The 142,149-nt window shown below is 33.6% G+C and overlaps 17 protein-coding genes, 1 long non-coding RNA gene, 3 other non-coding genes and 1 pseudogene across 35 annotated transcripts in view; 12 read left to right on the forward strand and 10 right to left on the reverse strand.

Moving 5' to 3' along the window:
• The window catches only part of LOC18046936 (probable protein S-acyltransferase 14), a 4,544-nt gene extending 3,997 nt beyond the window's left edge, over positions 1–547 (reverse strand). For both annotated transcript variants that reach the window (XM_006440352.2, XM_006440353.2), the window contains exon 1: positions 1–547. This exon is cut by the window's left edge and continues 57 nt beyond it. In XM_006440352.2, the coding sequence (XP_006440415.1) occupies positions 1–156 (156 nt within the window). In that variant the 5' untranslated portion in view covers positions 157–547.
• A 5,349-nt stretch (positions 548–5,896) lies between these two features.
• Positions 5,897–8,256, forward strand: LOC18046937 (IRK-interacting protein). Its single transcript, XM_006440354.2, has 2 exons — positions 5,897–6,278; positions 6,393–8,256. The coding sequence occupies exons 1-2, from the start codon at positions 6,207–6,209 to the stop codon at positions 7,755–7,757; spliced, it is 1,437 nt and encodes a 478-aa protein (XP_006440417.1). The 5' UTR covers positions 5,897–6,206; the 3' UTR covers positions 7,758–8,256.
• A 1,370-nt stretch (positions 8,257–9,626) lies between these two features.
• Positions 9,627–13,029, reverse strand: LOC18045813 (deoxyribodipyrimidine photo-lyase). Of its 2 annotated transcripts, none has more exons than XM_006440356.2 (9): positions 12,597–13,029; positions 12,046–12,386; positions 11,730–11,970; positions 11,311–11,468; positions 11,146–11,182; positions 10,882–10,940; positions 10,339–10,420; positions 10,183–10,254; positions 9,627–10,082 (listed from the first exon to the last, which is right to left on the reverse strand). In XM_006440356.2, the coding sequence occupies exons 1-9, from the start codon at positions 12,909–12,911 to the stop codon at positions 9,909–9,911; spliced, it is 1,479 nt and encodes a 492-aa protein (XP_006440419.1). In that variant the 5' UTR covers positions 12,912–13,029; the 3' UTR covers positions 9,627–9,908. The 2 variants fall into 2 exon arrangements, with proteins under 2 accessions (XP_006440419.1, XP_006440418.1); XM_006440355.2 differs by having other exon boundaries at positions 11,311–11,495.
• Positions 13,030–13,581: 552 nt separating this feature from the next.
• Positions 13,582–15,813, forward strand: LOC18045814. 2 transcript variants are annotated; one of them, XR_002906516.1, is made up of 3 exons: positions 13,582–13,807; positions 14,893–15,112; positions 15,579–15,813. It is a non-coding gene; the product is annotated as an uncharacterized LOC18045814 (long non-coding RNA). The 2 variants fall into 2 exon arrangements; XR_002906515.1 differs by lacking the exon at positions 15,579–15,813 and having other exon boundaries at positions 14,893–15,294.
• On the forward strand, positions 15,024–15,124 carry LOC112100527. The gene has a single exon (XR_002906895.1). It is a non-coding gene; the product is annotated as a U6 spliceosomal RNA (small nuclear RNA).
• Positions 15,814–16,810: 997 nt separating the features above from the next.
• LOC112100505 lies at positions 16,811–16,913 on the forward strand. The gene has a single exon (XR_002906873.1). It is a non-coding gene; the product is annotated as a U6 spliceosomal RNA (small nuclear RNA).
• Positions 16,914–19,002: 2,089 nt separating this feature from the next.
• LOC112100352 lies at positions 19,003–22,116 on the reverse strand (annotated as a pseudogene).
• Positions 22,117–35,539: 13,423 nt separating this feature from the next.
• LOC18045815 lies at positions 35,540–40,201 on the reverse strand. 9 transcript variants are annotated; one of them, XR_002906644.1, is made up of 3 exons: positions 37,618–40,201; positions 36,613–36,828; positions 35,540–36,234 (listed from the first exon to the last, which is right to left on the reverse strand). XR_002906644.1 is itself a non-coding variant. In XM_024189384.1 (2 exons), the coding sequence occupies exons 1-2, from the start codon at positions 39,898–39,900 to the stop codon at positions 36,763–36,765; spliced, it is 2,349 nt and encodes a 782-aa protein (XP_024045152.1). In that variant the 5' UTR covers positions 39,901–40,201; the 3' UTR covers positions 36,402–36,762. The 9 variants fall into 9 exon arrangements, 6 of the variants coding, with proteins under 6 accessions (XP_024045152.1, XP_024045156.1, XP_006440421.1 ...); XR_002906643.1 differs by having other exon boundaries at positions 35,540–36,238; XR_002906642.1 differs by having other exon boundaries at positions 35,540–36,268.
• An 8,762-nt stretch (positions 40,202–48,963) lies between these two features.
• TRNAK-CUU lies at positions 48,964–49,036 on the reverse strand. The gene has a single exon. It is a non-coding gene; the product is annotated as a tRNA-Lys (tRNA).
• A 157-nt stretch (positions 49,037–49,193) lies between these two features.
• Positions 49,194–53,495, reverse strand: LOC18045816 (methylsterol monooxygenase 1-2). Of its 2 annotated transcripts, none has more exons than XM_006440359.2 (5): positions 52,912–53,495; positions 52,160–52,482; positions 49,989–50,136; positions 49,844–49,876; positions 49,194–49,718 (listed from the first exon to the last, which is right to left on the reverse strand). In XM_006440359.2, exons 1-5 carry the CDS (start codon positions 53,239–53,241, stop codon positions 49,650–49,652), a joined length of 903 nt encoding a protein of 300 aa, XP_006440422.1. In that variant the 5' UTR covers positions 53,242–53,495; the 3' UTR covers positions 49,194–49,649. The 2 variants fall into 2 exon arrangements, with proteins under 2 accessions (XP_006440422.1, XP_024045336.1); XM_024189568.1 differs by having other exon boundaries at positions 49,989–50,151.
• Positions 53,496–60,700: 7,205 nt separating this feature from the next.
• Positions 60,701–61,921, forward strand: LOC18045817 (pentatricopeptide repeat-containing protein At4g22760). Its single transcript, XM_024189579.1, is given in 4 exon segments — positions 60,701–60,836; positions 60,839–61,396; positions 61,399–61,832; positions 61,835–61,921. Coding segments are annotated over 4 exon segments (1,215 nt in total).
• Positions 61,922–64,306: 2,385 nt separating this feature from the next.
• Positions 64,307–65,771, forward strand: LOC18045818 (uncharacterized protein At4g22758). The gene is made up of 3 exons (XM_024188835.1): positions 64,307–64,758; positions 64,928–65,141; positions 65,241–65,771. Exons 1-3 carry the CDS (start codon positions 64,447–64,449, stop codon positions 65,477–65,479), a joined length of 765 nt encoding a protein of 254 aa, XP_024044603.1. The 5' UTR covers positions 64,307–64,446; the 3' UTR covers positions 65,480–65,771.
• A 3,959-nt stretch (positions 65,772–69,730) lies between these two features.
• LOC18045819 lies at positions 69,731–70,627 on the forward strand. The gene is made up of 2 exons (XM_006440362.2): positions 69,731–70,228; positions 70,471–70,627. The coding sequence occupies exons 1-2, from the start codon at positions 69,823–69,825 to the stop codon at positions 70,614–70,616; spliced, it is 552 nt and encodes a 183-aa protein (XP_006440425.1). The 5' UTR covers positions 69,731–69,822; the 3' UTR covers positions 70,617–70,627.
• A 1,999-nt stretch (positions 70,628–72,626) lies between these two features.
• On the forward strand, positions 72,627–75,053 carry LOC18045820 (protein cornichon homolog 4). The gene is made up of 4 exons (XM_006440363.2): positions 72,627–72,953; positions 73,233–73,414; positions 74,453–74,575; positions 74,676–75,053. The coding sequence occupies exons 1-4, from the start codon at positions 72,882–72,884 to the stop codon at positions 74,710–74,712; spliced, it is 414 nt and encodes a 137-aa protein (XP_006440426.1). The 5' UTR covers positions 72,627–72,881; the 3' UTR covers positions 74,713–75,053.
• Positions 75,054–76,366: 1,313 nt separating this feature from the next.
• On the forward strand, positions 76,367–78,229 carry LOC18045821 (general transcription and DNA repair factor IIH subunit TFB5). 2 transcript variants are annotated; one of them, XM_024188488.1, is made up of 3 exons: positions 76,367–76,661; positions 77,122–77,184; positions 77,784–78,229. In XM_024188488.1, the coding sequence occupies exons 2-3, from the start codon at positions 77,150–77,152 to the stop codon at positions 77,959–77,961; spliced, it is 213 nt and encodes a 70-aa protein (XP_024044256.1). In that variant the 5' UTR covers positions 76,367–76,661; positions 77,122–77,149; the 3' UTR covers positions 77,962–78,229. The 2 variants fall into 2 exon arrangements, with proteins under 2 accessions (XP_024044256.1, XP_024044255.1); XM_024188487.1 differs by having other exon boundaries at positions 76,367–76,604; positions 77,784–78,228.
• Positions 78,230–78,752: 523 nt separating this feature from the next.
• On the forward strand, positions 78,753–81,850 carry LOC18045822 (ATP-dependent Clp protease proteolytic subunit-related protein 2, chloroplastic). Its single transcript, XM_006440369.2, has 9 exons — positions 78,753–78,884; positions 78,990–79,033; positions 79,146–79,218; positions 79,661–79,781; positions 80,173–80,310; positions 80,418–80,534; positions 80,986–81,054; positions 81,168–81,263; positions 81,522–81,850. The coding sequence occupies exons 1-9, from the start codon at positions 78,841–78,843 to the stop codon at positions 81,657–81,659; spliced, it is 840 nt and encodes a 279-aa protein (XP_006440432.1). The 5' UTR covers positions 78,753–78,840; the 3' UTR covers positions 81,660–81,850.
• Positions 81,851–82,318: 468 nt separating this feature from the next.
• On the reverse strand, positions 82,319–82,878 carry LOC18045823 (ATPase family AAA domain-containing protein 2). The gene has a single exon (XM_006440371.2). It carries the CDS (start codon positions 82,854–82,856, stop codon positions 82,386–82,388), a length of 471 nt encoding a protein of 156 aa, XP_006440434.1. The 5' UTR covers positions 82,857–82,878; the 3' UTR covers positions 82,319–82,385.
• Positions 82,879–84,049: 1,171 nt separating this feature from the next.
• Positions 84,050–89,188, reverse strand: LOC18046647 (AT-hook motif nuclear-localized protein 1). Its single transcript, XM_006440372.2, has 5 exons — positions 88,286–89,188; positions 86,912–86,979; positions 86,401–86,532; positions 84,684–84,845; positions 84,050–84,580 (listed from the first exon to the last, which is right to left on the reverse strand). Exons 1-5 carry the CDS (start codon positions 88,650–88,652, stop codon positions 84,353–84,355), a joined length of 957 nt encoding a protein of 318 aa, XP_006440435.1. The 5' UTR covers positions 88,653–89,188; the 3' UTR covers positions 84,050–84,352.
• Positions 89,189–102,724: 13,536 nt separating this feature from the next.
• On the reverse strand, positions 102,725–106,083 carry LOC18046648 (ACT domain-containing protein ACR8). 2 transcript variants are annotated; one of them, XM_006440374.2, is made up of 7 exons: positions 105,583–106,083; positions 104,971–105,016; positions 104,693–104,807; positions 104,527–104,594; positions 103,847–104,413; positions 103,634–103,738; positions 102,725–103,519 (listed from the first exon to the last, which is right to left on the reverse strand). In XM_006440374.2, the coding sequence occupies exons 1-7, from the start codon at positions 105,651–105,653 to the stop codon at positions 103,157–103,159; spliced, it is 1,335 nt and encodes a 444-aa protein (XP_006440437.1). In that variant the 5' UTR covers positions 105,654–106,083; the 3' UTR covers positions 102,725–103,156. The 2 variants fall into 2 exon arrangements, with proteins under 2 accessions (XP_006440437.1, XP_024044636.1); XM_024188868.1 differs by lacking the exon at positions 105,583–106,083 and having other exon boundaries at positions 104,922–105,016.
• Positions 106,084–119,017: 12,934 nt separating this feature from the next.
• Positions 119,018–121,850, forward strand: LOC18046649 (ATP-dependent Clp protease ATP-binding subunit CLPT2, chloroplastic). Its single transcript, XM_006440376.2, has 5 exons — positions 119,018–119,365; positions 119,478–119,516; positions 119,619–119,728; positions 120,755–120,934; positions 121,273–121,850. Exons 1-5 carry the CDS (start codon positions 119,133–119,135, stop codon positions 121,428–121,430), a joined length of 720 nt encoding a protein of 239 aa, XP_006440439.1. The 5' UTR covers positions 119,018–119,132; the 3' UTR covers positions 121,431–121,850.
• A 33-nt stretch (positions 121,851–121,883) lies between these two features.
• On the reverse strand, positions 121,884–123,702 carry LOC18046651 (protein DETOXIFICATION 56). Its single transcript, XM_006440377.2, has one exon. It carries the CDS (start codon positions 123,700–123,702, stop codon positions 122,014–122,016), a length of 1,689 nt encoding a protein of 562 aa, XP_006440440.2. The 3' UTR covers positions 121,884–122,013.
• A 14,596-nt stretch (positions 123,703–138,298) lies between these two features.
• On the forward strand, positions 138,299–140,182 carry LOC18046652 (AT-hook motif nuclear-localized protein 24). The gene has a single exon (XM_006440378.2). It carries the CDS (start codon positions 138,816–138,818, stop codon positions 139,740–139,742), a length of 927 nt encoding a protein of 308 aa, XP_006440441.1. The 5' UTR covers positions 138,299–138,815; the 3' UTR covers positions 139,743–140,182.
• Positions 140,183–142,149: the final 1,967 nt, after the last annotated feature.

The following is a 142,149-nucleotide window of genomic DNA, read 5'->3' on the forward strand; positions in this document are numbered from 1 at the left end:
AAAGAGAGCGGGGCCATATTTGGCCACAACAACAGCATAATAAGAGACACCGATTATTCCGAGGACAACTAGTATCATTACAGAACCAAGCGCTCGTAACACCGTGCAGTATTTGAACACATTCCACGCCATGTCCAAATTTGAACTTGTCTTCATTTTTGTTATTTCCGTTGTTAAAATGATCGTATCAATGCAATCGAAGTGATGATTTATGACGTGTATTCTTTGTTGACCGTGCAGGCTCTTCTTGGAATTCCATTTTTCCCGTTTTTGGATTTTTGTCGGATTTTGTGAAATTCCAGAAAAAAGGTTGTTGACGATTGAAGAATAAAACTTTTTCAAGAATAAAAATGGCAATAAAATACATAGAGTGTGATGTTGTGCTAAATGCACCTCGCGGTACCCTGATTACACACCCTTTTCTTATTAAGGGTTCATTTAATAAAATGGGAGCGTTGAGAAACAAGGGGAGTACATTTAGATTTTCCCCAAAATATGTGAGTTTTGTTTTACATCAGCCCATTCCATGCCTTACTGCAAGCCCAAAAACAGTATGAACAGAAGAATCCAAAGTTCATTGAGAATTTTTTTTTTTGAGAGGCTGGCATTTTGTTTAAGACAAGGCTTAGAAATTCGATAGGATTGAGATTTGAAAAACCTATTGAGTTTATGTTTGGTTTAGGTGAAAATCAAACCGAACATCAAAGGTAATCAGCTACTTTTAAAAAAAAAATTTTGAATCTAATTAAAAAATTCGATTATGCTCAAGTCTCAAACCCATTCCCTTAATTGCAACTGAACCCGAATTTTGACCTAACATTATATCCTAAACCAAAATTGAAGTGGGTTGAATTGTCAAACTACTAGATCCCATAAAAATCAAATCGAAACCCAAAGCACCCACCTCTAATTATATTTATGACACTGCTAGGTAGTGGAGGAACAGGGATTTTAATTTGACAAGGACCATAACAAAAAACTTATAAACTTTAGTAGGCTATAATAAAGAGAGTAGTTTTTTTGTTAGGGATTTTAAAGTGCGGGAAAATTCAAGAAAGCTTTAAAATTATACGGCTTTAAAGACTTACAATTTTAACTCTTTAAAACCATTTGGTTTTAAAGGTTTCCTGCACTTTTCCGCACATTAAAATTCATGACTGGAACATTTCTCTAATAAATAATCTTTAAAATTAAAGAGGCTAACTGTGGAATTATAATGAATAAACCATAAATCTAGTAGGTTATAACAAACTTGTGCAAATGGTAAGGGCTTGATCATAAAAATTCACAAAAAATAGAACTTACAGATTAAAAAATAAAAAACTATGTACATGGTTTGCTGCTGACTAGAGGTGGTAATTATATATATATATATATATATATATATTGTATTGATTTGCTTTACTTAGGTCCAGCTTGGTAATGTTATAACTTTTAAAATAATTACAGTTAATTGTACTATAAGTAATCAGTAATGAAAATAATCAGTTAAATATTTTGTAAAATTTATTTTTAAAAGTGTTGTGAGTTTTAAAAGTAATTGTATGTATCTGATAAATTTTATTGTTAAACTACTGTAAGAATATGAATAACTAAATTTAACATAATGTTCAATAAAATTTATTTGCACATTTATACACATGTATATAAATATCTTTTTATTGTATATATAGTAATTGATAATTAAAATAAATATTTTATTTTTTGTTTTTTATCTCAATATAATAATAATAATAATAATAATAATAATAATAATAATAATAATAATAATAATAATATCTTTATAGTAAATAAATTTATTTCCTAATTAATAAGGATGATTTTGGATTTTTATAAAATACATGAGGATATTTATGAAATTGTATTAAGTATAAAATTGAATCTCAAAATCAAATTTTAAAATTTGCTATAGAATGAGCCTCTCAAAAGTAATCCCAAGCAAGATTTTATAATTGTGACAAGAATTTCAAACACTAATATGGTAAATAAAAAAAAGTTAAGCATACATTTATCATTATACACGTTTAACATTTTTTTTCTAATTATTTCATTATATAAAATAGTTTTATATACTCAAAATCTAAATATTTCGGTCCATATATATCTACACAAATATTAGAATATATATATAAAAAAAAAAAACTAAGTACCGTGTAATAAAAATGAGTGAACATAACTTGATTAGGAGTTTGAAATCAGTAATCAACTTGTTGATCGTGTCATAAACACATTACAACTAGTGTTAGAGAATTTTAAACTCAAACTCGACACAATTGTTAAACACGTGACATATTTAACTCAATTAATAATTTGTATCCGTTTTATGTCAATTAAAACTCGCAAACTTTGTATTGTATTGATACCAAGTTGATGGGTCGCATTACAAATTGTCAACCCCTAATTACATAATATAAATGTCTTACTGTGTTATTTTATTAAGAAGGACATCGCTATCTACACTTTTTTGAATGGGAGGACACAATTTTGGTCATCATTTATGAGGACTTGGACTCTTCTACCCGAACGTTGGGCAGAGGTGCCTTTATGAAGCCGCCATGGAGCAGTATAATGTATGTGACTGATGCATTTTTTTGTTCAATAACTTTATACTTGTAGAATTAATTATACGTAAAGTCTGCATAATAATAATAATCCACGCAACAGCTATAAATAAATTAACCATGAGTCCATTCCATCGTTGACTATTCAATGATTCTATTATTAAAAAGGATAATTCCGTTGGACTGGTAGGTTACGGCACTCGGATAATTTAGAAATTATAAATTATATTTATTAATTTTTTAAATTATATTATACATAAAATTATTATTAATATTTCATCAGATATTATAATTAATATTTATATTAGATTATATAATTAAAATGTATGTTTTAAAATATTATCTAAATTTTTTAAATTCTCTTTAATATTTGAAAGGATAATTATTTTATTTATATTTTATAAAAAATAATCCGTCGCTATTTAATTATTTAGTAATCGAAGAAGAGCCGGAACTACTCTCATAAAGATTTTATGAACTCTTCTTCTCGTTATTTGTAATTGCAAGGCTGGATAGGTATCAATCACTTGTTATGACGTGGGAACCTTTGCAGTTTACACGCGACCCTACAATAGGGCTATAATTGACAATTACACGTAGGACACATTTTTTGGTCTTTCTTTTTATTTGAGAAAGTCAGCACCTAGAATTTGCTGGAACTGCCACATAATAATACTATACATTATTAGAGCCTCAGAGGGACCACGTCAACTTTCGTTAGTGTGTGTGTGTCTATCGAATCATTTATTAACCTCACATGTACGCAGACTTAGGTTTTGGTGCCTTTGTTTGGAGATCCACCGCAGGCTGGCTCCACACTTTCTCTGCGGATTGTTAATGTGGTTGTTGAAGAATTAAATTTGGTCATAATTAGTTTTAACCAACGGGACAACGACCCCCGCTCTCATCTGCCTAGCATAAATGACGCCACTACTGTTTCGACAACCATGAGAAAGTGATCCGGTCAGGAAGATTTAAAACTCGCATTCCCACTCTCCACTTCCTTAATTTCAAGTCCAAGTGCATCGCCCTTAAAATCGAATTCATCTTTACGGCTCATATCACTATTATTGTGTGACTTGTAGCAGTTGCTTGGCTGGAAGCAGCAGGCAACTTAATCCCTGCTGCTTCTTCGTTTTTCATTTGAATAAATTAAGCACGGAGCAGAGGCCAACAACCAATTTACAACGCAGTCCAAAAAAGTTTAGTCAAGACTGTGATTTAATGGTAATGACGTTGATCGATGATGCTTCCCGTCCTGTCAAAGCTGAACCCCACCCGTAAATTTTGAATATTCACTTTTAAAATGTGATGCCACGTGCGTGCGTATGTGGATTGGACTGACCAATACTTTGACGTTCATATTGGTTTAGGACCATTCATAATTCTGACTTAAATCGTTTCCATTAATATCGATTTTTCTAGAGGAATAATCAGCCACTTAAAGCAAAGGAATAATTGCCTTTCTTGCACGGAAGCACGGATATTCCAGGATTAAAATCCTAGCCTAACTCCGACGCCAGGGATTGGCATCTATTCCTAAGAAAAATTAACTAATCACAACCGCTTATATAATAATTATAATAATAATAATATATTATTGCTGAGATGATGCGCTGGCAAATCAGACAGGTGTACGTCCTTACCAATATGCTACGTTTCCCCACATTATTTATAATAAATTTTTAAAAGTTTATAACTCGTACTAAAATGACGAATGTCAAAACATTTTCCTTTTTTATTGGGGGATTGGGGGTGGTAGTTACGGATTATCGATAAAACTAATTAAAATAAAGGGATGTTATTATTTGTCTACTTGAATTTTTTTTTTGATATGTTAAGTTTGTACCAAAACTTAATAAAAATTATATTTTACGATATAATATTTATATTATTATCACTTTACAATCATTTTATTAAAAATAAGTTAATATTTATCTGGATATGAGTTAAAAATTGATTTTACTCCTAGAGCATGAAAGTCAATTTTTACTTCAAAAAAAATAAAAAAAGAGAAATTTATTATTTGCATAGCAAAATTTTTTTTTGACATATCAATTCAGTATTAAGGTTTCCTGAAATTTATATTTTACCACCTAATATTTAAGTTATCATCATTTTACTACCAAGATGTTAAAAATAACTAAATACTTAACTTAGAGTCTAAAAGACTATTTTTTCATTTAAAAAGAAAGAAATTACAAAAGAGAAATTACTCTAGAAAAGTAGCCGTTATATTTAAAAAATAACTACTTATGTATTATATAAACATATTGTTATACATTCAAATATCAAATTCCAAGTAATACAAGCCAAATATCATCCAACACCAGCAACCCTAAGTCATTTCAAAGACTGTAATGGCAAGCCAAATACTTCAAATTTAACATTTCATCGTTCAACAACTGTGTTAATATTTTGGCTTGAATGTGAAATTCTTTAAATGTTGCTATGGCAACAATACATTTTTAATTGTGTTAATGTTTTGATGGTAAAGTGATAACAACTTAAATATTAGGTGATAAAATATAGGTTTCAAGAAACCTTAGTACTGAGTTGATATATCGGAAAGCTTCTGACAGACAAATAATAATATCTCTTTCACAATTGAATGATACATTTTGACTTTAATGAGATATTCCTTAAATACCCTTATAACATCAGCATATTTTTAATTACATTAATATTTTGGTGGTGAATGTGAAATTCTTAAAATGTTGCTATGGCAGCAATACATTTTTAATTGTGTTAATGTTTTGGTAGGAAAGTGATAACAGTTTAAATATTAGGTGATAAAATATAGGTTTCAAGAAACCTTAGTACTGAGTTGATATATCAGAAATCTTCTGGCAGACAAATAATAATATCTCTTTCATAATTTGAATGATGCGTTTTGACTTTAATGAGATATTTCTTAAATACCCTTATAATATCAACATATTTCTAATTACGTTAATATTTTAGTGGTGAAGTGATAACAATGTAAATATTTAGTAATAAAATGTAATCTATACTAAATTTTAATATTGATTTTATGTGTAGAAAAACTTAAATACACACGTGAAAATATCCTACTTGGGTGCACAAATAAAAATATCCTTAAAATAAAAAAATAATTCTGTGTAAACAGGTTGTTGGAATTATCAAAGTCGTACTTGGAAATTAGATTTGTGGACCCGTTTTAATTTAATTTATTCAGATCCCGATTAATTCTAATTACCAATTAACAAACATACCATCAATGGAGTTGTGACTGAATGCTAATTAGAATTGCGACAATTGAATTGCCCTTGTTATATATAATGCAAATAAAATAAATGAAAATAATCCAGCCATTTACAGAGACGCGGCAGAGTCTTCTTCACCATCGAGTGCGTGGTACCCTATTATTTAACCAAATCGTCTCTCAAAACTGAAACTCAGTCCTTGATTACAAGACGACGAAAACACAACCTAAGAAAACGATAAGACATTAAAACCGAAAATACAGTAGCGGCCTCAGACTCACAGGCCCGGTAGCTTATATTGAGACAAAACCCCCATCCCCACGTACCCGGAGATATAGGTACAACCCCCCTGTAAAAATAAACCCAAAAACCAAATGATCAGATAACAAAAACAAGCTTATTAACCGCTAGCGCTAGCATGGCTCCTTCGTCTTCTTCTTCTTCCAAGTCCCCTCCCCCTCAGCAGTCCCCGCGTTTCGGTTTCACCCCGGTAAGTTCTCTATAGTTAGGCCTTTGTTTGTTTCCAGGGAAATTAAATAACTAAATACAAACAAAAAGCTGCAAGCTTTTATTTATATGCTTGTGTATATCCTTCGTTTTGCAGATTCAAGAATGTGAACGGGAAGGGCAACAGTCAGAGCACAGTGTGTCTGCGGATCACAATGGAGTTGTTTACGAGCACCAGCCAACGCCTCTCCATGACAAAAACGGCATACCCAAAAACAAGAAACGACAAGATCGGTGGTCTGGTGAAGGAGATGGTTCGGTTTCTTGCAACAAGTGCAGGCCGAACTCTCGGGAGAAGATCTCTGTTGTTCCTTTGGATAATAGCAACAACAATGGTGCCAACAAAATTTCATCTTTCATGCCCAGCCCAAATGGGATTTTCAAGTCAATTTTTCATTCTTTAGCAAGGAAGCAGAGTCCGAAATCGACGGATGTATCAAGTGCGAGAGAGGAACAATGGAAGATCGCTGTCGCTGAGCTTACGCATAAGCTGATGCAAGCTACAAGAAAGAGAGACGAAGCACTGTCAGAAGCTTCCAGGCTGAAGTACTCAATGGCTGAGCTGGAGAAGAAACTTAACAAGCTTGAAGTTTATTGCCACAATTTGAAGTCGGGGCTTGAAGAGTGTAGCAGCAATTCCCCCTACAGAGCCGAAAAGAACTACAAAAATATTCGTCAAATAAACAATAAAGATTTCATGGTTGGTAACGACAAAGCGATAGAACAGTTCTTAATTTCTGTATCTGAAGCTCGCTCCTCTGTTCGGCTTCTAAGCAGATCGCTCGCTACGCTACTCAGGCACATGGGTACCAAAATTCATGAGAGAATATCAGTTCTTCTTCAACCTTATGACATAAAAATCTCATCTTCCAAGAACCCCAAGAGCCTGCTTCATTATCTTGAAGCTTTGTTGAATAAGGCCTTCTTTGAGGATTTTGAATCAGTTGAGTTTCAAAAGAACGCTGCTAATCAAATCTTGAACCCAATAGATCGCTGTGAAGCAAATTTTGCATCGTTTAATGTCCTAAAAGAGTTGACTTGGGAGGAGGTTTTGAGTAAGGGGACAAGGCATTTCAGTGAGGAATTTAGCCGGTTTTGTGATAGGAAAATGAGCGAGATTGTGGCCATGTTGGGGTGGAATAGGGCTTGGCCTGAGCCGCTGTTACAGGCCTTCTTTAACGCATCAAAAAGTGTGTGGTTAGTGCACCTTCTGGCCAATTCGGTGCACCCAAGCTTGCCCATTTTCAGGGTGGATAAGGGATCAAGGTTTGATTCTGTTTACATGGAGGATATGGGTGGAGACACGGCTTGGAATTTGGTTCCAGCCATGGTTCGGATCATGGTCGCACCTGGGTTCTATGTATATGGCAACGTGGTCAAGTGCAAGGTACTATGCAGGTACTACAGCAATAATAACAATAGTTTTAGTAGTGACAAGGGCTTAACCCCGTCACCGCCTTGAATTAGGGTTTTGATTTATCTTGAGCTGAAAGTTGATGAACATTAAATTAGTTTGTTTTTGAGTTGTGTACTCTTGCCCCTAGCTAGTGGGAGATTTTTGGGTCAAATTAAAAATTGGCATTTTCTTCTTCTGGATTGTTTTATTCTCTGCTCGGTCTATTTTGATAATTATCATTTTCTGGTGCTGGGGCTTGTGCAAATTGGAGGAGGTCGGATTCGCCAACTAGATATAGAGTATGTTTTGTTCATGGGACCAAACTTTTGTGGATAGAATTATCACAAGAAAAGACAGAGATAAAAGCCCATGTGGGTTGGGTAGAGCTGATTATCTTATGCATCTTTTTTTGGATTTTCAATGTTAGCCATCATGTGTGAACATCAATCTTGTTATGGAGCTCCCTCTGTGTATATATTGGATGGGCACTGCCAGCGTAACGTGCTACTCCTCCACCATATTGGCGTTGTAAGTTCGGTACCAATCTCAAATATTACGACATTTTGCCTAAAATCTGCTGTTCTCTTATGATATGCTCTGTGCGGGGATTATAGAACTCAATGGTCTAGCTAATCGTACTGGTATTGAGATATTATAACTGATACGTTAAAAAAAAAAATTGTAAATATTAAATAAAAGTTAATAACATATAATAATATATTTTTTAAATAATATTTTTAAAAAAATAATAAAAATATTATAAGTTTTTTAATATATAAGTGTAAGATAATTTATAATGTTTATCAAATATTTTAGTATCATAATTTTTAAATTATAATTATTCAAACTCAATACTAAATAGGCCTTAATAATTAAATTGAACATTTAGTGAAAGCATGGCCATTGTTGATTTCTGTGTTCGAAGTCTTTGGTCAATATTTGTTTTTTATTAAGATATTCTAAGGTAGCAATCGGGGATGACCCTCTATTACGCATATTACTTTCATGATTAAACCAAGCATGGAGTAAACGTTAAAGGATTCATTCAAATCCTCTTGGTTGAAAAATTAAATTGAGACCAAGCTTATTGAGTTCAATTTCAGAAAGCGACTTACGACAGCCATGCTTTTTTTTGGTAGAATTTGACATCTTTGTTGGGTATTAAACGATGCGTTAATGAAAGCGCTTATCTGAATGAAGCTAAACAACCGCTCTAAATAATAATTCTTCACACTATGCAAGGCACCATGTGTACCCAATTCACCATAAGTGGTCAATCAATTATCATCTGATTTATGTTATAATCACAAGAGATTCAAAACGGAAACAAATAAATGAGAATGCTCCGCATGCCACTGTATCACTCGAGCAACTTAGGTTAGAAAGGAGGTTTTCAAATCGTTCAGTTCTTTTACTCTGTTGGTTGTAGATTGGAAATGAGGTTTTCTAATTCGTTCAATTCTTTTATTCAAGCAGCTTATGTACATGTGGGTTCGTTGCAATTTAAATGAATTTCCTGAACGCAAAGCTTCGCACCAATTTGAAATGATGAAATTAGTCACTGTGGGTCAAACAGCTCACCGACTGTACTCAAATGAACAAGATGTAGGCACAAGCTCATTGAGTTTTAAGTTCTAATATTTAGATCTTTTTTGAAATTGAGATTTGAACGGCTGTTACTTATAAGTTATGATATTAAAGTATTTGATAAACACTAATTACTGTAGCTTGAAAAATAAGTTAATTTAATTTTATATTTATATGATTAAAAATTTACAATATCTTTATAATTTTATCAAAATTATTCTTTGAAATTATATTATTATTTACTTTTTTTTCATAATTATAATTTTTTTTTTCAACAGTTGTAAATAAAAAACAATATTACCTCAATACCGAACAAGACCTTAACCAAGTCTCTCAAACAGCTTAAACTGCAGTACAAATTTGTTTTTAGATGCAAGTCCATTCAATGCAAGAAAGATAAAAGGTATGACAATGGAGCATTCTCTGTATGACGGCCATGGCACTTACAGTGCATCATGTCCATCTTAAAACTATTGTTGGGAGGAAAAGTAGAAGTGCACCCGTTGTCCAAAATCAAAATCTATGCCTTCTAGATCATTAAACTTGTGTTAAGCTTAAAAATATGTACAAGTAGGAATCTTTTGACTTACTGTTATCTCATTAGTCTTTTAACTTCAAGAATCTGAAGCATTAACCACAGAGTTCCTTTTCCTTTCCACTGACCAGACTGTCCGCTCTTCTCTTCTTGGTTCCACCCACTATCCTCTTGACATAAGCAATATATCCATCAACATCGAATTTCCTTTTGCACCCTGAGTAGTTCATGTAACGTATTTTCCCAAAAACTGGCCGCTCTTTCCAGCCCTGAAATTAATTATGCTGGTGATATCTGTAGAAATAAATACTGATTCCACCCAGGAAAAAGTATAAAAAAGGAAAAGAGAGCAAAATGATAAAGAGAGACCTGATCGTGAACGCCACATATTGACCACATGCAACCAACATATCCATTAGGATCCCTCCCATCTATTTCGTACTGCAAGTCAAGTTTCAGTTAACCAAGCAGAATCAAACCTTTAGAATCAAAGACCATGGAAGAACAGAAAGTTAATTAGATTACCTTGTCATTCAGATATATGGCTATTGCAAGGGCTTCTTCAGGTCCTGTTGTCCACTCAAGTATCTTCTTTGCCCAATACATCCTGCATGTGATTTTCTAATTTCAACAGTGGAAAATGAACAGTGATAATTATGCTGTTTCATATAAAATGACTCTCAAAACAACAGAGCTAATGTCAATGTTCAGCTATTAACAAAATGTTTCAAGCAAAGATCCAATCTCCAATACACCAAAAGAAATACACTTTTAACTCCTGTAAGTTGATTTCTGTGACTATAAGCATGAAGAAGAATGATACAGGGTTTTAACTGATTTGTTTTTTATTTCATCAGGAACTTGATTATCATATTGGCAGAGCCTACTCAACTTGAATTCAGCACAAGCCCTAAAACCTCAAGAAAGAACTGTAACTTATTATTTCCAAGATAAAGGCATAATGTTCTTACAAGAGGAGGGGGGGGGGGGGGAGGGGACAAAATATCATATCATCATGAATAGAAGAATACAATAAAAATAAAATAAGTCTATCAAGATGTTAGTTACCGCATAAAACCGTGCATCTTCCCATTGTAGACCATCTCCATCTGAGAAGCATTCCAGAGCTGAAAATCACAGCAGAGAGTAGGAAGACTGAGTTAGCAGAACAGGACAACAGAAAACCAGCCCAAGTAAAAAAACAAGGACCAAGTTAATGATAAACTAAATCAATATCTTCATAAAACCAAAACCATTCTCCCTGGGTATCAGTCAGAAAAATAGAACTTGGGCCGTTCAATCCAGAATAAACATCCACAAGTATATGCTTACAGGGTCAGCTGTCTGTGCCTTCTCAAATTGCTCCTTCCTGCAAACTCCCAAAATTCCATTTGAAACTCATTTAGCAACCCCAATCGGTAAGCAAAAATCAGATGCCAGTAATGAAGAATCATTTCAATCCTAGTTAACCAAATTAAAGAGTGATATGTGACTTACGTGTAAATATGTTCTCTTTTATCAGAGGCATGATCCTTCAAGCTCTTACGAGCCCATTCCCAGGCCCCCTTTAAAGAATCATAATTAGGCTGGTAGAAGCAAAAGTTATCTGCAAGTTCTCTACGCACGATCAACTCTTCCAAAAATGTATCAATTGCCTTCAGAGTTGCAGGTAGATACAAAAGCTATACATCAGAATATAATATTTAATCAATGCAAAGCAGGGATAAAATAAAATCAATTAGAAAATTGGCAGGGACAAAATAAAATCAATTAGAAAAGTGAACTGCAGCTATTAATGCATTGGGAGGAAATTCTAACAAGAAAAGTCATATTCCTAGAGACACAATTATGCTTTATTTTACACACAAATATATAAAAGCTAAACAATCAAATCTAAAAGGTTTGAAACAACTAACCTCAGGACATAGTTTCCTTGCCTTACGTGCCTCCAGGGCACACCTCTGAGCCGATATCTGCCCAAAATGCAGATATGGTGAGAGACCAGAAAGTGCTCGGGGTTTCAATGGGTTATTTCGATCTGTAGGATAATTCTTCAACCTTTTTGTTAGGAACCCATCTTTACTTCCCTTCAACACTTCCATTGCTGCATCTTCTCCGGATTCACACCATCCGATTTCAGGAACTTCGGCACCTTTCCTAATCATACAAAACAACGAGATGAATATTCCACACCCAATTAATTTCATATCGTTCAAATTATTTCATATCTACCTCAAGACAGCAGCAATAATGCTATCCCAATCAATTGACTGCCTAGTGCCAGTCCATTTTTCAATTGGTTGCTCCAACATAGGGTAATCAATGAGGTACTCAGGAAGCAGTTTATTGATCTTTCCCCTTAGAGTCTTAGCACTGTACTCCAACTTCTCAGACGCCACCCAAACTGGTACTACATTGTGCGCATCAACTTCATGAATGGTCACTGAATCACTCACCCTGTTGCAAATCTTATCTTTACATCTCCGAATTTCACGCAAAGGAGAGAAATCAGTAACTAACAATGAAGCTCCACATTCTCTCACAAAGTTGGGTATGTTGTCTTCAGCTTCTCCCTATGTAATTCACACAGAATTCAATGAAGTCCCGAACTTTAATCTTTCATTCAGTTTCTTAGCAAATGAAAGAAAAACAATGAAATAACATTCAGCTTAGCTAATTTTCTAACCGAAACATCATTAAAGAAGGATAAGCATTCAAATAACAAATGCAAGATGTTTCATAGCCTACATGTGGGTATTCTTGAAATGTAAAAAAACCTTTACCTGAAACAAGAAAAAAAGGATTTGAAACGTTTCTTCTATGTTTCTCTGAAGAAGACGCAAGCCCCTTAACATAAATCCTAGCTGTCTGGCTTTAGCACCCAAGAACTGATCAAAAAGATTAAAAGCCACAGCTACGGGAACATTGTTCTTGTTTGCCTGATCAACAGCGTGGATCAAAGCCCAGTTATCCCTCACCCGTTGATCCCTGAACATCCAGTAAACGACCGGGCCCCTTTTTTTATCCAATGATCCTTGTTTCAAAACCCGAATCCTGCCCGGCTGAACGGCGGTTGATGGTGGAGTCAGAGATGCCATTGATTTGCAAAGAGCGGTGAGTGTGGCCGTGTGGGATAGTGGATGTGTCTACTAACATGCGCCAGGAGTGCCTAAGTTACGAGAGAGGAGGAGAGACGATACTCGCGTGATTCGTGAATGTGTTTTATGGTGAATGAGAAAATGGAGGGAAATGAGATCAGTTAAAGATGTGGCTTTGAAATGTGCACGTGGGCGAGTTAGAAGCTTGACACGTAAGGGTATTTATTTAATGACAGTTGGTTGCAAGTCTGTGATCTGAGGAGGCTTGGACCAGGTTACTTCTCTGTTTCTTTCTGGTTATTGGCTAGGACTAACTGAGGTCAACATAAATTTTTATTTTGATATTTTTTTAAAATATTGGTTTAATTAACATTTTTAAAAGTGATATAATGAAAACAAGTTGGGAATGTGATTATTTTATTTTACTTTTGTTCTCAACAAAATTTTAATTATTAAATTCGCATTAATTAGTATTGGTATGTTAATGATGATTTAACCATGTATCTTATTAAATATTTTTAAACAAATATATCATAAAAGTATAGTTTCTAGTTTTGAATACATTAGAAAATGTCTTATTAAAAATATTTTTAAGTAAATACATCAAGCCACCAACTAACATAGACATTAGAAAATGTGATTGCTAGTTTCTAGTTTTGAAGACCAGAAACAAGAGTTTGTTGAGATGGATGGTCCAAAATTATTCTCTAACAAAACCCAGATGGTGCTGCGCTGCACCATAAAGTATTCTCGTGGTTGGTCCCACAAGTGCATACAATAATAACACAGATGAAAATTAACTGCCACGTGTTTGGTATCCCGCATCGTCTCTTTCGCTGCAGCTGCACTCTTTGTATCAACTTTCGGAGACGTACGATGGAGAGATAGGCGCAAAGGTATATATAATTCCTGTTATTTTACTTGTTTTGTTGATTTAGTGACCTTATTGTCCAAATATTTAATCAAATCTGTGATTTCTGTGATTCAGACAAATGGGTTTCCTCTGTCTTATGTGTTCAATTATCAGCTGTAATTTTTTTTTTTAGTTAATTGAGGTTTTGATGCTACTGTTAACTTGCTGTAAATCAATGTAATAGGAAAATGTTGGTGAAAGATGTGTTCAGTTTACATATTCTGTTCCTAACTCTTTAACTACAGAACTCTGTGCTGCTCTTTGAACTTATATGGTGCAGTTTTGCTATGCTTATACCAGTATTTTTAATACTGACATTTTAGTGGATAAATTATTATAAATATCATCTGTATTGTTTTTTAGATTTATTTAATGTAAATTTTATTGAGGGCTTTGATAGAAATTTGTAACTTGAAATCAAAAAAATATCTCTTCGAATTCTTTTGGAACAAATGTTTGGGCCAATTGTTTAAGAAATGCAGAATTTTGATTATATGCTTATTGATTATTAGATATTCCTGCATTGTTGTCTGGTATTTGACATGTAGGCAACTCCCTGTTCAACATTTTTAGTAACTCAATTTATCCTAGTGGGCTTGGCAATTCTGTATGTTATCTTCTACTGAGAAATTGATAAACCTAATTTCCATTGCTTGATCTGAGTGCACTTGCTTATGCATCTTCAGTGGGAAACATGCTCTTGTTCATAATACAGGCAAGTGATATTATTGTTCTATAACTTCCTTGGGAACAACTGATGTTTATTTGCTTCTAGTTGATCATCAAAGATATTGCTGTTTTATGTGCATCATCCAAGTAATTGCAGCTTTTAGTTTACTCTTTTTACATTTGAGGATTTGGCTGTTTGTGAAAAGTCATCAAAGCCATTTGTTTATTATTTACTTCTTGGGGATATATGCAAATATTTTCTGGAATTAAAACTTGGAGCAGCTAACTCCTTATAATGGTGAGATTATATTATAGCATACTTTGGGATGGTTTCAAATCCTGTTTAATAGCAGCACTGCTGCTGCACTAATAAAAGATTTTTGTTGTTGTCATGAAAAGGGCCCCACAACCACAAAAGCATTTGGACCATTAAAAAGATGCAGAAAGCTTAGATTAGAAGAGGGAACCAAAATCCCACATCACTTATTCGTGGGAAAATCACTCTTTAAAAGATGCAGGAAGCTTAGGTCGTCTCTTCGGAGATACCCAATAAAATTGGAACAACACATAGAAGATTAGCATGGCCCCTACTCAAGGATGATGCACAAATCGAGAAATGGTCCATCTCTTCTTCTTCTTTTTTTCTAATCCTTTCCTTCAATCAAAATTTGATTTCTCTTTTTATCCATTTTGTATTGTATTCTCATGCTGTTATTTTCTAGAAGTGCTGACCTTTATGTTGTTCACTGGTTAATGCTGTAAGGTTTTATATTTCAGAGACAAAATACTTGGTTTTGGGCATTGATAATACAGTAACTTAAGAAATTGCCATGAATATCGTATCCCCAGGACGGATTAATAATCTTTGTTTAAGTGAATTACATTTTTGGTCTATACTGTGTTGTATATTGAGGTCGGTGAGGTTTACAAGAATTAGTTTTCGTTGGTTTCAGTATTTGAACCACGAAGCGTAATCTCGGCTAGGAAGCCTAATAATGTGATAAACAATTGCTCCAGAAAGCAGTTTATCACCCTATCTTAATTGCTATATTTAAGTTAACAACCGACTCTGGTATGCTTGGCAGTTATGTATAATATCATCTGCCGGGAAATTGACAATCTTGACTTTGATTGCTCCATCTGATATGAGGTGGCTTGAAGCTTGATTAGACAACCTCAGAGGCAATCATGTACTTGTTCATATTTTAATTGTCGTCATCTGTTAAAAAGAATATAGGCAAGTGATGTTGTACTACTACCATGGGAAGTGGGAACAACAGATCTTCTCCATCATTTGTTACAGGCAAGTGATATTGTACTATTACTCCCATGGGAACAACAAATCTTTCTCCTATTAATTAGTATGAATATTCTTGCTTTATGTGCATCTTTCCTTATTTCAGTACATTTGGTATGTTGTTCATTGTCTCTCAGCCAGCCAAAACTGTTGGGAAGGGGAGACAATTCAAGATATTTAATCATTTTACATTTGAGGTTTCTCAGCTTTTGTGAACTCTATGAGCGGTGATAAGCCATATTGATGGTATTTACCTCTTGGAGAAGTATAAGAAACATTTTATGGGATTAAAACTTGGTGTGGCTGATATGCTTATAACTAGAGCTGGCAAAACGGGTCATCGGGTCGTGTCAAATTTAGGTCGACCCAAACCCGATCCATTTATATTACACACACTATTGAGGTTTTAATTATATATATGTAAATAATATTATATATCAATATTATAAAATATACATGTCTACTAATATTTTATACATTTACACTATTAAAGCTCTAAATGTATTTAAAATTTTATAAATAAAAATATTGTGTCTATATTCATCCTTTTAAAGAATAAAAAAATCATCTCTAATATTTAAGTTTTGATGACAAGAATCTGTAAATTATTTTAAAATAGAAAATATAATCGGGTCATTGATCGGATAAATGGGTCAAGAATTTTAATCCTAACCCGACATGAAAAAAAATCGTGTTGACCCGGACCCTACTCATTTAATAATCGCGTTAAATTCGACGACCCATATTTATTTATTAGTGTCGTATTTATGTCAAATAATTGAGTCGTGTTAAATTTTACCAGCTCTACTTATAACTGTGAGATAATGTTAAAGCATGATTGGATGGTCCCAAATATTTTAATAGCTGCATTGCCCCATAATTAGATCTTTTTGTTGCGCATGAAAAAGGGTCCCACAACCAGAAAAGCACTTAGAGTGACTGGAGATGGAACCTAATCCCACATCGCTTGTTTATGGAAAAGTTTGCGTCTTTAAATAAAACATGCAGGGCGGGTGGGCTGTCTTTTCGGAGACATCCGATAAAATTGGAACGATAAAGAGAAGATTAGCATGGCCCCTGCGCAAGGATGACACGCACAAATCGAAAAATGGTCCAAATTTATTTTTCTCCTTCTTTACCTTCCTAGTCCAATTCCACTCCCTGCTTTTTTTTTTTTTTTTTTACCTCCTTAACATTCATCGTCCAAATATCTTTGTCTTCCTTGACTTCTTACTATTTGAAGAACTCCTTCTTTACCTTCATACTCCAATTCCTTTTTTCATCCTTGTCTTATTATTTCAAGCACTCCTAAACCACCCAACACCCCCCCCCCCCCCCCCCGTGTTACCTTCGTCGTCCAAATTTTTTTTTCCTTCCTTGCCTTCTTATTATTTAAAGCACTCAATTAATGCTTGCTATTTCTGTAAGTTATGAGGTTTATTTTGTTGTATGGTTTATGGTATGCTAATAATTGTTTCAGAGCCAAAATGCTTGATTTTGGGCGTTGATACTAATAAAATGAAAAATCGCATTTACTTTTACAGTGAATATGGTGTCAGTCTGTTATATAACTCTGTCCAAGCAGGATTATAAGATGGACATGGACTATTGGTTGGAGAGACCAGAGAGCTTAATGTTGAAGTATACTGTTGCTGCAGAAAGCAGTTGATCACCCTATCTTAAGTTCAACATTCCAGTTAAGATGGAATAGAACATGATTACATTAGAGGCAATTAGATCATAATGGTTCATCGTTGATTAATATCGTATAATCAAAATATTATCAACCTGACATGCACCCTAGGTAAAGTAGAAGCGTGTGATCTTTTCAAGCTGGTTACTAAATTAAAATTGCCGCTGCTTCTTATTTATGTGAAATCTTTCTTGAGCTTTTCCATCGCAATCACTTTTATTTGTGTAATTTTCTAGTTGTTGCAGGAGGTTAGAGCTCTGATCATCCATATCTAGCCAGTGGATCACTTGCAAACGAAGATGCGTCAAGATGTGATTAAGAACTTGGGGACATAACAATCTTCACAAACCTGAAGTTGGCAAAGATATGCTGTTATTTCAGCAATTAAGGTGGGTTTTATGGGACTCTCAGTCTGTATTTACACGCCAATGCTTGAGATTAACCAAACGTAGTTTACATAAAAGACATGAATCCATTATCCTTTTGTAATTTGGAACTACATGAGCTATTCATCATCTTTTGGAAGGCTGCTTAAATTATAAAAAGGAAATCCAATTGACGAATATGTGTACTGTTGGATTAATATTTTCTTCCTCAAAACATTTTATCCTCTTAGAAATTAAGATGTAGCAAGCATGCCGCTGCACAGACAGAACTCTAAAGAAGTACATAATGATGTTCCTCTTTATGCAATAATAAAACAAATAATGCGTGGTTATAATGAGATCTAAATCAAATAATGCAACGTTAATGAATCGAAGATCTCATTTTTATTACTTTGAAACATTGTGCTTAGCACAATGTCTCCAAACAACTTACGCTTGACAATCTCTGAATAACGTTTACGAGAGAAATGTTTAACACACCTCTGATCACCTCTTCGAATGAAAGCCACATTTCAAGTAAACTTGTCTATCGCAGGTATGCTGTAAATAGTTTAATTCATCAGGCAACAAGTCCCAGAGATAACGTTTTTCAGGATGAGATTCCATGCTATTCCACAACATTGAATCATCACAAGGAAAATCTTGATGGCCGATGCTACGATCCAATGATTTCTTGGATGGTTGGCAATCGTCAGTATCAGAAAATAACTCCTCTACGGCTAGCAAATCTCCTTGATCATATTTCTTATCAAAAGTAAATGAGAAAAATTGTGTAGAGAAGGAAGTCTAAAGCTAACCGAAATGCTGTGTAGTCTTCCTATTCGGACTCCGTACTCCATACAACTCGTAGCAAAAATTTCTTCTCGAGCACCATACCACTAAATTCTTGCCATAGATATAGTTCTGTTAGTTATAAAATGAAATGGTAAATATACATTGGGCATGTTTCCTGTTAGCGCTATTTTATTTCAAATGGTAGAATCCTACTCAATATTGATGTTGGACAAACGAGGGAACAAGAATTAGAAATGCCGTTATTCAAAGATTTTATTGTTTAAGGGCATTTTTCGGTCCATCATAAAACATAACAAAAATCTTTTCAGCCGGATTTAGCTTGCTGATCAGCTAGCTACTCAAGAGAAGGGTGACATGCAAATGGGTGGATTGAGCCTGAAAACAGAGAGGGTTGCAGATGCAATAGACCAAATTCCATCCCCGCATATTAAACCTGAAACAACTGCCCCTGCATATTTCTCTGAACCCTTTTCGATTGATTCACTCCCATATGTATAAAATTACTGCCCCAACAAACATATCAACTGCGAAGAATGCTCAAATGTAAAATGGAATTGCCATACCCATCGGAATGGGAATAAACTGCGAGATTTTCTTTGGATTCACGTCTCTCAGAAGGTTTATCACCAAAGCAGCCACAAAAAACCGACAACATAAGGCATTAAGGCCAGACAGTGCCTGGGAAACTCAGAGAAACCTTGGATGCCCGGAATGGCTATTTCTCTATATATCACAGCGTATGGTGCTTTGCATGGACCATCAGGTGACCTAATGTCAAAAGCATTCGAATACAACCACAACGTGAGTGGGCCGATGACACAACCCATGGCTGCTCCTAGTACCTCGCTCACAAACACAGACTTGGCTGATGATCGAGTGAGGTAATCTGTCTTAAAATCCTGCATTAGATCAGCTGCAGTAGAGATAATGGACATCATAACCCCAGAACCTGCTAAGCCAGCAACTCCCCACCATTGGTTTTAGCGAGGGATGCGGTGATAAAAAGACCAATCTTCGCATAAGTTGTAGCAAAACTACAGAAGTCCGACACAATTAGGGTTGCAGAAGGCTAAGGCTGGAGCAATAAGATACGAGCACTTGGGATGGGAACTGTTGCTGTTGATATAGCTGCCGGCCCCACACCCACATATCCAGCAGCGGCAAAGCAGGTGGGTATCTTTTCTTTTAGAAACACATAATCTTTTTCGGCCTGCACTCGAATCTCATTGACAATTACAAGTTTGGTGCTTTTGTTGCACATTTCATTGATAGTTATAGCTATATATAATCTTTCATATTGTAAAAACCTTCACGGATAAAAGTACCTTATACACATAAAGACCTTTAAAATCATGGGTACCAAGGTCAGCTGGATACCAGTCAGTGACCAGCATGTTGGGAGATGAAGGACCAGAGAATGCCCCATGATATGATGGCCCCGAGAAGAATCATTATATGTAACAGCCATAAATATAATACAATTTAATCCTATCCAATCCAACCCGGTAGATGATCAAAACCGCAAGAGTTCCCTTCACTGAAGAACCACTTGAAGCAGATCCAAAGTAAACTAGCACTCAAATAATTTCCAAGGCACCTGAGGCTGACTTGCTTCTCTGCAAGCTCTTTTCGCGAGTTAGTGTGAAAGCTATTAATCAACAATGCGTGGCCGTTCCACTAGGATACGCAAGTTTACAATTCAACAGCATAACATTACGGAGAACAACACTGAATAGCCTCGCGAAACTCACCACAAATAAAAAAGCCAATCATCCATCCCAGCCCCGGATTCTTTACATCGTCTGATCGTCAGCGGCGATTATTCGATACGTTCTCCCATGCGAACCGAATCCCCGGTAACGGCTACCCCATGGCAGGCCATAGCAAATGGTTGGATGGCAGTGTTCTCTTGTCTAGTAAAAGGCTTTACATTCGGAAACCCTAACTTTGACAGCGACAACGACCACGGCTTCACTAAGAAGAATTCTAAGACTGAACTTGTGCGTGATGATGCAGATAAATGTCCCGACAATTGTGCTCACCGACACCACTCTTATTGTTATCTGATCTTTTCATTCCGGAATCCACTTATCGTTATCCTCTTCCTCATCCGTGCCTCTGATGATTCCGCCTCGCTTCCCATGAAGGAGTACCAAATGCTGGGAAGTGGAACACAACGTAACGACTCTTTAAAAATCTGCGACTGAAAATAATAATAACAATAAAATGTTACTTTCTTCTTTTCTTTTCTTGTTTTTATAATCTAATGACACGTGGAATACACAAAATTCAGTGTTACATATTTATGCAGTATTTAATATTTTAATAATTATGAAACTTTTTTTTTTTTGGTTAGGAATTATGAAACTTATTATTTAATCCCTATTGTTTTTAGTAAATTTACGGAATTAATGTTTCTCTCTGATCGCAATTGATTGATTACCTCTCCGTTTATTGATGCTTTGGATGTTATCGGGCACAAAGAAGATTCTCCCTCCACCTCCAACGATGGATCCTCAAACTTTAAAGGGTCTTCCCAGAATTGTTAAAAGAGATACAACGAAGAAGACATTGTATAAGAAGAACTGAGAAGAGATGGAAACCTGAAGATTGAAAAATAATAATGATGATAATAATTAAAGATACAGTTTAAATGGGAAAGTTTAGAAGTTAATATTGCATTTAGGAGCGGCTATTTTAACTTGGGAATTTGATTTATAAATATTAAAAGGGTAGGGTTAATTAAACCCACCAAATTACTTGGTAAACTTATTTTTAAAAATAATTTTTATGATTAAGATATCTTTAAATTAAATTACAATTATGAAAATTAAAATATAGTTAAAAAAAACAGAATTTTTACTTTTTGAACCCACCTTTACATTTAACGTATTTTGTCAAACTCTAATTATATTTTCATTAAACCCTGATCATATTCTGTCAAAATTTCTGTAATGTAATGAGAATTTGAGTTCTTTCGGTGCCACATTGTCTGAAACTGAGAATGTCTCAACTTTGAATGAAATTGAAGTTGAGTCACCATTTTTGGGTGGCAAGGTGTTAACATCAGCATTCGATTTATACAATGGGCATCGCTTTTGAGGTTTGGTCTTATTTAGAAATTAATGAATTTAAGATTATGATTCATCATACAAGCCTTAGAATGTTTATTGTCATGGAATACGATTGCGAGTATTTTGCTCTATCATAAACAAGTCTCGGCCTTAGGTTGGGAATATTCTTTTGCCATTCTAATTAACTTAGCTCATGTTTGAAATTGAGGTGTTGTAACTTTTTTTAAGTTAATAAGATGTAGTAAATATAAATTTTAAATAATAATTTTAGTAAAATTATTAAAGATATAATAGATTTTACAGAGTACAAGTAAAAAATCATATCGTATTAGCTTCTAAACTACAGCAGCCAGTGTTTACCAAACACTTTAGTGCCATGATTTTTAAGCTATAACTGTCTAATATCCATCTCAAATAGACCCTTAATTGGGAACTATTCTATCTGGTAGCTTGGAGTTTGGGTTCTATAACTTATTATCATCATCTTCTGATAAATGTAAAAGGCAAAAACTTTCTTCAAAAAAAAAAAAAATCAATGAAACATTTATTAAGGATTTATAATTGAATTTAACGGATTTGATGAGAAAAATGCTATTATTATAAAATTTGGGTTTAGTAAGGGTATATTGAGTAATTAAGTGGGTTTATCAAGTAAAATTTAAAATTTTAAAATTTTGAGAGTGGGTTAATTTAGTAAATAAGTTTAATGAGTAGTTTGGTGAGTTTAAAATCTAACCATTTATTTAGTTTAATAAGTTAAGATTATTGCTTATTTGGTATTAACATTCTATTAAATATAAGATTGAAAAAATAAAATTTGAAATGGCATAATAAAACTTAAAAATGAAAGAGAGAGAATTCTAACATAATTTCAAGCTGCTATAGAATGATGTTAAATATTTAGTATTTGTTACCATTGTAGAATATATTTGTATGCTAGCTATTACTTTATGGGTTTTTAGTATTTATATAATTATATAGAATGATGTTAACACAAACGTCAAAGGTTAAAAGGTTATAAATGTTGAGAATGGTTTCAGACAAAAAGAATGGGTAATATGAAGTAGCTTAAAATTTTACTTTCACACATATTAGTAGTTTGTGAAGAATTTATCACAATTAATTGATTTTGAATTTAGTGAGGTTAGTATTTGAGAAAGATATTCCCGACACTTAAGTTATTGTTTGTTTAAGATTAAGAAAATAAGGTTTTCTTCTTCTAAGGGTGAATAGTATGTTTAAAGACCCAAAACCTCTTTTCCTAAAGATGGGACTCTATTTATAAAAAAAATAAAATGGGTGACATTAAATTAGGATTTTGTATTAAATCCTAGTTCTAAAGACAAGTGTCACCATTTCAGATTAATACATGTGTATGTGGATTAATGTTGGAAATTTGTTCACTATTATGCGTATATCCTTATTTTCCTTTTTCCTATGCTGATAATCATGGTTTCCTTAGCTGATAGGTCTAGAATCACATTGAACATAATTCCTCTTTCTATTCTTATGTTCCTTCATAATTTATATAGGAGGTCTATTCAAAATATCATCTTATCTAGAAGAAAAACGCTAAGTGTAGAGAAATATGAGAAAAAAATGAGAGAGATAAAAAATAAAAGGGAAGAGTTAGTGTGGGTGGGTAGAGAGAGAAGGCACATTTCTCTCATCTTTTTCTATACCAAGCACAACTTTATCTAGAATGGTCCTCTCGGAGCTATTTAAGGGGAACACATGACAATGTGTTCACTTGAGAATCAGCTACCTATATTATATATTATAGAATTTTATTATTTTCTGTTTTATATGATCTCTATGTGTGGTGATGACAGAACTAATATTAAATAACTAAAGAGCAATAACCCTATGGAATAGCTAACTTAATTAGTTATATGAATCACAGTGGCATATATCTCCCAGATTCTTTCAGCAATGCAACTTGTTAATTATACAAAGTCTTGCATTCTTAATTTAGAAGCTCCCCAAGTTACAAAAGTAGCTAGCTAGCTTTTGTTTGGATTGGAGATGCTCAACATCAATCGATTCACCAAATAAAGACTTTTATGCATATGTACATACGTACATACATACATACACTTTATATTTATATAGGGTAGATCAAGAGCCCTCTAAAATTACTCTTATTTTTACATTAGATTTATGGTTAATCAATTATTGAGATCTATTATCACTAATATATACATAGGAAGTATTAGTGAACTAGTGCTATTAGCCCCCTAAATGTGACTGATTCGAGCTTTTACAAGAGCTCTTTATTTTTCTTTTTTCTATAAAATATGCAATAAGGATGCATATATCTCCCCAATTAGCAAGAGGACATTTTAAAGTTAGTCTCAATTGTTTTTTAGGTTGTACAATAAATATACGTATCTAAATTCTTAATAAATATATCAAACTGTAGTATATATATACATACTATAAAATATGTCTCATTTTTCAGTAATGATTTGTATATACTAAATAAGTATATTTTTATAGGTTTTTCTTATTTAGTAATTTTCTTATTTAGAAGTATTATTATTTAAGAAGTAAGTAGTTTTCTTTTAGGATTTAACTTATTTAAAGAAGAATAGAACTTCTACAAGGAAAAGGATTGTGGCTTAGAGGAATACAACTTCTACAAAGAAAGAAACTTTACTTGCACTATAAATAATCACTATGTATAGTGAGGTTGGGTTCATTTGTTAATCAATCAGTTTTGATAGGTCTATTGAGATATTGAGTGTTATTGAGCTTTTGGGTGTAAGAAAAATACTATAGTGATTATAATAATTTTTCACATAATTGATTTTTCTCTCGTTGTCCTTGGTGCCCACTCAATGCCTATGTTGTGTGATTGATTTTATTCTTCACCTATACTTTCAATTTATTATTTATTTGATACTTTTCCTTGTAGGATCTTGAGTGGGATTAAAAATCCCTAATAACGCATATTGTAACAATTTAAAAAAAAAGTAAATATTATCATCTTCACAAGTCCAATGTTATTTTTTAAAAAAATAAAACTCAAAAGACATCCTAAAGTGGCTTATTTATTTATTTATAGTTCACATATATTACAATTTAAGGTCTATTGGGAGTCTGAGTTTATACACTAATAATATAAGTCAAAGGTCTAATAAGCAAAGCTTAGACATCTATATATTCATAGTCTACATATACTACTCCCATATACTTTAACGAAATATCAACTCTTTTAGTCATATTTGTGGTATTACTTTGTCCTTGGGGATTGGAACTAGTGCCTTCAACTTTTGAGGCACCAGACACCAACCCACCATTAGGCTTGGCAAAACTCGGGTTTGGTCCAGGTTTTGGTGTTGCTCGGGACCGAACTGGATGAGTGAAATGCAAGACCGGACCCGGGTTAAAACCCGATTTTTTTAGGTGCGGGCCGGGCTCAAGCCCGGCACCTCGGGCCTAGGTTTTTTATCCGGGTTTCTAAGCCCGCATGTGATAACTTCAAATTTTTTCCTTCAATTTTTTCTTTCATTTCTCTAATAATGCAAATTTTAAAAAAGAAAATAGTCAAATACAAATATATAACATACTAACAATGCAAATTTTACACAAATAATAAATAAATATTGTTTCAATCTACTTTCTAATACCTAAATTCATCTAATTTCTAACCTAAACTCATTCAATCTATAGAAAAAAAAATAAATTCAACAACACAATAATCACACAAAAAATTAAATAACATCCAACATATCATAAATTCATAATTATATATATATATATATATATATATATATATATATATATATATATATTTTAATTTATTAAGAAACCGGGTCTGGATTTTTGGTGTTGAGCCCGGACCAGGGTTGGAAATGTCCGGGTTTGAGAATTTCAAACACAGGTCTGGATTTTTTTTTGTGTATGCGGTTTGGGTTTTGCCCGGGTCCAATCCGGGTGGGCTTTTTTGACACCCCTACCCACCATCCAAGGCCTTAGTGACAAATGACCAATAGCTGGCACAAAAAATGGAAGAAAAATAAAAATGTACACGATAATATACTTCTTATCACATAGCAGTACTCTACATACTATGCAATTGAGCTGAAAGTAGAATACATAATAATAAAGGATGAACTCTGTCTTTTTTTTTTTAATAATAAAAAAACCTCTATCTTCTATAATTTATTTTCTATTGACTTAGGCTGCGTGTGTGTGAATAAGGGATCTGTTAAGTTATTTAACATTTAGGAGGTTCAAAATAAATAAACAAATTGAATTCGATTCGAATCTCAAACGAATTGGGTCAAAACTTTGTTAATTCAAATTCAATTCATTTATTAAACGAATCAAAATCTCAAGATTTAAATTCAATTCGTTTATTAAACAAAACAAACTTTGTTTTGTTTAACCTATTTAGTAAAATTAATAAATGAATCGAATTGAATCTAGATTTATTTGCTATTCATTAATTATATAATAAACAAATATATTTTGAATCAGATTGAATATGAATTCATTTACAAAAATAAATTAATAAAAAAATAAAATAAAATATAAAAGATAAAAGATAAAAAATTTAACATCCTACAAAATATAAACAGTTCAAACTATAATATAAGATTAAGATGTATAGTCATCCACACACCAAATTACAAATTCTTTAAATACAAATAAAAATAATTAAAGCGTGTTCATCTCTTTGATCGACAAAAATTAAACGATAACAAACTCAAAATCTATTTCAAATTCTTACAAAAGCTTTGAACCAATTCATTGCTAATTGGAAGAAAATGACAAGGGATCAAACAAAACCCATCTTGGTGACGACCAGTTCAAGAACTTGAGCTGAGAGATTTTCGGCTATTGAATATCAGATGCGACCAATAAAGCATTCATTTGTATTTGAGTAGCGACTTAGGCTAGTGGAAACTGGAAAGTCTTGAGGCACCAAGAAGACAAGGATTAGAGAAGAGATTGTTTGGGCACCCAGAATCTAAGAGGAGAGACTTTAGGCTCGATGACTTAAAAAATCTAAGGCCGTTATTCCCTAATTTTTGTTTTCACTAATATATTTTGTCTTATTATCATTGCTGATTAATAAATTAGTCTTCAAACTTTAAATGTTTTTCATAAAATTTAAGGATAAAAAATAATTTAATTAAATGAATAATAAACAAATTTTAAATGAATAGATTGTGGTTGATTCCTTTATGACCCATTTATTAAATGAATTCTAAATGAATAATATCCTCAAATCTAGATTCAATTTGTTTATTTTCATCCACTTATTAAATGAATCAGTTTTTTCAAACTAAAACCCATTTAATTTGCATTGAATTGATTTGAATGAATGAATCTTAACCTAAATTGCCACTTAAAGTTATTAAAATAAGAGATAAACTAAAAGATAAGCAAAACTCACACTCTAGTGCATTGTTTTGAAATATATGTTTGTCATATCTTTTAACTTATCCATACGTACTTTAATAACTTAATGGATCCCTCATTAGAAAATTGTTGTTGTTGTTATTATTGTTATTCAATTAGAGATTCCTTAATTTATTAAGTAATGGACAAGCTAAAAGAAAGAAAAACACACACTTAAATAGTACCAATAAGCTACTTATCGATACTATTGAAGTGTGTGTTTTATTTGTCTTTTAGTTTATCTCTTATTTTAAGAACTTAGGAATTTCTTATTAGATAACAACTACACACACAAATAATAATTCTCAGGTGAAGATGCTTAAATGCGAATTCCATGCAGATTTACTCTGTATTTTCTTGTCCGTATAAGAGAAAAACTATATGTGCGTGCGTGCGCGCACGCACGCACGTACGTGTTAAGAATATTTTCACTTTAACAAAATGAAGATGTTATTAAAATTTAAAAAATATACATATATATTTTTAACTATTAAATATTGTATTTTTTATCTATTAATATATAAAAAAATTTATATATTTTTTAATTAGTGACATCCTCATTTTTTTTAAAATGAGAATGTTATTATTATTGTTAGTAGTAGTAGTGTGATATAAGTTTCTAATGGAGAATGTGGTAAGCCCATCTTAAAATGTGCCGTAAGTATAGGGACGGTACATTGCACAGCTCTTATTAACGGATAAATATAATGGGTTATGGGTCACCAACAAGGGTTTGAATAGTGGGTTGCGTATGTCCTTGTTGGACTTGAATTAAACGTCCTTCCCTCCACTTCCGGTGCTGTGAAACCCATCTCATCTCAGGAGGCCAACCCAAATTACATTATATGGAACAACACCTGTCAAATTGAAATTTCAGTTGACATTTTTTTTTTAGACATGCTCTTAGAAACAAAGGTGTGAGGATGGGAGCCTAATTGGTTATTTTACTTTCAAAAGTGCACTCATGATTGAGGAATTTGGACCATATGATGCACATTTTGTCCAGATTCCAAATTCATCATTCAAAATCTGATGTATGATAGAAACCAGAAAATTTCACTTTTCTTTTATCCTTTCCCTCTTTTAATGCACAAACAACCATTATCATGTTCTTGACTCCAATTCTTTGTCCCTTGCTTTATTTGATCTCCCCTTTAAATCACTTGTCCCATACTTTATTTGTTTCCCCACATACCAACTAAATTCTTGTGTATCTGCCTTCAAAAGAGAAATCTTGAGAAGCCAAATTAGTCCCCAATCAACGGCGTATTTTTCATATCATTATTATTTTTTAATTAACAAGATTTTTAAACTCATACTGAAAAAAGATACACTGTATAATATTCCCAAAAAATAAAAAAAATAAAGACATTTGAAATCAACAAATGCAATAATTATCATTATTTTAAAACTCATTCGAATTATTCTTTCATTATTAGATATTCAATAGAATTTTCATATAAATGTTGTCGTTTCATGTTGCTTGTACTCTAATCTTTCTTTTTAACATTTCTTATAATATAATATGAAAAAAAAAAAAGCAATGAATGATGAAGAGTTTTAAAGTATCTAATGTTGGTTAACTAAATACATCACTTCTAACAACAACAATAATACTTTTTCTCATTTAAAATCCCCCCAATACTCATACCTTTTTCCATGGTTATGTCTTGTCATTTGCAACACGCTCCTAAATGAGACAGCATGGAAGAAAATTAGGAAAATTAGATTATGTAATTATTTGAATGGAATGATTAAAAAAACGCTTAGCCAATGCAATTAAAAACCTTCTGCCATAAGCAATTCAATGAACTTGGGTACATACCCACCAAATCCCATTTGGTAGATTTTATACAGTAATTATACAGTGATTAAAAGCAATACTTTAGGGATATGGGACAGCCACACTATAAAATGACAATTATAATCTCTCAATCATCTTGTTCATCAAAGTCTTTGGTGCCCATATTAAAGTATAATATTACAAGTATACCTAAGCACCATTGCACCAATACAAGTAATTATACTCATGAAAGAAACGAATAATTAAATCAAAGCTCTATTGACTACTTGAAAAGGTTGAGGAAGAAAAAAAAAAAGAAATAAAGAAAAGGCGTTGCTCAATCACAATACGCTAATTGGAGAACTGCAATTGCTCCACAGGGCCAGAAAAGGCAAGACCGACCACATTTTTCAAACATTGCCCCTTAAAAAAATTCATAAACCACTACTGACCCTAACATTAAATAAACTTTTTTGCTATTGAAATGTTGTGGACCGTTACCAACAATCAAGCGTAGGAAAATGTAAATTATTGGTCTTGTTTAATATAAATTATGTTGCAAGATTAAGTAATTATGGACCACGAGCAGATGATTAAGAATTAATTTATAGTGTGACTAATCAGACGAAGTTAATAAGTGGAGAAAATGGCAGCAATGATTCCATTCGTTGTCTGTGACAGCTCTGTTTTAACTGAAGCTCTTTAATTATTTAAAAAAAAAAAATTAAATGACTGAGAGAGAGAGAGAAAAGAGAAAAGAGAAAAAGAAAAGAAAGCTGCCAATAACTAACTCCCACATTGTGCTATCAGTAGTGTCGTCGCAGGAGATCCCAGCTGCTGCCTTTGTCTAGTCCTGGCACGTGCCTCAGACTGTTCGATCACGTGAATTATCATTGCATAATGCAAAATGCTCCTCCACGCTGTCACTATCATAACAATTGTTTAAGGGACTGCCCAGTTAAATCCCGAGATGAGAAAATTACCAAAAGATTTATCAATAAGAAAAAAGGGGAGAAAAGATTCAAAATTTGATTTAACTCTGATATTATTAAAGATACCAAGATGATTTTAAGAAAATGAGTAATGCTATACATTCTAAATTTTTTATCTTAAAAAGCTATCCCAAATAATGTGTCATTTATCAATTAGTTGATGAGATAATATAATTAATTCACTTGGATCTTATAAAGAATTATCAATCACTCAATTAATGACACATCATTTGGGATAATTTTTTAGGATAAAAAATTTGAGATGTGTAGCACTACTATAAAAAAATTACAAAAAAGAGAAAAAAAAATAGACCTAATTTTGTGTCAAACCTTTCTGTTTTTTTTTTTAAGTTTATTGCTTAAAAGAAAGAAGATAAAGAAGATATTGATATGGAGTTAACTTTGATTAGATAGTAGTTTCTAGAAATTTTAAAATTAAAAGAAAATTATAGATAAAGTAAATCTCAGCCTTAAAATTTCTTAAATCAAAATCATATATATATATATATGGATCAGGCTACGGTGCAACTGTGGTACCGTACCATAGTTACATCCAGCTGCTAGATGCACTTAAATTGGTGGAGTCTATTGATATTCAACAGTTGGATGCAACTGTGATACAGTACCACAGTTGAAATACAGGTTTCTCCCATATATATATATATTAGAAAAATTACAGTCAGGAGATGAATTTTTTTTTTTTTTTTTTGGAGAGAGTCAGGAGATGATCTAAAGATTAGGAAAAGTTATGGATTATTATTGTTATTTTTCACTGGGTTGGTGGCGTCCCCCCATGATTTATAAAGCTACGGGGAGGGAGGGAGGGGAGTCAGTACTAGGGTGGATTGAAAAATGAACTAAAAGGGAACAGGGATACTGAGGTGACGTCAGATGACAAGAAAGTGACAGGCCGTCGGTACGGACATTGACCAATCAGATCCCATCCCATGAAATATGAATCCTCATTATAAACTAGAAGTTGCACAGTAGGCTGACCACGTGACCAGAAGAATATCGCGCAGTCCCAGTCGCCTACAGCTTACTCGCCTGGCCTGTGACTGGATCTGGATTGGAACATTGGTTAACGATAAAGGCATGACGTTGATGCCAACCCCAAGCGAAGAATTTTTATTCGGCTCGGGGACAACAAGGACAAAAAAGTCAAACCAAACGGTGTCGTCTTCTCTCCCGTATTTTCTGCCTCGCGTTTCATACGATGCCCTCTGCCGACAGTGGAGTTCTTGTACATTACATCTGGACCGTACGCGTTGTCGTTTTCGGGATAGAGCCTGTCGGTCTGATTCGTTGGGCGGCCTTGATTATATGACAATGACCAATCGATCTGTATATCATATGGTTTCAAAATATGTGATGGGCCTGGCTACCGTACGTATGAATCACACAGAGACCATGAGTCTGACACGTGCTCGATTATTCGGTACCGTAATTTGTGCAGTACCATTGTTGTTGTTGTTGTTGTCCATCGGTCCCTCAGCCACCTGCTTCTTTCGATTTATCTTAATCTTTCATTCCATTTTACGTTTTTCTTACCTAACTGTGTTTTTCAAAATTAGCTTGTATGATTGAAATTGGACACGACTCTATGCTAATGGCTTCAAAATAGAAACCGAGTAAAGTGGCTTTTAGTGTAAGGTATTAAAACAAGTCATTTGACATTCCGACAACAAATTTTTCCTGCAAATATTGTAGAAGCGATGCATGAGTGTTTGACCTTCTTCTTCAAATTTTTGGGGGTATTTTGATTGATAGGAGCTTTCTAAAGTGTTATGATGGCTAACTTGAATATGGACTCATCTCATCTTTAACCTTTTCAAAGAAAAATACAGCTATATATATTTATATATTTTTACTTTTTCAAATTCAAGTAACATGTGTGTCTACGTTTGGTTATATAACTATTGATAATGTTGCAGTCTAAATGTTTAGACTCGTTTTGAGTCATGTCTATATATAATTTAAGATTAATGTGTACTAACAATTAAGAGAAAAGTATTCATAAAGTTTCATATCCTAGCGATTCAGCTTTACCCTATCAATGACTTAATGACATGTATATGCAAGAAAAAGAAATTGATAGAGAGAGAAAGGCGATGAATAAAAAGTGCAAAAGAAAATCCGATTAAAGTAAAATGTGAAGTAACGGAAAACAACCATAAATTTATTATATAGTAAGGACTACAAATAAATATATATAAATAATGTCATAAGGATATCTAAATAAATAAACCAAGCCGGGGCTTAGAGCTAAAAGTTGGCGGGGAAAAAAAATCATAAAGAAGGGGGACTTTTTGGCAGCATTCCGAAATTACTCTAAATAAGACACGGTGAGAAGAATAGTGAAAATTGATTAAAGTAGAGCGTATCTTTCCTTCTTCTTTTTTTTTCGAAATAAAGGTATTTTAGAGGTACCTTTGTGAGCGTAACTCCAAGAAGCTGAGACAACTCTTTAACAAAAGTTATTTGGTGGTCCATGATTCATCATAGTCATAAAGTAAAATAGTTTATTGATGAAGGTTAATTTTTTTCTATAACACAAAAGGCCGGTTTCGTCTGTAACTTTTAAAATAATTATTATAAATTATATTGTAAAAACAATTAACTTAAAAATAATCAGTTAAATGTTTGATAAAAGTTATTTTTAAAAGCACTAAGTTTTAAAAATATTCGATTGTGTTTGATAAATGTTACTGTTAAATTATTATAACAAATTAACAATATAAATGACTGGATTTGATATAATGTTAGAATAAATTTTATTTAAATATTTATAAATTGATAACTAAAATAAATATTTTTTATTTTTTTATCTCAATATAATTAGTAGTAATAATAATAATAATTTCTTTAAAGTTAGTGATTTTATTTGCTAATTAATAAGGATAATTTTATATTTTCATAATATATATGAGGATATATACAAAATTGTTAAGTATAAAAGTGATGTTGAAAATCAGATTTTGAAATGTCTTGTAGAATTGGGTGATTTTGCCAAAAGTAATTTTAAAAAAAAATAATCAAATACCAAAATTAATTTTTAATTTTTCAAACTCACTTTTCACTCTCCCAAAAGCAATCTCAACCAAGCCTTAAGAGGTTTTGCAAGATTTTAAATCCTTCTATACAATAGAAGTTGATTCTGATTGAAATATTTAGATACATGTGTATCCAATTTAGTATGTGCTCACATATACAATAAGCCATTACAATTTGATTTGGTAGGTTTAGGTGTTGTTTGGGATTGAAATTAGATTCTGATTGAAATATTTGAATACATGTGTATCCAATTTAGTATGTGCTCACATATATAAAATAAACCATTACAATTTGATTTGGTAGGTTTAAGTGCTGTTTGAGATTAAGATTGGACAGCTGTAGTTTAAAAGTTACAGCACTAAAGTGTTTGATAAACATTAGCTGCTGTATTTAAAATCTATGTTGATATAATTTTTTACTTGTATGATGAAAAATTTATTATATATTTAATAATTTTATCAAAATTATTATTTAAAAATTGTGTTTACTATATACTATTAACTTTTATTTTATAGTTATAATTTTTTTCCACAATACATGTATTTTAAAAGTTATAACACCTCAATCTCAAACAAGACTCTAGTAGATTTTTAATTGTAGATATTATTATTCATTAATGAATTTATTAATTAAGAAGATAACACCAGTAATTTTCGAGAATGAGTGTGTGTATATATATATTGGTTTCAAGTATATACAATATGATTCTATTCAAGAAGTTAATTAGATCTAGTTCTTATAATAGCGAGTAGCCTTCTCAGAGCATAAGTTTTGGGTTCGAACGTTAATGAATGCGATGAGTTAATAATTAAAAAACATAAAAACTTGCCAATAAAATTACCCTATCCAAATTTGGCATAATCTATGGACCTAACATTTTTCAAAGGATGCTACCCGATTCACTCACTAGGGAAGCATGCAATTTGAGAATTTAAAATCCTGAAATTGTTATACTTGGCCCACAGTCATCACTACTAAAGTCTAAAAATGTGAATCATTATAATATACAGATTCAAAATATTGACATTTCATAAAGATGTGGAGGCAATAAGCTCATAATGTTAATTTAGGTCAGAACATGATAGGTGCTATCTATTTAGTGCAAAGCCTTCAATCTTGTAAATTTTGCAGAGTCAACACCCAGAGAAATTTTTCACCTTCTCTGATTTTGCATTGTCAATATCATTTCAATGTACCATTGGTAACTTCTTCTTTTTTTTCAAGGTTTTGGAAGTTCATAAAAATAAACTATCATGTTCGTAGATGGCACACTACAAGATATCCAAGCAAGAAATACATTGAATTTATTTTTAAATATTTGCAAAAAAAAATCAATATCTCTTGATCACCCAAAAACTGGGATAAATAAACGCTTAAAAAGAGAAATGAAATGGAAATGGAATAATGAGATTTGCATCGGAAGGGGGAAAGATTCTTGTATAAAGAGACAGTGTCGTCCTATACTCATGATTATATATATCCTTTCCCTTTAACCGAAAAGAAATGAGTGGAGCGAGTGAAGCATCAAGTTTAAGCATACCATATGATACGAGTAAAAGAGCTTCTTTAAGTTTGTTGAGAAGTCATTGTTTGTGAGCATTGCCGACAAGAGTTTCTGTCTCTCCACTAAATGAGTCATTACAAGACCCCTCCCCAATGTGCCAAAATAATACTGTACTCATTTCACCACTCACCAAAAAGTTAAAAAAAAGCCTGCATCATTTCTTCAGTTTTCACCTTTAAAGAGTTTGTGGAGGTGGGTGGGTGATTGGGTAAAAATTATATGGGTTTGGAACTTTAGATAGTTTTTGTTGACAAATCCGCAATTAATTTACCATGAAAAGATGCCGAAAAGAAGAAGAAGAAGAAGAAAATGTAATTCAATTGGTTTCCTCAATTGGAGGGCTTCCAGTAAATGGGTTGATGACCGGCCATTGTCAAATGACTCCTTTTAGACTCTTTTGCCTTCAACTCAGGCGGTAGCAACGTCCTGTCCGGTTTTATTTTTCCTTTTCTTTTCCCCTCTTTTTACTCAATCTGTGTAATCCTTCCCTTGTTTATCAATGAGTAAGTTCATGAAAATCATGCAAGGAATGGGTCATTATGTTGCACTAATTACCATTGACATTCAATACTAGCAGTTTGCACCCATACCATTTTCAAAGTCTTGTAACTTATCAGAATTGGGATGTTTGTACAGCAAAGGGGAATGGGTTGCTTACAATAAAGTTAAATAAAGATTGTAGTATGAATGCAATGCTAAAAATGGTGAAATATGTGGAAAAGTTTCAAGCATCTACCATTCAAAAGTTTTGGGGTACAATTGATACCAAATTCAATTGAAAATTAATGCATATTGTCAACTAAAACACCTACTTCCTATTGTTGGGTTTATGCTTGCAGAAATTCAAACATAATAAAAATATTTAAGCTGTGGTCCTTTATTTCAATCTACCAAGTGCAGAACAGCTAATGTTTGAAGGCCAGTTCAAGGGAATGATTCTTATCGGGACAAGCCAGAAAGATGTATGACAAAGTTCAAAACAAACTGATGTACGTTCACAATATTTTAACCGTGTATGCATTAAAAAATTTGTATTCTCAAAACATAGTAACAGATACGTTACAATTTACAACAAAGCTTCATACGAATGTTAGTTAACAAATACCAACATGCGAGTAACCAACGGCAAGGTTATTATTGGAGAGTTACATAAATGTCAAATAGAAAAATCTGTCAGTTGCAGGATCACTCCCGAGCATTTTATGTGCTGCTTCATGCCGACAAAATTGCTTAATTTGGGACCTCTTGAGACCCTTTCTCACAATCATGGGGGGCATCAATCCAATGACTCTGCATGAACGTCATGAGCTTTGGAATGTTTAAAAGAGAAGTTACCACCACAAAAATGATTTGATATCTCCCCTTGACAAACCACCAAAGCTTGGAAAAAGACTTGCACTTGCATCATGTGGTGGGGCTCCACTCTCTCAAAGGCACAAAAACCAGCAGATATGGATTGAAAAACTCAAAAACATACTGTTAGAAGTGCATCTCAGCTTCCTCTAAGGTTGTTGACCCGTAAAGCCAAACACAGCTTGCCATCCATCCAACTGGCTCAAGCAAGCAACCTGTGGCATCTTGCAAAAAGACACCTCACTGCCATTAAATCTTTCAAGTCCTAGGATCCTTTTTGCAAACTCCTCTTTAATCATGCTCCAACAATGCCAAACAATTGACCATGTTATGGTGGCCTTCCTGAGCCAACAATATCATTGTCATATCTTTCTGTCATAGAAAAGATTAAATAGAGTAATTATATATATTCATCTCATTCCTCAACTTCACTGACCATAATTGATTTTAAGCCACATCTAGACCAAGATCTTAGTCAAACACAAATTTATCTTCTTTTAGGGAACTAAAAGTTTGAGGTCAAACACAAAACTCCAGCGTGAAAACTGAAATATCGATTTAACTATAGATCATGCAAAGTAATAAATAATTAAACACTAAAAAGGGGAAGGTTCACTTTGAGTTTGGTTTGGTTCCTAACTTAGAAGAGAGTTTAAAGGATAATCATTGATAAAACATGAAACTAAAGTACACACACAAGGGACAAAACACTTAACCTGGTTTTGCTAGAAGCAGAGACAGCAAAGTTCATGGAAGCTTTACTTGTTCTGGAATGGAGAACACAGAATCTATAATTGGAACTGAATGATACTTTAGCAGCTCAGATCCTCTAAATAGGAATATGAACTAGCATAAGACATCAAATTCTAGTAGAAAAGAAAATCTTGAGCATGATTTTCCAGCAAACACCTCTCGTCATTCTCTTGAAGGGGCTGCATACGATCCAAACAACACACATATAAACTTCTACAAGCTTGTTTTGGGGAATTATCAGCTGATTCAGAATAACTATGCAGACAGAAAGCTAAATGCCTTTCAGAATGAACTCAATCGTCAGTCATGACTATAATGGCCAAGCTTAGCAGCACATAAACCAAATTAAATAAAACTCTTAGATTGCCTAAGAATGCAAATATTGCCTGCAAAAGCCCACTGGAAGTCCAAGCAAGAAGAATAATGAATAGAAGTTAAAACATAGCCACGTTAACTGACACAAGTATTTGGACTCTCTTGAAGATAAATGACAAACATTTTTTGTGTTCAGAGACATGAAAAGATGAAGGGTATCATCTAAAACCCAGCAGAGAAATCATAAAACTTTCCCCTTTGTAAATACTATTAATTTTCCAAATTACTTGAGAAACAAAAATTGTACAACGTTCTTCCTGTTCTGTAAATTCTGTTCATGCACCACTTTCTATCTTTACAAACAAGAAGATTTTCTTTTCAGCATATCGAGAAGCTCCAAAAATCATGCTAGGATGAAGGATGACTAATTGCTCAAGAGATGACCACGAGCAGTGGCAGGAATACAAATTCAATTCCCTAACCATGTCCCTCTTTCTCCGACCTGACTGCCCCAAAATCTTCTAAAGAGTAAGTAAAAGAAGTACAAAAATGAAAGAAAAAATAGTGAAAAGAATTAAATAAATCCTACAAATTTTAATTTCTAAATGATTGAATTAAAACAGAAGTTACACTGAGGATGTATCAACAAGAACCTCATTTAGCACATCATCCTCACCATTTGCCAAGGCAAAAAGCTCTGCGTCCTTCTCTTCATCACTGGAAAAATCCCGCCTCTCAAGTTTGGAATGAGCTGCAATGAATATTACCTTCTGAGCCCTCTCCATGCCTAGTCTCGACTGCCCATGGGCACATACCCATCTCAACAAAGACCAGTTGCATTTAAAACCACATGACGATGCATGAAGAAAAATAAGCCTAACTGCAACTTTCCCTAGGGACTTAAACTCAGTAAGATAAGTTTCCCACACAAGCCTACTACTTTGGGGATTTGCAATTCTCATTTTTCCAGTGACGGGGTCCCTTTCTTTCATTTGGACTGCTCGAGCATATACCGGATCAAGCCCTTCTGTTCTCCATTTCATGAGCTCCATTAGTGCAATATGAGCCTCCTCCCTTGAAACAAGCCGGGTAATTAGCTTGTCAACATCCTTCTCTTGCTCAGATGTCAAGCACTTGAATGGTGGAAGGTACTTCCCGCTAGTGTCTCTAATCAAATAAAGTGGATCAAGTATGTATGCAGCCGCCCAAGCCGGGTGATAGTTCTTCTTGAACCGCTTTTCAATCACTTTCTCCACCGGTCCTTCCACAATGTGGAATTTTGAACACCAATCTTTCACTTTTGTTCTAAGCTCATCCCAGAGTGGGAGGCATTGCCCAACTAGTGGCCTTTCTGTCTCAATCTCCTGAGCCATTTCTTTGATCAATTTAACCAGTGAGTGCACTGCCTCCAACTCATTCCAAAACTGTGCTTCTCGCGACATGTCTGCAACTTCTCTTGCAAGAGGATCTTCCATTAATATCATCTTATAAGATTCGTCTAATACAACCAACTGAAGTGCTCGAGCCGAGTTCAATATATCATCTATCAATGTATAATAAGGTTCAAAGTTATTCAACTTCTCATAATCCCTCAAAGGCACCCTCAAAAATCCGCCATGCCCATACTCTTGCAAATGATACTTATTAAAGCTATTTCGAATTTGATTCGTGTTATTCACGAAATTTGCCAACTTGAGACAATTATCTGCTACAGTATTGAACAAAGGAAGCTCCTTGCTGAAGTCCTTGATCAAAGTAGTGAAGCCTTGGAACTGACAAGAAAGATTGACCATCCAATGATTCTGATTCTCCAAATTCCTCAATGCTTTAGCCTTAAACTTGTCTGCAACTATCCCTACACATTGTTGCACGGCATTCCCACAAATGCCTGTTATTGTCTCCCACAAAATCTCCTCAGCATACTTAGAAGGCACAGCACCACTAAAAAACACAGCCCTCCTGTACAAACTAGTACCATTAGGCAAATTCACAGTCAAATTCACCAAATTATCTTCACCAAAACCCTTGGCTTTCCAACCATCAGAAGATACTTGAAAAAACATAGCATCTCTAATCCTTGCCTCAGACTCGGCTCTCACTTCCTCAAACTTTAAATCCAATCTTGAACCAACAAACTCCCTTCTTGAAAACGCTGGCAACCCAACTTGATTTAAAAAAGCTCTAAACTTTGGATGCTCCAAGCTTGAAAAAGAAACAGACCCACATGACTCATACACCCAATCAGCAAGAAAATCAAGAGCAGAATCAATCTGGCTCTTGCTCAAAGCTGGTCCAGGCGAAGTTTTTGGACTCTTTAACCTTTTAACACTATCTTCCAACATAGCCAAAGCTCCTAAATCTTCTTTCCCTCCAGATAAAACCAAATGCTGCTGGCCTGGCAAATAAGAACCCGCAACACTCGCTGAGACAGCTGTAGTCGCCAGTTCTTGAAATCTTGACGGATCCACTATAGCCAGCGGGGTTGCTTGATAAGAAGTCGACGATGAGCCAACACCAACACCAGCTTTGCTCACTTCAAGAACTGAAGACGAGCTGCTGCGTTTGCGGTTATGACTCGACGGTGACGGAAGACTAGCCGACGACGGAGAGATGGACGAAATGGGTTTGGCTAAAGAATTGAAGTTCGGGCAGGTGCCTCGCTTGAGATGCTCGGAGGCAGTGCGGGACGGGTTTGAAGCTGAGAAGACGGCGTCGCATAAGGAACATCTTAGCTTCACTGCTTTTGGGAGACCAGTGTCAGCGTTGTGAATCAGCATGGGTTCGAGGTGAGCCCAGTACCAGGCTCCTTTGCCTTTTATGGCCTTCGTTCGAACCATCACTAGCCCTTCGTATCTCTTGTGCACAGCCTTCGCTGTCAGCTCGTCCGAAGACAGTGAGTCCACCGCTTGTGTTTGAGTAGTGTTGGCGGTTGCCATTGTTAGGGGGGGTAAATGCAAGGAAATAAAAAACTTTGACTCGCTCACAAAATTAGTGCTTTTTCAGGGAGTTCAAGGTCAGTTTTTTGTTTCCGTAGTCATGAGTGAGTGAAATGAAACGACGACGTCTGAGTAGTTTCATTCGGCCGGAATTTCATTTTCCGGCGAATACCCATGACCCAAGTTGTAATTTTTTAGTTGGGTGAGGGTGTAGTTTTGGTCTCAGTGATGAGTTGAATGGCCTGAGATAAAATTTCAAAGAGAGAAAAAATGAGTGAGAGAGAGAGAGAGAGAGAGAGAGAGAGAGAGAGACAAAGAGAAAAATAGAACACTGAGTGCTGTTACTGGCAAACTGGTGATTGTTTCAGTTCAAAGTAGTTGGAACACGCTCCAGTTATGTGCGCGTGGGGAACATAGAGGGCGACTGTGGATGGAAACAAATACAGTATGGCAAACACCACAGTCCCACGTACGAAAACACCAACATGAGATTGGCTGTCACTGGCAGGCGATTGGGGAGTGAGGCGCACGCGCTTCAAAAGTTAGTTCTAGTTTTGGTATCACTTTCATGTTCCTGCCCCTTCTTTTTTTCTCTTTTGTGCTGTTGGGGTCTTTGTTGTGGGGAAGGGCTTCTCTTGTCTGTAGCTTCCCCTTTTTTTTAATTTTTTAATAATTTTTTCTGTTTATGTTTTCTATTATTTTATTATTAGAGGGGGGCTCTTTTCTTTTCATTCTACTTTTTATAATTATTTTCTCTCACTCCGACTGTGCAAGTATACAAATACAATACATTAAATTGAGGTTTCCAATTGTGACTTGTTCTTCATGTGGGTTTATTAAGAATGTGGACATAAAAGGGCAACCTAGGAATTTAATGTATTCCCACAAGAAGTTCTGTTCTGGGTCTGTGAGATATGTGTTGACCAAGACATGCAGGAGAATTGCCTTGAAAAAGTTCACCAATTGCCATTTTCATTCAATCAAAGCCTTTCTGATTTTTTTCTCTTTTCTTTTTTTTTTTTTTTTTGGCCTTTCTCTATTTTGTATTATTTACAATTTATTTTTCCATGTTTTAAATAAAAATTAAAAAAGAAGATTTTATTTCCTTTTAGAAAGAGCCTCAAGAGTAGGTGGCATAGGCAGAGGTAAATAAAACCAAGAGTCAAACTGTTTGTCTTCCGATCCATATTTTCCGCTCCATTTTACTTTTACAGCAGTCAATTTCATTACTTTAACCCGTCTGCGGTCCCCCCCGGACTTTGGAGGTAAAATAATTATAAAAGAGGAACTTCCATAAGAAATTAAATAATGGCAATTTTACGAATCCCTTAAATAATCAACTGTCAAAAAGTACATATATTCAAAAAATCAAAGCATCAAAATTTTGAATATTATCTTGTGAGTCTATTGATAGCGTTATCAGACGCTTGTCACAACTTATTTTGATGTGGACTTTAGTTCAATCGAAATTTAATAATGAATAAGAGGTTTATTTTTAAATGAGGAGAAAATCTAATCCCAAATGTACAAGGGAAACAATTGTTAAAATGTTGCTATATATGTTTTGAAAGGGATGCAAATATATATGAGATTAGAGGCAATTATCTTTTTCTTGACTACAAATAATACATAATTGCAGACCTAATTATGACCCTACTAATATGCGTCATATGTTCATGTGCAAATATGAATTGTATATATATATATGAGTAATGATACAGCCACAAACTCTTGTACAAACTTTTCTTGTACAAACTGACGTGGCATTAATTCATTGGTTGAATTAAATATCTCTTGGCCCACATAATTTATTCTTGTTATTTTGTATTGTCATTCAACCAATGAATTAATGCCACATCAATTTGTACAAGATAAGTTTGTACAAGAGTTTGTGGCTCTATCATCACTCTATATATATATGTTAATTACTTTTGAGTGACACATATTTTGATAAATTTAAAAAAGGTGATACATTTTTTAAAAATACTCGAGTAAGTGACAATCCGTTAATTTTGCCGTTAACTTTAACTAGAAGAGTAAATTAATTACAAAATAACACTTTGCCCTTAAAATTAATTATAGAATAACTTTTGTGCCCCTAGAGTAGCTCTAAAATGACATTTCTATCCGTGAAATTAGTTACAAAATATATTTTTGTCCCTTCTTAATTATTTTTTATTTTTTAAATAGAAAAATTATTAAAAAATTACATCTAAGTTAATTAACAATTTTTTTGTTAAATCAAACAAATCTTTTTTTTTAAAAAAAATTCTTGTAGAATCAAACTTTGCAGTTAAATTTAATAAGAAAATTTTGTTTGATTCAACAAGATTTTTTTTAAATGTATGATTTAACAAAAAAAAGGCCCATTAATTGCACTTAGATGCAATTTTTTATAATTTTTTTATTTAAAAATAGAAATTAATTGAGTATGGGCAAAATTATATTTTGCAACTAATTGTAAGAATAGAAATATCATTTTCTAGCTATTATAGGGGCAAAAAAGTTATTTTATAATTAATTTGTTGTTCTCGTTAAAATTAACGATAAAGTTAACAGACTATCATCTGTTCGAGTATTTTTTAAAAATGTGTCACTTTTTTAAAATTTATCAAAATATGTGTCACTATATATATATATATAAGGGTATTGAAAGCGAAGCGGATTATCACGAAATTAGTGTATGGTTCCCAAAATTAGATGATAGTTATATTTTGCAATTCAATAAATCTTGATAGATGATAGTTAGTTATGCTTTATGATTTAATAAATCTTGTCAAAAATCATTATAAATAATTCAAAAAAAATAATTTAAATTGAGCCGATCCATTTGAAGAATCCTAATTCAAAATCTAAAAACTGCCTCAATTTTCAGTTTCAGCATGCTTGGCTGCTTGCTTTAAGATATGTCATCTTTAGTCAATCCATTGTAGTCAATTGCTTGATTGAGAAGATTCATGAGTTAAAACTTCACACTGATCGAACATTAGGGGGGCAAAAAAAGTGGTGGGAGAGGAAAATGGTGTGAAGATTCAGAAATTGCTGTGGCTTGGTTTTTTGAAAATGTACTGTCCTTTTCCACCGAGGGTTAAGCATCTAAAATTGAGGATATGATTATTAAAATATTAATTGGAGGTTAGTGGTCGATTTTGATGTCTGATGAGTCAATCGTCTTGTGAGGCAATAGCCACAACGCAAAGTCACAACTGTCATCCACTTTATACTGTTAACTGTACGCATAATTTGAACTCTTGGGACAGTTGGACTAACAAAAATACTAAGAGGCTTTTTTTTCGCTCTTATTGACATTCAAATTTGGATTATTAAAAGGTTAAATGAAAGTGGTTAGACTCGTGATTTATTTCCATTAATTCATAAGATTCCACGGAGCATCTTAATTTGGAATTTCAATTAAGTAAAATCTAATTCTCCAATAATGTATGAGTTATAAAACTAAATCTCTGTACTGAAAGTTTTAGTTAAAGTCCTAATTAGACTCTTTCTTTTGTTTTGGGTGTTAGTCGTGGCACGATACCAATAAAAATAAAAATGCTTGTGATGGCTCAAAAATGGCCAACACGGAGCAATAGGTCAATAGCGATTAAGAGTCTTTTAATAAAATTCCCCTCTCGGTCAATGGAGAAAAATATCAATTCTTTTGTAGTGCTAAGTGACTGGGTTCAATTTTAACGAAGAAAAGCTTCATAGCTTGTCATTTCCGAACTTCAATGCTTACTAAAAATCTGGCTTTCTTTACGAAGCTTTTGCTTGAAGCTCGATGTCCTTTTTTCCATCTTAATATGCAATTCATGCTTTTTTTCCCCCCTACTTGATCGGATATATTAAGGACAATTTGATCAGTTGGTAAGAATTAATTTACAGGAATTTATTATAAGGTAAAGAAACCAGTAATAACTGATGGGGCATCATGATGAATTAAAAAAAAAAAAAGAGCCACGTAATTTGTATTTTATATAAGTGAAAATACAATATAACGAGAACCTCTCAAAAAGTAGGTCATTAAAATCATTGAAATAAATTTAAATATAATTAAAAAAAATTTAAGTGGGAAACCAAATCTATCAAATTTACACACTTTATTTCAAATAGTGATAATGATGTATGAAATAGGTTATTTCAAATTTTGAGATCAAATTAAATTTAGGCCGATTAGGTTAGAGTTTGACTATGATACCTTAAAAGTATTGTGTCCTCCAATTTGGGGGCCATATTTTAGTCAAAAAGTCAACAAAAATTAATGAAATGTGATTATCTAATGATGCCTACATTGTAAGGTATCATAATCACAGTTTATCATGTTGGAGTCGTTCTAAATTTTATTTAACACTCCTCCATTCATATTTAAAACATTTTTCACTCTGATTGGAATCAAATGAATATTTAATTTTTCTCTTCAATACGTAAGTCATGAAACTAAATTTTGTTAAAAATTAAAATAATAATGGATGATTTAAAACAAAGAATGTGAAGTAGATGTAGGAAAAAATAGGTCTCGAACTAAAGGCGTGCAAAACATTATTGTTTTGAAGTCCACTTGTGATTTTCTTTGATCTTATGCAAGATTGAGATGAATTAAGGTGGGTAATTACACGTTTAATAAGTGAGTTTGTTGAGGAGTCCATTTTTTTTTTTTTTATGTCAAATTAATGATTCTCGAGCTTCCCTTTAATGGTTTCGGATGTAATCGTTTTGTCACGAAGTATCACTTAAATCACTTGAGTTTACATATATATTTTTTCCTCCCTCTATAACTTTTTCGTGATTAATCCTTTGCTTTTAAAAAACATTATAAATATTACAAATAATTTCAATTTTACCGGCAGTATACTCATGATTCATCAGCCCCCGAATAACTTTTTTTTTTTTTTTTTTGGTGAATTATATATTGAATATCTAAAAAGGTTGTTGACGCACACATGGTGCATGATTTTGTTACACACGCACACACAGAGCGAAAGAGAGATGCCAACTTCGATTGATACTAACAGGAGCTAGAGGCATGTTAAGTAATGAGTGCCCATTTTTGCCAAATAAAATTACACTTAATAAATGGCTTATTTTCATTTGTTAGATTAGTATAATTCCACAGTTGCATTTATTATTATTATTATTATTTTTTAACCTTTTTATCGCGTCAACTTTTAATGATGCCTTTCCTCAGTGAAATTAATAGGGTCTTTCGCGACCTCAGTCAATATACCATATGCATGCTCTCATTTTCAATCAAAATGTAATACGCACCTTGTTGCGTTTCCTCCTTAAGAGGGTTTTTATTCAATAACTTTATCAAATGCTCTTATATATATATATATATATATATATATATAAACATAAACAAGCAGTCACAAACATACCTTTGGACCGTCTCATTCAACTTGGAATCCATAAAAATGATTCATTGAAAACATAAAATGTTAGCACATCTACTTAAAAACTTAAAAACTGAGTGAGTTGTGTACAAATAAAGAGTAATTTGCAATTAGGCAGTATTTGGACATTGTATATTAATTGTCTAGACTACTTTCTTATGATTGAAAATCAACTTGATATCATTCATACAACACTTATAAATTTATGTGTGGGAGGTTAAAAACAAAAAAGATTTATAATTATGACTTACGAGCAACATAATGACAATTTCACGTGTAGTTCACCAAATGGGAATAATATTACAGACTCACAGAGCTCTCTCTTTCTTTCTTTCTTTCGCCTGGACATCTGTTTATGCCTATCCAACAACATAGCTTAAAGCTTTTAGAGAGGCCAAGTATGGCTCAAATTAAGCAATGTTTCCATGTTCTCAAGTGGTCCAAAATAATAATAATAATTAATAATATAATGCGGGTTTGTGAACGGGGGCCCCTATGATTACAAGTGTGATTATGCCACGTGGATGGCATGGCATGGATTAGAGAAGGAGGAGGGTGACATTGGGCAATTATGTCCTAAAAAAGAAGGCCATAAAGTCCAAGAAATAATGAGAAAGCTCATTAGCAATTTCCCCTCCTTTATGAAAAGTGAAAAAGAGGTTGGGCCAACCGGCCGAGCCACTGCCAATGAGCCTCTCTATAAGCGTTCAAAGCTGAAACTTGTTTTTGCAATTACACCACCAGCTTCCTGGTCCTGGCTTTCGATCAATCACATGATGGCTGGACCCACATTTTTGGTGAATTTCTGGTGTCATTTTTCCTCCCTTTTTTTCCCCTTGTTTCAAATTTTCCACCTGGAAATCACTTGTTAAAAAATAGATTGGATAATCAATGCCCATGATTCAAATCGTCTTTTACTCACAGTTGAATGTAATGGTCTTTCTATATTCTGATGGTTACTTTTTTGGGCCTTTTGAATGCCCCATGAGCATCACAATGGGCCCAATTTCCCTTGAACTGGGCCAGTGAAAATGATGGCCTATTTGAATCAGTAGATAAGAGTGCTTGATAAAAAAAAAAAAAAAAGTACTGGTACTCATTCCTTAGATTAATCTAAACCCCTTCTTCTGATCAGAGAACCTCTTAAGTTTTATGCAAAATGATTAACAGCCTTATCCGTGACATAACGGTGTAAAAATGACGGTAAAATCATATGGTGTGATAGTATTTATTGAAAAATAATACTAATTTCTTGTAATAGAAGGATGGTACCTTACTCGGTGATAATGAGGCTATTATTTTTTAGGGGCTTCTCGGTTCACTCTATATGAATTGATTTGGTCTAATTACAGACCCCAACTGTAATTATCCTCAATAGAAATTAAAAAAAAAAAAACTAAAACAAATTCTTTTTTTTTTTCCTGATTTGCACCCTTTATCACGGTAGCCACCACCACTTATCTTTCGTTACCACAACTCTATTATCAGCAATCATCACCAATTTAGAGCTGGCAAAATTTGACACACTCAATTATTCGATATGAACATGATATGAATAAACAGTATGAATCGTTAAATTTGACATAATTATTAAATGGGTCAGGTTCAGTCGACACGATTTTTTACCGTGTCGGGTTAGGGTTAAAGTTATTGACCCATTTACTTGTTTAATAACACAATTACATTTTTTATTCTAACATAATTTGTAAGTTCATGTCATTAAAACTCAAATATTGAATATAATTCTTTTTTTTTGTAAGGATAAAAATATATACAGTGTTTCATTTAGAAAATTTTACTTAGATTTAGAACTTCAATAGTATAAATGTGTAAAATGTTGATAAAAATGTATGTTTTATAATATTGATATATATAATATTATTTATATGTATATAATTAAAATTTCAATAGTGTGAATGTGTATTATTTTAGTAAAAATATATATTTTATGTTATCAATAAATTATATCTGTGTGTGTGTCTACACACGCGTGTAAATATTTTATATAAATTTTATTAAATATATAAATATTAAGTGAGGTATTGATTAATCCTTTATTTTTTTGTGTTTGGATCTCAATGTTATCACGATTATTGGATCGTATTTAGGTCATCTAAATTTAATACTGACACGAAATTGACATGACACAAACATCACATGGCGACCGGTTTTACCGGATCTAATCAGTAATCAGCGTGATCACAGCCACCACTCTTTCAAAGACGATAAAGAAACCTTGAAAATGCCAGTCAAAAAAAAAAAAAAAAAAATCCCGAATTCATCTTCGTTATTCCTCGCACTTGCTTCCCTTTGTTTTGCGCCTTGCTTTTTTACATAAGCCATTTTCCACCGCGCCTTGATCGAATCAGTCAAATCCCAATCTCATGATCCTACTCCCCATCACGAGCTGATAATCATGTACATGGCTTCTTGGTCGTCAATGGAGGTCTTCGAAAAACGAACTGTAGACTTTGTTTCCCCAAGACTTATCATGCAAAGAGTCTCATGTTCTCCGCAATAACGACTATCTCCTTGACCTACTTAACCCTATCTTCACTTCAATATTGCTTCAGACTTCAGTCATTTTATGCAGAACCAACGGAAAAGTTGACTTCATCTTCATCATCATCATCATCATAATAATAATAATAATAATAACAACAACCAACCAACCAAACCAGTCGCACAAACAATATTTGTATTTTTTATTTTTTTTAACGAGGACAATTCTGAAAATTTATGGAGTTAATTATAAAGTGAGGGCTGAGCTGACTGCTGATAGAAATAAATTGAGGGGTTAAATATACTCTTCCGTAAATAATTTAGTCCTAGGCAAGATTGGAGGAATTTAAGAATATATTAAAGATAATATCATTAACTAATATATATATATATATATATAATTACCACTTTTATGATAATTTAAAAAAATAAATATATATATTATAATATCATTTACTTATTATATAATTGATATAATACTACTCACGTGATTTAAAATTTTTCGCTTGAAAACAGCTCTTCTGCTAAAAAAACGAAATGTTTGAAATAAATTGTACAGGGATACCTTCTAAGTCCCAGCACTCAATGCGGTCATGGATCTCATCAAGAGTTGGACCATTGGCCCAACCCCTTCTCAGGCCTTTTAAAATCCCTTTGAAATTATTAGCCTCACTCTAAACAACTCTTAAAACCCTTTTCTCAGTTAACCCATTAAAGTACTTCAGCAAATAAGTAATCCAAGGATTCAGTTCGCAAGGCAGCCACGCCAATCGATGGATGATGGCATTGATTATTGGGCAATGCTTGCATAATTTTATGATGTTCATTGTTCAGTGTCGCAAACTGCCACACTATCTTTAGTTTATGCTATTATTTGAAGTATCCAAATACAATCAAGAGATCTGAATTTCATAGTCATTTTCCTTCTCATTAGGATTTGTTCTTTTTAAATTCAACTTGCTAGTTATCTTGTAGCACTGCTAGCCTTTTAATCTAAGTATGAAATAGCTCTCTCTCTCTCTCTGTGTTCGGTTTAATTTTTAATAAAGGTTAGAATTATAAAATAGGTAAAAGGGGTTAAAATAGATTTTGAAGGGCAGCCGATGGTCCAACTCTGTTATAAGTAATGTTTGAAATCCATCACTTCTCAAAGTCAGGAAAATAAAAATCACGCCCACCGTGGGGCTCGAACCCACGACCACAAGGTTAAGAGCCTTGCGCTCTACCGACTGAGCTAGACGGGCTGGTTGTTGCCGTTAACTGGCCAATATTTAGATCTTTATTCTGCTGGCATCCCATATCTCCCCCCAACAAAAAGATAAGTTTGTCATTTCATTGAAATCATCAAATCATTGATCAAAACATATAAGAAATTATAAAAACATATGGATCACAAGTTACAGCATTCTGAAATCATCCGTGGAAGTAGACGTTGACCATAAGGTTACCTAGCAAGAATTAATAACCTGCCGATTGATTAAACCAGTGCCAATGATACTTTTTGAGTTTTGAATGAAAACGTCATCAAGAAATGCCACTTAACTATTCTGATGCTAAAGAAAATGCTAGAACTCAGAAGATCATTACTGATCTAATAATATAAAGACAAGCCATAGTTCCAAATCACATACTCTTTGTAGACCTGGACATAATTTCAAAGACACGAGTTCTTAACACTGTTGAAACCCCTTCTAAAGCTACACGAAAACATTTGCTTAAGAACCTTAAGTTGAAACCTTCTACTTTACCAAAACAGCACGTTGTTGTCAACTTGAAATTAGATGTTTCCAGGACTTGTCACCGGTAGAAATATACCAGATGCATATTGTTCTGAGCAACACGTGTCCAGTCAGACGGTTACTCAGACTTAAGATTTTGGTACGAACCTCCATTTTGCTCACCACTACCTCTTAATTCCTCTTGCATCTGAATTGGATTACACAGGAGCAATTACACTCAGCTTTAATGCTCGAGAACAGAACTAAATTGTGAAGATGTGACTGAATACTTAAAAAAAAAGAAAAGGTAAAATACAGAGTGCAAGAGATTACCTTTCTAAGGAGCTTCTTTTGATAGCGATAGCCCTAATTGCGAAAAATTAAAAAGGCAAAAATAAGTTATCCCTGAATCATTATGTGCATTAAAATTTAAAACTCAATGAGTACATAATAAAATAACAAAGAGTTGGAAAAAAACCTTGTCAGTTCCATAAAGAAAATCACAATAGGTAAAGACAGAAGCAAAGTTGCTGTGGCTTTGCTCCCCAACATAATGGTGGTAATCATGATAATCTGCACCGCCGTAAAATGGAATATACTTTGTGAAACCCCAGGGGAAGTCATACCTGCAAAAGGAGAAACTAACTAGCACATGCTTTACATCTACAAAAATCAGCACGTAAAGACAAAAAAATATGGCTCTTTAATACTAAAACTGCCAGCTGTGAGAAGCCATCAAAGATAAAAACAGAAATCAGAGAAAATTTCCAAAAAAATACATAATTTCTCATTGCGATTCCACTCTCAACCATACAGTCAAACTAATAAAATCCAACGACTCAGAGCAATTATCAAATACAAATAGGTCATTCATATAAAAAATATGAATGCAGAAAATGTTGCTGTGAACATGCAACACCGTGCCTTCAGGCATTTTACCATATCCTCGAAAGTTTATCATCAATAATAACTCTCAACTTCCCCCTCTCCATGACGCTCATAACTACAATTTAAAGCAATCTTGTTCCTCGTCATTCTCTTCCCTATATTTCTTTAACTTGAAAATTTGGTGGTTGAAACTTAGAGTCCATCCATAACAGTTGCAATCTCAACTTCTCATCTACTCAAATATATAAATACTACAAAGTTTTGTCCTCGTTGTGAAAATATAAAAGCAATGCCATCAAAGTTTAAAGAAATTATTTTAATAGTAGTCTTAAATGAAAAACAAAAAATCCTCAAAAAGAATTATATCTACCCAGGCTAATTGCTTTCACCCGTACCAATTCCAGATTAAAATAAGATACCATCCATGCAATGCAATCTTCGTGGTTAGAATCTCTCAGATACCTTTATACATTTCAGTTTTATTCTATGCTCGACCAAAGGCCACGTAATTACTGAAGATTTCACTATGCACCATTAGCCTCTATTAAGTAACCTCTGATTATCTATTAAAAATAACTTCCTTTATTAAGTCATTCTGGCCAATAGTTTTGCCATATTTATAGGGTCATTGCCCATTCATTGGTGATTGGAACAACTTAGCCATGGAGCAGAAAACAATGCAGTAGAGGACTATTATTAAAGGGCATCAAACTAAACATGATACCCAAGAATCAAAATGTTAACGCACTTCAACAGAAAAAAGCATCCAACAAGCAACATACTACAGTAATAGCTTACAGTGTCTTGAAAATAATTCTTATGCAACAATTCATATATCGATGAATAAGCGGCGGATGCACCATGTGACCAGTACAACCCCCACTAGCTAAAAACAAAAAATTCTAAGAATAAAAGAAAAAATATTTAAGATTTCTAATTAGCCCCCATTAAATCTATTAAAATTGACTCTATAAATTTATAAATTCACAAAATTTAAACTTTAACATTTAGAATTATAAAAGCCCACACTATAATTAAAAATAATGACAGGTCATCACCGCAAACATTTTTCTATTCTTGAAAATACGTCGACAACAGTCATAAATGTATTAACAAGTATTTTATACATTCAAAGTTCTAGTTTTAAAATTTTACTAATATGTAATCTAGCCCCCGGTAAATTATTTTTCTAAATCCGCCACTGTCGATGATGCATAAAAGCCATGAGTTATATATATATGAGAAGGAAATCTTAGAAAGTACATTCATAAATAGAAGATACTAAATGGTATGCATGCCCGAGCCAAACAAAAAGAAAAAAAGGAAAAAGACATACATCTGTTTCGCTAATTTAAGAACTTGGAAACTGACTTAGGGATAGAAAAAGACAGAGCAGAATTGCAATAGTTACCAGATTCCCAAAAATTTCAGGATTTGGTCATATAGAAATGATAGATTGGAGCAATTTTGTATACTAATTAATGGTAACTTACTGCCAAAGCAAAATACAATTAAGAGAATAACAAGAAGATGACAGTAATGTTGAAAAGGAAAAGGCACAAAGTCTACAAACGAAAGGTAAGCCACTGTAAAAGATCTTTGAACCCCCCTACTTTTACAATGAATTCCACCAGAAAGGATAAATGGAGTGAAAGAAATTCTAAAGTTGACATCATTTAGTAAAAAATAAACTAAAGCAGAAAAGGACAGTGATAATTTCTTTCTTTTTTTTTTATTTAGAAAAAAGGACAGCATGCATACCCGCTGTGAGTATCAATTGCCTCAATCTGCCGCAAAGCAATCCACAACCAGAATGTGATCATGTGCCCAGGAGCCATTGCAGGACCAAGAAAGGATGGAATCCCAAGGATCAAAATCTCAGCCCAATGTGCATATGGTGCAGCAAATCCAATGGGAGCGGTGTATTCATGATGAACGCGGTGAATTTTCTCATAACCCCATTTACAATGGAGAAATCTGTGAATCCAGTAATTGGTATAGTCCTCTACCATGAAATAAACTACCAATTGTGCAAGAATCTCCCACCCTGACGGCAGCGGCAACCCAGTCCGAATCCCAACCATCTGGGATCATCAAAGCAAACCCATATTACATTTTGTACAAACTCCTAAAAAAGTAGTAAAATGATAGCAATAATTTAACTATTTAACCGCGAATAAGCTAGAAGACATCAAATACCCAGAAACGCAAAATAAAGGAAGCACCATCTTAGAAATTCAAAATATGAAATTCCAATAAGTTACAGAAACCAGAAATCTGATTACTAAAAATCAACATTTGAGTATCATAACAATTTCAGCTGCTTCAATTGCAGAAAAACAGAACCATGCATGTATCCTTACAGAACTCATCAAATCGCATCAATTAAGCAATTCAATAAATTAACCGGATATGCAAAGCTAAAAAGCCGAAAACACCCTCCACAATGCAAATGTAAAAACCAAAAAACACATTCCACAATCTTGGAGAATTTGAGTGAAAAATGAAAAGACCTGAACGGAAGGGAAAGAAACGAGTTGAAGAGGGCCCACAACGAGAAAGAACATGCGCATAACATCCTTGTAGCAGCGAACCATCTCGGAGAAAGAGAGCCTAACTTTCGGCTGAATCTTGTACTTATCGAAACTATCAGATCGCAGCGATTCAATAACGACAAAGGGCAGCGGCGCAACAGAAAACACCAAAAACAGAAACAGAATGTTGTGGCAGTACAGGAAGTAATCCGATTTGTTCGCCGAGTAATTGTACCATAACGTCTCCGCGAACGTCAGGTTCCGTCCAAGCGCTGCGGCCGCGTCTTCGATGGTAGAGTACGGCAGCATTTTAGTCCGAGCAGCGAAGATCGGAGTCTGGTGGCGCGTCGAGGAGAGCGAGAATTGATTAGGATGGGGGCTGGGGGAGGGTGAGGAGGAGGAGCTGCGGCCTTTTTTTTTTTGTTTGTGTGCGGTTTTGCGATGCGCTGGCAGAGGGGGGGTCTGTAGTTTGTGTTTGTTAAAATTATGCGGGAATTTTGAAACCACGCCCCCGTTTTAGTATTGTGGCACCCTGCCGTGAACTGTGTCGTTTGTTGTTGCTCTCTTCCTGCCGTTATTTATATCTTGAATTTTCGTTTAACATTTGTTTTTTCTTTTTTTATATAAATTGCAGCCCACTCATTAAAATTAAAATGAAAAAAAAAAAGTGTTTTATTTAGTATGAATAACTTTTCAAGTTATACATGGTTCGGCCCTTGTATGAGTGGTTAGAACTGTTACTCTCCAAGTTGGAGGACAATAGTTTAAATCTCCACAAACTTAATGTATATTTTCTTCCTTAATTATAATGTATAATTGAGTGAAGATAATATTTTTTTTTACCCAAATATGAGTGGAGTATGTATTTTTTGAATATTAATAAAGATTAAAAATCTGGACAAAGCTCCATAAGTATAGTGAGGGTTGAAAAATCTGGATATAAGTTGGTCTCAGTAATAACTTAATTTATAAATATCAGTTATAATATCATCTAATATGAGTTATATTTGAGTAATAGTATCACGTAATAAAAAAAATTCAATACATACTAATACTAATATATAATATAAATTGAAGATTTCAGAATTTCACATGCCATCGTCACGTGACGGGTCACGCATTGTTGATTTTCATTTTTTTTAAATATGGATAGTTAAATTTAAGAGCATGTAAAATAAAAGAGTAATGATACAGCCACAAACTCTTGTACAAACTTATTTTGTACAAACTGATGTGGCATGATAAGATTGGTTGAATTAAATATCACTTGACCCACATGATTTGTTTTTATTAATTTATATTTTCATTCAACCAATGAATTAATGCCACGTCAGTTTGTACAAAATAAATTTATACAAGAGTTTGTGGCTGTATCATTACTCAAAATAAAATGTTGATAAACACTAGATTCACTGTCAGTGTATGGGAGTGAGACTGTGCTTAGTTAGATGTAGTCAAAGAGTCAAAGGAGCGGGCCGCAAACGTGGTCGTCCAGTGACGCGAGTGGGTTTGCCTGCTGGCTAAGAGAGCAGCGCGTGCATTACACATGCTGATTTTTGGCATCCCCATTTGTAGACGTGGAATCAATTTCGTCCTGTTCTTCCGCGCGTCAGGACATGCATGTCGACTACATCTGCTTGTGACTTGTGCGCGATATTCATATCATCAAATACTCCCCAAACACGTTAAATATTAAAATACGGTAATTATTAGATCATTAACGTATTTATGTAATTTATTTTTATTTTATTATTATTATTTATTGGGTTGCAGTTTTAAATTCTGGCATGGAGAGAGATAAGGTGGGGCTTGGATTTCAATAATTGTGGACACGGCAGCGAGCGGAGAACGAAAAATATGTAAAATGTAATTCACACGACGTTTGCCTTCAGTTGGTTTAGTGCCACAAACTCTTCTTTCAATAAATATAAGAGCTAAGTATCTGACTCCATGTATTCAAAAAAGGCCAAAAAAAAAAAAAAGTAACCGACTAAGCCTTATTTTTGAGATTGAATAGGGATAATAAATATAGAACGTTTCAGATTGAGGTATTGTAATTTTTAAGTTATAGTTGTTATGAAAAAAAAATAATTATGAAATAAAAGTTAATAATATATATCAAATGTAAATTTTAAATAATAATTTTAATAAAATTATTAAAGATATAATAAATTTTTTTATTATATAAATAAAAAATTATATTAATATAATTTTTAAAATATAACCGTTAATATTTATCAAATAATTTAATTTAATCTCAATTTCAAACGCACCCATAATTCCATCAGAAATTGAAATACAACGTAAAACATCAATGTGAAAATTGGAGAAAAATAAAGCGTAGTGTCGTAGTGATGATTGAGCATGAAGTGAAAAGCATTTTATGTGGGATTTGGATTTGGGACTGGAAACGAGCAAAGGCGGAAGGCATCAACTTTTGAAAAGCCCCATCATTATCATTACTGCTGCGGACAAAATGTGACAAAAAGAGATATTGCGTACAGTGGCCTATGGCCCACGGACAGGGAGGATCAAAGTACTATCAAGGTCTTAGTGTTTATTTAGTATGACTTATTTAAGAGTTACAAGGACTTATTTAATGTATAAATATTTTTAAAAAATTTTTATAGTGTTTGGTTATTTTTTTAGTAGAATTTTTTTAGCTTAAATAAATTAATTTATCTCTACTAACAAAAGTCTAAAATTTAAATTTTTGAGAGTAGAGATTATAAAACTTTTCTAAAAATATATAATATAAAAAATATCACATAGTTTAATGGTTTAAAAGTGTATTTTTTATTAATAATCAAATACCCAATAACTTTTTATCTAAAAATTTTATTGGTATAAATTCTACTATTATAAATTTTATTGTTATAAATTTTATTCAATAAATTGTAACAAACGGAGTCTTAGACTTGGTTGATGATGGGGTTGATTTTTAATAATTGTGACATGCATCATGTCACATGATTAAAGTGAATGGGTTATGACTCAAAAAGAGAAGATTTTTTTGTTTGTACCAGGGATTTGATTTATCCTGTACATATGCTGACCAATGAGGTTTCTTCTTTTCCGCTGCATTCTGTGTTTCCTTTTTGAGTACTCAAAAGATCCACATATATCGATGCTGTTTGATATATGTGTTCCGCATCATAGGAAATGCATATCATAAAAAGCTTACTTTTAGTTTTTTTTTTTTAAATACCAGAAATTCATCAAAAATACTTTTACATATGTTTGATGCCAAAGCATATATATATATATATAGGGTCTAGTTATATTAGAACTGTTTTAAGATATTATACTGTTTTATAACCATACGATTAAAATTATAACGAATCTTTTATTATTTATCACTTTATGTGTGTGGTTATAATTTATGTTCCACTTTACAACAACTCCAAGATGTATATATATATAATTTTTCTTTAAATAAGATATCATCACTTTATTAAAATAAGAATGTCATTAAAATATAGAAAAAGACAAATTTCACATTTTATGAATTCATTTTCAAAATGAATACATCTTGAAAATACAAAAGATTTCAAAATTCATTACATGTGTATTCACCTCATTTTCAACCAACAAACTACATAGTGATATCCGTTTAAAAGGTAATAAAAATTGTCAAATCAAGAAAAACTAGCAAAATCATTTTTTCTATTTAAGACATATGCTATTCATTCACAATTTTTGATAACAATACGAGACTCTCATCTCTGGCTTTCTTTATTTTCTTAATAAATTTTATCACTAGTCTAACATCTAACTTGCGTGTCCAAATAATTATTACATTGACGTCTCGGATCAAAAAGATGGAAAGAGACATGGAGAATCCAAAGATAAGTGAATACACTTGATGGAAGGCTGAGCTCCATTCACTGTGTATTTAATTCATTCATCTAAAATTCATGAAATTGTCTTTACTTAATCTAATCAGTCAATGACTTTTTTTGTAAAAGAGAAAATCCAATTGTGAAGAAGAAAAAGGGCAAGAGAGATTTTACGATGCGATGTGATGTGATGTGATGTGTTAAAAGAGATAAGTCACAGCAGCAAAAAGGAAACCAGAAGCATGACAAGTTAATTATCATTTGGCCCTTGTTAATTTCTTTTCATCATTGTCCATTTCGCCTTGTTACTTTCACTTTGACTCATCAACTCAATCATTGTTTCGAAGTAAAATTAATAGCCACCAGTATATGCTCTCGTACTAATCTTGAGCACATCATGTTACATGGATCCACTAATCACCGAACATTATTTGCATTAATCCGACGTCTTTCTCTTCTTATTTTATTAGTTAATAATAATAATAATAATTACAAGTTCTTTTGATTCCTACAATATCTAAACCAATGCCCCATTGGCTTAGTGAAAGCATTCTTGCACTCATAGGTCATGTTTGGTTTAAAGAAAGGGAAGGAGAGGAAAAGAGTGGAATGGATGGGAAGAGAGAAGAAAAGAATGAAGGAGAATAGTGAAATTAAATTTCATTATTTGGTTAAACAAAAAATCTGATTGGGAAATAAATTACAAATTTATCATTGGCCTTAATTACCTATATTAGTAATGAAATATAATTTAATATTAATACCAAACTTTTTTAATGTCAAAAAGTCCTAAAACAATTCAAGATTTACATTTAATATAAAATATAAAATAATTTAATATACTAAACTATTTAATATAATTTAATATAAATAAAAGGCGGTCAACAGCTGTGGTCAACAGAAGTCAATGGCGGTCAACGGTGGTCGGTGACTTTCCGGAGAAATTCCATCAGCTTCTAGCGATGGTCTGAGGGTCCGGCGAATTTCTAGCGAAGGCCTGACAGGTTTCTGGCGACGATCCAGTGATGATTCGGCGGGGTTCTGGCGACAGTTAATTTATATTTCTATATTTTCAAAATAAATAAATAAATAAGTTTGTTTATTTTATTAAGTTTCTTAAATCATTCATTAAATTTAATTAATATAAAATTATTTATAATATCAAATTGATAAAATAAAATTATAAATAATAATGATTAATGGCATTAAACAAGTTAAATGTTGAAGGGCAATTTTGAAAATTTTAGTTTTTAACATAAGAAGAATTTAAATTATTTACTTCTTGGTGTGGAATTCAAATTATATATTATAATGGATATTAAATTCTTATATATTTTGTGTAATCAAACAATGAAAATAAAAATAGAATTTGAATTACTTTTCTCTCTTCCAATCTCTCCTCCTAAGTTCTAACTAAACATTATCATAATATATGAAAGTAAGGATTCGAATCTTCATAAAAATATTATAAAAATTAGTTGAGTAGACACTTTTTGATTGTCGAGGAGAAAAATCTGAATAGATTTTCAGAAGATTAATGTACATGAGTTTCAATAATATATAATCTAATTACAAATATTAATTGTTACAGTTATAATCCAACAAAAAGCAGATGCTTCAAAGACGTGGCATGCGCTTATTTTAATCTGGTAAAAGGACTGAATGGACTTACGGTGGAAGTGAAAATTGATACGTATCAAAAATTTAATCATATGGTGGACCAGCGAAAGCTATATTGCATCAGACTTTTGAACTTTGAGGCTGACTGGCCGATGATTGGCCCCCACCAAAATTCATAAGCCTGATCAGTGGTAATGACGATGATGTTATGAGTACAAATGATTTGATGCGTGGTTTACGGTGTAGAAAAAAGTAGCCCACCTTATCTTGTGTTTGTCGTATAATTACTGGACATCATATGAATGAAAGTGTGAGTTGGCTGTCACCGGCATGCGTAGTGAAAGATTGAAATTGCAATTGAAGCGAATCAATTGCTATGGCCTCCCATTGCAGGTTAAAGAAGTTGGATTCAGAGTTGAAGAAAATGAGAGCACTTGATTCAATGTTTTTTAAAAACCAAATTCAGGCTAGGTAAAATGGTAAATTGTTGAATGTAAGGCTAAGGTGATTATTCATCATTACAATGTATGATGAGCAATGAGTATTATCTGCGGTTTACATTTGAGAGTGTGATACACTAATCAAATGATAATTAATTCATATTTCAATGAACGGTTGTCGCGATACCTATATTAAGAGAAATTAGTTATTATTTATAAAGTAATGCACGTAACTCTCATGTGTAATGGATAAGACAATGAGAATCTTATTTCATTTTCTTTGTCAATTATCCTATAATTATGTGGAGGAAAAAAGAAGAAGAAGAAATGAAGCATATCATTCTTTGGTCAAGTGGTGGGCACCTCTTTACATAATTCCTGAAGCATGAGTGTTTAAGTTATATTATGTGCTTTGTGAACGTTGATTTTCTTTGAAATATTTAAAACTCTATTTTACAGTTAAATGTTTAGATTTTACTAACACAGAGATACTTTTGGAGATTTCAAAAAAATTTCTAATTGTATGTAAGTAAAATGAGTGGTTATGTGGCTTCCTTCTCGCCCTTTTGTGTAAACACACCCGACCTAAAAAAAAACATAAAAAAATTCACAATATTTATTGGAAAAACAAATCAAAAGTGGAAAAGAAGAAGGGCAACAATACAAATGCGGTTGGTGGATTTATTATTATCATCATCACCCACAACATAAATATCGAATTCTAAAAGCCATCCATATGTATTAATAGCATAAATAGAGTGTTAAGTAGGGTGGGCTAAAAGAGTCAATCCAGTCCCACAGAATTTTGGTAAGCCCTTTACATAACGGCCTTGATAAGGGCTTAAGCAAAATTTATAAATTAGAATTAAAAAAAAAAACTTAAACTCTTAATTCATAAATTAATAATAATTCAAGAAATATAAAATTAGAATACTAAACTTTTTTTAAGCGTTAATTAGTTAAGAGGTTACTTAAATAAGAGATTCAAGTATTAAAAAAAAATTAAATCCCTAAGTTTTTGTTCGCATCATTTTCTTTATTTATTATTTTATTTTAAGGTATTTATTTTTTTCAATTCATTATTGATTACAACAACTTATTGATCATTAATTTATTTTAAGTTTATAATAATTTTTTTAAAAAATGAAAGCTCAAGCCCCACGAGGCCCGCAGTGGCCCAGCCCAGGCTCGGCCTTATGCTTCCTCTACCCCTATATTGCCATCCCCGGTGCCAAGCCCGGCAGGAAGCATGACGGGCCAAGTTATTTGCAGGCCCATGTTCCAGGTTATTTGGTTCCCGCCAAATCGTGCGCAACGGTTAATGCAAGGCACATAGAGCTTAGCTGATAGTTCATGATTGGAACACTGCAAGAACCATCCAAAATCACCAACCAGAATCCATATGCTGGCCGGAAAATTGACATCCTTATGGAACAATACCCTAACTATCAACCCAGCAAAATAAATTCATGCTTGAACCCCTCTTGATTCGTCAAATTATTGTCTCAACTAACAGCTTTTCCACGGCTATTGCTCAATACGTCCTACAAATCCTTTACCATTTGCGCCAAACTGATGCCTTCCCATGGAGCTGCACGATTGGATTCTTTTCTCTACACGGCCAGTTCAATAAAGCATTTTCTCTTTGTATTCAACAGCAAAGACTCGGACTTTGTCCCCGCAACTTTGCTGTTTCTTCTGCCCTCCATGCGTGTGCTCGGGGTTTGTATAAAATATGTGGAGTTTTAATTCATTCCCAGGTTTAATAAGTAGGGATTTTTTGGGTGTGTTTATGTAAAAGCTGCTATTGTGGATTTGTATTCCTAGTTGGATGATGTGAAGACTGCCCGAAATGTATTTGATAAAACAATGGAGAAAAATGCGGTTTCTTGGAATTCAACAGGGCGTTTGACATCTGGGAACCTAGCTGAGGGATGGAAGGTGTTCAGTGAAACGCCGAGGAAGGACGTTATATCTTGGAATTCGATTCTATCGGGGTATACTAAAATGGAAATGTAGAGGAGGCATTGTCTTTGTTTAACTGGATGCCCGAGAGAAACTTTGCCTCTTGAAATGCCATGATTAGTGGCTATGTGGATAATGGGGACTTGGCATCAACAAGAAAGATTTTTGATGTGATGCCCTAGAAAAACAGTGTTTCTTGGATTACAGTGATTGGTGGGTACTCAAAATGTGGAGATGTTGCAGCAGCTCGTGAATTGTTTGATCAATTGGGTGATAAGGATTTGCTTTTTTTAATGCTATGATAACTTGTTATGCTCAGAGTAGCTGAACTCTTAGAGGCCCCTCAATTGTTTAAAGCAGAAATAAAAGTTCAGCCGGATAAGTTGACTTTGGTGAGTGTTATATCTGCTTGTTCACAGCAAGGGGATATAAGATTTGGGTCATGGATTGAGTCATATATGGATAAACTTGGAATTGAAATCGACAATCATCTGGCTACACCTTTCATTGATTTGTACGCCAAATGTGGGGCTATTGACGAGGCATATGAGCAGTTTCACAGTTTGAGAAAGAAGTATTTTGTTGCTTATACTGCAATGATATAGGATGTGGCATAAACGGCAAGGCCGTTGATGCTGTCAAGTTGTTTGAAGCAATGGTGGATAGCCAAATTCACACTAATCCGGCGACATATATTGAGCTATTAACGGCTTTTAACCGTGCTGGTGTGGTTGAAGAGGGTTACAAGTGCTTTAGCTCCGTGAAGGACCATGGTCTTTTTCCTTCATCCTATCAGTATGGAATCATGGTTGATCTTTTGGGCAGGGCAGGAAGATTAGAAGAAGCTTACAAACAAATAAAGAGCATGCCAATGCAGTCACATGTTGAGAAGTGGGGAGCTCTGCTTCCCGCCTCCAGGTTACATAACAATATTGAGTACGGTGATATTGCCGATCATCATTGCTTTATGTTGGAGACTGATGCAACTGCTTACCGTTCCCTGCTTGCCAACATTTATGCTTCAGCAGAGAGGTGGGAAGGGATGATGCTTGGAGATTGAGAAAGCACATGGAAGAGAATAAATTGGTCAAGATACCAGGATGTAGTTGGATGGAACTCACTTGAATCTTCCATTAATCAGACATTTCCTATAAAGTTTAGAGACCACAGAAGTCTCTACATTGGGGTTGACAACTCAGATATTGCTCATCCTGGATTCTCCCTTGGTTTTATATGGAGAGTTTGTCATGCTCGTTTGTTTCAATTTTTAATCCTCTGTCAAGGAGGATAATTCTAACAACTTGGAGGACTGTTGAGTGAATACACATTTCCTCTTTTCCTGTGGACTCTGGTGGTTGTATCATTCATGAAATCTGGTGAGGAAGGAAATACCATTTGGACCATCTTCCGCATGGAAGCACAGTGCCATTTGAAGATCTGTCTCAAGCATGGAGGTTCTTCATAATGACCCCAGTACAACTATTCTTGAAAAGAATTGTTTTTTTTTTTTAATTTCCTTGATTCATTGTCTACACAAGGTGCATGTACATCTGCTTTGTTCAACAAATAATTCGTTTTAACTGAGTACTTTGTTCCATTCCAAGATGTCTTCTTCTGGAAACTTGTCAGCTCCCAAGATTAAAGTTTAGAGGTATTTGGTGACTTAATTGTGAGAATGACTATTGCTCGCTCCTACCGTACTAATGTAAAACTCGGAGGTGTCAGCAACAGAAAAGGGGGAGTTAAATATTTTCAATGTGGAGGATTCTACCAAATAACACTACGTTGTATACACACACACACACACACACACACACTTTACTTGTATTCTTTTTAAATAAACCCTTTGCTTGTATTCAGATTGCCTAACAATACATCTTCCACCGGTCTGACTGTCACAGTTGGTGCCAATCAATTTTAATTTCTTCCATTTTTATATTTATTTTATTTCTTCCTCTCGTTTGCTTTCTTGTGTTTGACTATAACTCTATGAGGGCCATTGGTTGCTTTGCTTCTCAAATCAAATGTGCCTGCCACCTGCAAGAATTAGTAAGTGAAAGCTTTCGAGTTTCAACTTTCAACGCACGTGAAATTGATATACGCATCACCTCGTGTATGTCTATTCAATTAGAGCATGCTTAGTGATTTAAGTTCGAGAATGACTTTGCTCAACCTCAGATATATTATTGCTTTCAAAAGAATCATGACGATCATAATTCTTATTTATTATTTTAAATGACACCCGCTTTGTATTTAAGGGAAAAATCATTGACTTGCTAGCAATTTTATCTTGCTATTTAAAAACTTCCATATTTTCAATCAAAGATGGATACAGCTATGGTGAATTTATGAGGAACCAATGAGACGATTCCACGTAGAAATCGATTAGATTCGCACGTATATATGAAAATGAAAGGTAATTTATGCTGCGTTTACTTTTTGGATTGGATTGAGAATCCTGAAGAGTGGAAATCCTTGGATTAGGAGTGTGGAGTGGGAAAAATGGATAGTTTTGTGCTACCTCCCGACACCAACCTTCCTTAACAATGTCAATGAGGTCGCAATCAAGTTTATAATTGTAAAATGCAAAAATGGGGGTCCTAACGAACGATCGGGCGTAAAATCATTTTGTGAAAACGAAAACTCACAATCACTAATTGATGATACGTTGTCTCAGACACAAAGTTTTTTAAGCATATTATTTTTACTCTGGTCAAAATCTTAAATGCACTTGTTACTCTATTAAGAGTTTTGATACATTAACAAATTATTAGCTGTGGAGGTAAAAATATTAATAAAAACTTAATTCTAAACATTTTTTTAAAGGTATAACGTAACCGTAACTCTTAAAAATAAGTTATCTATCTATAACTTAGAAAAGTAAACTAAAACAATTTAATCATAAAAATTAAAGGTGTTTATTCAACTTGAAAGACTAAATTGAGACTTCAAATTTCCTTTAAGAATCAAATTTAAGATTTTCCCCGTAACTAAAGAAATTAAATCTCTCCTGTCGACAAATTCACTCACGCGACACATCACACAATATGAACTTAATTAGGCAACATATACAAGCACACATACCTTGGTTTGGTTGGTTTCAATCTTTCCTTTTTTTTTTTAAACTATAATCAGGTTATAATTGAAAATATAGTATTTACCGTTCATCAAACAAACATTTGACACGTGGAGGGTTCCTTTGAAATTGAAGGATCGCTGGGACCCATTTTCCAAATTACTTTACTGGTTTGCCCGTGTCTACGCTGCTATATAAGAATAAATGCTTACGATAATAAATAAAATACTAAAATAATTGTCACAATTAATAGTACGTCAGGAACCTTCCGACGCTACTTTCAAACCAAATAAATAAATATTTTTTTTAAATATAAAAATTATTAATAAATTTTTAAGGAAAAAATGAAGTGACGCAACACAACGACACACAGCAGTTGCTTAACGCATATAAATTGCCCGACTTTGAAGCAAAACAAAAGAATCAACTAACTTTCCAACTTCCAATTGCTTCCTTTTTTTTTTCCTCTTCTCTTGAACTCGAAGTCCTATTTCTTGTTTGTACCCTCAAAACACCAAATCGAACGGCGCCGTACTTTGAAAATAAGAACACACTCGGGCACATAAACCGTCACATGCCGCAGAGCAAACTTCGGCGAGGCGTGCCGGCCAGGGGCAGCCGGAGATCAAGGCCGCTGCATGCGCACCAGTCTCCGTCACCGAGACGGCGGGGACCTTTGAAGAAGTCCAGGCCTACTAAGATGTTAAAGCGATGCTCTTCAGAGCCGAGTCTTTGGATTGGTAAAAGCCACCGAGGTGACGCTGACGGAGACGATCACAACAGAACGATCAGCTTTGGGAATGAAACTGAGGAAGTTTTGTTCAGACCACAGACTTGTACATCGTCTCCGTCCCTAATGGCTCTCTCTCCCCCGAGTGGCCCTGAGGTACAGAGCCAGTCAACTTTAAAGTTATCAATTTTTGACGTTTCAAAATTTGGTCTTTCTGATTTAATGATTAATATCCATGGGTTTGATACAAGTGTGTAATGTTGAAAGACCCAATTGGCAAAAATTGCTCTGCTTAGTGTTTAAATTGGTGGGTGGGCGCATGCAGATGCAGGGATATAAGAAGGATGCAAAAGTGGTGGTTAATGTGACAGTTGAAGGAAGTCCAGGTCCTATAAGGACGATGGTCAAATTGGGTTCAAGTGTTGATGATACAATTAAGATTGTTGTAGATAAGTATAATGAAGAAGGCAGGACCCCTAAGCTTCGCAAGCATCCAGCGTCATCATTTGAGTTGCATCACTCTCATTTCAGCCTTCAAAGTAAGCAATATTGATTCGTGCACATTACCAAATTGAGTTTTGAGTTTGAAGTTTAGCTAGTATGTTGAATGATAAATTTTATTTTGGTTGGATACGTAGGCTTAGATAAGTCGGAGTTAATTGGAGATGCCGGTAGCAGAAGCTTCTATCTTCGAAGGAGCGGCAGTAATTGCAGTAGCAATGGATCTCTGTTTTCAACCAATTCAGAAATTGTTCCTGCAAACATGGGCTCACCTCCCCCATCTCCATTTTTACTCTCAACTTTCATTGCCAGGAAATTCGGTAAAATTGTTAGAAGAGTGCACAAGCTTTGGAAGGTCGTGATTTGTATGCGATGATGGTTGATGGTGATCCAAACACCACCATTATTCTTTAATGGTTTCCTTCTTGGAGTAACAGAACTATTTTTTTTTTTCTTTCATGTTACTGCTACAAAAAGAATCCCCATTTCTCTCCGTCAATTGTTTGTAAAGTACATCTGTCTTGTATAAGTTGTAAATCCTACCTCATAAATTCTTGATTCTTCTTTACAATTACCATTTTGAAACATTAATGGATGCCTTCATTTCTTACCCCTTTACTTGGTAAGGTGAAGGTGTGTTTGTAACTAGCGCTTGCCAATTTTTATTATACAACCTGTTATATCTATCTTGTGTCATATGTTGTTTAATTCCTGTTACTTCATTGTTCCTGTAAAGCATTTAATTTGTGTAACTGAATCAAATAACTCGAGGTATAACCAGTCGGTGATTGCATCAAATGTTGGATGTTATGCTAATAATAAGTTCAATATCATCAAAGAGGATGGGGTGGCCAGGGGCGTCTAATATTGCGGAGAAATTAAAAATAAAAGGCCGTTTTGAATATGTTAAAATGATTTTTAAAACCTTAAGAAAATTATACATCCCCATAATAGTGAGACATCAGCTACACAGCGCAACCGCTATGTTTTTTAGTTATTGATGACAATGTTTTCGTTATTGATAATAACTTTTTCGCTGTGTATACAATTTATATATATTCTTTTAGAACATATGTTGTAGAAATTTATTACATATAATGATATTATAATTAGGTCAGTGCTACGTTACGTTAATCGTAACGTACGTCACACACAGCAACAGTAGTGGGTCTCACCACGGGTACTGTTACTGTGTGTGGATGTACGTTACGATTAACGTAACGTAGAGGGCTCCTTATAATTATTATTATCATGAAAAAATTGTTGTGTTACCATTAATAAAAAATTTGTCAAGACAACATTAAATTAGTGGCGGATACACGGTGTCTCTAATGCACAGTTGCATAAGACCTTGTACTTGAAACATTAAAATTTTTAAAATACATCAGAAATATCATGTCATTCGTATAATAAGTAAATACATGTTCATTTATTTTAAAAATCAATATATAAGTCATTAAAATCAACTGTGGATATCAATTACCCCTAATTTACCATAGAATTTCTCCCCAAACACATTCCTGTTGTGTCCAACTTCTAGGGACAGATCTTACGAGAGTGCTTTGACAAATGTGAAATGGAATTAGTTATTTTGTTAGAAACAAATTAAGAATATTCTCCTTTCATACTGGGTCGGCAAGTTTTACGCGGAAAGATGGTCGGTTTGCAGAAAATCAAGTCAAAAGCTTTTTGGAGGGTCTTTTTTACAAAGCAGAAAGAGTTAGGAGCTTCCAATGTCTTTCATACATCTGTGTGGGTGGGCTTCCTAACACATTTTAACAGCTCTCGCTCTCGTGCAGAGACGAGTGCAGCCAACACAACACCACCTTTTAGAGCCGCCGCACTCACATGATGCTGAAAGGGGAAAGCACTATCCCTCCTCTAACTAGATGCTTTTTTTTTTCCTTATATATGGAGCATGGACGGACACATAAGCAATTCTTTTGGCAATATTCTAATAATTGTACCCATCACCGATCAAACATCAAACATTGCCTATACATGGAAGTTTTTAGACAGCAGCCCATTAACTTCGTCCTTAGCCTTTTGAGTTGGCCTACAATACATTGACTGACATTGTATTGGCTGTATTGCATTATGTTGGGTCACATTGCATTGCATCAAATTTTAATGCAATCCACAATGTTATGTTCCACAATGTTATGTTTGGTATGGTATGAATTATATTTTATATAAAAATAATTTTTATTTTAATATTTGAATTAATATTATCTAAATTTATTTATATTTCATCATTACTTATATAATTTTTATTAGATCAATAATCTATATTTATTAATTAAAATAAATGTTTCTCGTCACAACATGCCATCACAAGTGACCATATACATTTTGGTGTCTTTTGAACTGTATTGTTATACTATTAGAATTCTTGTCATCAGAGCGATGCAATGGTATAGTCACGACTCACGGTAGATCTACGGTCAAAGTTTTAGTTTTACAATATTTTAAAACTATTACCACGTATATGTAATATTGTCTCATGTTATACGGTTGCAAAATGCACCCATTTAAGTTAATGGAGTTTGTAATTTTTTTAATTTTATCTTAATTCTCATTTTTTTTTCACAAATGAGAATTATAATTAATAACTCACACACTCATTTAAGCTCAAACCCAAGACCCAAGACCTTAGCAAGGCGGCTTCTAGCCATGGGAGCTAAACTTGGCTTTATATATATATATATATATTTTCCTTTGGACCGACTATGTTTCTATTTTCTGCCGCTAGAATTGGAAAAAACGCTGCCGTACTCTAAAGCAATATGCGTAAACCCTCATGAAAAGGCAACGAGGGGCGTGAATCCATTGGCCTTCTGACAACGCAGCATGAATTCCGCAGATTACTTTCACGTTTAAGACTTTAGTTTATATCAAAACCAAATATTCCAATAAACTTTTCATTATTAATTCCATACGTGCGTCTTAATTTCTCCGCGCAGGTGCTTTTTGTTTCTTTACGTGCAGTCGACTCTTTTTATTTTTAGTTTTAGAAGGTTTAAATTAAATAAGTGTCTGGAGACATTTGTTTTCATGTCCTTCAAAGTCACTTTAGTATGCCTTAAAAGTCAAGTTCTCATGTTCAATTTTTTTTTTTTTTGGGGGGGGTAAAGAAAACTTTCAATTTCAAGTTTTTAGCTTAGCTCTTATTTCTCAAACTCATTTACAAGCTCTAGTCTCAATTCACATTTTACTGTGGGATCATGTTGCGACTGGTCTTTTAACAGTATTATTTAGACTTTAACTATGAGCTTAAGCAGTTTTATTTTGCAACGAAGAATTAATTCTCTATATTTGATGACAACTTTGCAATGTAAAATGAGTGAGATTTTTAACAAATTATCCATCTCCATCTCCTTTTGGCGGAAAAGAAAGGTAGATGATTCTAAAATAGGCACAAGAACTTTTGAAACTCAGTACAAGACTTATCAAAACTTAATTATTGAAATACAAAACATTTAATTAATATTTATGTGACAGAGATGGGAGTTCGGAAAATAACACAACCGCAAAGCCAAAATAATTGATTCGAAAATTTAAACCGACTGTCCAATAGAAACGGAAAGATGTCATGCAATTTCCCGGCCCCTTCATATGTTTTTACGTCGTCTTAGAAAAAGTCTAGTGTTAGAATAATGTAAAATTTTTATCTCAAGTGACGTTAGACGTATATATCATTGATTGACATGTATTATGTGTTTAATTTATTGATTTTTATTAGCTATTATTAATGTGTCAAATTTATAATATTTAATAATAATTAAATAACCCATCAAATAATATGTCACTTGATTGTCGAATATGTATCCCCATTATATATAAGTGCAATACTACTACTCACTTTCTCATCATCAGTGTAAAATTTGTTAAATGCATTAATCTAAATTCAGTTAACAATAAGTTCACGATATCCGGAACATCATTGTTAATTATTAGCAATTATGAACCTGGTATATCTAGAGTAAATTCGCACGTATAATTTGTTTACATTAATTATTCCACGTTTGGTTCTATCAAACAGTCGTGCATCTAATAAATTACTTTAAAACTCTTTTATTTTGTATTGATATTACAATTATTTTTTTTAATTAAAGGAGGAATTGAGTTCTCATATTGCAATATGAGAGCAGCAGCTCACCGTTCGGACGTTTGGCCGACTGGCAATTGCCCCACAACTGTAATTGAACTTGAAAGGAGTATCAGTATCCACATTGAACCAATAAAGTGTTGGTTCTACTGGCAATGGAGTCCCCTTAAGTGGTTTAATTGGCTTTGCTCCCGAGTTCGAGTCGCAGGAAAGTCGCATTTGTTGGGAGAACATGTGCCTTTCGGTTCGAACGGAAACTTCTAATCTAAATTTTAGTACGGAATTAAAGGTGTCTCCCACAGTTGGGGCCCTCCCCAAGATACCTCGTGGTTAAGACAAAAAAAAAAAGAAAAAAGTATCCACATTGAATAGACATTCATGCATATGCAATTAATCCAAAATCCCAAGGGCAATTGCATTCGCTGCCTCTTTCCTAGAAATTTCGTGCTACCTTCCCATCATGAAAAAAGGTCCAAAACCATTGCAATCATAGCATAACGTATCCTCAACTTACCCAAATATTATGTCGCCTCTCCACTCTCTCCTACATATATGTCGTCTCTTAGCTTCTTTTATATTTTAAACCCCTAAAAAAAAAAGGAAAAACTACAATGAATTCTCTGATGCAGATTAAGCAGAGACGGAATTACAATACGGCCGGCAAGGTTTCTACCGGCAGCGAGAGGTCTTCACAGACTTATCCACCAGAAAGACACACTAATCTAGTTCGCCGACGAGGAGGCATTCTCTCGGTCCCCGGCAAATTGAAGCCACTGGGGAGGATTAATGGTGCAACAAGTGCCACTGCCGCCACCCAGAAGCTCACAAAGCTATTGCTGAATGTGAATATTGAGAGAAGCTTAGGGCCTGTGAAGGTGGTGATTAAGCCGGATAACACAGTGAGTGATTTGATCGAGGCGGCGGTTGAGATTTACGTAAAGGAGAAACGAAGGCCATTTTTGAAAGAGACTGATCCTAGGTTCTTTGCTCTTCATTACTCGCAGTTCAGTCTGAAGAGTAAGTTTTTTCAATCTATATATTATGCATAATTATGCGCCCACGCGCGCACACGTATGTGACACATGTAGAAATGCCTCTTATTTATTTATAAAGATACTAATTAGTCTATTTAATAATTAACAGTAAAGTTTTAGACTTTAGTTATACGCTTGATTCTCCTTTGTCTCAGTCCTCACTAATTAATCACTTAGTTATTATATTAATATTATTATAAATTTTATTTGTGGTGGTGGGTGCAGGTTTGAAGGCAGATGAAAAGTTGATTAACTTGGGGTCTAGAAATTTCTTTATGTGTTCAAAGCCTTGCACCTCTGTTAATTCTTCATGCTCCGAAAAGGCAATTACGCCATTTCCATTAATAAAGTTCATGGAATTCTTACTATAATCCCTTGCCATTAACTCCGTCTGCATAGCTAGCTAGTTTCTATGAAGTATTCTCTATGTGCTGCCTTCAATTAACCAACAATCATTTTTCTTCGGTTCATTACACATGCAGTTGGTGTTAAATATTGTCTACAGTTTTGGGATGTTATTGGATAATATGAACAGAGTAATATTACTCTTGGACTTGGCATTAACTAATCTAATAATCTGTCACGCGTTTAGTGATGTTTGATTTAGTTTTAATTAAGTCATGATTTAGTTTAATTATCTACAATTCACATAAGATAACTAAGCCATAGAGTGATTGTAGAATAAGAGAATCCTTTAATTTAAGAATGTAAGAGACAAATTAAAAGATTAATGAAAAAAAAAGACGCAAAATTCAGTTTTACACCAGATTTAAGTGACAAGTAATTGAACCCGGTCATGAAAGTAAGTAACAGGTCTAATTATTCACCCAATGGATAAATATCCAGTTTAGATTAAAATCTTCCCTTAATTTGAGCTCTTTTAAAATTTTTAAAAATCTTTCGTCATGTATCTCGATTTTTTTTTATTTTTTATATTTATTAACTACCAATCATTACTTAAATTTTTGTTAAATATAAGATCAGATCATGAGAGAATTGAGAATAAAATTATAATTGTTTATGCCTGCCAAACAAAATAGAAATAACTTGCAATTATTTATAGAATTTAATTTTAAGCAGGTTCAAATCTTCAAAAGAAAGGGAGATAAAAAAATGATTTTTAATTTTGCCCACCCCTATATTCTTGAAATAAAAAAATATGTAATATTTATAGAATGATTAGATTATTTTTTTTTTTGAGCAATTTAAAATATCTAAGTAAATTAATTATATTCTTTCACTGATTGATGAGTGATGCATCATTTGAAATAAGAACTAATATTATGTTTATTACTGGAGTGAAAGTGAGAAGTGTGAATTTATTTTACTCCAGTATTTACTTACATATTTTAAGAGAGTAAAAATTCCACTATGTGAGCTCCACCCATTTTGGGAGTGAAAAATGAGATTTCCACTTCCATCCCACTCCCACAGCTTCCTCTCTTACGCTTCTTTTTATTAAATTTAATATAATTATTTTTTAAAAAATAAAAAAATAAAATCATATTTATTTGAATAATATTACTACATTCTTTTATAAATTACATTTATTAAAAATAATAATTTTAAACTTATTTAAATATAATATTATTATATTTATTTAAATATAATATTATTATATTTATTTAATATTAATAATTAAAAATAACAAATAATATCATATTTATTTGAATAATATTACCACATTATTTTATAAATTACATTGATTTAAAATAATAATAAAATTATTTAAATATAATAAAAATATATTTATTTAAAAATAATAGTATTATATTTATTTAATATTAATAATTAAAAATAAAAAATAATTTATTCCAAGAAAATATTAATTTTGTACTATATTATTAGTAATAATATTTGATTTGTGTTGCTCTTATCAATAATTTTTAATTTACATAATTAAGGATATTAATATTTATTATTAATTTATAAATATAATAAAATAAATAATTTATTTTTAAATATATTTTTATTAATTTTATAATTAAAACTATAATTATTTAAATAAAGATAAAACTGTAATTTAAAATTATTTACTTCTAATCTAAGACAAAGTAAATATATAAATTAGATTGTGATTGTGATTCTATACTCTTGTTTCAATATAAGTAAATAATTTACTTACATTCCACACTCTTAATTTCAAGATTCTCACTCTTCAAGATTATCACTCAAATTTAAAATATAAACGCTATATAAGTAAATTAATTATATTATCTTAACAATCAATTGATGAATACCACCTAATGTAAAATAAAGTTTTCAATTAAAAATTTTAGTACGTACAGCCTTATTCATTTTTTTAAAGTAATTATTCTTCTCCTCAAATAAATATAGAAGAAATAATTAATGCGACTTATTTTTCTCTTGTACAAATTCTAACGTGTGTAAATAAATAAACCCCAAATACAAAAGCCCATCGGAACTTAATAAGACCCTTCAACTTTGTCCCTCTCTCAAATCTCCGCCAGTCCGAGCCATCTCCCGATCCTGTACTTCCCGTGCGCACCATTTCAAGGCGCGCGTTAGTCAGAAACATCGCCGTTAATTGCTACTGTGCGCACTTCTGCTCTTCCAGCAATTATTTATTTATTTATTTGGGAAAAGGCTGAAGAAAGTGAAGGAAGGGGAGGAGCATGGGGGATCTGTTCATATGGCTGGCCTCTTTCTTCATTCTGATAGCACTCCTCGTTCTCGTCGTTTACCAGGTCAATTCTCAAATTAACCCTTTAATTTTTACTTTAAAAAAAATCGTTAGCAATTATTTGAAATTTATTACATTAGGGTTACTTGTCTGTTAAACAATGTTGAAATTCAATTAATAAATTGTCTTTTCACGCCTTCGGAAATTCTGGTTGCTGTATTGGCATTCATGGGTGTTTTCTTTCACGGTGCATTTTTGTGTTCTATAAATTGTTTCTCTTTGTTATGGTAATGTGATAATGTAAATGCTATTATATTAACTATTTCCAATAATTTGGTTGCAGCTCATGTGCTTAGCGGATCTAGAGTTTGATTATATCAACCCTTATGACTCCTCCTCTCGAATTAACAAAGTCGTTTTGCCAGAATTTATCACGGAAGGGGTTCTTTGTGTCTTCTTTCTGATAACAGGGCATTGGTTTATGTCACTCTTGTGTGTTCCGTACCTCTACTACAATGTCAGACTGTAAGTTCTATTTGACTCTGACACATGGCTACTGTTTTAAGTAGTAAGCTTCCCATGAGGCACACCCAATGGAGTTCCAAGTTTTATTTGTGTTCTACAGCTTCTGTATAATGGAGTCACGTTTGTTAATGTACACTGCAATTCTCCAAACTCATTGGCATACCTAATTTCAGTCATCAGGATGATGAAATAATCAGTCAAATAATTTTTTTTAGGAGTAGAAAGTAGAGATGTGTATGTGTTGAGGAACTATGTGATGGAGGACAGTTTTAAGAATTTTAATTGTTTTTAGTCTTTTTGTTATTTTCCATTTTATTTAGAGTCAAATTAGGTATGTTTTTAGGTTTTTGATTTTAAGTTTAATTATGATTCACTTTTTTCATTTAAGCTTACTTAGGGAAATGGGTTAACCTTATTAAAATTAGAGAGATCTTGTTATTGTTTTAGTTAATAGTTGAATTAATAAAATTTGTCTTTGTGTTACCCTGATATGTTTGTTATTAAGTTTTAACCTCACATGTTGGGTGTTTTGCCAAAATCTCATGGTGTTGAGTTGTCTAGATTAGAATCATATCTAGTTCTCACTGTGTTTAGAATTTCCGGGCTACTCTTCCCTGGGTTCAACAAAGTGATTTATGATGTTCACCTCGTCAAGAACTGCTGGGCTCCATCTTCCCAGACAACATGATTTAACTTGCATTCATGAATCCTGCTGCGTCACTATGGTTGTTTAAACTTGTATCTAGGAATGAAACATTGTGGAACATACATAAATCATGATGTAGCTGGATATTTGAAAGTATACTTAGTTTCTCCTCATCTCCTGTTCATGTCTTATGAGATGCGCTGTGTGTCTGTATCCGTGATACTGTATATTGCAATTGTGTTCTTCAAAAATGACTTTTCATTGCCATGATGCAAATAGAAATAGCTAACTCATCCCGGCAACGGTAAACTGGAGCACCGGTTATGTAATTTTGCTGTTGCATTTGATGTAAACTGGCAACTTTTATATTTCAATTTCTCCCTTGTTATTAGTTACACACAGAGACAACACCTGGTAGATGTAACTGAGATATTCAACCAGCTTCATTGGGAAAAGAAGCAACGGCTTTTCAAACTTGCGTATCTCATATTTCTCCTCTTCCTCAGCATATTCTGGTTCGTGATATTCTAACATTGCTAGCTTTTAAGAGTTGTTGTTTCAGTTCAATAAACTAATTAATCGCAATTGTTTGCACGCAATCGTACGACTTTGCAGGATGATTTGGTGCGCTTTGGAAGACCACGATGAATGATTGGCGATGAATGCTTACTTCACTGGACTTCACTGGACTTCACTGGTCTTTAAATGAAAGTGTTATTGAGTAGCAGAAGCTGCTCTTGTATTATTGTTTCAGGGTTCATGCCAGTACGCAGCCTTGTTTCAGAATGGAGCTTTTTGTAACCACATATATTATTAGTTTGGAATTGTTGATTAACGGAATTATAGTTTCAGGCATCATACACGGTCTTTGATCTTAGATTTGAGTTCTCTCGGTTTGTTACTAAGTTTTTTCCTTTAGCCAGTTTGCAATATCTGGCCTTGAGACCAAATGCTGCTGTTATAATTTATTCATGCTTTTTGAGGCTCACATGATATAAATTCTTTTGGATAATTCAGTCAGAAGAGAAAAGATAATTAATCCACCAAGAGAGATAAACAGGAGTACCATTAGTACTTCCTGGTGTTGCTCAAGCAAATAGTGAAGGGAAGATAATATTAGTCGCAAACTACTGTTATCCTGTCGGGTGACTTTGTCCTGGTTCCTTTTGTTGTTCCTTAGCGATTTGATTTTCGACCTCTCGGAAGGATTTTGTTTCCAGTCAATAAAATTTTCCCTTTTCGCCGGAGTTCCTGGAGTTCGTTGAAAAGAGGAGAGAAGAGGAAAAATGAATAATAAAAAGGAAACAAAATTTGGTTTAACTTCTCTTTGTACTCTCTTGATTTTGGGTAATTTTATAAATGGCTGCCACGGCACGGTAAAAGCATGTTTAGGCGGGGCTTGTGGCACAACATGACATGCAAGAGGATTGAGACGGACGTAGAATTTTAGGCACCCACATACTTAGAATTTTAGGCACGCAGACATTTAAAATATGACATAATTAGAAATAACATGTCATAACTACGTTTTACTTTTTAATGAAAGTAAATTTAAAATTTTATTCTTTTATAAATAGCTTTAAGTTAAATCTTTTAATATTTTTTATTAGCGTAAGTTTTTTAAATTCATTTAATTCTCAGTTTAAAAAAAATACTCTAATTATTTTATGTTTATAATTTATTAAATTAATAATGAATATCATAATTTTAATAAATAAACTTATAAATATGTATTAATGTTATTATGGACTATAATCTATGACTTTATATAAGTCCAAGTTAATAATTAAATTAATTCTTAAGAAAAATTTATTATTGTTGTTGTTGTTAAGTATTAAAAAAATTCTAATACCGTAGGATCTAACTAAGTAATTAGTATTATATTCTCTTATTATTATTAATTTATCATTATTGAATATGGACTTGAGTTTTAAACTTTTTATTCTATTGATTTTGACTAAAGGAATATGGATCCAAAAAAATACATAAACTTAAAAAGAATACGCTAACAACTTAGTATACCCTCTTAATTTCTTTTTTAAAAACTAATTATGTTTTTTTTAAGCACGACATGACATGGCTAACGGTACAATACGGGCACGACATGTGTACGGGTCAGGCTTAAGAAAAAAGAAGAATGAAACGACACAACACAACATGATACAAAGAGCATGTTGGGCACGGTACAGCACGAGTATGAGCAGATAACGAGCTTTCATTGGATGGGCCGACCGGCACGGCCCGTTGGCCATTTGAACCAGATGTCTGTAATACCTGGGGTGTAATTATAGGGCATTTTGGTAACTCGACTTCATTCCGGGTTGTCTGTGTTATGTAGCTATCTTGATCCCTCAAATAATAAAAAATTAAAAATAATGAGTTTTCGGAGCAATCCTTGATTCTCACCATCTTTCTCGGAACGACGGTCTCCCCCTCTGTTTTCAGGTTCTTCCTCTATTTCTTTTCGAGTAGCCGCCACAGCCTGAACGCCGTAGACTGTAGCCACGGCTGCTCGCACCGTGCTACACTGCCACCGTCGCACCAGTTAGTTCGAATTTTTGCTGGCATCAAGCTCTTTTTTTTTTTTTTTTAAATTTTTGGGTATATTTCGAATTATTTGTTGTTAACTTGTTCCGTATGATTGTATTAATACGGTTTTCGTTTATGTTGAATGGGATTGAAAAGATAACAAATTTGTGAATTCTTGATAATTAATATCTGCTGATTTTTTCCGGATCCGGAGCGAGAATGCATCCGGATTTCGCCATCACTATTTAAAATTATGAAGCATAACCTTTGTCTGTTTGGCAAGCTGTTGTCGAAGATCCTTGTTTTCTATTACTGTTATATGTTCTTTTCAAGTGTTTACCGATTAGTGTTTTTTGTATGATTAAATTTAAATTAAAAAAAGTATGCGTTACATATATACATCATTTAGATACATGTACCAGAATCTAAATATTGTTTTACATGTCAAATCTTTCCGAGTCTGATTGGGTGGACTGTTCATGCATTCGATCAGTAACTATGCTCTGATTTGCAATTGCATTTGCCTTTGCAGTTCAGGCTCCTAAGCTTGCTGATTCATTATGGTGAACGCCATTAAAGGACTGTTTATTTCCTGGTGAGTATCATAAGGATTGATAATTGATGGTAAATTTGTTGCATTTTGCCAATTTTTCTTGGGAGTTCTAGCTTTAAGAGTTAATAACCCCCGTTTTCGGTTCTTGTTTTTTTGGGGGGGGGGGGGGGGGTTTCTGACTTTCTGCCATGGGTGCGATTGGTGTACTGTTCTTAGTAGCTGCTTAAAAATGACTAGTAGGATGATTTTTGACACCCACCCAAAGCTCAGAAACACTTCTACACTAAAGATGTGAATGTGCAAACGGTAATGAAAGTCTTGTTTTCTTTCGTGGATTTGCTTGGATATTAATAACAGCATTTTAGTATCCTCTAGGCAAAATGTGATGTTGATGCATATTATACTCAGTATATTTCATGAACTTCCATAGCAGCTAAAAAATAAGCACCGGTCAAAAAATTTGGAGAGATGCACAGCAATTTACCTCTAACTTTTAATTATGGGCTGCTTTATGACTTGTATATACTAATAGGTGCAAAGGGTGGTCTGTACATTTTATATATGTGGATGTTTTGCTTTATGATTACCCTCCTCCATTTCCTGTTTGTTGCTGAAAGACTTTGATCATGTTTGAATCGCAGTGACATACCCATGGCACAATTCATCATCAATATGAATGCTTCAATGCCACAATCACAGAAGTTCATAATACATATTCTGGATAGTACTCACCTCTTTGTGCAACCGAATATGGCTGAAATGATACGGAGTGCAATTGCTGAGTTTAGAGACCAGAATTCTTATGAGAAGCCTGCATGACTCCATTTTTTTTTTCCCCCTCTTATTTCTATTCGCAGTCTTACGTGAAAGATGTAATGGTGTTGAAAACTGTCTCATCTTTGATGGTTAGTTCTACAGGGCAATCAGTTTACTTCTCTGTAAAACGAACCAGACTCTCCAACAACATACTTGGAAAGTTATTCGCTGATTAATACTGGCCTGCAAATTGGACTATGATGAGCTGCTAATGTTGAGCTGCAATTATTTTAGGCTTTTGCCTTTTAGCATCCACCGTACGCTATTTTCTGCATTTTCAACACTTTTACAGCTGTCGTGCAAGCGTTTGTTTTCGTATCGAGTAATGCTATTCGTTACATCATATTTCTTTCGTTTTATTTATTCCAATGATCATATTTTTATGCAATATTGAAAACTAGTTTCAAAAGTGATTCCTTTTTAATTTTCAAGGGTTTGGATGGGATAATGGAGATAATGACCTCGCTTACTAAATACTTTTAATATTACTCGAATTCGATGAACTCTCAAGGGCGATGTGAATTTACAGCTAAATAATATTAATGATTCACTTAGAATTACATACTTTTTCGTTTACAAAAAATAAGTAAATCATAAACGACGTAAGAATAACATAATTATAGAGGTTTATATTTGTAAACAAAAATTTGAAAAACTTAATTTATATCTACAGTCGGGCATTATAGTCTTTTGGATACTGTTAAGTGTTAATATCGCGCCGCTCATCCACCTGTCATTTTGGGCAGTTCAACGGTGCAGATCATTACTGAATGAGCGCACAGTATTATCGGCAGCATCCAATTTAATCCTGGATATAATCCCCAAAGACTTGTTCTTCACCGACCGGGCAAACCAGTTGCAGTTCACTCTCTCGCGCTAAACATGTCCGTTTCTCTTAACGCAAACTTATATCAACCTTCTCTGAGGTTTCCCTCTTTGTTACAATTTTTTTTTTTTAATGAATAACATTATAAGAAAGATGTAATTAATGTTGCTTAGTAATTAATTTGCGGTTTATCTTTTTTTGGCAGCTGTAACCTCAAGCTTTATTCTGGATTAAAGATTCAATCACCAAGTTTGTTTGTTCTTTTACTGTCCTTCTTTGTTTAATTTTATTCTCTCACTGAGCTTTCTCTGTGTAACGGTTGTTGGTTCCCCCCTTCCCCCCCGGCGGAATGCTTTTGTAGGTGTTTTTGGAACTGGGAAACCTAATTTGAGTGCTGAATTCTATGGCAGAGTTCATAAGAGCCTCTACTCCGGGTAATTAGCTTAATCGGTTCATTTAAACCCCTTCAATTTCATTGGTAGAGCTCGAAGATTAGATATTAGTATGTAATTGATATTTGGATAAAGCCCGCTTAAATTGCAACTCTAAAGTGTATTTGTTATTTATTTATTCAAAATTTCTAGTGACAGATTTAATGTGTTTTGATTTGGTTTGATTAAAAATTTAATCTGGATGCAAAGCATATTTTATTGATTGGAGATCTTTTGCTTGTGTTGGTTGGAATTCTTTGGTGTTGTTAGTTGCTGCTAGCTTATTCTTTCATTTTGTCCTTCCCTCCCTTCGCTCCCCCCCCCGGCGCCCGCCCCTCCTTTCTCTTCTCAGATATTTTGTCTCAAGTAAAGGTTGAACTCCAAAGTGGTTTCTCTATTAGCTGTATCAATATAGTATTGTGTGCATGATACATTTCTACTGCAGGATTCGTAATGATAAACCAATAAGGGGACGAATTGCAATGATGCCAATTGGGACACCAAAAGTGCTTTATAGGACGCCTGGTGAGGGATCTTGGCAATGGGTTGATCTATGGAATGCCCTAGTAAGTTATCACAACACATTTTGCTTTTAAGATAATGGTTAGTGTTAGTTTCTGACTTGAAAGGTTTCATGACTTTAATGTTAATATGCATGTAACAAACATCATGGGGTGAACCATCCACCTTATCTTGCCAGAATGGAGCCTCCAAGGCTATTGACTTGATTAGATGATTCTAACTTCCTTATGAGCCTGCTCTTGCTTGTTCAAATGGATGCTGCCAGTTTTCACGTGTTTTCCTTCTCCATTATTTGTCCTTGAGCCTTATTTATGAGCTAGTTTAAGATGTGCATGGATAACCCAGTATGCATTCTAGGTCTTTACATTTACTAGATATTGAGTTTTCTTATTATCTTTTCGATCTTGAAGAAACTATCGTAATTCTTGTTTGCAGTATCGAGAACGTGTTATTTTCATTGGGCAAAATATAGATGAAGAATTTAGCAACCAAATATTGGCAACGATGTTGTATCTAGACAGTGTTGATGATTCCAAAAGGGTTTATATGTACATCAACGGTCCTGGTGGGGATGTAAGTTCTAATAAATCAAGATTTTGCAGTTGACTTCCTAATTCTTTCTTATTTTCCTGTTGCTTATATCATGGTACTATGCTGCTGAAAACTGGCTCTGGTTCCAGGTTACTCCCACCTTGGCAATTTACGACACTATGCAGAGCTTGAAGAGTCCTGTTGGCACTCACTGTGTGGGCTTTGCCTATCATTTAGCAGGGTTTCTTCTAGCAGGTGGAGAAAAGGTAATGGCTATTTTTCTTCTCCATGGGAATCAGAGTTGACAAAAATTTTGTGGTTCCATCTCTCATAAGAGAGATGTGGGGTTAAGGAAACTAAAATGATGCGGCATGGTTTCGTAAAGTTGTCCCCCCTAAATAGGAAATTTGATTGATTCGATTAGTGATGGCTACAGCCTACAGTAAATGGTGCCTTGATCTATGAACAGCTTTTACCAACATCTTGTGATCTTCTCTAGACTCTAGCAAAGGAACCTTTTGCTCAGATGAGATATTTATTTAGTTTGTAATGCTTTCATGGTGCTTTGTACATGTGGCCAGTTGTATATCAGAAGCAAAATACTTTATGGATGGTCATTTTTGTCTTTTATGTTCACCATCTTAATTTCATTGCAATATAAGATAGGTGAAATCTGATGTTCCACATTGATGTTTACTTTATGATATTCTGCTGAAGGGTAATCGGTCTGCAATGCCTCTTTCGAGAATTGCTTTAGACTCTCCAGCTGGTGCAGCTCGCGGTCAGGTAGGATTGCCATCATATTAAGCACAGCTATCCTGGATACTTCCTGAAGCCGGTTTTTATGTTTTCCTTATGATAATCATGATTTAAAAAAAAGAGGAAATCTTTTTTGCCAGGCTGATGACATTCGTAATGAAGCAGATGAGCTTCTTAGAGTCAGAGATTACATTTTCAAGGAGTTGTCTAGGAAAACAGGTCAGCCCTTTGAGAAGGTGAGTGTGCCAAAAGCTGATTTTTATAATGTTTCATGGGTTACTGAATGATGAGCAAGCACATCAGTTACCGTTTTAATTGCAGGCTGTCAGTAAGTTCCATTTTTTCTCATGTTGAACTATGATGAACTTTTTGGCACAATTTTGACAAAGATTTGTGTGTGACTTTCTTGTCTTTGATATATTTTTAACACTATGCAAAACATCATTTTTATTCACTTCATATTTTTATTCAATTATGGAAATCTGTGTATGCAGATTACGAAGGATTTAAGTAGGATTAAACGCTTTGGTTCCCAGGAGGCTCTTGAATATGGGCTGATAGATCGTATAATCAGGCCACCTCGTATTAAGGAAGATATGCCTCGTAAAGATGCTGGAACAGGTCTTGGTTAGTGTATTCATTGATTCTCCACTGAGTAGACTGAAGTCATCAAATATTTTATCTTTCGTAATTTCATTCATCTACTTGTAAAATTAACTACTCAATCGAATTATTCTTGTAGAAGTTTGCTCTGAAATGTGTAATTTACATCTAATAAAACCTACAAAGAATTTGATGGTTGCCTGTTTTGAGAGGCATTACATTTTCTCTTTGTTCAGTTCCACAATTCATTGATTTTTTTAGCTTGTTCAGTGGAGGATTTCCTATCTCACTGTCCTTGTGCGCAAAGCATTAGGGGAAAGTTCAAATACTTCATCTGCTGCCCTATCGGAAGGGTCACCTCAGCAGCTTTCTGACGGCCTTGCTCACTGGTAATAAAGGGTCGATAATAATAACTAGTGAGAGAGCTTTTCAATTATATAAAAAGAGAAGCATGTATGCCGTTTTGCCGATTGAATCGGAGGAGTGCGTAAGTGTCCCATGATTTTGAAATCTATTATTCAAAGTCATGCAAAAGTATCATCACAAAGATTTTGTTTCATTATCAACAAAATTTTACTTTAAAATAAACCAGAGCCAAAGGAGTTATACAAAAATGATAGTACAGTGAATTATCCCCAGTGGGGGAAAAAAAGAGAGAGAGAGAGATAGGAAACAAATCCAGGGGCAACATGAACACAAACTGAAACATATTTACAAGTGACTTCAGAGTTCAGGAATGTATGCATGGTACGTGTTCAGCTAGGCCTGAGCTTGTCCCTTAACTTCTCTTCCTTCCATCTATTGTAGGCCTCAGCAATGAAGTCCTCAATTCTTTTCTGCAAATTATCATCACATCCTTCATCATCCCTACTGTTGTCATCATCCTCCCAACCAACTTCATCATCGCTACCGTTGTCATCATCATCTTCATCATAACCATCAGAACCATGATATTCATGATCATAGTCATCCTCATCATCACTGTATTCCATGATATTCTCATGCATATCTACTACCTCAAGTTCGTCAGAACTGCAAAAAAAATGCAAGATCTCGTCAAAGTCATAAGTACACGGCCTGAAGCTTCCAACCATGATAGCCAAAACGATAGTGTTAAACAGCGAAAACAGCAAAAGAGGATTCGAGAATAACGAGTGTTTCAGGAACAGAAAGGCAGCTGCAAACATAATTAGGATGACAGATACCGGTGTCCCACCAAGCTTCATGCACACGCATACAAATGGAATCTATTGATTCTCTGTGTTGTACTTATACTCTAGCAAGGAGGTTTCTTATATATATTCCAGTTCAAGTCTGCATACGTTCGCCGAAGGTAATTTTCTCAGAATATATAGTGGACGTAGAGTGTATTTTTGGTATTATAATCACCGTGACAGGGAAATTGTGTAAGTTCATTTAATCAAGTAATGAAAACTTCCAAGCGTAGAATTAATACTGGGAAGTTTCTTGCGTTACTATCGTTTAATATTGTGCGGAAACACTTAGGATCTTTCCAAATGAACAGGTCCAATTTTGCCGTTTCCCAAGGAGATCTAGTTGACAAACACGTTGATACAAAATTTTTACTGTACATTGCTGTATACTTGAAAGGCAAGTAATCGGATCTCTCCGTACAGCGGCTGCCAATACGCTTGTGTTAAGTTCAAGTGCAGTCCAAGCCAATAGCAATCGCCCTGATAACATACTTGGCTGGTAATTAAATTAATTGAGACTGCTTTCTTTTCTTAAACTACTAAATGACAAACTATTACGTACGGGCTATCTGCAACTCAGCATGATTTTCCTCTTCTCCAGCCTCCAGGCTCCAATGATTAGTAAGATTTTTTTAATTCTAAACGCGGCATCTGCTAAATGAATGTTCAGACTTCATACTTACTTCTCTTCATTGGGACTGGAAAATATTTTACCATTCTTTTTTTTTTTGGAAAGAAATTTTACCAATCTTTTAATCAAGCGTGGAAAAATTGTCATGGTTGGAATATTCTCCCGACTTGTTTACTTGTTGCTTGGTACAATTTCGCCTCAGTTTTCAACTCAACCACTTTTGAATTTTCTTTTCAGCCGAAAAAAAAATGATTTTTGAGGTATGATGTAACCCTTTGATGACAAAACATCCGTTGATTTAGGGATAATTTGAAGTTAACAGGTCATTAAAATATTTCAACTCATATTACCAATCATATGTTTTCTGTAACATTGACCTTTGTTTAATTTTCTACTAAAATAGAAAACTTGAACAGGATTTGTTGGCAGATCAAGCTCGAACTTTATTAAACAAACAATTTCTCTGCGCAGCTTGGATGCTTCATATCATAATTATCATAATTTTTTTTAATTATGGTTCTGTGAAGAAACATAAACAAGTGCCTCGAAAGTGAAGAATGGGAGACGGATGACAAAACACAACAATGGTGAAATCATCATTATCATCACTCGGAAGAAAAGGCAACTCTAAATTTGAAAATGTTACATTGAAATATTCTACATGACACAACAGCGGCAGAAGCCTACCTAATCAGCTAACTAAAATACTACCTAAGAGGAAGAAGGGTAAAACCTCCGGATGAAAAATCATTATGCCAGCACCAATAATTCCATAAGTTTACAGACAAAACAAACAAGAGGAGGTGAGATATCAATTAATGGAGCAGTGTTGTCAGTGACAATCCTTACAATGCACAATGAGGTGAAGCTCTTTACATTACCCTACAGGCAATGATGCATTAATGTCAGTTGGCTTATTCCTTGAATCTGATGGCAACGAAGACCAACCATCTCCGCGGAAGGTGGAAGTTGTAAGACTTCCTTTTGGATCAGCACTAGAAATAGGAATGGCTGCAGTTGGGGTGGCGATTGATATGGGTTCATTTTTCTGTTTCTTGTGCTTTTGCTCATGCTGGTTCCCAGCCAAAAAACTGCCAACCACGACCTGATACCAAGGAAAATAAAGGCCTTTCAGAAATTATGGCTCTCCAATGCTTCACAGAATTGGAACTTCCAAAGAAATTACAATTGAAATATAAAAGCCAAACCTGCACAGGACTTGCCGCTACTAATAGACCAGCAACCCCACCACCCACAACACGACCATCGGGACTTGCTAACGACACACTCATCCCACCAGATCTGCTCCTTGTTCCTCCACTGTCACTGGGCATGAATGATCCAGACAAGGAAAGAATCTCAAATCTACCCTGCAAGAATAACAGAGGGAACGGATGATTTTCTGCAGGCTACCAATGAAATGGGAACTGAACTGGGAACAGGTTGACAAACAGATTGACAATAGGAACATAAGAAGAGATGAAAGCATGCATGAAAACTTGGATGGTTGCATAATAGGTGAAAGATGGTGAAAATTGTGAATATTGTTGAGTCAACAAAAACCAATAACTGCACTACACAAGGGAAATATGACACAAGATCAGGTAGACATGTGACGAATAAAAGCCTAGACAAAACAGCACAGCAGAAAAGGATTGTGCAATAATCCTAATTAGTTTTACAAGGCAAATCATCAACGACCACCATCCATCATTGGGCTATCCCAAATGCACTGCTCTGGTATCCTTCTGATCTAAGGACAAATGCACAATCATAACTAAAGCACTAAGCAATCAACAACTACTGATCCTTTCTGACTGCACCTCACCACTTTGGAAGCTTACACCTACATTGAAGGCATTTCTATTGGCCCTACATGTAACAAAATCATCAAGTACCATTACAATTACAAAGACGCATATAATCATAGCAACTTAGTATGATAAGATGTACCCAGTGATGATATCTCTGATTAATTTTTTTCACTAAACAACCAAACAAGCAGATGAATCGTGGCTTATCCAACGAAGTCATTATAATTAATTCTAATACCAAGGTGCTACAGTACTCATCTCGGTAATTACATTCAGACGCATTTGAAGTGAATTATATCAAATTAACTACTTTATCATAAGTTCAAACTTTATAATAAGGAACAAGAATAAGGTCTCATGGAATTGAAGAGGAAGAGCACATCTATCTCCTGACAAACAATATAGAAATGGATTTCAGGTTGCATCTTCGGAAGCACCATATTTAAAATCTCATCTTTAGATATGCATCTCAAGTCTTATGCATAGATATGGAAGATTTATATTCAAAAGGAGGTTACAAAACATCTCAGAAGCATCAAGCAGAGACTAGCTGGGGGCATATTGCAGCTTAAGACATAATGCACGCATTAAAATCTCATGAGTGATGGAAATAAGAAATCTTCAAAACATAAGAATTCAGATGGAAATAGTAAGAGGAGAATACTTTTTTCAATAGTTTTAGACGAGAATTATAGATCCCAAGGAAACTCAAAAATAATAAGAAGCAAAACAAATATTACTGTAAAATTGGGAGAGAAGAAGAGAGAGGGATTTTGAGATGTTATTTTTTGTATTTTACAAAAGACAAGGGAAGTAGAGGAGTGCTTTCTGAGAGAAATATGTCAATAGAATATAATAATGTATGTCTGTTAACATCGCTAAAATTTTGATGAAAATTAGATCTTCATTTAACTACAGTATATTCATAAGAATATGAAAATATGAGGATCGTCATTCAATAGGTGAAATCTGAATAAGAAAAAACAACTATACAAAATATAACATGAGTCTGTAAAATGAACAGCACCATATTCCCATCTCCTTAAAAAACAGCCATCAAATAGAACAGGGATAAAAGAAAAGCACCTCATTCAATGACAAAATCCCTTACCTCGTATGTTAATGTACCCCCAGAAGAATCAGGCTGGCGGAGTGTAACACTTGAAATCACACCATTTGCAGAAAGAATGCATATAGCCCGTGGTCCTTGTTGAGAAAAAGATATGATCTTCATTGTAACATCCTAAGAAATCATGATCATAGCAGGTTAGTAGATGACCTATTCTAAACCTACAAATGGAGATACCGTTTTAGAAACACTAGTGGAAAAACTAATTTGCAATACTTTCTCATTTTGCTGATTGCCCTTCATCAGATATGACTAACGCATTTAACTTTTAAACATAACATATCTGCACAAAAGTAAAAAGATATACAGTCCTGCTATTTCACTTTTCACCCCTTTCCCAGGTCAAATGTGATGTCAGGAAAGACCAAAACCCAGAATGATATCCAATCTTTCAATCCTCTTTCCCAGTGATGAACACATAAAATCCAATTAAAATACAGACGAAACATCTCGCAAACAACAGCACACGACACCTGCTATGATCAACATTTACCTCGCCTGTATTAACAGTGATGATATGCGGTGTAAAATTAGCACCAACAGAGCATGCGACCCATTCTCCTACAAAAAAGCAAATTCCTACAAGATCAGTAACCATGGCAAGGAAGCAGCAACAATGCAACATATTTTTTATACACACACACACACACACAAAGATAATGCATAGACCATCAAGCAAACAATAAATTCTTTTGTACATGATACAATCAAGTTACATTCAAGTGCTTTTCACAGCTACCAAATTCTTTTGCATAAGACAGTCAAGTTTGGCAAGTTTTATTTTGGGATTAACCCCTTGCTATTTTAGAATATATTCAATATAACATATATTGTGGGTGCCATCTAGTTGAGATGATAAAATCTCTTATGTTGAAAACTGAGGGTTCAACACCCCCACCCCCCCCCCCCCAAAAAAAAAAAAGGAACACATCAGTATGGGGGGGGGGGGGGATTGGGTTGCCGTTAGGCTAGATAATTTTTTTAAAAAAAATTATCAAACAATGCCATGATATGCTGTCAATTTCCACCAAAACCCTTAAAATTAGACTAATGGAGTGAAAATCAATATCATGTCTTTTCTCAAGCTTTATCGTGCTTGAAAGTTATACAGTGAAGATCCTATGATAACTAAAGTAGCCAATGAAATGACAAGCAGGACAGCTATATTAGTAATGATGTTTAACCCCATGTTATTCACTTCAGCTTCAGAAAACATCAACACCCCAAGCCCAACCACATAAAAGGTGGCACATATGAGAAGTCAAAACCATAACTTCCCAGGCTCACCCAGACCCACTTGACAGATAAAATCACACCAGGTAGGACACAATACTTCAAAAAGGAACAAACACCTCTCAAATACCTCAGTTTAATGACACTCTAACACCAACACCAGAACTAAATAACAAGTAACGACTCCTTTCTGTTCAACACAGGCAATAGATGGGTCAGTAAGTTAAAAAGTATTACAGGTGTCCAGTTGAAAGACTAAAGAGAACTGGTTGGCAGAGTTGAACATAGCAGGTTGCCAAAAATAGAACCTTCCTTTTAAGTACCCAAATGACACCACATAACAAGAAGATTCCATAATTCTCAAACTAACCCAAAAAAAAAAAAAAAACTACTAAGCGATCCTTTTGAAACCAACACCACACACAAACCAAAATCCCTCAATACGAGCATCTAATCAGAGGTCCCACTTCTACCCAACAACGTAACAGCACATAAATCCCAGTTCACATACGCAAAACTGAACCACCAAGCCCAATAAAAACCTTTAAAAATCGAAACTTTAACAGCACAACGAGCACAAAAGCACACAAGGGTATTCATAAAAATCAATTTTTTTCTTTTCTTTGAAATTTACCTATATTTTCCACCTCATACTTTGACTTGCTGAACGAACTAGCCGGCTTGACTTTCCTCGGTTTCTCGGCCGAGAAGTCAATCACCGGAGGTGACGGCGCCGCCGAGGATATCGGCTTGGGTGAGAGAGCCATGGTGACTGTCCCATCCGGTCCGTACTTTCTGGGCCTGCCCCGTTTTTTCTTCAGAGGCAACGCCGGCGGCGGCGCTGGTGCCGGAGGTTGCGTCGCCGGCGGAGGAGGGGCGGATGTCAGAGTCGGGTTTTCGGATCTTGGAGCTATGTGGAACTCAGACGGAGCATCGGATCCAACAACAGTGACTCCAGTAGTTGCTGAAGTTACTGCTTCTCTTGTTGCTGTTGCTTCCATTGATAAACCCTAAAGTTCCTATTTTTATTTTTAGTTTTTTTTTTAAGGGTTTTAGAGAAAATCCATTTGGAGTATTAAGCTCAGTAAACTAAAAATCAAAGCTAAAACTAAAAAAAAAAAAAATTAAACTTGAAAAACCAGAAATTAAAAAAAAAAAAATCCTTAAACTTGGTGAAGCGTGAGCTTACAACAAGCTGATGAGCAAGAACAAGAGTGTTTTTCAGTGATTATATTGTTTGTGAAAAAGTAGTGTTTTTGAGTTGATTTTTTACGTTAAAAATCTGAGTTTAAGCTGAAACTGAGCTTGAAAATGGTGTGGTTTTTCTTATTTTCTGATTTTTTTTTTTTTTGGGGGGGAAAATTTTGGTTTTGGTTTGTGGGAATTTTGAAGAAAAAAAAGGTGAATTTTAAGCGAAGTGATTTTCTGGATTTTGAAGTTTTGAAATGAAAATGATGAGATAATAAGAAAAGTTTGATTTTTATTGTTGAACTAATTTGGGTTTGCTAAAACTCCTCTCAGTTTGTCTGAAATAGAGTTAAAAATGAAAATGAAAAAGAAAATGTTTAATAATAATATTATTATTCTAATGGTTAATATTTTATGTTGAATTTGCTGATAATTAATTATGTGTTTTGGTTGGAATCCGGTGGGGAAATAAATTAAATTAAATATGAAAGTGGGTAGATGAATTTCTTTTTAAGGGCAGAGAAAGTGGACAAATTAATATAATAATTATTATATATTTAATTAATTAAATGTTATTGAGTGAATGTCAAGTAAATATAGGTTGCAAAAGCATTAAGAAATTATGTAGAAAAGGTAAAAAGAGGAGTGGCATAAGGCAAGCATGAAACTTTATGGTCCCAGCCAGCATTACTTGTAGAAACAAAAAGTATAAATAAAATAATAAATGACGATATTTAAGAAAAATTAAAAATAAAACGTTAATTATTATTTCTGCTTCTTTCCACTCTCGTTACGTTTCAAATTTCTGCTTTTGTCCATGGCGTTCAGATTAATAAAACAAGCCGCAAAAGCTCTGGGCAGATTGGTTGTGGAGAAAAGGGCCCCAAAAAAATTTTTTTTAAAAAAAAAGTTGAAAGAAATAAAATTAAGAGACGAAACAGGAAATGAAATGAAAGTAAAACAGAGTGATGCAATCTGAGAATGGCATTGGCTTTTCTTCTATTCCTAGTCTCTGTTTTTGTATAAAATATTTAACGTATTATTATGTTGGTGGTAACATCACTTTTCGCTTAGCAAGTGGCAGGAAATAATTCTTCTACGAAACCGTTTCATTTCAGAAGAATCTGGTTCCTGGATTGGTGCAAAATTAAGACAAAATGATTTATACCCAGCACAACACCTGTTTTAAATTATTTTCTCTTTTTTATTATGATTGGTCAATTTTAAAAAAAATTACCATTTTATGGTACCCAAATGACAACTGCGTGTTTATTTCATCCTCACGTGAGTTCTTTTTTAAAATTTAAAAATTCTCTTACGTACAATCTTAATACGTGTACGTCAAACAATTTTATTTAATTGACCTCTCAAATTCAAATTATGAAGTGAAAGATGACGAAAGAATTGATATGAGTTGTGTATATGTTGAAGTTGCTCTAAGGTAAAGCACCATTTCATAACCACACGATCAAAGTTATAATAAGTTTTTTACTATTTATTAATTTGCGTGTGTGGCTGAGATTCGTGCTCCACCGTAAATCTACTCCAACATAGTCATAACCTTTAAATTATTTTCTCTTTTTATTATGATTGGTCGATTTCAAAACATGAGTATATATTTATCAAAATTACGATTGTATGGTACCCAAATGACAACGGCGTGTTTATTTCACTCTCACGTGAGTTCTTTTTTAAAATTTAAAAATTCTCGTACGTACAATCTTAATACATGTACATCAAACAATTTTATTTAATTGATCTCTCCAATTCAAATTATGAAGTGAAAGATGACGAAAGAATTGATATGAGTTGTGTATATATTAAAGTTGCTCTAAGGTAAAACACCCTTTCATAACCACACGATCAAAGTTATAATAAGTTTTTTACTATTTATTAATTTGCGTGTGTGGCTGAGATTCGTGCTCCACCGTAAATCTACTCCAACATAGCCATAACCTTTAAATTATTTTCTCTTTTTATTATGATTGGTCGATTTCAAAACATGAGTATATATTTATCAAAATTACGATTGTATGGTACCCAAATGACAACGGCGTGTTTATTTCACTCTCACGTGAGTTCTTTTTTAAATTTTAAAAATTCTCTTACGTACAATCTTAATACATGTACATCAAACAATTTTATTTAATTGATCTCTCCAATTCAAATTATGAAGTGAAAGATGACGAAAGAATTGATATGAGTTGTGTATATATATAAAGTTGCTCTAAGGTAAAACACTCTTTCATAACCACAAGATCAAAGTTATAATAAGTTTTTTACTATTTATTAATTTGCGTGTGTGGCTGAGATTCATGCTCCACCGTAAATCTACTCCAACATAGCCATAACCTTTAAATTATTTTCTCTTTTTATTATGATTGGTCGATTTCAAAACATGAGTATATATTTATCAAAATTACAATTGTATGGTACCCAAATGAAGTGATATTTAATTGACCTCTCGAATTCAAATTATGAAGTGAAGATGATGAAAGAATTTATATGAGTTGTGTCTACTCCTATTATTTTATAAATTAAAAAAAAAACTTTTGTTACTTTACGTTTCACCAACAAACTTTCAATTTTTAAAATTAAAAAAAGGAAAAGGAAAAATTCTGAAGCACTCTATTACATTCTAAAATATTTCATTATACATGTCTCGGAGATCAGAGCTCTAAGGGCTTTGAGAGATTGAAGTGTAGAATTTTGAAAAGTGTAACAAAATTTTGTGCATTATGGTCGCACAGTGTATCTTACTTCAAAATTTCGTTAACAACATTGGAAAGAGTTTAAAATTTAAACTGAAACTATTTTATTTGGCCCATTTAAATTCATTGTTTTTGTGTTACGCTCCACCTTAAGTTTATAATTTTTATATTATAGCCCATATCAAACTCAAATTTTTTTTTTAAAATTTTATTAATAAAACACATGCGCACATGATATAAGATTTAAAATTCGAAACTTAAATCTTGGTAAAGCTGTCCATTAACTAATAGGGTACATAAAATTTGAAAATTCATCTATTAACTAATTCAAAAATATTAATCTATATGTCTACATAAAAGGGTGGGATACTAGAATTTTTTGTAGAATGATAGCATCGAATAATTCTTTGTATGTCTTTAAAAGATAGCTTTTCAAAAAAAAACAAAGATTGAGAATAAGTAGTCCTTAATTTAACTTAAGTCACCTTTTTTTATTTATTTTTAATCTATTCATAGACATACATAGTTGGATTCATTATCTCATTCCCACATATCAAGAAGCATAATCTGTTTATATTGAAATCAAAGGAGTTAGCTTGAGATTTGTTTGACCTTTAAACATGTGGATGTTTACCTAATAAGTTGCCAAGTCAATAGCCCTCATAATTTATATATTCACAACCATTTAAAAAAATATCTCCCTCTTTTTTTTTGTATTAGGTAATACATGTGAATTAAGTTTTAAACAATTTTGAGAATATGCCGAAAGCAAGTCTATTTTGATAAGACTTGACCCTTAATTTGGTGGATCTGAAATGTTTTTCACAAATAAGCAAACAAATTTGAGCAGTTTTATTTTAATTTTGCTGCCAAAAGTTGAATATTTATGTCGATTTCCTGTTAAATATTATATAAATATGAGAGTTTTGGGAGTAATCATGTCACAAAAAATTGTAATTTAATTCGCCCATAAAGGGACCACACAGCATTGACCAAGATCAAATTGCAATTGATACAATTATACATTGCACAAAACCAAAAGGAACCATTGGGCATCTTTTTCTGAACAAGGTTAGATTAAATTACCCCCAAAAAAAAACAAAAAATATATATTAAAAAATTAAGGTTTAGATAAGAACGAGCCAAAACTATTCAATTATTATATTAATTTTTTTTAATATTGGAAAAATGGTGATGAACTCGATGTACATTATTATCCTCCACAACTTTTCTTTTTTTGTTCTTTTCTACGTTTTTTTTTCCCCTTTCCTTTCTGCTGTTGTTTTAATAAATACAGGCACGCAAATGGGCTTAAAAATTATATTCTTATTTTAATTTTGGTCGGTTATGAGACATAATTTAATAAAATAAAATAGAAATGAAAATGAAAAGCTCCAAATGTTCTCAATAAGAAAATTACCACTTGAGCTGTGAAGCAAGTGGTGATCATATGGGAGGTCCATGTCAGAAAATGGAATCTCATATATAATTAATTGTTTAAGAGCAATTTTTAATTATTATGATTAATTGCTTTACCAGTTATCAAGAAGATGAGTGTGAGCTCCAAAATGGTTATGAATTTAATTTATAAATAATAAAATAGAGACATGCTTGCCTTGCCGGCGCTGCTTTAATTTTATTTATTTTTTTTTAAAAAAAAAGGTAAAGATTAGGTATATCATCACAATACGGTGATTTAATTTTTCTTTAATTAGCCATCTGCTGGGTTTCATTATGAATCTCGGCTTTTGCATAATTAAAATATATAGGCGAATTAGATCGTAACTTGAACAACACACATAAAAATTATCTCTAATTATATTATTAAAAAAAATTTAAGTACGACTGCGCATGCGTAAGCAAGAAAAAGAAAGAAAAGCTTGCAAAAAAGTTAATCGCAGGGTAAGAATTTGCAAGAGATGTTAATAATCCTCAGCGCATACAAACAACTACAGGTTAAAAAAAAAAAGTTACAGCAGAGTATAGGTTGGTATGTAATTAGTTAATATATACATCTGCTTGTGTTCTTCAATAAAATAAATTTTACAGGCTCTGCGTTTCAACGTTTCTTCAACTGGAAAAGAAAGATCGTCTTCACAAGTCAAGGCTCCCAGAAAATCTGATTCTAATCAAACAGAGTTTCATTCAATGGGCCAAGGAAAATGGGCTTAAGTGTCCCTCTGTCTTGTCTGAGACTGTACTACCTCTTCGGATCAGCTCGTTTACCATATTCCACTAAACAAAAGGACCCATAATTCTTGGAACAGCACCATTGCGGCAGGCCTAGTCTTAGCCAGTCGGCCATCTTCTCAGCAGACCTCCCCTCCGGCCCGCAACGAGATCGTTCTGGGAGTCTAACTTCTTTCTTCTAGTCTTCACTAGGGGAATGGCATCAGGGCAGGGATCATGATCCTGAAACCTGTCCTCCAAATTGGAAGCAATCTTCGAACCCAATCCTATGCCTGAAGATTCCTGTTTAGTGATTGTTTGGGAATATCCCTCATCATTTTAGAATGGGGCGGGAATTAAAATCATGGCCCGATCCTATTTATTTAAATTTATAGAAGCATGATAACTTTGCCATTATTGGCTCTTTCCATAAATTTTGTAGATAGGAGCCAAACAAAAAGTTTGTTAATTTACTCAGCCAGACAATTTCCAACCAGTTTGTCACCCCAAAATTCTGTAAAACAATCCTGTTAGGATTAAAATTATAAATAATCGAACATGCTTTCAGGTTTACAAGATCATTGAAATAATTCTTCAAGCCTTCAACACAAACCTTGGAACCATCACCATTCATCCACATTCTAGAGAGAATTGCTTGGGATATAACCCCATTTCCTTCAAAATACCCAATATTCACCTTAAATTATAACAATCTTAAATTGTACACATATATATTTAAAAAAAACTAGAGAAAGTACAAAAATAACCATAACTAAGTAGTATGAAACTGAACCCATATCTTCGAAGTCGGGTAAATAGTCGAGAATACTCAACTTCAACCAAATCATGCACAATTAGTAATTCAATATAAATTCTCGACTTTTCTATGTTAAGCAGGTAAATAGTCGAGAATACTCGACTTCAATTGAAATAAAAAATTATTTAGAGAATTCTCAACTTTTTCAAACAAGTCGATTAAAGAGTCGAGAATACTTGACCTTAATTTAACTTTGTCCAATATTCATTCGATTAAAATTCTCGACTTTTTATGGAAATTCGGTAATTGGTCGAGAATTCTCAACTTAAATTGAAATGAAAAATTTCTTTTTAATTAAGTTCGGTAAAAAGTCAAGTATTATTTGATTATGTTATTATGTAGAAGACATGAGAAAGAAAGAAAATATAAATAAATGAGTTTTTAAGGATATTTTTAATTTTTTATACTTTTATGAGATATATGTAGGTAATGGAGTATAGATTTACTATTTTAGTACAAATAGGAGATATTTAAATAAAAACCCCCAAATTCTAAGATTCTTCAAAACCTATAACATAACGATACGCTGAATTTTTTGAAGAAGGTTCACGAAGGCTTAGAGTAGAAGAGATATAGAGATTAGAGAGTTGGATACCAATTGGCTTGACGCCTTTATTGAATTCAGAGCTGGCCTTTTTAAAGGCTCACAACACAAATATCTAACTAGAAATAAGGAACAAAGTACCAAAATATAAGGAGGTAATGCAGCCACGATTCCCACATATAATTTATTCGGTTCTATTCTAAAGCAACAAAACTACTAACAGCTAATTTACTCCTCTTGACTTGGTCCTACTTAAATCCACAACAAGCAACAGAGCAGTGACAGCAAATAGCACATACCACATGATAACCAAAGAAAAATCTCGTCAAAATCGATTTATTTCAGACAACTAAATTTCCATATTCCAATCAGAGGCAATAAAACACTGTAGTGAATGTACTTGCCCCGTAATCTCTAGCAACAGCCACATTCACAACCCCTACTTTAACAACTAACAAAAGACCAGCATGCATTAATGCTACAAGCTTTCCACATAGCTGGAGTTTTTATATTTTCCAACTTGCCCATTTTCTCAAGAAAGAACCAACCCAATAAAACCCCAATTCAAATCATACTAAAAAATTCAAAACCCCACAACACGAAAATTGAATGAGAGTTAAAAATCTGGACGTGCTTGCTGTCTTGACAGATGTCTCCTTTAGCACACAATTGCTAAGCTGTTTTAGAAAGAAAGAGAAACAATTGACTGCGAGCCTGACAATGCAGCGACAGCCCATGATCGAGCTTGACAATACTAAAGAGATAAATCTTGCTGGTTCCTTTCTAAACTAGAAGTGGACGCAACTTAATGACTATAATTAAACGAGGGCCGCTAAATATCAAGAACAATAAGAGAATGATGAGAGAATTGTCTCTTTTCTCTCCCTTCTGTCAGTTTTTTTTCTCTCTCTCTCCTCTCAGTACATTCTTCATTCTCTCATTTTTTTTAATACTTAGCATTTTCCTAATTAAACTCGGCAAAATGGAAAGCATCACTAGACAATCTTATTAGTGTTCAAATTCTTCCTACTTACTAAGTTGTCGTTCTGTTTTATCTTATTACATTTTATTTTTGCCGAAAGACTCGTTTGGGCAAGCTAAAAAGAGATCGGTAATTTAACTGAAGTTCCTCAATCCATGATTGCAACATTCTCTTGGAACCGTAATAGCTAGGAAGATTATTTTCTCCATTTTAAATTGCATCTACTCTTCTAAAATAATGATAAAAATCCTAACATATATGGCTGCAACAATACATTCATGAGATCATCATACTCCCCACTCCACTTGTATTTTCAATTTATTATTATTTTTTATTAGAGAGCAAAAAGTTCATTTTTGTATGTATCCTCGCTGACGATGAGAGGAATCAACTACTCCGATCGCTTTCAGTAGGGGCGATCGGTAGCAGCCATTGCCGCCTGGCACTAAGAGTTCAAGACCCTACGTGACATAACAATAATGACCTTCCTGCGACTGCGAGCCAACTCTTAATTCTTTTTAAATTTCAACGAATGGTAAAGCTTGAATCTTCCCTCTTTAACAAATTCCCCTTGCAACCACATTTGACTTTACAATTAATCAAACACTTGCAGGCAATCAAGATATACATTATCCTAAAATTAAATTAAGTTAATTAAAATCAATTCAAATTCAAAATTTGTCAATCTTCGCCTAGGTTAATTTAGAGACACCTCCAGCAAAAATGGAACCATATGAAGCAATAGCTAGCCGTCCACGCAACATGTAGTTAATTAAGTTAATTACTGCCAAAGCTAGCATTGGAAAACAAACATTGTTGTTTCATAAAGCTGTTACATTAATTATGCGGATTTCACCATATGTTACATTTTTTTACATTATTTTGAAGGAGCTGTAACGAGCAGTTATAACTTAACAGCACCCTTAATTGTCGCATATCAGATTCTTTGGTGCTGTTTAATTTAATAATTCCTTGGCGTATTTAGTTTACTCTTTGTAATTAACAGAAGCGGTAACAACCAAGCTGATGGTTTCAACCTTGTACTCGCCGACGATGGGGGTAGAATTAGCTTAATTAATATTTAACAAGAAGATATGAGTATACGATGTTAATTAACATAACAGCTTGGTTATCAAAGTTGGATGAGAATCTCCTGATAAAAATAATAATACGACTGTATGCTTTTGTGAGATTCAAGGCTGCATGAAAACAAGAATTAGAAAAGGCCAAAGCAAAGCATTAGCGGAAGAGAATCTGCTAACAGGAAGAAAAGGGCCAACGGTAAACAAACAACTGAGCTTTGTTGGTCAAACTTACAAATGCTAATAAAACCCCAGCTAGAACCACACGTTGGACATAAGTACCCGGTTAATTATAAAATTAATTTTATCCAAAACGACGAGGCTGGTTTATTAAATTTCGGCTTATTTTGTGTCATTTTCTTGGTTGTTAAAGGTATAATCCGTATTTTGTCCCATTTAATTAGATACCAACTAAGCTGGGGGGGTTTTATCTTGGCTGGATCGTTGTCTTTGTATTAGTTAATTAACTAAGAGAAAATTACAATAGGGTTAAGACAACATATAAGACTTAAGTTTGCAAAATATAATGTGGCATTAGCACCTCGTTATAAATAAATAAATAATATGATTGGATTCCAAAGATTGGCCAATATATACATTGATTAAGCAATGTCACGGTTGAGCTGTCACATATAGAAATTAACAGAAGAAAAAAAAAAAAGTGCGTCAATGCTATCGAGGATGATAAAATTCTGATTGTCAAAACTTAAATGATAGGATACGAATTAACTGTTGAATGTAAGCGGGTGTTAGTTAGGCCGTAAAGAAAAAAAGTTTCTTTTGAACATATGACCTTGCAGATCGAGATGGTTTCAAGAATGCAATACAGTTGTGATGTGATCACAAGATGATATATTCATGTAACCAAACTCACTTTCGCTTGGTAATGGTTGACAAAGCTGCCTGAGTTTTTATATGTTTATAATCAAAGAATCAATTAATACTAATAGTGTCAAGAATATATCATGTAGCGTACGTCTTGTGAAGCTAGCTTTCAGTAGGTACTGAGATGAGATGGGGTATTTTGAGAAAGTCGGAAAGGCCAAGTGCTCGCAAGCTGACTTTGGAGATGATGCCAAATGATTTCAGACAAATGCTTAAAGGACAGATCTAAAAAAATATTCTGTACAATTCAATAAATCATGGCATATTCTGCACACAAAATGTGTTTTGGTTTAGGTTAATTTAACTTCTTTCGGAAAATCATTTTAAATTAACGGCATAATCTAAAGTTATGGGTTTATGGCATAAATTAGCTTTGATTGGAGTATGATGAGTTGTGTCACATATACTAGATTTCCTTCTTTAATTATCTAATTAATTCATTTTTTTTTTCAAATTTCGTATGAAAGAATGGCTTGTGGATCAGCTAGCCTAATAAGATTCAAAGATGGGATAAATAAAAGAAACTCATTATAAATTATGAGCAAGTTCTCTAGTGAGAACATCCACATTCTTATAAAGTGAGAATCACTAAAAGATAAAAAATTTAATATTTAATGTATTGAAAACTGTATTTTATTTTTTTTTGGTACTTTAGCTTGCATTCTCACTTTAACAAAGTGAATATGTACTCACTAGAGGAAAGACTATATTATAATAATAATTATAATAATAATAATAATAATAATAATAATTATTATTATTATTATTATTATTCTCTAGTGAGGATGCTACAAATAGAAGAAAAAAAACACAATTTCTAATATATTGAAATTCATATTTTTTTATATATTTTAATGTGCATCTTCAGTTTAACAAAATAAGATTGCTCTCATTAGAAAAGGATTATGTGTATATGTTCCAAACTAAAATTTTAAACTTTATAAAATTCAAAAAAATTATTAAGTTATATAATTCAATAGTATTAAGATTCTAAACTAAATTAGTATTATATATAGAGTTACTTTAGCATGAAGTGCTTGAAAATTTGGAAGAGTTCTGCTATTTACCCCGGGTCAAACCCCGAATTAAACCAAAACGACGCCGTTTTGGTTTTTTTTTTTTTTTCTTTTTGCTTCCATGAAACGTAATCGTTTTAGCCAAACAAAAACAAATGTCTTTGTTTTCGTCTTCCTCTCCTCTTCGTTTCACCAGCCGTTTCAGTCAACCGAAAGCAAACATTTATGACGGCTGAATGGATTGGTCCCCTTTTAGAGTTGTTTGCACATTTGGGTTTATTACTTTGTTAGCTTGAGTTTAGTAGTTAAGGAAGGATATTAATAATTAATGCTCTGCCGTTTGGTATGGTTTCCTTTCTTTTTTTTTTTCAAGTCGCTAAAAGAGTTTTTTTTTTTTTAAAACTTCAAATGCTCTGATTCAGAACTAAACAATTATAAGCTCGATTTGAAACAGTTCCATTTGATAAAGCATACCAAACTGAGCCTAAGCAACCTGTAGATTGCTCGAACATCATTGAAGGTGAGACACCAACGACTCGGCGTTTATTGAATCATAAAGAACGAATAAAAGCTGGCCAAAAATATTCTGATGCATTTTTCCTGTAGATCACTTTTCACTCTTGTCTTATTGGTAGATTTGTAATGAAGGTTTGTCCATTTTTCCTGTAAATTAGAATATTGGTTAAAATTGATTTTCTTTTAGCCAAATTTATAACTAGTTTTTATCATGGGCAAAAACATTCTTATCTTATTTTGGAATAATGAATCTTTATATCTTTTTTTTTTTTGGGGCTCTGCCGAAATATCGAATAATGAATATGAAATTATGATAAATACTAAAAAATTAACATTATCACATAAATAATGAATCATCTGTTGGTTCATTTATCTGATGTTTCTTCGGCTAGTGAAACGAAGAGGAGAGGAAGACGAAAACAAAGACATTTGCTTTTGTTTGGCTAAAACGACTACGTTTCATAGAAGTAAAAAAAAAAAAATCAAAATAGTGTCGTTTTGGTTTAATTCGGGGTTTGACCGGAAGAAAGTAACATTTTTCAATTTAAAATTCCACACGTAGGAGAATTTTTAGAAGACAATTATATAATTTATAATTACACATTAATCATCGGGTTGTAGAGATCACAATTCAACAGGGTGATTTCGAATCTCTATTTTTGGCACGCTGTAGAATCATACACGTTTGGAGACGAAGCCCCAAACCCACGGCCTCGCCCTCCTCTCCACTTTTCACATATAAATAATAAATTATACAAATAGGGTATGTAATCGTAGCATAGCTAGTGCCGAAGCACGTGAGCCGCACGCTGCCGTGATCTTATGAATTCAATGCCACCTCAGATTACGCGCCTTAACCGCCGCAGTTGCCAGCACGTGAGTCCCCCGAGCGAGCTGACGCGGTAACCCATTCAACCTTCTTTCACTTTTAACAGTGTCTCCTGCCCTTTTTAGACTCCCAGTCCCAGTCAGGCAGCTTAGTTGTTCACCACTAACATAATTTAACAATTATATTTTAAAAATATTTCCAGATTTCTTTTTAAAGTTACATTTAGGAATCATTTAGGATTACTTTTTAAAAGATTTAAAAATAATTTTAAAAAATTAAAAACTAATAATATTTATTAAATTTAAAAAAAAAAAACTTTTGGTAAAATCACTTTAAATTACAGTAGATTTTAAAAAATAAGAAAGAAATGATTTTTTATATATGATTATGAGGATCAATTTTATACTCGAGTACAATTCTTTATATATTCTCACATATATTATAAAAATCTAAATTATTGTCATTAACTAGGAAACAAAATCATTAATTTAAAGAGATTATTGAGATAAAAAAAATAATAATATCATAACCTTTATTTCAATTATCAATTATTATACATACACAATAAAAATTATTTTATATACATATTTATAAATGTGTAAATAAATTTTATTCAATATTATTTTTATTTCAGTTATTTATATTTCGACAGCATGTTTAACAATAAGATTTACTAAATACATATGACTATTTTTCAGACTCACGATACTTTAAAAATAAGTTTTACAAAATATTTTAATTGATTTTCTTTACAGCTGATTATTTTTATAGACTATTAAATACATACGACCGTTTTTTAAACTCACAGCACTTAAAAAATAAGTTTTACAAAACATTTTAACTGATAATTATTATTTTAAAAACTACGGCATTAACAAACTAATCCTTACACTTCTTTAACATCAAATAACAAATTTACCTTTTTTTAAATGTAAAATTACTAATTTTTACAATAATAAAAAAGTCAACCAAAATCGGATTCATTATGTAATGATAGAAAACAAACTCAGAACGAGAGCATATCAAAATTTGAGATGGAGATGAAAAACTCTAGACACTACTAGACACTAATTTTCATCTTCTACCATTATTCCAACTTAAACTAAGGCTAGAGCTACCCCCCAAGTCTAAGAGTTGCGTTTCATGTACATTTTCAGCAGTAGTGAATAGTGATAATTTAAAATTATAATTGAGTAAAAGCCGCGTGTCGGAGGGGTGGTTGTTTTGTTGGACAAATAAAAACACAGAAAAGCAAAGACAGGTAGCCGCCTCACTAATCTCTTTTTTGTCTCTTTTTTTTTTTTTTTTGGCAGCTTTGACTACTTTCCGCAACAATTTGCCATTGTGGATTATCGGTGAAAACCCATACATACCAAACAAAAGAAATCGTTTATTTATCACAAGTTATGATTTGGCGGGACTTATTAAATTAATTTTAACTTCTTTTTTTTTTTTTTTAATTAAAAGTTCCAACTTCCCATAATACTAAATTATAGGTCATTATTATCTACTTGTTTAAGGTGTATATGTCAATCTTTTATTTTCCTCTCTTTTTTTTCTTCTATTTAATTCTAAAGAACAAGCAAATCATTTTAAAATAATGTCCATATCAACAAGTAGAAACAAACAAATCTCAAGTATAGTTTAGCCATCAGAATGCGGACAGCATAACGGTAAATTTGTGATCACATGAAAATGTCCTTTTAATTCTGTTTTCATCTACCAATATGAAATTGTCTTTTTTTTATCACGTGAAAAAGTTAGTATAAATGTCTTATTAAGTGGGGGAGTTGTCTTAGTAATGATGTAAAACTTCAAAAAAAAAAAAAAAAAAAAACCTACATAAGAATAAATGCGAATTTTATTATTCACCAAATTTTACGAGTTGCTGCAATTCCAAAACAACAGGAGGTTGGGGCGACATGCGGTCTGTTCCAGCTGTAAAACTAAAAGTTCACCTAATTTTAATTTAATTTAAATTTAATTATTAACGGAGGTTAGGAGGGAAGTCGGCAGGCACATACCGTTAACCTCTTCATTATTGTAATGATATCAAATCCCAACTGCATCTAAAAAAATTTATCAATCCACAGTAATTACCCCCACCAACTCTTCCAAACCCCCCCACAACTTTAGCGGCTGCCAATGTCCGGTATATACTGTTAGATTAAGCGCGTTCAAAAGGCAAATGGCATCCAGTAACTGATCTGGTCACGTTCTGGTGTTATTAGTATTATAACATGAATTTGAGAAATAATGGATAAACCAGAACACAGAGAGTGACAAGAGATGAGAAGAATGATTTTTAAAAAAATAATAATAATGAAGTCAACCTTTAACAAATATATTAATTAAAAAGTTATTATGTACAAGATGTGTGACTGTAAAATGATCCACAAGAATAAAACCCATTTTAGAAGTTGTTCTACCTAATAATCCTCCCTTCTGCCACAGCCAGCCACCCCCATGAAGATTTAATATCACAAGCCCCACCACTATCCAAATCTTTTCTCTTCTTCACTGTTTTTGATCCCTCTCTTCTACTTCTGTTCCTACTTGTACTTCAAACAAAGCATTTAAAAAAAAAAAAGAATATCTAATCTCTCCATTCAACCAACCAAACTATAACAACTTCATTGGATCCTATCACCAAACGCCAGCCTTTTCATCTAATATTTTTATGTACACCAGCCGAAATCCGAAGCAAAGAATATGCCATGCCAACAACATTTTTAAAATAAAAACCTTGCTTCTTCAACTTCAACTTTAAGAATACGATCTGATCAATCCCAAATTGTACAGATTCCTTCTCACCAGGCTACCCAGTGATAACAACACTGCCCCACCAACCCCTACTGTCTGCTCTTCACTTTCTCCCTTTTGATGATATATCATTGGCAATTCCTTCACTTTCAAATTACTCAACCCGATTTTTTGTCTTACTGCTTCGATTATTTTTGGATCTGCAGGGTTTCCCATTTCATCCGTTACGTAGAATATGTTTAGTGCCTCGTCTCTCTCTGTTGAAACTTCAGCCCTTGTCACATTAAGACCATTTTCTCTGAACGTCCTTGTCACATCCGCCAAAAGACCTTGTCTATCTTCCATGCACAGTTCTAGCCTCACACCCTGTAGCAACAAGCAATTTGCCCATTCACACTTGTAAGATTAAATTAAATGAACATTATAAATGATGTAATCCAGCTGAGAAATTACAATATATACACACACACACATATATACCTCAGATGCTCTTCTCCCAACTGCAGCTTCTAGACATTGGATTACGCGTTGCCTTTCCGGTTCGGAACTAATTGGGGTTCCATCAATGTGCCTAATATAGAATTCCTGAAACAACAAACAAATTTCAAGTTCATAAACAAAAAACTATAATAAAAATTTAAAGGCGCTGTATATACAACAATAATTTGAATCAAACTGATAGCAATTAATCACCAGATATGCTCTCTCTCCGGCTGTGTTGATCGTTGCATGGAAAACAACATACTCCATGTCCGTCAAAGTGCAAACAACATCAAACAAAAGCTTGGTCCGATCCTTACACTGAACATTCACAACAGAGTAACTCCTATCTGCCCAATTTTGCACTGTCACTACCGGATAATCAGTAGAATGTCTCAAAACGGGCATTCTCTCATAGTCCCTATCCGCAAACATCATTTGATGCAGCCTTCTCTCTGTGTGAGTGACCGCCATGGAAACGGTCATTTTGGCACTCCTAATATCATTATCCCCTTTCAAAACATTCCTTAAACGTGCTTCGATCCGATCAATTTGTTGCGAGTCCTCGATAGGGGACCCCGAATTGCAATCTTTCACATAAATCAATGAAGCGATCCGGCCATTGTGAGTCCACACTTTGGCTTCCACCACACTACATTGTAAATCAGCTAATACAGCAAACACCTCCGACAACAGACCAACACGGTCGGTTCCGGTCAGCTCCAGGGCAGTTAAACCGTTAAAACTGTTACTTCTTCCATAATGAATGGTTTCAAGCGACTGTAACATAAAAACACACATAAATTTCTGTAGCAATATTAACAGTCAGGTCATAAAGGGAAATTAATTTAGTAATTTAATTCCTAAAAAAACAGTAAAAACATCTTAATTACCTGCTCAATGTAGCTAATCACACTCTCGTCGGTTAATTTGTTTCCGTTCAGATCAGTCACATGGAAAACTTCACCCAATAAAGAAAAAGAAAAAAAAAGTCATTATTAACCCAAAAAAAAAGAAAATAAATGAAATTAGTATAATTAATTTAAAAAGAAAAGTTACCATCCATGAAAAATCTGCCATCAGAAGAAATGTAAGCCTTCTTAATTAAGAGGTTGAGATCAGTGAGAACTTGAACGGCCTCCAACAAGATTCCATGTCTTCTAGCGCTATCAACCTGTAAGAATTAGGGGAAAAGAAATTGGAAAGCTAATCAGTCAAGGCTTTGAAAAATTCAAATGGGAATTCACGCGATTAGTCAACTTTCATGACAGTAAGGTGAGAACCGAACATTGGTTTGTGGTTTTGAGAAGTTGATTTAAGGTTTCGTGGAAGCTAACCTTAACCAGAGTCGCAGTGGGGCAAACAGCATTGTCTATGACGACCCTGAAAAGCAGCGAAAGGGTCAGGTCTCTTCAGTCATTGAAACTTCCTTCTTTTTATTATAAAAAAATTATAGAAATTCTAATTTCAAAGTAATTAGATGAACTAATTGTCAGAGAAAAATCGGTGAGAGATCTTTGAAAAGTCTACAGAAAGATCTACGAAATTGAATTTCTAGAGAGGAGCGGAAACTAGGAGGAGAAAAGTCAGAGTATTAATAAAAATAACACATAATTTGAGTAATTAGGTTTAATCTTGAGGGCTTAAAGAATACATAGCAGATGTGCTACATAAATTAAATTTAATTAACACCGAATTTCGAAGATCAGAGGCCATTAACGAGATCTGGAACCGATTCACAGGTTTTTTCTGTTCTAGTTAGATAAACTTAAGACAGGAAAGCAGAGTAAAAGAGACAGATAATAACGAGATTTTCCAAAAAAAAAAATGGCAAAATCAACAAGAAAACTGGTAAAGAGAAGAAAATCAACAAGGAAAGCAAACGCATTATTTACTGAAGAACATCTAAAGAAAGAGAAAAAAAGGAAAAAAAATACAAGATAACAAACCTGGGAGTGTTCATCCTTATGACAAGTTTCTCATATTCATCCAGACAAGCAGGCCACTCCATATCTTTCATTTACTTCCCTTTTTCAGCTTTCTTGAAATAGAGAAAAACAAAAGACACAACTGAAGAGAAAACCCCTTTCTTGTAGTTTTCCACCCTTACAATAAGCGACGCGTGTGTGTGAAAGAACAACAACAACGCTCGCTCTTCGTTTGGATCAAACAAAACAAATGCCAGATACCCTCAAAACTCTTGCAACTCCAAAAGTTTTCAGTTGCTCCTCTTCTTCGACCAAATCGCTATTAGCAAAACAACCCCCCACCAAAACTCTTAGTTTAGTTTGGTTTTGTCCAGAAACAGAGACTCACTTCTCTCTCTCTCCCTCCCCCTTTCTCTTGCAAGACCAGCACAAAGCACGCCTTGTTCTTAACTATCTCTTCTGATGCCACTCCAAAGTTTATATACAAAAGATTATTTTTTACTGTTACGTTTTTTTTATTTGTTTATTTTGATTTTTATTTATTTTGTTTACAATGTCGAAACCACGCCTATACGCAAAGAGAGAGAATGAATGTGAACGCTTGCCCTCCCTCCCTCACATGGTGTAACAAACGCCTGCCCGAAAAGTCTGCCCGTGCTGGCCCATGCCTACGGGTCAACCGAGGTCCTGGCGACGTGTCGTTTGATCCTCGCTTATGGTTTGGTTTTAAAAAGTCCAACTCGGATGCCACGTGTCCTCTGATTCAATTGTGCTTTTGCTTGCGATCGACTCAAACTCGATCAATAGGAAGGAAGAATGTTGATGCTTGATCAAATGGAAGGGTCAGCCTACGTGGCAATCAGTGGGCCCCTAATTAGGCTTGTTAATTAAGTTGTGATTTGCCGACCGGTATCATGACGTCCACACGTGACAACACCGCGCGAAGCGACTTTTCCCCCGTCTCTTTTTCGGGCCGGATTTCTTGTACTTCTCCGTGTCTTTCGATCTCTACGCTTGGCTTGCAAGCTATAACTAACTTTATTTTTTCACTTTTACCCTCCCATACTTTCCTGAAAATGTATTGCTCCCAAGGTTAGATCAGTCTTTTAGCTTAAGATTCTTAAAATCATCGGATCAGAGAGTACTTTTTCGGATTAGAAGTTGTGATATACAAGATTCAACCTCATGCGTGCGATCAAATTGTATTAATGACGTCAGAGCATATTCTTCCTTAAGCCTCTAGATATTGGAGTGCGTGAATCTTCAGCTCAATATTATCACCAAAATAGGCATTAACTTCTGTTAAAAGTTAAGAATCGAATTTATTCATTCCGCCGTTAATTTTTTTGAATTTTACTGTGGCAATTTTATATTTATGATGAAATTCATAGCAGCGTATAGTTTCGAATTTTTTTTTTATAGTTGAAATTTATGATCAATTGGAATTGTTAATTTTAGATGCCATATGATATTTAAATTAAAAATATTGAGAATATTCCAAACTATTTGTAAGAGACATATAACGCAGAATATTATTTGCATAAATAATAATGAACCAACTGATATAATCATAATTTTATATTTTACATATTCCTATCAAACTTCACACTAAATACATGAAATTGTGTAATAGTGAGTGTTGTTGGATCTAGTTTTATCAAGTTAGGTCATTAATTAATCAAGTAGTGAAAACTCATTTGATTAAAAAAAAGTGACCTTAATTCGCTACTCATATACTATGTTTGTAAACCCAAAAATTCCTAGATATCATACTAAAATTCAAGTTATCATCCCATTTTTTAAATTTAGTTTACGCGTGTTTATTTAGATAATTAATGAATATTTTTGAACTACTAAATGATTTTTTTTGGGTGAGTATGTAACCATTGAATGATAGTACACATTAAACTTGACGTTTTTACTAGTTTTTTTTAAAAAATTGTTGTTTATATTTCATATATGAAATTCGTGTTGGTTATTGTTCATGGATATATATATTTTTTAACTAACGAAAGAGAGATGAATTGATTTCGATTGTACATAAAAAAATAAAAATAATGAAGGGATTCAGTTATAATAATTTTCGGCCCAATATTAATTTTAACAAAATGCTAATGAAGTAACTATTTAACCAAGCATAATCTTACAAAATAACTGCTTGCACAAGCTTCTGAGTTTGACATGTTTCGTCGAGTAACAATTACCTTCACTTATTTTAGATTAAACAAAGCTGTTCGGTTTATCTAAAAGAACATAATTAAAAATGAATTTATTAGGTGAACCCAGCCAACCCAAATTAAAACCACTAGATGAAGCAGTTATATTGCTCTCGGTATATAGTACGGTCACCGGTTGAAAACTGAATTAAGGAAGGGCAAAATTGTCATACGAAGTGAGGAAGTGAAATCTCACGTGCTTGCATTTAATTGGTCGGGGACACAAAACCGGTGCGCGCATGACTTGGACGTAGTCGTGGAGGCACGCTCTCAGACTCATTAGGCCTTCCCTTAAACAGTGGTTTTCGTGATTGTTAAAACTTCGACACGTTTCGAGCTCACAACATATGTGATGTCAACGACAAGCTGTAATAAATAAAACACAACTTCCACTCAGGCCCCAACATGGTGGGCCCAAATGTCTGGCGATCACGTGAATGACCGTCAGAAAACACGTCCGCTGTTTGTTAAGCTGTTAAGGTTTAAGCGTTAACATTAACAATGCCTCTGCCACTGACTCTTACGTGGCACATCCAACGCGCCGTCTCTACAGTTACGCGTTTCTCATAAATACCACTGTCTCGCCGCACGAACATTGTGACGTGGCAGGCAGTGCGTTAAACCCTCCACAACGTGCGTTTCACTAACTGAAATAAACGTCCGCTTCCTTTAAGCTGTTATAGATATTTCAAACTTTTACTTGTTTGGCGGGACAGCGGTGATCTTCCCGCCAAATCAGACGGTGGTAGGGCCATGTCGGCACGGGATAATCTACATTGATATAAGTTGAAAAGAATGTGGGCCCTAGAAATTTTGACGTGGAGATATAGAAGAATTGGAGAAATAAATGCAGCGGCTTTTGGCAGCTACGAAGGGGTGGAGGGAAACAAAGCAGATGTGACACGTGGATGACAACTCAGAAATTGGTGTCGTGGTCCCAGTGCGGATTTTCAAATCCCGCCCTTTTTTATTTCGTCTGTCCACCTTTTTGACCGTTGTATGACCTTGGCGCCAAAACCGAAGAACAGGATTCACACACACTTGAAACGTAGACGGGACGAGATTCAAATTCAATGCAGCGGCGCCGCGGATCAATCCATGGGACACTCGAGGGATGCTTTCCTCTAACGTGATTAAACGTGTAAAAAAAAAAATTATCAGCTAAATTAAAATATCATTTAAAATGATTTCTCGCGCATCTTTTCATTGAATTTGGATTGGATTTCTTGCTAATTTTGATTTAGTTGGCGTAAAATATAACTAAGCGGGACTTACGTGGTGAGATTTTAGCTTTAATATTCAATATCTGCCGGTCAAACAATCTTGGCACGGTTACTAAATAAAGAATTGGACGTGGGTAATGGGTTCAAAAATCGATGTTGGTCAAGGCAGTAACATGTGCCTAAGGCTGAAGCATGCTGAGTAAGTGGAGTAGCAGCACTAGGCCACTAGCCATCACTTCTAAGAATGGCTGTGAGTTGTGACATGTTTCCACTTTGTTTCCGAAAATATGTTTTCTCTCTTCTGTTTTGAAATGGTCGATTACACAGAACTTGATTATTTTTAACAAAGGAAGAAAACAAAAACAATGCCCCTCGTAATAAAGACTGATTCCCCAGGATGATGGAGCGCTACTCGACTTCATAAGATAAAGGTACTTTAATTTGAGCATCCTGACCACTTGACCATGTCAAGGCACGATCTACCGTCGAATCTCAATCGGACGGCTGGTGTTTATCACTGTTTCCACTTACAAGCAGGCAAATGAAAAAGACGGGCATCATAAGAAATAAGGTCGCGCTGATAGTAACAAAATGAGGGGCCCCAAACTTAAAGACAGCGTAAACAAAGGGAAAAGTTGAAAATGGCTGTGAACGACTGGCTTGACTTGCAAGGCTGGTTTCATTGTAACAGCTGCATCAGTTTTGTCAATAATCTAAATTTGGAATTGACTCGTATCAGTCACTAACCGTTGACTGATCCATTTCTACGTCTGTACAACTAAGCTAGGTGTAGGTAATACTGATAGGTCCCTTTTAAGAGTGTTTCTCTCTTAATTCTTTGAATTTTAGCTGGTTTTTCCCATATTAATCACTGAGACCTTGTTAATAGTTTACAAACACATTGTTTGATAATTGATATGTGTCACTCAAGGGTAGTGGCTTTTTGTGCATTTCAAATCAAGAATTTGCTAAAATTTACTTCATTATTGCTTGGGTTGCATAATTGTTTCTAATTTGGAAAGATTGTATATGTGGTGATACTAAAAGCTCGTGAATCAAACATACTGAGGCGTCCCAGTTGGGACTACGGTGTTGTGACTTGAAAAGGTATAACATGAAAGCATTATATATCTAGCAAATGAATTTAAAGGATACGTGTATATGCTTTTGGTAATCATTTGTATAGGTTTTGAAGTTGCACGAGTGGTAATACGAAATTTTTGTCAGATATACAGTTGTGGGTGTTAATAATTTTTATCTTTCAAAGCAATGACGAAAGGAAAGTACATGGTCAGCAAATACAATTGCAGATCCGATGATTCGCAGTAGACACACCATCTACTAGACAAAAATATCAAATATAGGCTAAATTAGATTAAGAGAATTTAAAATCCCATCTAATCCATGAAAAAGAATGTTAGGCATTTAGTAATCAAAACCCTTGACTTGTATATGATTTACTTGAAAATGGCAGCAACACATCGAATAAAAAAACAATCATTTGAAGAAAACAATTGAAAATGAAAGTAAGGCATGGCATTTTCCATGTTTTGTTTTTGGAACTGAAAATAATTCCCTTCCAAGTATCTATCATTGACAGTTGCTGTTAGTTCTCATTTCAAGTCATGCCAGCTAGGGAAACGGTAGTTGAGGTGAGAAGGCTTGTTTTCAAAAACATTGGGTGTGGCCGAAATTGGGACTTATGGCTTCCTCTGAGAAGACATTGTATCCGAATTTAGGGATGTCAAAAAGCATGGGTTTTGGCTAGAACCCGAATTTTATGAAAAAATAAAAAAATTATAAAATATATATTATTTCAAATAATTATATTTATTTGGTCTATGTATTACGTATATTTAAAATATTAAATATTCAAAGTTCATATTTTTAAGCCGAATTTCATTAAAAATAAAATTACAAATTTTTAAAATAAATAAAAAATATATACATATATAAAATTATAAAATATAAAAATATGAATCTCTTAAGTCTTGAGAATTAAAAAAGTTCGGCCCGAGTGTTAAAAAAGTACGTCTGTCCCAAATCCGACCATTGTCATACTCGAGACTAGCTCAGGTTTTTACTATCCGTTTATCTTATTGGTTAATTCTTGAAATATGAAAATTACTTTTGCAAAAATGTATTAATTACATCCGAGATTTTGAATAATTAAGTTCACAATTTCACTGTCTGATAATAAAATTAGAAGTCATGAAAGTGACAAAATTTTTCACGAGTTAAACCATTCAAGATTAAGCATATTTCCAGTCGCAATCAAAATGGCCCATGCCCCTAGTCCTTCACAAGTCGAATTCACTCGACGATTTTTTAGTTCCAGAGAAATGTGAAAACTTTAAACAGCGTTAAAATATATTTAAGTGTCTATCTACTAGTGTCCACGAGTCTGATTATGATATAATTCTTACAGTAAAATCACTGTTAATATTAAGTTTTATCGAGACAGTATGAGATTTGTTGATGGTGGCGGTTTGCCGACTTGAAACAGAGCTTTCAGTCTTGAATTATGCTGTTTTCCGAACTGTTAGATTTTTCTAATTTGACTCGTTGATTTTCAATCTGATTTTTTGAACACGTTATATATATAGAGAGAGAGAGTTAATATCTTAAAAAAAGAAAAAAAAACTCTTTCTTTACAAATTAGAATAATTAACACTCACATTTGATCTAAGTTTGATTGCAGTGTTTTTGTTTTATAACAGAAACAAATATATAAATCCAAGATGAAAATGAACTTGTATTATTTCCATAATATAATTGATAAAATCCAATCAAGTAAGTAATGATCCTCTTTGCTTCAAGAATCGAGATCATCATTAGTCAAATTCAATCATTTGTTTGGTGAGAAACTTTTGATAGATCCACTGAATTGGATCCGACTCAATTGTTTTCATATGTAAAACTCTTGATTTTATACAGACGACGACGGTGACCAACAAAATTATTCAACGGATTCTTTGGTGGTAAAACTTGCGATTTCATTTTGCCAGTCTTGACATTTGAATGCATATGAACCAAAGGGCGATTAACAAAAACACGTTAGTCTTTAGAAATAATAACTCCAGTACATCACTCCACCAATCAGGCGTTATCAGACAAGAAAAAAAATTGAGTTTCATTTTTCTGCTCAAATCATATTGAACTTGAAAAGCTACGTACTGGCAGCTGCCTCACATCACAATCAGCTGCTTAGCGTACGTGAACAAAGCGTTCTTTTGTTCGTTGAGAAAAATCAATTAGCCGATAAATCTAACACAGTATTTGTTTTTGTTTTTTTGTATTTCGTATTCACTAATCTTGATTGACTACATATTATTATGACAACCAAGTAATTTTGAGTGCATCAGTTATTCAATCTCCATCTTTATTTAATTAATACTTTAGATTATCAGTATTTGCGTTACATGTACATGGAAACTCTAATGAAGTTGTCTGCATCTTTCAACTTTATTTAGGTAGACATCGCCATTAACACTTATAATTACCAAGAAAATAAGAAAAACTGCACGTGTAGGATCTAGATATGCGGACGTACGTTTGAATCTTTTTCCATAAAAAGGCGAAAAAAGAAGAAGAAGGGCATTAATAATTGGTTTTGAAAATTTGTCAAGTATTTTGTGTGACTCGAGTCATGTTTTTAGCCTAAAAACGTGGATCTGATTTTGAATGAAAATCTTTGTTTGATGATCTGAATTGACTAATTCGTTCTTGTTCGGCAGGCTATTTTTTGGCATGATCAATGGCAAATGAAGTCTCCTTTTCAATTAGATTTTTATGAGCATGAAGAAAAGGCCCTATTCACTAGATATGGTAGGTGCGCCGGATGCAGAAAGATCGAGTTGCTGCATGTCGCTTGGCTTGGCTCCTACAATATTCATGTGCATATAATTAGGTGATCTAGTGATCGAGCACTTGGACATGCACAATAAGAAAATTTATAATTTTTGTTTTTATAAATAGTATTAAAAATGTGGATTAATGCGGAAATATCACTCACTACAAAATGAAAAAGTTTACCTTAATTCTTATTTAATGTAGGCGTCTTCATTTTATTTTCATACGGATATACTTTAAAACTAAGAAGTTTAAGAAAATTAATTTTTAACTCTATTAAGCCACATGATTTTATAATTCATTCAAAAATTAATTTTTTTAAACCGTACAATTTAACAATATACCTGCATTAAAAAAATATAGGTGTCCGCAATTAAAAATGATTAACCATTACCTACTAGATCATTATTATATGAAAGATCACATACACAGATGCATGATCCGCTTCTATACACAATAAAGCTAAACACGTTTTGTTGACGCGTGGTTCATCTCATCTCTCCGTCAACTCAATCTAACAATCAAACGGATCAGGTGCTCGTATTTAGACAAATATGGTCTCGTTCAAAGTGGGCGCCACCTTGGCTGGCGGACATTTCCTACGTCTCTGTATTGAGGTGCGTGCGGTACAACTAATGAGAAAGGACTAAGTAAACCCCACAAACTTAATTCTCGTGAGAATTTTTAGCAGAGAGGACGTTTGCATGTGCTGAGATAAATTGACACAATCATTATCGTCAAGTGTTGTCTTGAATGTTAATTTGATCTTTGGTTTAGGGAGATTAAGTTAATTGTACTTAATTGATTAGTTCTTGTAGCGGAGACCCGGGGCTGCTAACTGCTAAAGCAAACAGGTTCAGATTTCAGAAGATTCGATTTGTCTTCACCTTTTGGATGAATACTGGCTGTCTATGTTAGTGTCGGTGTGGCGTAATTGACGGCTGGTTACCGTGCCGACGTGGCGTAACTGACGGCTGGATACCATGCGTAGAACATTATTTTCTAGATGATTTAAAATCATGTGTCAACCAGAATCTTCAGACGCGGGCATTAAAATTTCATCACTGCTGTGAATAGGCAATTTTATCATTGCTGTTACGACATGTCGTCGCAACAGCAATACAGTTTAGCAATACAAGTGTCGTCGGCATTTTCAACTTGAACCAATTAATTAACTAAGCAGTAATACTATCCATCTATGTAATCCATTAACAGTAATTTTCAGCCAACTATCTAAATACTAAATTTTGGTTAAGCGCGAGCTGCTATTGCAACTTTAATTTTTATCGCACAACTATCTAATTTATTGAATATTGAGTAATGGTGCTGTTACTATCTCCAATCATAATTTTTTTTTTAATTTTAAAAGTGTACTTATCCTATTGTTTGTGATTAATGTGTGCACTAGTTAGTTAATGAGTTAATTATTTGCCTTAGTTTAGGATTGTGACTCTTATTCTTTAATTTCAAGTTTTATCTGTAAGTTAGTATTTAAACTAACATCAATGTCAATCACTCAGTTAAATGATAAGTAGCTAGAGCCATTCTCTCACAATTTGAGTGAAGGTAATTTTTGTTCTTTCGAAATGTGAGTGGAATTAACGTTTCTCAAATATTTAAGAGAGTAAAATTTTAGATGACTCGTGTAATTTAAAAAAAAAAAAATTAGTGTCAATGTCAATAATAGTAGGTTGGAATATTAGTTGGCAACTAGATAGTTGTATTAGGAGATATTTAGACCAGATAACGATTTGAATTTTCTTGAATTAACTGATTTATTACTAGTTATTTTTATTATGTTTGATTTTTTGCTGCAGATAATTTGTGTCTGTAACATTTGTCGTCAGAGCTTGGCAACAATAAGGAGCAAATCGTACTGAAGAAACAACCCCTGGCACACATGCCAAAAAAAATTTAATGCATCCTTTTGGAATGAAAAAAGTCAAGGAGTATGCTCAGACATGCATGATTTCGAAACAAATCCAGTTAAGGCAAAAGCCTTGAAGCAGGCATTATGGTTCGATGCAGACAAGACTGTAAGAACACAATCGCCGAGGATATTGACATGGTCAATATCGGAGGAGCGTGTTGAAGAGAGGAGACTTTATTAAGCCCACCCATGAGGACAAGGTTATTTTTAGGGGCTGGCGTTACGTTAAACGAACTTAACGTACGCCACACACAGCAATAGTCATAGATTTCGCTATAAAAATTATTACTGTGTATCAGTATATGGGACGTACGTTACGTTAAACGTAATGCAGCAGGACTTATTTTTAGGAGAAAAGAATGTTACGATATCTAATCTTATATTTTTATTTATTTTAAATTATATTTATTTTATTAGTTGTGATTAATGTGTACTTAGACTCAATAGAGTAGTAGTTAGTCAATTACCAATTATTTGCACTAGTTTAGGATTGTGGCTCTTATTATTTAGCTTCACGTTTTATTTCTAAGCTAATATTTAAACTAGCATCAATATTAATAATGATAGGCTGGAATATTAGTTGGCAACTGATTAGTTGTATTTGAAAGTATTTGGTCTCTTGAAATACCAAAAACATATTTATTGAAGTTTGAATTTCCTTCAATTAACTTATCTATCACTTATTCTTTTTATTTTGTTTGATTTTCTATTGTAGAAAACGTATGTTTGTAACAAGTCCATTACTATTTTCCCATCCATACTTCCTAAGCTCTACTAGAAAATCTTAGTAGAATGACCATAATGACTAATTTCGACATACCAAATGCATGAATAAAGATATTTATATCCTTCTTCATGTCATGTAGAGAGAACAAAAATAGTTTAGAGTATGATTTAAATTTTAGTAATAACTTTGTGAAGTCTAACAATATATATCTTATAAATCAACAATATCGACAAAAAGTCATTTTTTAGTCATTCAACATATTAGAAATTTTGTGTGTGTGTGTGTTTTTTTTAATTCACTAGTGTATAGAAATATGTTTTTTTTAATATTTTAATGACATATTTACCTCGTTAAAATAATAATGTCTTCATAAAAAAAATTATTCCATTATAAATTATTAAAAATAAAAATATATATATATATTAACTTTTTTGGAATTTACAAACCGAAGTGCACAAATTCTATTCATACAATCTCACTTGTTGATGTTTATTATTGCCGTTTGTCTTACTTTATTAAAATTCGTTTTAACCCTTTAAATAGTTAAGACACGGTAATAAAGAAGTGAATCAAAAAGTCACAAATAGGCTTCATCCTTGATGGCACGGTTATGACTAGCTAGGCATTGATGATATTTAACCCATCAAATCATTTCACTAGCATCCATTTTTTAATATATCTTATTACTTTTTAGAATTAGCTGGTTTGAAGAAAAATGAGGGAGAAGAAAAGAGTGGAGAAAAGTAGTAAAATTAGATTTTATTATTTGGTTTGATATTTAATTTGATAGGGAAAGAATTACAATTTTTTTCTTTAGACAATTTATCATTTACCTTAAATATTAAACTATTTATATTAGTAATGAAATATAATCATATATATAAAATAAAATAGCGGACCGGTGGTAGTCAGCGGAGGTCTGATGAAAGTTAATTTGTATTTTTATATTTTCATATTAAATAAATAGATTTATTTATTTATTTTGTTAAGTTTCTTAAATCATTTATTAAATTTAATTAATATAGAATATTAAATCAATAAAAAAAATTATAAATAATAATTATTAATGACATTAAACAAGTTAAAAAGTTAAAGGGTAATTTTGAAAACTTTAATTGCCAACATAAGAGGAATTTAAATTCTTCACCACTTGGTTTGAGATTCAAATTCTACATTATGATGGATATTAAATTCTAATGGAAATTAAATCCCTATATATTTTGTCAAACCAAACAATGAAAATAAAAATAGAATTTAAATTAACTTTCTCTTCTCCATTCTCTCCTCCCAGCCAAACACCACCTAAGAACTTATTTGTTAAACATCAAAAATCAAATTTTATTAACTTTAGTTTTTTTAAATTTATTTATTGTAGTTTGTGTTAAATTTTTCAAAATTTTATATTTGAACAAAAAAGTGAACTTTTGTAATTTTATCTGAATGAGAAAATGTTTAAATGGAAAGTAAATATTATATCTCAAAGTTATCTCTATTTAACAAACTTATTTCCTAAATTATAAAACCTCTTTTTCTTTTTTAATTTAGAAGGACATAAATATCCAATAATTATGTTAAAGATTTTTTTATCTATAAAAACGAATAAGATATCCCTTTTATTCAGATATTAGAAAATTAAAATAAACATATTATTAAGAAACTTGTATTAAGATCCATTTAAACTTTAGAAAAATTAAAAGTCATTTAGACTTTTGAAAAAAGTTTAAACTTACTCATATTTCAGACAAACAAAGTAAACACTATTTAGCAAAACAAAATATTATTATTTTTTATTTTATTATATATTTCCCTGCTCTTCTCTCTTTTCTCTCTTTTCTCGTTGACAATCACCCTCATCACTTTATCAACAAGAAGTTCATCACTACCACCATCTATCTTCTTCATTATCAATTAATCCCAAAGGTGGCCAATAGGGCAAGCGGCACGTGGCATGTGGCATGACATGACACGAGCACATTTTGACAAGGCATGCGGCACAACACGGCACGCACGTGGGCCAAGCCGGGCTCAAATTGTTAGGCATTTAGGCCTTAAAATCATGGCACATGAAAAATCATGTAATAAGCATGCTTCACTGGTGGGTTAGCACGCAACCCGTTGCCTAAAATAAATGAAAGTAATTTTTTTAATAAAAAGTAAAAATAAAATGTTATGATTTTACAATTATTTTAAATTTTAATATATTTTATTAAATTAATTTGAAGTCTTAGTTTAAAAAAATATAATTGTTTTATGTTTATCATTTATTAAATGAATAAATAAATATCATAATTTTAATAGATAAAATTATAAATATCACGATTTTATAAATGATATATCAAAATTTTACAATAATTAATATTTCATTTATGAAATCGTAAATTAGTTAATGGAGATATGCTTCATTTGTGATTTGTGAATAAAATATTTTTTATAGTTATACACAAAAAATAAAATTATGAACGGAATACTTTTTTATTTTTTATGATGAATTAAAAGTTGCATTTTTTTTCAATGGAGTTCGAGTCCAATTATAATATTAATAGTTCAAATAAAATTAGGTGAAATTTGCTTCATTGCAGTTCAAATAATATTGTTGTGTTATAATTGAATTGGTAATTGTGAAATTAAATATTTAAATATATAGTTGTGAAATTGTGATAAATTGATAATAAAATGTTAATTGTTCTCTTAATAGTTAATAAAAATTATTATTATTATTGTTGTTGTTGTTGTTGTTGTTAGATGGGCTAATAGACTTGAAAAAACAAGCTAGACACGTGAGGTTAAAAATGTACATGATCTTGAAAAAATTTTGATGGGCATTTTTGGGCATGGCCCGAGCACGGCACGCATGAGCTCGTGCCGTGGGCCGTACGGGGTTTAAAAAAATTGAACAAGGCCCGTGGGCTCGAGCGGGCCATGGTTTGACGGCGGCATGGCCCGTTGGCCACCATTAATTAATCCATCATCTCCACAAACATATCTAAGGTTTCAAAGTTGGTTTTGTTAAAATTCATGAACAAGTGGTGGATTTTACTGTTATTGATGATATTGATTTTCATTTTGCGTGATGATTTAAATTTCATTTAATTTCAATTTGGGATTTGATTCAAATTGTGAATCAATTTTAAAAAAATAAGAGAGACGAGAAGCTAATTTTTTGAGGGCATGAGAGGAAGGTTTTTAATTATTTTTTGTTTTTAATAAAGATATTTATGAAATAAATCCTATTTATTGAAAAATGGGACGGATGGGATAATTTAAGAGGTCAAAAATCAAGACTGACGATCTCCTAAGGCTAACTAGTGTTATTGGGCTTGGTGGAGCATCGAACTAAGGGCCCATATATATGCATATACACACCCACATACATATATGGGTACTCTTTGCCGGATTAGCCATTCAAGTTTGAGGTTGCTTTTTGCAATTTCGGGCCGCAGTGCAAGGCGGTATTTGTCCTTTGGGCTTCGATTACATAGTTAATCACGTAAACGACGTCGCTTGGCGTGGTGATGTATGTCTCCGTTTCCTATCCAAACACTCCCTTCCACGTACCTCGCCTCGAACAAACTTCTTCTTCTGGTTGACAGTAGACTAGTAGCAGCAGCTATAGAAAATCGAAAATGGCGGCTCACTTTCTCTCTAATCTGCCATCAACGACCCAAATCTCTAAATCCGGTTTCGCGACAAAACACAATCAATCTCATACAACTCGCCAAGCACAGTTTCTTAAAAGCTCATGGCTAATAGGTACCAAAATCAACAGCAGCAGCGCCAATTTCCCTCTTCGCTCATCGTATATTGTGTCAAAGCGCCGCCAAATCGCCGCCAAAGTCTTGTCTAGTCTCCCCACCTCGTATTTACCTGCTCTCTTCGCTTCTCATTCTTCTGTTCTTCCTTGCTTTAATTATTGTATGATTTGATTGCGCTAAATTGTGATTTCTCGTTTTCTTTAATTTATTTTACAGGAGACCGAACAGTGCCGTTTCGAATGAGAAAGCTCCCAAGTGAGTTCAATTAATCCTAGTCTCACTCTCCATTTTGTAATTAGTTTGTTGGCTTTGGATGTTGTGGGAAATTCCGATTGAGGGTTTAGTGTGGAACAATAGATGGTCTTGGAGGGCAATAAAGTCATTTGCTATGGGTGAGTTGGAAGCCAGGAAGCTCAAGCATTCAACCACCGGAACCGAAGCTATTCTCATGGGCATCCTGGTTGAGGGTATCTCTATCTCTTTCTCTGCCTCTTCTCAACTTTCATTTTTGTGTTTTTTAATTTAATTTAATTTTTATTTTTATTATTTTTTTCAGCAATAATTTAGTGTTCATTTGTCTGTTTGTTGCCGGTAATTCAAAATATTATTAATCTCAGCTAAATTCAAGCACTGTTACATGTAAGACCAAAATGATGAGAGGGGTTACACATATTGTGGATATACTTGCCTACTTCTATATTATGGGATAGATGATCTTGTTAATGACTGAGATAACTGGCTAATAAATGATTAGCAATTTATTTATTTATTTTTTATCAACAGATGATTAAACAAGTAAACGAACCCTCTATTTATAGTACAGGAAACCCAAAGTTCCCTGGTTAACTCGAAAAAGGAAAGAAAAATAATTAACCCTACTTTTGTCCTACATCATGAGAGCTTGTTAGTTGTGTTGTTCAAAACCTTTAATCTGTGTTGAATGATGAAAAATGATTATACATTTTGTACAATAAAACTTAATGTTTGTAGTTTTGGCTCTCATAGGAATAGAATGAAATAGCAGCAGTGGGTGAAGTAAAAGCAAGATGATTTTGTGCGCATGTGATGAAATTTTGTATCATTATTGTTTCTATGGTCATTTTAATTTGTCTGGAAGGTTTTGTAGTTGACAAGTATGAAGCCTCTTCTGCAGGTCAACTGCAAGAACTTTATCCTCATTGCTGTTAAAACCCATTGTTTAAATCTGTTATATTAATTCTTGAATGTGCACATGCTTGCGATGAACTAGGGGGACATTGTTTTTTGAGAATTATGCAAAGGGAGGAGATTCAGAACGCAGAATGTCTAATTTGATTCAATTGGGATAGTTCATACAACATTTTGCGGAGTTACTAGGTGCCTGGTCAAAGGCTTGGATTCCTTCCTGTCTCATTTTTGAAGATATCTCATCTTATATCTTTTTGGAAGCGGCATTGCGTAATAAAATCTCCAGTCTTGTACATATAACAAATGTGTTTCATTTTTGTATTCAGGAACTAGTCTGGCTGCAAAATTTTTGTGGGCAAATGGAGTGACACTCTTCAAGGTGCGCGATGAGTCTGTTAAGATAGTTGGAAAGGGTGACTTCTTCTTTTTCAGTCCAGAGCATCCTCCTTTGACTGAAGATGCTCAAAGGGTCATCGATTGGGCAGTTGACCACAAACTAAAATCCGGTTAGTTTTGATTTATCTTGCCCGTTGGCGGTTATACAAGTTGGGTTTTTTGTTTCCATATTCTGTGAAATCCTTCCTGCTCAACTTTTCTAGTCTAAATAGGTGAACAGTTAAAAAATTATTCCAGAAAACCATTTAATTCTTTGCCTTGTGGCTCTGAATAGATGACTTTGTACATGAGTGTACAAGTCTTTATTTGTTGCATCTGCAATCTGTCTGGGTGGATGGAGTTGAAATGGCTCATGTTTATTGTATTTCGCTCATTTTCTGTTGAGTACTTATGTTGCTAATTTTTAACTGTTGCACTGTAAAACGATTAATACATTTGTAAATTGCAGGAAATAGTGGGGAAGTTACAGCAAGTGATTTGCTTCTTGGTATTTGGTCTGAAACGGATTCACCAGGCCACAAGATACTGGCTGCCCTGGGCTTCAGTGATGAAAAAGCCAAAGAGCTGGAGTCTTTGAGTTCTGAACCTGGGTCTGTAGATGACTAATGCCTGCCTTCATATTCAACATACCCCTTGTTGTAATTCTTTTTATAAGAAAGAGGATCAATGATTCATCTCTGAGCCTTTGATTAATATTATCATATTATCATGCTTGCATTCAAGAAGCCTTTACAGGATGTAAAAAAAGTCTGCATTTGCCTCATTGAGCTTCTTAAGTGGAGTTATTATTATCCATCAAGAAGCAGAGTTATTATCCATTAGCGTGGGCATGTATTTTCTTATAATCATTGAAGCTTTGGTCAGTGTCCCAGATGGGAGCTGTGTCGTGTTTTAATTCTTTCAAGGCTTCTTGTGCTCATTTCACTGGGTACCACTATGCCATGTTAAAATAATGTGGCTTGCCAACAACTTGCTGCTGAGCAACTCGCCAACTCCTCTTTTATTTACTTGCATCTGATTTGATTTCGTACATCTTTGTCATCTGTGTGTGTGTGTGTGTGTATTTGCTGAAAGAAACAGAAGATAAAGCAATCCTGCGCATGCAATTTTGCTTTGTAGCAGTCTTGATTTTTATTATTTTTATTTTATTTTATTTTGAGGGAGGGTGGCAATCCGTTTATTTCGTCCTTTAAACGTTTACCTCAGTGGCTGTGCTTCTATGGCCATTTATAGAAGCGTTTACAACAGAAGCAATATTCGTAAGCTCCTTTTGTGTTGGGGATGGGACAGAGACAGACTCATCAACCACTGCAGACCTGACGTTTTCATCTTCTTTAGCGTCCTCTTGCACGTCACAGGCAAGTATTTGTGCCTTGCCAGCTTCGTCATCCCAATTAATCCTTGCAATAAACGTCAGCAACAGCGCAAGGCATGCAACCATCCCTATAAAAAATCCAATGAGTAGCCCTGCAAGACCAAGAGCTGCTTTAAATGCTAGAACCACACACACGGGCAAAGCTAGGAGGTAAAATCCACCAACATTTGCGTGCATAGCCAACCATGGCCTTGCAGTTCCCCGGACGATTCCTCCGCAAACGGTTAAAGGGAAATTCAGCGCTTCAATCACAGCCATCAGCAACAAGGCCTTCTTCACACCCCTTATGATTCCCTTATCATGGCTGAACAAAGGCCCCCAAACGCCTCTGGCTCCTACCATTGTCAAGGCTCCGACGCAACCTGAAACGAGGGCCACCCCTAGAGATACATAGGCTGATCGGTAAGCCAGTCTAGGTCGATTGGCGCCGAGCTCATTAGACACCCGTGTGGACGTACACGTTGCCAGTGATAGCATGACAGAGTAGAGCAAACAGTCGAAGTTGAGCACAATGACAATTACTCCGACAGCCTGCTTGGCATTGGCTAACCGCCCTGACAGCAAGACCAGGATCTCGTAGCACCACCATTCAAGGCAAGTCGTCAAGCAACAGGGCCCGCAAAGTTTGAGCAATCTAAGCCAGTCAGAAATGCCTTGCTCCCACCACCCTCCTTCTTTCCACTTCCCCTCCTTGCCATAACACTCCGTCACCAACAAATACAAAGCAAGTAAGATCACAACTAAAAGATCACTTATCCATATTGCCATAGCAATTCCTTCTATTCCCCTGGCTTTCACTAGCAGGATGTTGACGGGTACGTGAAACGCTAGTGATAGTGCTGAGGTAAACATTATTGGAAGCGTTATGCCTTGCGAGCTCAAGTACGATTTGAGGGGAGAAAGAAGCGAAGTGACTAGTAAACTAGGAAGGAGATAGAAAAGATATCTCTTCGAGACAGCTGAAATGTCCTCTTGCTGGCCAAAATGGATGAGAATCTTGCCAACATTAAGCCACAAGAAAGTAATAGGCACCGTTGCTAGCAGTAGCAATAAAATTGCCATGAGAAGGGTCTTGTGGAGCAGCCTAAAATTTTTAGCACCATATGCTTGACCGCAAATCGGGTCCATGGCACCACAGAGTCCATTCAAAACAGAGAAGCCCGTGACGTTGGCAAAGGTGAAAGCAAGAGCCCCACCGGCCAAGTGCAGCTCCCCGAGGCGTCCTAGAAACGCTGTTGTGATGGTTAACTTTGCAAACCAAGTTAAATTCATCACCACAAGTGGTAGAGCTAATCGTTGCTGTTCTTTTAGCTCTGAAAGCGTTGTGTGCATGATGTTCATTCCGCATCTTCGAGTGAGATTTCGAGGTGAAGGTGAATGATTATTAGAGATTTTCTCAATTGGGTTCTGTTCAAATCTTGACGTTGCTGAAGGCATTGTTGTTTTTGAGCAGTGTTGGTGAGAAGTCTTGGTGTGTTTATTACATAGGATTATTATATACATGTAAGTTGTTTTTATAAAGTAATGAAGTGCATGGGCTTCGGGAAAGTTTAAAGCTTATGGGGGAAAAAAAAAGAAAAAAGTAAAATACAGTAAAACCTTTATAATATAATATTGATGGGACTAAAAAGTAAATATATTATTTTAGCAAAGTGATTTATTCATCAATAAATGAATAATTTATTGGTAAATAAATATTTATTAATTCAAAAATAGATTTTTTTGTTTTAAAAAGTGTTTTATTGATACATGTACATGCTTATAAAATAACACAAATGGTGCTTCCTTAAGTCAATAGTATCTCCTCCAATTGTTATTTTCATCGGTGTAACTTAGTTAGAAAACTTGCAACTATACAATATCATTATTTCTTTATTCAGTTCGTGTAATCATGTACATATAAATCATTATTGTGTAAGCTTTTGATATTAAGAAATACGAACATAAAAGTATTTGCATGATTCATTCAATTATTTTGTAATTTTTGTTTTCAAATTCTTAGGATTTTTATATCTTTCTCCTCCAAGAATTTTCATTTGAAAGGAGTAAAAATATCTACATTGACTCAAAAAGTATACACTATGTGCAATACATGCTCCGCACAAAAAAAAAAAAAAGGCTGAGTTTAATTTAGGAGAAAAGAAAAAACAAATAACTTTATATGCATATTTTTCAAAAAGTTAAATTTAGATAATTGAAGTTATAAAGGAAAAAAAATAAAAACTCCTTCATATTATGAATTTTACATTTTATTCATCTATCAATTTTTGTATTTGATTAATTATTATTTTATATTTTGGTCCTAAAGATTTAAAAATTATTATTATCTTATACATTTAGCGAAACTTTTGGTGCAGTTGCCTAAGATAAGAGCAGAGGATCTTATTATTTAATTAAAATTATTAATTGTTCAATGTTTTATTTTATGTGATATGTTTTCAAAGTGGCATAAAATTAATGATCTAATAAATGCTTTACAAATGCCAATTATCAATTAGGAGTAGTGCTACACATTTCAAATTTTTTATCTCAAATAATGTGGCATTCATCAATTGGTACATTTATCAATTGGTTGGTGAGATAATACAATTAATTCACTTAAATCTTGTAAATAATTATCAACCACTCAATTAATGATACATCACTTGGGATCAAATTTGAGATAAAAAATTTGAGATGTCTATTATTACTCCTAAATTAGTCCCAGGAGTAGCCATGTAATTTGATAAATTTACGGATTATAGATGCATCAAATTTTCATACTGTGGCTTCTCCTATATTGTCGATATAACTGTCGCTATAACACATCATTTTTTTTAAGGGGGGAAACAATATAACACATCGTAGTTGGAAAAGAAAAAGAATATATATATACACTCGGAAGAGAAAGCATTCATAACACTGACATAATTTGATCTTATCGTATTTGACACCTTTCTATTGTCTTAAAACTTGCACGGAACACAATTTCAATATAGAGCAATCGCCGGTCGGGAATATTGCAATTGTCTTAAAACACTGCTCCTCATGTTTTAGAAGCACGGAAAGAGTTTATATATATATTTATATATATTGGATAGTTGAAAAATGAATAATTTTTACTAAAAACTTGATAGTTAATGAAATATCCAAACAAAAGAAAATAATTAATAACATAAGGGCGGTTTTGGATTCTGAATGCTTTCCCCTCAAATAAGTTTACACGCAATAGGGAGCTGCTAACTTACAGTTGACACCAAAATAATTTTTTCTAACCTACTAGTTATTTGACACATAAAAAGTTCATTTAAAGAACATATCAAGAGTCCAATGATGCACGAAAAATCTCAAAAGGATTCACATCATTATTGATTGCCTTTTCTTCTTTATTGCGAGCACTAGCTTAGCCTTTTCTGCTTGTTCCCCATCTATATATAAAAGCACGCAGATCTGCCAAAACCCTCCATTGATAATCGTCCATTTCATAATGTCTCAATGATTGAGTTAGTCTCTACTCTCCACTACCACCTGCATTTTTTCTCCCCCTTTAATTTGTTAAAGAAAACTTTGATATTATTTTTAATAAATTTTAACTATGTCTTATATTCATTCCTGGTTGCTTGTAAAAAGAATTTTTAGGTGAGGATGTCGTTTCTGTGTTTTAAATCTCGAAGTCCATAATATACACACTGCTGTATCCAAATTTCATAATGTTGCATTAGGGAGGAATCTACTTGAAGAGTATAGGTTAAATCTAAATGTCTTAATGTCTTAGCGAATCCAATTCGAATATAATATGTTTTTTTTATTGTCCAGATGGTAATTTAGATTTCACGTGCATGCTGATGATGCTACCTCTAGTCCTCTACCTTGAGTGCGCATCCAAAAAAAGTGATGCGCATTAAGTTAGTTACTTGTATGAAACGAATTAAGTTCGTTGGAGAAAGATAGATATATACAAGCGATGGACGAAAGATACAATAAAAGAAAGGGGGGAAAAAAAAAAAAGAACCCTAATCTTCGGAAACGAGGAATTACATCTCTCTCTCTCTCTCTTTCTTAAATGGAATTTGATGAGAGATTTTATCATATCTTCTATGGAGGAATATGGGATATTGACTAACTGTAAATGCAACTTTCTTGAGAATATACCGTATACCATATAATATATTCAAAGTGAAAAAGGAACGAGATAAGGGATCATCTGATTATATAATGCAGTGCGACTTTAACAGAAATATTTGTATTTCTTTAAATTGATTAATTCTGTAACCATGGTACAAGCCTGTCCACTTGCTGAAGTTGTATAAAAATAATTTTAAAGGATTTGTGTTTTTGTAGAACATGAACAGAAGTTCCTTGCTTGTTTTGTCCAACTATTTTCTATTAATAGAATGTTTACAATAGATTGCCTATTAATTACCATAATTTTTTTTTAATCGATTTGTTTGTATTGTGAAAGCAATCTTCAGGGAAACCTGGAATGAAATTTCTTGGTTTAAAAATAATTGGAAGGATGATTTGTATATGTATGTAAAGCAACTTAATTACCATTGGCTCGGAATTGGACTTCGATGCAGCAATCAAAAGTGTTCACGAACCCATTTATTTATTTTCCCTCAAAGAAAGAAGAGGCGCCTGATTTCTGGACCGCCACTTTCCAAAGATAATGATAAGAATTAGGGTGGCGATAACAGGTTAGTAATGTCAATTAACGTGTCCAATTACCCCCGCAATCATTTACTAATCCATATCCTCCATTCCCGTTGGCCCGCGTTGTCAAATCATATGCACTAGTTGCGCATCTCAATTTGGAACATAAAATATTTATGAAAGCATTGAGAAAGAAATTCATTTTCCAAACCAAGTTCATTAACTTTAGTATAATTAGGTTTCTGATTGAGAGGTAAGCACAAAATGCAACAACGAATTACAATGATCTATGATAAGAAAATCTTGATGGTATCAATTATCAAGTCACGAACCCATGCGTGATTACCAAAATTCAGCCAAATCTATCAATTACCTTTGCTTGCGGATTTTAAAACATTCAAATCATTTGAACAAACATATATTAATGTCAGCAATTACTTCATCTTCCATTTTCTTTCAAATCAATGGGAACATCACTTGCAATTATTAGGAGGTGTTGATACTAAAATTTTAGCCACATAAGAAGAGTTGAGAAAAAGTTATTTTATTTGGGGAACGAGTTTGTGAGAGAGTTTGATTTCCTTGAAATTGCCATTATTGAGAGTGAATAGCTCGGTGGTCATAACCATCGGAGATCATGCGAGATGTTACCGGTGTAGACCCTTCATTTTATAAGTCATAGATCAAGAGTGAGAGTAGCATGATAACAAAAAATATAATAAGAGAGAAAAAAGAGAGCTTGAGAAAAGATTGAAGGATATTGTGTCCCCTCTTCCAATATGAATATTTCTCTTTACCTATACTTTCAAGTGGTAACCTCTTTATATAAGAGAAACAATATGAAGTATAATTAAGTTAGAAACACTTATCTTACATCGTGATAAGGATTATGACTTGTGTTATTTTATTCTATTTACATTATGATATATTATCGGAAGTGGATCCTGAGGTTTTGGGACCCATTCATTTATATCATTGGATTGGTTTAGTTAAGGATATGGATATAAACAGTTGGTGTTAGAGGCTTGTTACATTATCAATATTGTTGTTGGATGTTTATCTATCAATTTAATCTTTCAGGTTTAATTTAATAGTTCACTAATATGATATCAAAACTTAGTTGTTATTTTCAATTTTAGTTGTAAACTTTTTTTTTCCCCCTCTCAATCATAATTTCTTAAGTCATGATTCAAGTTATATTTGCGAACTCTTGCTTTGCCTTAGTATATTTTTCACGCAAATCATTCTATAAAAGATAAAGACTTGTCCTTAATATTATTTCCGGGAAGATATTTTTACAAACAAAATCAAAGAGAGGCATAGCACGAGCAAATCCACCATTTCTTATTAGAACATTATTTCTTCGTGGACAAGTTTTCCACAATAACTGCCTCTAATAGGATCAGCATCACACGAGTACAATGATTACTATTTACTCTCCCAATCCCCAACTTATTTATTTCATTAGCCGTTTCTCGTCTAATTGTTCCAAAGTTTAATGTTATTTTGAAGTTGATGTAGAAACATGTTGTGGAAAATACAGGGTGGATTTTATTATTACATTAATGAGTTGCTATCATAATTTCTCATTAGGTTCTTGTAGTGGGATCAGAGTTGTACCGCTTTTATTTGTTTGTCCAGTCAGTAAAGAGAGGTGCTTGTTGAACACACATACACGCATATATATTCGTGCCTTCCAATAAAGGTCCAGCATAGATTGAATGGGAAAAGCTTTTCAATATCAAGTTCAAGTCCAGCATAAAATGAATGAGAAAAGCTACCAATAAAGTGTTGGCTCTATTGGTAATGGAGTTCTTTTAAGTAATTTGACTGATTTTATTTTTCAGTTTAAATTTTAGAAAAGTCACATTTGTTAGGAGAATTTGTATCTCCCGATTCGAGCGAAGACTTCTAATCTATATTATGATACAAGTTTAAAGGTGGCTTCCACAGTTGGGGTCCTCCCCAAATTATATCGTGGTTAAGAAAAAAAAATAATGACAAAAGCTTTTCAATATCAAAACGACACTGGTAATAAAGGCTGATTAAAAGTGGAAAGAGAAAAGAATGAGGATTCGTTTGTTTTGATTTTTAACTTTCAAGTCCCCACTTCCCGCTAAACCTTGATCATTCCACTTAAATTTTTGTGCCAAATGGGCACTATTACGATCAAGTAATTGCGTTACGACCTATCACTCGTCAGTTTTATTTTCGTTAAACAAACATGATAAGGGACCCATTAGCTCTTACAATCTAAAGCACGACAGTATTGCTTCTGTTTGGTATTTTGGATTATTCATAAAATTAACTTGATAACGACTTTAGTATTCTGAATTCAAGAAAAGAACTGAGCTATTCTTTTGCTAGAACGACTTTAGTATTCTCAATTCAAGACAAGGGCTGAGCTATTCTTTTGCTAGACAATATTAAAAGTTATTTATTGTTGGATTTTTAATATGACATTGATGGATTTTTAATCAAACGTTAAGCTTATGTGTGAATAATTATGTATTGCGGACTATCATATAGGATTAAATCCAATTAAAAGTGATCTGTTAAAATTTTCAGTAATTTGAGCTTTAATGTATCTATTAAGGCGTGAGCCTTTAATGTGTAGAGATCTGTTGATATTCTAATTCTATGATAGTCATAATTAGGATTATCTAATAATAACAAGAAAAAATTATCTATATAAGTGGTTATAGTTTTTAATTCACATATATTTTTTGTATTTTTTCTAACATCCCATCATTAGAGAAAAAGCACATAAAAAATTAAAAAGATTCTCTAGCAGGACGTGTTGATCTGGAAGACCAACCACACAACTTTATAGAGCAATTCAGTTCAGCGTTATAGATTAGGTACGCTTCTGCATATTTTGTTACTGGTTTTTGGTGATAAAACATGAATATTCTTAGATTATAGGTAATGGTTTTCACCAAAGGATTTCTTATTCTAACATTCACAAAATAGAGATATATGTAAAGAGTTAATTTGTATAACCAATAGCTCCTTAGTTAAGTCGATTATATAGTTTATCACCCATTCTCTAAGTTAGGGTTTGAGTCTCTTTATAAATGTGAGATTTATTTTTATTTCAAATTTTGGATTAGACTTCAACTTTAATATGTCGAGACAGATCTCGATAGGCAACGAACCAATAAATTGTTTAGACTGAGGGTTTGAACCTCTTTATAAACGTGAGAATTTATTTTCTTTTATTTCAAAATTTTGAATTAGACTTTAACTTTAATGCATTAAGACATGTCTTGGTAGGCAAGGGACCGATAAAATTTTGGCCCCATCAGATGTATTGATCAATATTTTTATTGCACTCTAATGTAATATTAAAAAAAAAAATTAACTGCTCATTCATTATTATTTAGAGCACCAACTAAGATCACAAATGGAATATATTTTCAGTCTACTCACCAGTCTTCGGTGGAAAATTATTTGCATTCAAAGTGGGTCTCACGACACCAGTAAATTATGCTTAGAAGATATAAGTCATATAATTGCCATGTCATTATTTATAATTATACGGACGACATAGCGTCCGTTAATCTTTGGACGGAAAAAAAGGTCATCGTTATTTTTTATGCTGATCATATTTAGGAAAGAGATAGGGTTTTTAACACAACATACTCTAAATCCTCGTAGCATCCCTTTCAAATGTTACTTTTTTAAAAAAAAAAAATACTCCAGTAAATTTATAAACACGTATATTATTAGTTATCTTCTCATAGAATTTTTCACCCTAAAAAATATATATTTTAAATTTTATAAATTACATATAAATCCTAAAATCTTAAATTATTTTTTTTTCTTGTTATGCAGTTTTTATTTCCATAACTTTAAAATCCTATAATTTTTTCAAATTATATTTTAATTAAAATTAAAATATAAATATAAAATTATGGAATGAGATGGGTGTAAAATTTTTGATAATTTTTTTACTTAATTATTTTTTATTAAATCAAAATGTATTTGATTATTTAAGTAATTTTAGTTAAAAAGAAATTTTATAAAGAGTTTTCAAGGGTGTCAAAAGGCCCTACTATTAAGCAAACAAGGCTTAAATTTGAAAGCCCGTTTTCTGGTGAAGCCCATTGTGCCGCAGAATAATAAAAGGCTTAAAACTTTTAAAGGGAGTTGAAGACGATTTTCTGCCCAGAAATGATGGTGCAATGAAGATACATACCATCATGGGTGAATTAATATTAATGGTTTTCTCATAAAACTCCACAAAATTTGGGAATATTTAATCCCCAACAAATGTCACACCAGAAGAAAAATATTCTTTGCTTCAAGCACAAACAGCTAAAAGCTAATGGTGTTACAATTGGATAATCTTGCATTATAATTCTATAGATTCTTCTCTATCTTTCTTTTTCTTGGGGTTTTTTGGCTGTTAAAATATTAGATCCTTTTTAAGCTTTTTTATTTGTTAGTATATGTCAAAAAAAAAAAAAAAAAAAACATTAACGCTGTTGTATGTGTAGGAAAACATTTCTATTTTATTATACACGAGGCTAAAGAAAGAGTGAAGGACTAAACTATGCGCCTATTGCCTCAAAATCTTGAATAAATATTGTTTCCGTACACACGAATACGATTTTTTCTATATGTAATCTAGGTATAAATTAGAATAGATTAGATCGATCGTTCACCAAACAAACGAAAGATTCAAGCATTACTTTTTTTGTCCAAGGAGGTGAGGTTTAAATATAGATGAAAGTATCAGACATACTTTAGAAGTTTAAATCTTAAATTAAAGCTACAATTTCCAATAAGTTGCTTCTTGTACTAATTAAATTAAATTAAAGTGAATTAAATTATGTGGCGTAGTCTCCTCATAGCCATCAAATTTATCAACAATTGGAATTAACTTTTTCCATACACTTGGGAAGACTATGGCCATGCCTTTAATCAAGCTTATAATTACTGAATTCTAGGTTTTTTTTTTAATTTATTTTGTAGATCGATCAAGTTTCACTTTTAGCAAACAATCAGCTGCTGGGATGTATTTTCAATATTAACATTATCCTTTGACCTTGAATGGTTCCATATAATAAATTAAAACACAAAATCTCCTTAAACTATATACATGTATATTCAAAAGAATACCTATATATATTAGCTACAAGAGTACTAATAGAATCTACCTCGTAACCATCTTCATCTGAAACCCAAATGGACTTACAAATTGAAGGGAAAATGGTGAAGGATATTATAAAGTGATCTGCTTTTATTATTTAACAGAGTAACAATTCGATACTATACACACACACACACACACACATGCGTGCATATAAATAATGTAAGGACTTGTAAGTTGTAGTAAGAAAATTATAGGGCAGCAACCTACACGTACATTTCAAGATGCTAATGGCACTGGCAACTCTCATTCATTCATTCATTCAGTAGAATGACATAAAAAAAAAAAAAAAGGTTTGAAGAAGCAATATTCATAATTCGTAAATGAATCAAATTAAGCGTGTTGCATATATAGTTTTATTTTAATCTATTAATTACCAAAGATTTCAAGTTGAAAATGGTGTGAAAGGAGACTTCGAAGACAGTTCTGTCAAAGTGAGTTAACGTTAATTAATTCAATGATAAAGCATATTCAGCAATCAGCAGGTGAAGTATTTAAAAAAAAAAAAAAAATTGAGCTGGTGAGGTGAGGCAAGATTCCACATCGATTGGCATCCATCACATGGCCTCCTCAACTTCGTCGTTTACTTAGCCCGGCTGGTTAGTTAATTAATCAAATTGTATTAGCTAGTCTAATAAGGACCACAATTAAGTAATTAATTAATTTCACATGTGAAAGGGCTTTCAGTGGTCTTCCCTGGAGAATAAATAAGCTGATGGGAATGGGGCGCAACTTGTTGTGAGAAAGCAGAAACATGCAACAACATTAATGCCAGATTCGAGGTAGGTGCCTTGCAGTTCACATGGCCCCTCCTCTTTTTTTTTTTTTTTTAATGTATATATTTTTTAAAACTAATTACACTTCTTTTAATTAATCTTCTTCCATGGACTTGTTCATAGATGAGAGATAGTTGTTTATTATAATTTGATGGTAATGGTATGGCCTTTGATTTGTTTTATCGAAGTGGACTTTGATTAAGATATTTGATAAACCCACTGGCATTAGTTTTTAATTAAACTCCCATTGTCTTTCACCAATTAAGCACCAATTAAGATTTGATGAGCCTGCTACCTCTCTTGAAGGCCCCCGACTTCTCAAGTCAATTGAATTAAACTTTAAATATTAAACTTCACTACTTCACTGCGTCCAATTTTTGTGGGGAGGTTTGCATGAGCATGGCACAGCTAGCTGTAATTTTGATGCATAGTGGGAACATAATTGATTTTATAATCAAACTCAAAGTAAATCATGTGAAGATTTTTCAAAATTCAAGGTCTTAATGAGGTAAATTTTCGGAAAGACAGCACATGGGGAGCCCGTGAACTGCACGCCGCTAAAATTACTTTTGATGCATCGAACTTGAAGATTTTTTACGCAAGGCAATAACCAGATGATTACGAACACTATGATGCCGAGGAAGATGCCTTTTACAAAGAAAATTAATCAGCAAGAAAATTAGGGTCAAGACAATTGTAACAAATGAATTTGGTGATGTGAGCGTATATATAGACAAATTAGAGGTCAATTTATTTTGCCTTAAATTCAGGGAATCAGGATTCTTAATTAACATCTAAATTAAGAAAATGTACATAGGCTATAATTATTTTATCAAAGTACAACATAGAAGGACTTAGATTCTCTCTCATATTGAACATATTTCATATTCTTTCTTTCAGGGGGAAAAAAAAAAAGAGAGAAGAAAAACATATGTATTTTACGCTTTCAGACTTATAGTTATTTAATTAAAAAAGGAAAAGGGAGAAACATTGTTGATTGTGGCCCCGTCTCATAAGACTCTTTAATTTAGAAAAATTTAAAACGCACATAAAATTTAAAATCACCCAAACTATAGGTCTCATTTAGAATTGAGGTGTTGTACCTTTTAAATTATACCTGTTGTAGAAAAAAAATTATAATTATTAAATAAAAATTAATAATATGTAGTAAATATAATTTTTAAATAATATTTTGACAAAATTATTTAAGATATAATAAATTTTTTATTATATAAGTGAAAAATCATATCAACATAGTTTACAAGTTACAGTAGCTAGTGTTTACTAAACACTTTAGTGCTGTAGCTTAAAAGTTACCGCTGCCCAATCTCAATCTCAAACGCACCATTAATTTGTGTTAAATAGGGTTATTAAGCATAAAAATACCTATTTTTTTAAAAAATTAAATTTAGTTAAGAAATTGCGTATATAAGCCTGAAGGTTGCGACTATTTCACTCTTTTTTTTTACTCTTTTTTCTTTCTTTTTTTTCCCGAACAAAAATCTAAGATTATCTCCTCTTAAGTTTTCCTCGAAAAACATCTTTTTCATTGGAATAATGCCTGAAACGCTCAGGTCAAAATTTAATTGCCAAAATTCTCTTCTTCTAGAAAATGAGTGAGATGGGAACCTTGAGCCGAATGCACGGCACAGCACAAAAAATGAGACACGAAATTGAAGGTCAAAAGAAGGAAGATGTGACCCAGGAGGGGGTGCTCCGTTGACTGGCATTGAGCGCATAGTTTCGTTGTAAATTCAATCGTATATATTCCTCTATCATTGTTTGTCTTTATCATATTTATATTATACAATTCAAAAAATAAGAATGAAAAAGCCGGCCAAATCCAACACAAAAGATGAAAGAAGTGGGCACGATGTTGATGAATAAGCTGTGCTTAATCTTAAAAAGGGCAGATTCTCTCTCAACTAATTTTGATCAAACCCGAAGATAGATTCTAGGTAATTTTTCCTAATAAGTTTTTTATTATAGAATTTTTGGGTGATTGAGATATTAGAGAACTCTCAAGACTTACAAGTGATAGCTATAACTCTCTCGCTTCCTCTCTTTCTTTTTACAATAAAAGAATTGTCTTCCAAAAAATGTATGGGATTGTAAAATACGGTGTATTTTAGTAGGTTTTAAAAGTTTCTAATTACAATATAATTCTTTTCCTACTCACATGAGTGAGATTTGAACCACATGATCTTATTTTTACATAAAAGATTTTACCAATTGAACTAATTAACACCTGCAAAAGAAAATAATTATTCCTTTAGATTTAGGTTTCAAAAGTTACAATATAATTATTTTCCTACTCATATGAGTGAAATTTGAACCACATCATCTTGTTTTTACATAAAAGATTTTACCAATTGACCTAATTAACACCCGCAAAAGAAAATAATTATTCCTTTAGATGAAATCCTCTTGAATTGTCTATCATACTTTGGTCAATCGAGCATTATACTCGGCTTAATTTTTTTTTTTTTCAATTAAATTCTAATTGAGTACAACTCACTAATCGTGGCCTTAACCTTAGATTATTATCCGTTATCTCATATACAAAAGGAAGTCAACTTGAATGACAACGAAAGAAATAGAAACGACAACAAATAAAGATATGAAAGGGAACGTCCACATATGTTTGCCTGATGCATTATCGGATATGCAACTTCAGATGATTATAACATTGTCTTTTGTTATGCATATATGGAATTATCAACCAGACCGAGAAAGGGACATATATGAACCAAAGTATCTAATTTTCTGCTAAACTGTATATCAAAAGAACATCTCAATAATTAAGGTTGTCAATTAATAAATATTATCACCAAATAAAGTTGTTCTCGATGATGGACTACGATATATGCAAAAGGGTCATTCCTTACTCACCGAAGTATTACAAAATGAATTGCAAAGCCTACGTTTGAGAGACACTCATGACTAATGATCCATCTTAATTAAGTTGCCTACTTGTGAAAATTTACATCAAAGTCTAATATCTAAAAAAACATAGAATCGAAGGTTCACAAAACAAAACTAGCTTCATGGCGAAAGATGTTAATCATCATCTCCTATGAACGTATAATATAAAGGTTTCATTCTAACAACATCAATATGCAATTGATGATATATAATTAAATTAAACTTAGAATATCAATATGTAACTGTATGAACAACCAGAATCATTTATCCATAAAAATTTAATGGTCTATTTCCGTCGTTATCAAATTAATTTGTACCTCTCATATTCATGTATGGTCATATATAGAACAGTGATGAAGAAGATGATGATGATGATGAGGCACATCATCCATCGTTTTCATCACTTCCACATGGATCAGCAACCCAATTGGGCTGTCAAAACTTCTAATTTGCAGAGCAGTTGAACTTAAAAATAATTAATTAACGAGGTAGCTAGCTAGCATAGCGATAATATATATTTTTTGCTTGGCAGGGGATAAGACTAAGCAGAGAAGCTAGAGAAGAGTTGGGGGGTCCACTACTGCAGGATTATTAGTGAAGAGAAAGAGCCGACAAAGAGCATCTCTTGATATTTGATAAAATGATGCATATGGCTTAGCGTCCGGGAGTCATGCGTTGCCTTTCTTTCTTAACTTTCTTTCAGTTTCAGCAAACTCTCCGGCGCGCTCGTGCTCTGATCTCTGTCTGCATGTCAGCGCTATCCACGCGTCCTCTTTTGCACTCACCCCTACTCCCCTCTCCATTATTATTCTTCGGTCAAACTACCCATTTCTACCGCTTTCACGAATTCAATTGAATCTCTTGCCAGCTACCATCGTCATTGTGCTTCTGTATTTCAATTTTCATCATCGTATGTAGACAAATTCATCATTTATATTAATATAACATTAGTAACATGACACGAGATTCTAAGTTGTCCTTAGTCATGGATTAAGTAGCTTTCTTTTTATAATTTTCTGTTGATTAAGCTATATATATGTATATATATAGGATACATGGCCTTATCCATGAAAATGTATGTGCGCGTGTGTGTATACATATGTATATATAGAGTCACGCTTACGATGGATAGCTTCATGCTGGCTTTTGCCTTTGGTGTTCATATTCGCTGAAAACGTGCTATATGATCAAGCAAGCGTCGTTGAGGACCGACGAGCGCTTGATCATATCAACAGACGAAACTTGCTTATTATTGCTAAACGGCTTCAACTCACACAACATGCTCTTACAATTAATTGAATGTATATGGCGGTTTAATTTCCCCATCACTAATCTATTATACTGTTTAATGGAAGCGTGCAACTCTCTATAAATGCTCCCCGATCTTCATTAATTAATTCACTAGTAGTAGCGTCCAAATCAACCACTAGCTAATTAATAAGACTACTTAACTTTTCCTGTGAGATTTTGATACGCATCGCCCATCGGCCTAGACACGACTATGGGAGAAAACGTTGTGTCAACAATACTCGAATGATTAAACTTAATTAAAACTTCCCCACAGGAATTTTTTTTTTTTTTTGATAGACAGAGGAAATTGAATTGTCTTTAAATAGAACCGACAGAAATGGGGGTGAAGCCACGTGTCCAGCTTACAGAGCCAGCAAGTGGACCCGTAACGTTAACATTGAGAGATAAAGATAGAGTTTTGCAGAGAGAGCGTGTAGTGGTGCATGTGGGTCTTAGAAAATTGAAGCGGAGCTCTCTCTCTCTCTCTTCATCGCTATCCAATTTTAATGAGACAGCTACTGTTGCATTAAAATTTACCAGCATCATGCAGCTGCCAATTTTTAACTCTCACGCTACATCTATTAAATCTATACATATATAGACAGTTAGAGTTTTTTCACCAACAGAATGTTCATTCATAACTTTAAAACCTACCCCACTCACGATTCACATTGCAAATAATATTATGATTTATGCATGGGTTCATGGGTACATAAGAAAAAAAATAGAAAACCCTAGAAGCGATTCTTGATTAGTAGTTTAAGAACTCATAAAGGAAGAAGGGGAAGAAGAAATTAATTAGTTGTGTTTAGAGGAGATAAGGATTTGGGACCAAGTTGAATTAGGATGTAATTAAAACAGTAATTAGTTTAACATTGAATATATGGAAGAGAAGAGGGCCATGGGATAGGCTGAGTGGATTTCAATTTTTTTTTCAATTGGCCACTCGATTTTGAACTCTATGGGATGCATGAAAGATAAAAATTAAATTAATTTAGATTTTAACCATATGAGAATGATTTGGTGAACACATGTAATAATTATGTGAATTTCTATAAATAGTGTCGAGATTGTTATAAACTAAATAGTAATATACGACATTATTACTTACCATAAGACGAGTGTCAAATAGTTAAGTTGATAAAATCTCTTAAATTTAAATAAAAAATATAAAGTTGAAGTTTTACATATATGAATTGAAAAGAGATTAGATTGTCGCTAGACTAAATAATATATACTGCAAGAGAGAGAACATGAAATGCGGAAGGGGACAAAAGAGAGAGAGAGAGCGTATGAAAATTTGGGACCCATCCACCGCCCATACGCACGCAGTCTTATTACGAAAAACCAAAACCCCCCCAACCCCAAAATCCATCTCCGATCTATATTCTCTCTCGACCTAATTTCTCTAACCCTAACCCCTATCCTATAACAAAACCCTCTATCCCTTTCTCTCTCTCTCTCTCCCTTTTGAAAAAAATGCTTCATACTGAGTTTAGAAAGAAGAAAGAAGCTAAATTCAGCTGAGAAATTGGTGGGTTACAAAAGAATTCCGCTAATCAATTTCTTCTCTATGGTGGTGAAGGCGAAGGCAAGTTGTAGTGCACAATTCATTAAACAAGACAAAGAATTAAAGCTAAGAGAGCAAGAGAAAAGAGTGATTGCTTGCTAAGTTTCTTATTGCTAGCTTTTCCCTTTTTGCTTCCACTATCCTTCTTCTTTTGCAATTATCACGACCCTTTACGCCTTATTGTCTTGTCATTAGTTGTGTTTTACTTCAAATAAATTAGAAGCAAAGAAGTGGTAATACAATAAGATCTCAGAAGAAAGAAAGCATGGATCCCGTAACAGCACATGGCCATTCTCTTCCTCCTCCTTTCCACACGAGAGATTTCCAACTTCACCATCATCAACAGCAGCAGCAATTTCACCACCAGCAGCAGCAAAACTCGGAAGAAGAACAAAGTGGCAGCAGCAGCGGCATGAACAAAGGTATCAAACTAGATCGCGGCGACGACAACAACAACAACAGTTCAAGTGAAGGCAAAGAACTCTTCCAGGGGTCGGGCGAAGGAGAGATCACAAGGAGACCCAGAGGCCGACCTGCTGGATCCAAGAACAAGCCCAAGCCTCCCATCATCATCACCCGCGACAGCGCCAACGCTCTACGCACCCACGTTATGGAAATTGCTGACGGCTGTGACATTGTTGAGAGTGTTGCCACATTTGCCAGGCGAAGACAAAGAGGGGTTTGCATTTTGAGTGGCACCGGCACTGTCACTAATGTTACTTTAAGGCAACCGGCTTCACCCGGCGCAATTGTGTCGTTACACGGTCGTTTTGAGATATTATCACTATCCGGTTCATTTTTGCCACCCCCAGCACCACCTGCAGCCTCGGGGTTGACCATATATCTAGCCGGTGGTCAAGGGCAGGTTGTAGGAGGGAGTGTTGTTGGGACGCTCATGACTTCGGGCCCGGTTGTGATAATGGCAGCGTCGTTTAGTAATGCTGCATATGAGAGGCTTCCTTTGGAAGAAGAAGAGGGACAGCTACCAATGCAAGGGGGTTCAATTGGGTCACCTGGAGGAGGGGCAGGAGCAGGAGTTGTGGCACAGCAGCAGCCGCAGCAACAGCAGCCGGTAATGGGGGATGCAAATAATAATGGGCCTTTATTTCATGGGTTGCCGCCTAATCTCCTCAATTCTATTCAGTTACCAACTGAGGCTTATTGGGCCACGGGCGGTCGCCCTCCATACTAGAGCTTCCTTTATTTTCAGCACCTGATTTCAACGAAGGAACTCGGTTGTACTTGTTCTTGCACGCTCACATCATGAACATGATCACCTTCATGTCCATCACAAGAAGTCGTGCGCGGCAAGAGAATTCGGTTTATCTTGAGCATTATTCCAGGTTTTTTCTTTTTTTTTCCCCTTTAATTTAATCATTTGATTAGTCTTTGTTTCGGATTTGATGATGACGTACTAGGTTATATATGCTTTGCATGTTGATTGAAGGAGTGCTGTAATATGTAAATCGATGGATATTTTCTCACTGATGAGTTTGATTTCATGGAACAATAACTGCTGCCCTTTGTGCCAATTATATATAACAAGATCAAATGCATTATGAAGACGAAGAAAAAGGAAACAAAAGCAAAATCAAGAATGCGACTCTTTCTCTTGCGCCTAGCTAAGTTGTCGGCCGGTAGCCCCAAATATTTCTCTTATATGACATGTTTGTTCTTTAAAAACCCCCACTCTTTCAACAATCAAGGAAACCATATGCAATTTGTTTATTTGATCGTTTCCGTCCAAGCTATGTATTTTCTTTTCAAATTCTTTTATGAAATCCACATTTATGGTTCTTTGTTGATTCGTAGATCGACATCATCATCTTCTCAACCTCTATGGATTTTTGCAACTTCTAGTAGAAAAAGGAACTTATTATAACATTTTAACTAGAGTACAGGTAGTACAGTTATCTCATTTTATTTATGTAGCACGTATCCATAAGGTGACAAGGTCAAAGGATGTTGAGTTAAAGGGAATGGGGAAACAAAGAGGTATGGGCCTAATGGTTTCCATGTGTTTCTTTTTACTTCGTTTGACAGTTTTAGGGTTTCGTATAGATATGAAGAGACAGGAAAATATTTGGGTACTAGTTTACACGTGCACTGCTCTGAACAAGCTCCTTTTCGAGGCAAACCTTAAAGGCAACAACCTGGACAAAGTGGGCTAGCTCTTTCTACGTGTATGTATGTGTGTGTTTATATATATAGGTTCGGAGGATGGGGATTGGGCAGCTGTAATTTCAAACTTCAATAAGCTTAATTAGCTGACAATGATCAAAACCCACCTCAGATTCTCTGCTTTGGACATTTCCTTTTAATTTTAGTACCCATTTGCTTTCTTCTTTCCCCCGAAAAAAAAAAAAAGAAAAAAAAAACTCTATCTACTCTTCTTATTAATAATTCCCATGTCCAACAACAGATCACTTATCAGTCAACTAATATTTTGAACTCTTAACTGTTTTTTCCTTCCACAATCTTAAAGGAATTATCCATTCTTCATTTTAATCTTACTACCCTCATCATCACTTATCTTCTTCTTTCTCTAATTTTGTTAGTCAACTAATAATTTAAAGAGAATTTATGATTTTTTTTTATTTGTTAATAACCTATATTCGGTGATTACCAACCCAGTTCTTTTTTGTTTTGATTGCCGTCTTGGCTGACTGACCGTGCGTAGACCTCTTCTTCTTCTCATCACCAAGTTTTGTCTTGTATGCCATCTTTGAATTTCTTCAACAATTGGTTTTGGTCAAAAACCTTAGACTTCCTTGACTTCTACAGCCCATATTTTTTTCTGATTCAGATAATTACAAAAGCTGCTTCATACATTCCCACTGGGAGTTTTTACATGCATCTATAGCTACATTATGGAAAGTTGAGAGAGAAAGAGAGAGATGTGTTAGATAAGTATTGTCCTGAACACAAATTAGATTTGCACGTAGTAGATGAGATATGCCTACAAAAAGTGAGGGGATGTTTGACATGTCAAACTTAAATATTATTGTTTAAATCCTTACATTCAAACTTAAACTTTCTAGTCAAAGAGGTTTGTTAGGAAGATGGTCTATATTTGTTGCGCAAACGTTTAGTAAACATCGCATTTATAGTCACGGTCCAGTTTGCTTGCTGGACAGTAAAATTAAACTTAGTCATCTTTATGTTTGTGCATTTACTGACAAACTTAAAGTATAGTATAAAAAAGGAGAAATTTAAGAATAATTTCGAGATATCATGTCATTCATACAATACATAAATAATATTATAACATGTGTGTATTTATTTTAAAAAATCAATATTTTAGTGGTAGTTATATATTTTAGAATTCCTCATAAAGAAAAATAACTTTACTCTTATTATTTCAAATGACTCCAATGCATAATTTACGTTAAAAAATTATGACAACAAAAAAATTAAAAAAAAACTGTCATAAATGTGGGATTCATCTCCCAAATATATTAATTATGTGATTTCTTATCTTGTATGCATGTTATGCTAGCAATGTTTTTTTTTTTCTCATATATAAATGTCATAATGGTATTGATTTAAGCCATACTTTCTTGATCGAGAGAATCTTCATTAGATTCTTATCACTTTCT

This window comes from Citrus clementina, unplaced genomic scaffold, assembly GCF_000493195.1.
Source record: "Citrus clementina cultivar Clemenules unplaced genomic scaffold, Citrus_clementina_v1.0 scaffold_3, whole genome shotgun sequence".
NCBI lineage: Eukaryota > Viridiplantae > Streptophyta > Magnoliopsida > Sapindales > Rutaceae > Citrus > Citrus x clementina.

Excerpts from the sequence above, each read along its gene's own strand:
- LOC18046937 (XM_006440354.2), top strand. The coding sequence starts at position 6,207 with ATGGCTCCTTCGTCTTCTTCTTCTTCCAAGTCCCCTCCCCCTCAGCAG. Across the intron at positions 6,279-6,392 it reads CGCGTTTCGGTTTCACCCCG|ATTCAAGAATGTGAACGGGA; the intron begins GTAAGTTCTCTA and ends TTCGTTTTGCAG.
- LOC18045813 (XM_006440355.2), bottom strand. The coding sequence starts at position 12,911 with ATGGCATCTCTGACTCCACCATCAACCGCCGTTCAGCCGGGCAGGATT. Across the intron at positions 11,496-11,729 it reads CAAGGAAACTATGTCCTGAG|CTTTTGTATCTACCTGCAAC; the intron begins GTTAGTTGTTTC and ends TCTGATGTATAG. Across the intron at positions 11,183-11,310 it reads AAAAGAGAACATATTTACAC|GAAGGAGCAATTTGAGAAGG; the intron begins GTAAGTCACATA and ends GGGAGTTTGCAG.
- LOC18045815 (XM_006440358.2), bottom strand. The coding sequence starts at position 39,900 with ATGGCAACCGCCAACACTACTCAAACACAAGCGGTGGACTCACTGTCT. Across the intron at positions 37,467-37,640 it reads GCTTTTTGCCTTGGCAAATG|GTCGGAGAAAGAGGGACATG; the intron begins GTGAGGATGATG and ends TGGGGCAGTCAG.
- LOC18045816 (XM_024189568.1), bottom strand. The coding sequence starts at position 53,241 with ATGCTGCCGTACTCTACCATCGAAGACGCGGCCGCAGCGCTTGGACGG. Across the intron at positions 50,152-52,159 it reads GCAATTGATACTCACAGCGG|TTTCTCCTTTTGCAGGTATG; the intron begins GTATGCATGCTG and ends TGTGCTAGTTAG. Across the intron at positions 49,877-49,988 it reads TTCTTTATGGAACTGACAAG|GGCTATCGCTATCAAAAGAA; the intron begins GTTTTTTTCCAA and ends TTTCGCAATTAG.
- LOC18045818 (XM_024188835.1), top strand. The coding sequence starts at position 64,447 with ATGCCGCAGAGCAAACTTCGGCGAGGCGTGCCGGCCAGGGGCAGCCGG. Across the intron at positions 64,759-64,927 it reads CTCCCCCGAGTGGCCCTGAG|ATGCAGGGATATAAGAAGGA; the intron begins GTACAGAGCCAG and ends GGGCGCATGCAG. Across the intron at positions 65,142-65,240 it reads CTCTCATTTCAGCCTTCAAA|GCTTAGATAAGTCGGAGTTA; the intron begins GTAAGCAATATT and ends TTGGATACGTAG.
- LOC18045819 (XM_006440362.2), top strand. The coding sequence starts at position 69,823 with ATGAATTCTCTGATGCAGATTAAGCAGAGACGGAATTACAATACGGCC. Across the intron at positions 70,229-70,470 it reads CTCGCAGTTCAGTCTGAAGA|GTTTGAAGGCAGATGAAAAG; the intron begins GTAAGTTTTTTC and ends TGGTGGGTGCAG.
- LOC18045820 (XM_006440363.2), top strand. The coding sequence starts at position 72,882 with ATGGGGGATCTGTTCATATGGCTGGCCTCTTTCTTCATTCTGATAGCA. Across the intron at positions 72,954-73,232 it reads TCGTTCTCGTCGTTTACCAG|CTCATGTGCTTAGCGGATCT; the intron begins GTCAATTCTCAA and ends ATTTGGTTGCAG. Across the intron at positions 74,576-74,675 it reads CTCTTCCTCAGCATATTCTG|GATGATTTGGTGCGCTTTGG; the intron begins GTTCGTGATATT and ends ACGACTTTGCAG.
- LOC18045821 (XM_024188488.1), top strand. The coding sequence starts at position 77,150 with ATGGTGAACGCCATTAAAGGACTGTTTATTTCCTG. Across the intron at positions 77,185-77,783 it reads AAAGGACTGTTTATTTCCTG|TGACATACCCATGGCACAAT; the intron begins GTGAGTATCATA and ends TTTGAATCGCAG.
- LOC18045822 (XM_006440369.2), top strand. The coding sequence starts at position 78,841 with ATGTCCGTTTCTCTTAACGCAAACTTATATCAACCTTCTCTGAG. Across the intron at positions 78,885-78,989 it reads TTATATCAACCTTCTCTGAG|CTGTAACCTCAAGCTTTATT; the intron begins GTTTCCCTCTTT and ends TTTTTTTGGCAG. Across the intron at positions 80,311-80,417 it reads TCAACGGTCCTGGTGGGGAT|GTTACTCCCACCTTGGCAAT; the intron begins GTAAGTTCTAAT and ends CTCTGGTTCCAG.
- LOC18045823 (XM_006440371.2), bottom strand. The coding sequence starts at position 82,856 with ATGAAGCTTGGTGGGACACCGGTATCTGTCATCCTAATTATGTTTGCA.
- LOC18046647 (XM_006440372.2), bottom strand. The coding sequence starts at position 88,652 with ATGGAAGCAACAGCAACAAGAGAAGCAGTAACTTCAGCAACTACTGGA. Across the intron at positions 86,533-86,911 it reads TCACTGTTAATACAGGCGAG|GATGTTACAATGAAGATCAT; the intron begins GTAAATGTTGAT and ends ATGATTTCTTAG. Across the intron at positions 84,846-86,400 it reads GGGGTACATTAACATACGAG|GGTAGATTTGAGATTCTTTC; the intron begins GTAAGGGATTTT and ends TTATTCTTGCAG.
- LOC18046648 (XM_006440374.2), bottom strand. The coding sequence starts at position 105,653 with ATGAAAGATATGGAGTGGCCTGCTTGTCTGGATGAATATGAGAAACTT. Across the intron at positions 104,808-104,970 it reads CCACTGCGACTCTGGTTAAG|GTTGATAGCGCTAGAAGACA; the intron begins GTTAGCTTCCAC and ends TAATTCTTACAG. Across the intron at positions 104,595-104,692 it reads TGGCAGATTTTTCATGGATG|TTTTCCATGTGACTGATCTG; the intron begins GTAACTTTTCTT and ends TATTGGGTGAAG.
- LOC18046649 (XM_006440376.2), top strand. The coding sequence starts at position 119,133 with ATGGCGGCTCACTTTCTCTCTAATCTGCCATCAACGACCCAAATCTCT. Across the intron at positions 119,366-119,477 it reads TTGTCTAGTCTCCCCACCTC|GAGACCGAACAGTGCCGTTT; the intron begins GTATTTACCTGC and ends TTTATTTTACAG. Across the intron at positions 119,517-119,618 it reads TCGAATGAGAAAGCTCCCAA|ATGGTCTTGGAGGGCAATAA; the intron begins GTGAGTTCAATT and ends GTGGAACAATAG.
- LOC18046651 (XM_006440377.2), bottom strand. The coding sequence starts at position 123,702 with ATGTATATAATAATCCTATGTAATAAACACACCAAGACTTCTCACCAA.
- LOC18046652 (XM_006440378.2), top strand. The coding sequence starts at position 138,816 with ATGGATCCCGTAACAGCACATGGCCATTCTCTTCCTCCTCCTTTCCAC.